Raw genomic sequence first — 144,179 nt, forward strand, 5'->3', positions numbered from 1 at the left:
TTATTCATATCCATAAAAATCTAAATCCACATCTTGAAAATAAAATGTAATCAATAGCCAACTTTTTTATTAGCATTTATTTTAAAATTTACTAATTTTATTTTCTACACTATTATACCCATTCTTAATTAATTGTTCCATTCCATTCTTAATCATTAGCTTTTGCATCTCTATTTTATATCATTACTTATTTGATAAAAAATCATCAGTTTTCATTAGGTTGCAAAGTGTGCCTAATTGAGTCGCCAAGTTCTCGAGGTGAACTTGGATAAAGTGGTTTTAAAAATATTTTCATGGAAAAACATGATATAATGGAGTCATCACTAACCTTTTGAAGTGTGGTTAGAATACTTGATTACTGCTCAGTTAAGGGTAGAATCGGTCTGCGTTATTAGAGTTAGGTTCGAGAGTTTGATTATGCGAGGAGAAGGTATTAGCACCTCCAACACGCCCGTTCTACAAATGGTACCTAATTAATTGAAAATTATCTCACGAATTAAATTTAATAAGCCTTCGAAATTAATCCCTTTAAAAAAATGTACAAAATTAATAGTATATAAGAATTCCTTCAGAATCGGGGCATACCGTACTCCGAAGAGCTCATGTCTCCATTTAAAATCATTGAGATATGAAAATTGAGAAAATAGTTTGAAAAATACACTCCCGGGATTTTTGAAACTCGTAGGGTTTTTCTAAGTATGAAAATACTATTTTGGGAGGTTTTGAATCTTATTTGGGATGAAAAGAGTGTCAAAAATGATTTTCAACTTCAAAAACATTTTTTATATTTTTTCTGTAATTTTTTGAATTTTTATAACATTTTTTTTAATTTTTCCCCTAATTTTGAAATAAACAAAAATATAATTTAAGAAAAATAGTGAAAATCAAGTCAAAAATATTTTTTAGAATTTTCTCATGAGTTTTATGAATTTTTGTGATTTTTCTAAGTGCAAAAACAATTTTCAGCCTCAAAAATATTTTTTAGATTTTGTCCATGATTTTCCTAATTTTTTTTTGTGATTTTTTATATTTTACCCAAATTTCAATTAAATAAAAAAAAGATAATTAAGGCAAAATAATGAAAATTAAGTTTGAAAACATTTTTGAAATTTTCTTATGATTTTTTTTTTTAATTTAGTTTGTGATTTTTCTGAATTTTTATGATTTTTATATATTTTTTGGGTGAATTTTTATACCATTTAAAATTATGAAATACAAAAGAAAAACTCACAGGAACTGGTCTAGGACTAGTTTTGTGGACCCAAACTAGTTCGGGAAAGAACTTGTGACGCCCCGATTTTCGTACAATTTTTTTTTCAATAATAAATAAATAATTACACGTCATCCATAACATTCACAAATCGGCCACGTCAACAATCTTACTATCATTCGTACGACCCGACCCGCATTGGGTATCGGGTAAAAAATTATTTTATTATACAGCCTAACAGCAGAAGACAGTATATACATATTAGTCAGAATACAATACCCAGAGTATCAATATACACATATACACAATACTATCTCATACAAAAAAAAAAAAAAAAAAAACAATATAACCCTAGACCAAACTCACTCTGTATATCAGGGTTCCAGCTCCCTACTATCATGGAGCTCTATCACCCGGTTGGTCTCTGTTCCCTGAAAAATTTAGATAAATTGGGTGAGACACATTTCAGTAAGAAGGAATAAATTATTTACAATGTGTGGCCATATGAGTTCAATTATAATACACTTTACTTTTCAAATCATCATTTCATCTGAGAAAATACACTGATATACACATTCTCATAATCATATAGATATATAACACAAACTTTTATAAGTTTTAAAATCATTTCTCAAATTCAATAATTTCCAACACATATTTACCACGAAGTTCATGAGAATAGGGAAGATTACCCGCCCATACAGGTAGCTTCTGTAACGACCCGAATTTAAAATGGAATTTAAATGATAAAAGAAAGGGAAATGGAAACAAAAATAAAGAAGGAAGCTGCCAAGCTTTGTCGACGAACACAGGGTTTCGTCGACGAAGTCTTAAAGGATTTCATCGACGAACACAGGGCCTCGTCGACGAGAAAATACCGAGAGGGGTTCAGAGGCAGCCTGAATTTCGTCGACGAATATAGGGTCTCGTCGACAAAATTTATGAAGAACTCGTCAACGAAGATCGGACTCGTCGACGAATTCTGCTATCTATATATATATGAAAAATCTGATTTTTATTCATTTGCAAGCTTCCTATTCACACACTCTCTCTCCTCTTCGGCCCTCTCACTCTCTTTCTTCGATTTTGGGCTAGTTTTACACCAAAACTAGCCGGATCGAAGATCTGAAGCTACCATGATGATCCTGGCGGAGTTCTCCACAAGTCTGCCGGGACGGATTGTCAGGAAAACGAAGTTGGAAATCATCCCAAAGTTGAGGTAAAACTTTTTAAGTCAAATTAGACTTTATGGTAGTTATAGAAATTGATGTATGCATGAAAATACTAATGTTTAGTACTGGGGATTTTGAGTTTTAGGGTGTTGATCAGGAAGTCATACGAGGGTTAGACTAGGATATTCTAGGGGTTTTTTCAGTAGCCAGATAAGGGAATAAACTAAAACAGTAATTTTCCATGCAAATTATTATTAATTATGAGTAAATTTATTTTCAGAAAAGGCATATGTTATATTGTGTATTATGAAGGAAATGTACGATTTGAGAAAATACTGCTATTATGATTAAAATATTTATGTATGTATGGGTTGATAGGAAAGTATGACTTTAGAATATGAAGTATGATTTTTAACAACACATGTGTGGCATGAACATTATTTTTATGCGAAGCGAGTCATGATATGAATGATTTTACGAGCTAAGCATATTTCCAGGTATTTTGAAAAGACGAATTATACTATATTGAGTTTGATGAATATATGATAAATGAGTATTTTTAGAATATAAATACCTGAAACGATTTTGGCGCGAGGCCACATGTATGTTATCGGCATGAGGCCGTATTTATGTTTTGGTGCAGGCCATACTTATATTATCAGCGCGAGACTATATTTATTATTTTATCGGCGTGAGGCCGTATTTACTATGATTTTGGCACGAGGCCATATGTATGATTTCGGCACAAGGCCGTATCTATGTTTTCGGCACGAGGCTGTGATGATATTATGTATGTTCATGTATTATATGTTACTACAGCCAGGATGTTAGTTTAGTTTAGTTTAGGGCTCGGTACCGTAGCTATATGTGTAGATCAGATATCTACTTCAGATTAGTGCTAACCGTCCCACGAGGGGATGAGAGATGGATAGTCGATGTGGCTTTCAGTAGAGTGTGGACGTCCACCTGGCAGTCCGGACCAGGATGTGGCGGGCCCATCATACTTACAGAAATATTTGATTCTGCAATGGTCGGCCAGCCATTGTCGGGTCCCGCCTTTGGGTTGCACAACCCGTCATAGGGGGTAATACATGACATTAACTAACTATTCATCCTGGGTATATTTTCAGTACTACAGTTACAACAGATGTTCTTATGTATGTTATTACAGTGATAATAGATGCTTATGTATGTTATGATTTATTGACAAATATAAAAGTACATGATTATCCAGTATGATAGTATGATTATTTCCAGAGTTATGAAATGTACTGTATATGTATAAGCACTTTAAATGTTCATGTGCCACATGGCTGTATTTAGTTTATTTTCCCTTACTGAGAAGTGTCTCACCCCCAACATTAACACATTTTTTAGAAAACCCAGAGAAACCGGCGGGTCAAGGCCGCCGTTGAGTAAGAGGAGCTTAGAAGGGTAAGCTTTGTACTAGGACTAGGATATTTTTGTTGTAAGGTCCTAGTGTTATTTTTGACTTTTTGGAGATTGTACATATAAACAGTATATTGATGTTAATAGAAAACTCTGCTATTTTGTTTCATGGTTGAATGATGGGGATTTTATTTTACTGCTGCTTAGATTTTTCGCTGTGTTTGTCAGATATTCCCGCTACCCACGGGTCCAGGTTGATCATTTTATCTATTATATGACATTTTATGTTTAGAAATTGAGGGACGTTATAGCTTCCCTCTGCCTTAACACATTATGCAACCACATATGACCACATCTGATACCTATCAGGGCACTCACCTTACTCAGCAAGCCCTCAAGCGGAGAGTTTCACTTCGCCTCAAATATGTATATTATCAACTCACACGGTTCCATTTCTCAATTTTATTATTCTTTATTTCTCAATTTCCATTCTTTCTTTCATTTCTCATTTTAGCCAATTTTATCATTCTTTCACTTTCCATTTTCATTTTACTTTCCGGCTCATGAGTATCCTTAGTATCAAATACCAGCATCGCGTCTGTAACTCATGGCCACCTTGAGGATCTTTCCATCCATGTCATGCTTCCTCCCATGGTAAAGGTTGTGCGGCCCAAAGGCTGGATCTAGTCGCGGTTGGCCGACCCGGTTAGATCAAATATTATATCACATATCACGTCTGTAGTACGACTGGTCGGCCTATAACCCTAATCCAGACTCAGGGGGCTCAAAAACCCTGCACAATGGCACAGTCGACTGTCACACCACATGCTCTAAGAGTCCGTGTGGTTGCACTAACACCACTAGCAATGGTACCGTGCTTAATATCATAACCATCCAATATGGTTTACCACCACATAACCGCAATCATTATGCGGTATTGACATTTTATCATTCATATTTCACGTATTTCCACATTTCTCATTTTCATATTACACAATTAACATTGCAATATTTTCATTTCACATATTCACATTTCAATATCAGTATTCTCAACACATTTCATCATTTAAATGATATTTTCTCAGTTCATAATTCATCTCATCTCATACTATCATATACATATCTTATTTCACAATTACTCAATATTTCTCAAAACACATTTCCATATTTCACCTTTCTTCATTTTCTCACAGAATACATTTCTTGCACATTTCACTTTCATCATTTTCCCACATTTCAATTTTCATATTAAAACACATTTCAGTATCACATATTTCACAGGGTAAATCATCTAATTCAGTTTAAACATTTCTCAATATAAATCATATGCCACACAAATTTCATCTAATATTTATATCGTAATAAATTTCAGGTAAAATAACATACACCATTTTTACATATTTCTCAACCCATAATTTTCATAAAAAGACTATTATAATTTATTCCCTTTACCTGGCTTACTGAGAGTCTCGTTAGAATCCCAAATCCTACGCTCTTGGCGCCCGAAATTCAACTCCTGCAATTTACATTTTTTCCAGATTAATTAATCTATTTCTCCAAAATAATACTCATCTAGCATTCCCTAGGCTCCATATATCTTAAATTAATATTTAAACTATTATTGAACACCCCCACTTAATTTTCTGAATTTTGCTTGCAGGTCCCAAAATTACACTCGCGGCGCTCACCTCGACCCTGAATTCCAGAAATCCTACTTTAGCCCTAGATGCTCTGTGACGCCCCGAACCCGTTAAGTGGGGACCCGGTGCCACGTGTTCCAATCACTTGCATCTGATACCATAATTATCATGCACGCAGCGGAACATAATAAATAATCTCAAATAAATACCAAAGTTCTATATAGCAACCTAAAAACGAATACTCCAACATCCAAATATCTATCTCCATAACCAGAAACATAATCTCGTACAAATATATCTATACATATTTCAGTATCTCACAATACCCCAAAAAGGAAACCAGCAAAAACAGTCCCAACCTAGGCCTTCAAACCCGATCTCCAGAAGAACCTAAAAAATTGTTAATCCACTAGGGTGAGACACTTCTCAGTAAGGGGGGAATAAATTATAACAGCGTGTGACAACTGAGTTTTAATATTTACATATCAAAATAAACTGCTTCTTATATAATATCAATAACAACTGAGAAAATGTACTATTAATAACATTTCCAACATCTAATATCACACACATCCAATATGCACAAGTACATAATTTTTATGCAGGCGAAAGTCCCCAAGGATAGGGAAGATTACCCGCCCATACAAGTAGCTTCCCTCTGCTCTAGTACTAAAAACTACCTACCAGAGCACTCACCTTACTCAGTAAGCCCTTAGGTGAAGTATTACCTCGCCGCCAGTACACACATCTTTATTATTTTAAAGACGAAGGTTTCCGAGGATCGGGATGTCTACCTGCCCATACAAGTAGCATCCCTTTGCATTGATACTAAGAAATTACCTAGCAGAGCACTCGCCTTTCTCAGCAAGCCCCCGGTGGTATGTTTACCTCGCCGCATGCACACACATGCATTCACAATATGTTATACCATTATTTTTATGCTATAATTAAATTCACATGTACACAACACATCTACACAGGAATCATGCATCTCATACTTCATCTTCCAATATCCTCAGTACATGGCCCACACAGAGCAACTGTGTACATATCAGTACGTGACCCACACAGGCACCTACGTACTTCTTATCTACAAGTGCCCCACACAGGTACCACTAACCACACAGGGTATATAACATGGCCCACACAGGCGCCACTATCCACACAGGATATAACGTGGTCCACACAGGCACCACTACCCACGCAGGGTATATAACATGGCTCACACAGACGCCATTATCCACACAAGATATAACGTGGCTCACACATGCACCATTACCCACACAGGGTATATAACATGGCCCACACAGGCGCCATTATTTACTAGTATCCAATCTCCATGACCTACCCGTCATACATTAGTAGAACAAGCTCCTCGACCTGCCAATGTCCTACCCCATATAAATAACAATATGACAAGCTCCTCGAGCTGCCAACGTCATATCATGATTTACATCTAGGCAATATAACAACCTCCTCATGCCAACGTTATACTGAGATGCATACGAATAACCACACAGTTAGTTCACACAGACGCATTAAATCATTTCCACACAGGAATCTAACAGATTAATACATTCTCACACAGTAATCCAACATATCAATACATTTATACACTGTATCCCCACAGATCAATACATTTCCACACAGGAGTCAAACATAACAACTCATTCATCATGCCATAATCATTTCAAACACTCCCACATGCAAACCCAAATACCACAGTAATTCATATTCAATTTATTAGGAAAAATTATTCCTATGTCACACGAATTTAATATCATAAACAATTATCCCAAATATAACCTTAAACCAAAATCATCATTTTCGCAGTAATCAGGCTATTCTGAAAATCATATAGATAAATAATAAATTTTATACGCTCGTAAATAACCGGTTCACCTTAATAAAATACTGATATAATTTTTTCCCCCTTACCTGATTCCCTGATTCACGCCTGCAGGGCTCCTAAAATTATACCCGCAGCGCTCACCCGAACCCTGATTGATTAAATCAACCCCAATAAAATATTATTTTAACATTTCCTAATCTACAATAATTAAATATCAATTAATTTCTAAATAACCCATTTATCCTAATTTTGGAGCTATTCCTACAACGACCCCACGAGAATTTCGCTCCGCTAGACTTGTAGAGAATCATCCATACATTCTCGTGGTGGTGTTTGATCGCCAATTTGACTTAAAATTTAGGAAAAATTGAGATAAGAATGAGAATTTAGCTTATCCCAAGAGATATGCCCACACTACTCCTATGACAAATCCATTTCGGTAGATATGTCGGTGGCGAAGAATGAAGTTTAGTGGTATCTTCGGATTTCCAATTGGGTGAGAATCGGCCACGAAATCGTAGAAGAATAGGAGTAGAGATCGTGAGAGAATCTTTCCTGCTGCAGCACGTGAAATTTTGTTTTTTTTATGTTCTTCTTTCCCTCTGTTTTGTTCCAGCAAAAAACGTAGACTAAGTTTTCTTTTTCTCTTTTTTTTTTCTTTCCTTTATCGTTAACTTTCCTTTATCCTACTTTCTTTAACCTTATCATATACTTATATATATATATATATATATATATATATATATATATATATATATATATATCCAAAATCTTCAAATTTCTTAATTTAATTAATTTTTTTAATAATAATTAATTAAATAATAATAGTAATAATTTTTTTAAATTAATTATTTTATTTTATTTTATTTTTTTTGGGTCGTTACATGCTCAATATTTTAGCATTTCTAAATTAATACTAATTAATTAAAAATAAGCCTCTTAATAATCCCCATACCCTAAATTTGGGATTTTGGTCTGACACCCCCACGAGAATTTCGTCCCGCCAGACTTATAGAGAATCATCCCTAGATTCTCATGGTGGTGTCCGTTCGTCAATTGGGCTTATAATTTGCAAGAAATTAAATAAAAAGGAGAAATTGACTTACCCGAGGGGATACGCCTACGCCGCTCCTACCACTTATCCGCTCCGGTAGAAATGACGGCAGCGGAAAATGGAGTCCAGTGATGTCTTCGGATTTTCGATCAGGCAAAAAGTCGTCAAGAAATCGAGGAGAGAGGGAGAGAGAATGAGAGGAGAGAGAGAGAGAGTATACAGACTTCAGGATAATAATAATAATAATGATAATATATTTTATTAATAAAAATAAAAATATATTTTGTTAATATATTTTGATGATATTTTGGGATGTGTATATTTTATATTTTATGTTTATGATTTCAGTCTTCTGGGTTGTGAATATTGGAAGTTGTTGGCTATGTTTTTTGGAGATATGTGTAAATATGGATGCCGATGGATGAATGGTTTAATATGGAATGTAGATAGATATAGTAAGCTCTGATATTTTTATGATTGAGGATCATAGTTATGTTTTCCGCTGCATATTTATTTATGGATTATCAGGATTTTTATCGGGTATAATGCGTCGGACCGGGTTTAAGGGTTCGAGGTGTTACACAATCCATTCCCAAAACTATGTCAAAATTGTGCATGTCAAAAACCACTAAATCTGTCGGTAGTGTTCTCCCCTTTGTACTGATTGGATAATCCCTAAGAATCCTCCTACACACTGCCACGGTCCTTGTCGGTGTGCCCACCGATAAATCAACATCCATAAGCTAAGTTTCTATCCCACAAACTCTGATAAACTCACGTGCTATGAAGAAATGTGTCGCCCCTGAGTTAAAAAAAAACAACAGCTTTATTTGACAGAAATGAAACATCACCTATCACCATGTCATTTGCCCTTCTGCCTCTCCTAGCGTCAGAGAATAGACCTGTGCTGGGGCGGTGTTGCTCTGCTATCGACCTCGGGATGCCTGACCATCTCCCCGAAATTGGCTAATGGGGGTAGCATTGATCGGTAGTGCCCGACATGTAATGCCCCGACCTGCCACGTGGGGCTTGGGGTGCTAATTTAGTGATGCCTGTGTACCTGATACCATAGTCAATACATAAATACATCGAAAATAATGAAAAATTCTCTAACATACATTACCAGAGTGCTAAAATCCATATTACAACCCATAACACTATACAAAAAGAAAACTCAGTCTATACCCACTATATACATAAACTAAATGTGTAGAGACCCGAACCCATAAAACAAGGAAAATAAATCAAAAAAGGGTAAAAAGGTAATTTTGGCAAGCTTCGTCGATGAAGCCAAGGTTCTCGTCGACGAAAGCACTTCTGCGCTTCGTTGCCAAAATTCAGAGCCTCGACAATGAAGAGATCCCAATCGACAGGAAAAATATCGGACAAAGGTTCGTCGACAAAGGAAGAGGTTCATCAATGAAGAGCCTTCTATGGCTCGTCGACGAAGGCGCCATTCGTCGATGAGTTTGACTGGGTCAAGGGTTCTATAAATATCATTTTTAGTTGCTTTATGGTTAAGAAACCACAAAAGCTCTCTCTCTCTCTCTCTAGAACCGGCTCTCTCTCTCTCTCTCTCTCTCTCTCTCTCTCTCTCTCTCTCTTTGTAAAGACCCGGAGAATTATAGCAAATAAATAATAAGAAAAGGAGATAAAAGGGGATTCAGCAGGGCCTCATCGACGAGTGCAGAGTGCTCGTCGACGAACAGGCTTATTGGGCTTGTCGACGTGGACGCGTGTCTCATCGACGAGAACTCACCGAGGGTGGTTTAGGGAATTCTGAATTTCATCAATGAGGATTTTGAGTTCGTCGACGAACTTCCTTCATGGACTCGTTGACGAGGTGATATGTCTCATCGACGAATCTGTGCCCTATAAAAGCACCAACCTCGAGATTTCATGCAGTTGGTCTCTCTCTCTCTCTCTCTCTCTCTCTAAAATCGTCCCTCTCCCATTCTCTCTAGAATTTCGGCTTCGTTAAAGTCCGGATTGATGATCGGAAAGTACCACGCTACTTCTGGGAAGATTCTCTACAAATCTGCTGGAGTAGTTCTTTGGTTAGACCAACTTGGTCACCATCCCAAAGTCAGGGTGAGTAAGAAAATTAAGGGTATTATAAGTTGTTTGGGATATTTGAAATGTAGGTAGTATTATACTAAAATTTGTTGTGGGAAATGAGGTGATTAATTGGTAAAAATGTGATTTTTTGGCTCTTGAGTTGGGAACCCTGAGGAGCGTCAAATTGGGTGTTGTTGTGAACATCTCGGCAAACCACGTAAGGGGAATAAATTATAACAGTATTTTTATGTAAATTATGGGTTGAAAAATATCAGAAATGGTTAATGATATTTTACCTAAAATTTATTTATAATATAAATATCAGATGAAATTTGTGTGGCATATGAATTATGTTAGAAAATGTTTAAACTAGGATAAATGAATTATCATGTGGAATATGTGATATTGAAATGTGTTATGACATGAGAATTGAATTGTGGAAAAATGATGAAAGTAAAATATGCAGGAAATGTATTTTTTGAGAAAATGGAGAAATATGAAATATGTGAATGTATTTGAGAAATACTGAATATTTGTGAAAAGAGATATTTATAATGTGGTGAAATGAATCATGAATTGTGAAAGTATTATTGAAATGATAAATGTGTTGAGAATACTCGTTTTGAAATGTGTATATTGCAATGTAAAATTCTGCAATTTGAATATGAGGAATGTGAACATGTGAAACATGATGATAAGAAGTATGGAAAAGGGAAATGTGAATATTGCACGTTAATTCTGCAATATGTATTCTAAATTATGAAAAATGAAATATGGAATTCCGCACAGGGAATACAGAAATGAAATGGATGAAATGCCAATACCACATAATGATTGTTGGTATGTGGCAGTGATATCCTAATGAATGGATATGAAAACCCTAACGTTGGGTTACGACATTGAGAGCATGATACCATTGCTAGTGGAGCAGTGCAACCAAACGGGCTTGTGGAACGTGTGGCGTGGCAGTAAGTTGAGTCGTATTGTAGAGTTGTTGTGCCCCCTAAGTCCGAAACAAGGCTTTGGCCGGCCAGTCATACTATAAACATGAGATATGTGATGAAATTTGACTTAACCAGGTCGACCAGGAGCGATTAAGTCTAACCTTCTGGCCGTACAACCTTGACCATGGGGGGAAGTATGACGTGGAGAGAAAAATCCTCAAGGTAGCCATGAGTTACAGACGCAACAGTGTGGGTTACTGAGGATACTCAGGTGCTAGAAATAGAAACGGAAAAGGGAAAGAATTAGAAATGGAAAATAACATGAAAAAGGTAAAAGGGAATGAAATGGAAAATGAATATCGTGAGTTAATAAATAATTTAAGCGAGGTAAACACACCACCTGAGGGCTTACTGAGTAAGGTGAGTTGTCACGCCCCAAACTCGGTAATGGGACCCAGGGGTGAATAAGTAACCTAACCTGTCTTTGTATCATACCAAAACATTCATGATACACCACAATGAATGAGGGTCCGACCCCGTGGGGTTCCCAGGCACCCTATGCACATCTATATACAAATCATAAATATAATGGAAAAAGGCCTTTCTATACATATACAATACCATACCAGAGTCTATACAACAAGAGTTTAGGCTCCATAACATAAAACATAAACCCGGGTGCCAACCATAACCCAAAATGACAAACTGAAAACAAAAGTCCTAGCACTAGCACTTACACAAGCACCATCCGCAGTACACCGACCACTACGCTCCCAACTCAAGGACGCTAGTTCCGGTTACTCGAAGGACCTGAAAATATGTACGTACAGCAGGAGTGAGACACATCTCATTAAAACAGATATAGGTTATACCAATGTGTGGCATACGAGTGTTATCATGACGCAAAACATTCACAATTCAATGCAATTTTAGTATTTTCACAATACAGTTCCAGTACAGTGCATACACGCACACACATACACATATGATCAATCAACCTGGTGTTGTCACACCCTTCGGACCAAAGCCGGCCTGCATTACATGGTGTCCCCGACACATGGCGTAGCCCCAGGCTCCTATGGCATCGTACTGGTACAACTGGTGGATCCACACCCTTCAGTGATCAGCCGGTAAGGCTCACGCCCTCAGATATAGAGCCGGACACTCTTTGCAAACATGGCTAGCGATTTCATACGCCCTCAGATATAGAGTCGGACGCTTTTTTAGTACCTAGAACAACTCGGAACCCAGTTCCTATTGCATTTCAACAAAACACAACCATGCATGCTTATATAACCAAACAAACCACACCCCTTTGGTAATCTAAAATCATGATTTTCCAAACATATACAGTTTAAACAAGTCAAGGCATGACGATCCCTATAACACAATATATATCACAATATATTTACGATTTTCCAACAAAACCAAGGATGCAACCCAATACCCCCTTTTTCCCAAAATTGTAACATGAAAAACTCATAGTTTTTCCTGTTAGATCTTCCCAAATGAGTAACCAAAACGCACACAGGACCGTGAACCACAGTTCTATCGAGTCCGATTTCAAAAATAACAGACATAAACTGAATCCCGTTACCTTTCCCCAATAATCAATCTTGAACTCTATGGCTCCTAAACAGCGAACGAAGTTCTCAAAACCTAAAAAACACAGTACAGAATATACTTACGACTCCGTTCTCTACAAAACTATCGGAACGAAAATAAAAACCGAGCCTTACCTCGATTTTACGCCAAAAGCTGAAAATGCCCGAAACAAAGATCCGATCCACAAATCTTGAAAAGAATCCTTCCTTAATCCTCGTGGTAATGTCAGATCGATGATTCCAGCAACGTACGGTGAAGAAATCTAGAGAGAGAGAGAGAGAGTATTTCTGAGTTCTAGAGAGATAAAGAGAGGATTTGAAATTTCTTAGCTTGGAAGTAATGAAAACAGATATTTATAGCCCCTTGACTCAGCTGCCCTTGTCAACGAGATGGCGACTTTGTCGACGAGGTACTGAAGACAATTCGTCGACAAGACGGTGACCTCGTCGACGAGCCTGAGATTCTCGGTTTCTCGAAACCTCTCTGATTTTCCTCTTCGACGAGCACTTGCATTTTGTCACCGAGTAATAAAGGACCTTCATTGACAAACTCTAGCTTCGTCGATGAAGCCTGCTAAATTACCATTTTACCCTTCCCTTCCTTAATTAAATCCATATATCACGGTTTGAGTTCTTACAACCTCCCCTCCTTACAAAAATTTCGTCCTCGAAATTTGAAATCTCTCATTCACGAACTCATTCAAACACGCACTCAACTCTAGAAAGAAAAACAGGCGACTGCTACAACGTAACCCCGTCACAATATATATACATACCCTCACTTATTGAGGAGGAATACTGTGGTTATATATATAAACCATCTCAGGAGTTCACAATAACACACACTTCCGATGACTTACCACCTATTCCAAAACAAAGTAGGGAAATGCACACATACTCAGAACAACTGTAGATACTTCCAGCGTATCTCTACTTCTAGTTCCCAAGAAGCTTCCTCAACTTCATGATTCTGCCACAATACCTTCACTAGCGGTATATCCTTGGTACGTAGCGTCTGAACTTTACGGTCCAAAATCCGAACAGGTATTTCTTCATACACTAAAGTATCCCCAATTTCCAAGTCCTCGTAGCTAACAACATGAGATGGATCCAACATGTACCTCCTCAACATGGATACGTTAAACACATCGTGGATTCTCGAGGGTGCTGGGGGTAGTGCAATCCTCTAAGCTACCGAACCCACATGCTCAAGAATCTCAAATGGTCCGATATATCTCGGGCTCAGTTTGCCCTTCTTTCCAAATCTTATCACTCCTTTCATTGGAGCGATTCGTAAAAATACCTTACCCTCACCTCGAACTCCAACTCAGGGCAGCGAACATCTGCATAATTCTTCTGCCGACTCTGAGCCGATTTAATCTTATCCCAAATCAAACCCACCTTCTCATACGCCTGCTGCACGAGTTCAGGTCCTAACACCTGACGTTCACCAACTTAATCACAATACAAAGAAGATCGACACCTCTGACCATACAGAGCCTCGAACGGTGTCATCCTAATACTGGCTTGGAAGCTATTGTTATAGGCAAACTCCACCAGTGACATAAACTGTAACCAGCTATCACAGAAGTCTAACACGCAAGCCTGTAACATATCCTCCCAGATCTATATTGTTCTCTTTGACTGTCCATCAGTCTGGGGGTGGAACGCTATACTGAAAGTAAGCTTCGTCCCCAGTGCTTCCTACAAGCTCTTCCAGAAACGAGAGGTAAATCTCAGGTCTCGATCAAACACAATGGATACCGACACTCCATGCATTCTGACTATCTCCTGCACGTATAGGTTGGCTAGCCTACTTAAAGGGTAGCTAACCTTCATCGGTATGAAATGAACAGATTTCGTCAATCTATCCACGATCACCCAAATGGCATTCTACTCGTGAAGTGATGGCGACAATACGGTCACAAAATCCATGGAAATATGCTCCCATTCCCATTCCGAAATAGTTAAGGGCTGCAACGGCCCTACCGGCCTCTGATGTTTAGCTTTCACCTACTAACACGTTAAACACTACTCCACGAACTAAGCAATCTACCTTTTCATACCATTCCACCAGAAGGTTTCGCGTAAGTCACGATACATCTTCGTGCTACTAGGATATACCATATATAGAAAGAACGATGCGCTTCCTTCAAAATTGTCCTTCTGATCTCGTCGTCATTTGGAATGCACAACCTGATCCCAAATCTCAACACACCTCCCTCGGAGATGTTAAAATCCGCAGTCAACCCCTGCTGCACTTGTTCCCTAGTCTCAACTAACTCCGCATCACTAGCCTACGCAACTTTAATATGTTTAAACAAAGTCGGCTGGACCACCAAACTAGCAATGAAAGTTTGATGATCTCCAGTCATCAACTCTATGTCGAGGCTTTCCAGATCCCGTCTGATATGATGTTGAGCTACAACTGCAGATACTGCCGCATGCTCTAACTTCCAACTCAACGCATCAGCTACCACATTAGCTTTCCCCAAGTGATAACTGATGGTGCAATCATAGTCCTTGATCAACTCAAGCCATCGTCTCTCCCTCATATTCAGCTCCTTCTGCGTGAAAAAGTACCTGAGGCTTTTATGGTCAGTGAAAATCTCGCATTGCATACCATACAAGTAGTGTCGCCAGATCTTCAGTGCATATACAACAGTAGCTAATTCCAGATCATGTGTAGGGTAATACTTCTCATAATCCTTAAGTTGCCGAGAAGCATACGCTACTACCTTACCTTGTTGCATAAGCACACATCCCAAGCCCTTCAGAGACGCGTCGCTATAGATCACAAAATTGTCATCCCCCGAAGGAATGGTCAAAACTGGAGTAGTAACCAGATGGTGCTTCAACTCCTGAAAACACTGCTCACAATCACTGGTCCACTCAAACTTCACCCTTTCCTGGTCAAACGTGTTAGATGCCTAGACAATTAAGAGAAACCTTCCACGAACCGATGATAGTAACCTGCCAATCCCCGAAAACTCTGAACCTCTTGAACACTCTTCGACCTTACCTAGTCAACCACAACTTCAATCTTGGTAGAATCAACTGAGATACCCCCTTTAGACACCACATGGCCTAAGAACGCGACCTGATTCAACTAAAACTCATACTTCTTCAGCTTGGCAAACAACTTGCTTTCTCGCAGAACCTATAGTACCAACTTTAAATGGTTCTCATGCTCTTCCAAACTCCTCGAATACACCAGAATGCCGTTAATAAACACCACTAAAAATTGGTCCAGGTACTCATGGAAAACCCTGTTCATTAGATCCATGAACATCGCCAGAGCATTCGTCAACCCAAAAGGCATGACTAAGAACTCGTAGTGGCCATATCTGGTTCGGAAAGTAGTCTTCGCCACATCATCAGATCGAACCCTCACCTGATGATACCCTGACTGTAGGTCGATCTTCGAAAAGACCTACGTACCCGGTAGCTGGTCAAAGAGATCATCGATACAAAGCAAAGGGTAACAATTCTTCACCGTCACCTTGTTAATCTCACGGTAATCAATGCACATGCGCATCAACCCTTCCTTCTTCTTCATAAACAGAATTAGAGCTCCCCAGGGCGAAACACTCGATCGGATCAATCCCTTGTCCAGTAATTACTGCAACTACTCCTTCAACTCCTAAATTTCCATTGGAGCCATTCAGTACAGAGTTTTAGAAATCGGTGCCTTGGCAGCAACTCTATCACAAAATCTACCTCACGATTCGGAGGTAAACCGGGAAAATCTTCTGGAAACACATCCGGGAACTCGCTAACTTCTCGAATATACTCGAGCCTCAACTCATCCCGCGGTGGTTCCCTCACATAAACTAGGTACCTTTGACATTCGTCCAAGAGTAGCCTCTTCACCTGGAATGTCAATAGAACTTGTGGCATCGAATGCACACAATTTCCCACAAACTCGTACTCCTGCTCCACAGGAGGTTTGAATACTACCATCTTTCTATAACAATCAATCATGACATAACTGGAGAATAACCAATCCATCCCCAGTATGACATCGAATCCTAACATATCACAGACCATCAGATTCGTCGGTAGTAACTTTCCCTGAATTAACACTGGACAGTCTTCTAACATCCTTATATAGAATGATATACTCCCAGATGGTGTAACTACAGACAATTCTTCATTCATGACTCGGGTCTCAACCTCACACAATTTCACAAAATTAGCAGATATAAAAGAATGGGTGGCACCCGAATCAAATAAGAACATAGCTCTATTTAAAAACAATATCAAAGTACCTATCACCACATTCCCTGAATGCTCAGCATCTGCTGGAGTAAGTGAGTATACTATGGCCGAAGCTGTGTTCACCTGATAAGTTCCCCGGGACACCTGATTACTCCCCCGATTCTGACTTGAAGCGGGCGTACTCCTCTTTGGTGCATGACAATCCTGAGCCATGTGACTGAACTGGCCACAGTTGTAGCAGTTACCCCAAACGGCTGCACTCACCGCTATGCCATCTGTGGCACCTGATACAACGATCACTGGACTGACTCGCCTGAGAATTCTGACGCTTGGCACTCTGACGATAACCCAAGCCCTTGCTCTTCTTCTTCCATGATCCCTAACGAGATCCTGACTGAGACCTTGAAAGACTCGTCGACGAGGTGACGTGTCTCATCGACGAATTAGGTCCTATATAAGTAAGGAAAACCATATTTTATCACATTTTTCACCGAGCTCTATCTCTTTCTCTACGTCTCCCTCTTGCTTCTCTCTTCGATTCTGGCCCCACTAGTCATCGGATCGACGATCCGAAGCTACCACGACACTCCTGGCAGAGTTCTATGCACATCTGCCAGAGCGGATCGTCGGGAAAAGAGAGTTGGATTTCATTCCAAATTCAGGGTAAAGCCTTTTAACTAGTTTTTGGATTTCTGACAGTTATAGGAAATGATATAGGCGGAAAAATACTGATATTTTGTTCTGACATATGTTGGTTTCAGGGTGTTTTGTAGAAGGCCCTGCGGGTGTTAGGCTTGTATTCCCTAGGGGCTTTTCAGTAGTCAGGTAAGGGAAATATGTTATGTTAGGCATTTCTCAAAAATATGATACAATTTATTTAATTACGAAAATTATGTATTTAGTATGGTGTGACTTGTGAATATGTATATGGTACGGGGATATGTTTTACGAATTTAGTTTCACGATTTTATGAATTTCAGTATTATGATTATGCGAATTTCAGTACCATGATTTTATGGATTTTAGTATCATGATTATACGGATCTCAGTACCATGATTACATGAATTTCAGTATTATGATCATGCAGCTTCAGTATTATGATTATTCAGTTCTCAGTATTACGTATGAATTACAGTTACAGTTTATGTAACATCATGATTATTTCAGTACTTCAGAATCATGACAAATTAGATAGATATATATAGAAATATATTATATGATATCAGACCCTGTGGACTTGCAGCTACAGAGCACGGTACCATTGCTACATATACTATGTTACTTATTTAGTGCAACCACCTATTCAGATAATACGTGGTAAGGTCGACCACCTAGGCCCTTAAAGAGGTTAGGCTCCCCATCCAGATATGGGTTGAGGTGGGCAGGTCGACTGACGGAGTTTAGTGATTTATTCCTGGTTGGCCAACCAAGGTAAATCCAGCCTACGGGCCGCACAACCCTGTCATGAGAGGGGCAAGTCATGACACACAAATAGCCATAGGGAACCGTTTCAGTTACTATTACATACGTACTGATTTACAGCAACAGGGACTATACTTATGTATACTAGAAGTATTTGAATTATAACCATAATACTGTCATGTTAAGTAATAGGGAAAAGGGATGGTGTATTCTATTATTTGTATTGTATTTTTATACTCAGTTATTCATATGTATATGAAAACAGATTTCATGATTTATAGTAGCTCATTTGCCACACACTACCAATAGCATATTTCTCTTTACTGAGCATTGGCTCATCCCAGTGTTGATATATTTTTCAGGTAATCCAGGTAGGCGAGCAGACCAGGCTCGTAAATAGAGGGGTTTCAGTAGTGCCCTGCCAGAGAGTGGGTATGTTTTTGGGAGTGTTTTTGTACATCCCAGTATAGTTGAGGGAATTTTTGGGAAAACAGATATATGTGTATATTTTGGAAAAAACATGGTAGCACTTTGGTATTAATATTGTATGATATGGACATATTTATTCAGTTTATGCTTTTCGCTGCTTAGGTTTACGATGGGGTTTTTCCTCAGTATGGTATCAAAGCATGTAAAATATTATAGTATGAAAAAAAAAACCATTTAATTAAGCAGGTCGTTACATACCGACCTCTTCTTTAATTCCAGATCCACCTCATCCTTTTGGATGTCGGTTTTGATCACCATGGCCTAATCCACTAAGACCAAGAATTCACGATTCTGAAGCATACCCACTAGCCTGTGGATGTCCTTCCTCAAACCTTTCTCAAACCTCTGAGTCTTCTAGTACTCGCTAGAGATCAAATACGATGCGAAACAGGATAGCTCTATATACCGAGCAGCATACCCCTGCACCGTCATATTTCCCTACAACAGAGCATAAAATTCATCTGCCTTTGCATCACGAGTGGATGCTGGAAAGTATCTCTCAAAGAACACCTCCTTGAAACGGCTCCAAGACATCTCTGAAACACCGACCCTCTGCTTCTCCAGCAAATTCACTGCAGTCCACCAACGCCCCGCCTTCCCAGACAGCTGGAAGGTAGCGTATAGGACCCTCTGTTTATCTGTGCAGTGGAGGACTTCCAAAATCCTCCCAGTTTTCTCGACCCAATCTTCAGCCATCGACGGATCGGGTCCTCCTGAAAACGTCGGAGGGTGCATACGTGTGAACCTCTCGATGGTACACCCCGCAGCTGTAGGAGAACATTCGCGTCTCCTAACACTCCCCCTGATCTCCCGCATGACTTGCCTCGTCAAACCCCAAGGCACTGAAGGAGACTCATCACTCGCAGTCTCTTCAGAGCCACTCTCCAAGTTATTATCCTTGGGCTCCATTCTTAAAATCCAATTGGAACCTATTAGCATTCCTACACAAATACGGTTAACACAATTAACTACAACTAATCATGTTAACTACCACCTCTCAGGTCTAGGTCCGTCCTATCACATCGACACAGAAGTCATCAATGGTTTGTCATGATTTTACTGAAATAGTCATTCCAGGAAAAACACAGAACACCGCCAACAAATCTCTGTCTAACAATAAAACAACCCTCGATATACTCTACTCATTTCCCACATCCTATGCTCTGGTATGTACACCTAGCTATTCCAAACCAAGTCTACAAGACTTAACAACCTGGTTAGCTCTAATACCAAGCAGTCATGCCTTGAACTCGGTAATGGGACCTAGGGGTGAATAAGTAATCTAACCTGTCCCTGTATCATACCAAAACATCCATGATACACCACAATGAATGAGGATCCGATCCCGTTAGATTCCCAGGCACCCTATACACATCCATATACAAATCATAAACACAGCGGAAAAATGTCTTTCTATACATATATAATATTATACTAGAGTCTATACAATAAGAGTCTAGGCTCCATAACATAAAGCATAAACCTGGTGCCAACCATAAACCAAAACGACAACCCGAAAACAAAAGTACTAGCACTTACACAAGCACTATCCGCAGTACACCGACCACTACGCTCCCAACTTAAGGACGCTAGCTTCGGTTACTCGAAGGACCTGAAAATATGTATGTACAGCAGGGGTTAGACACATCTCAGTAAGGTAGATACATGACGCAAAACATTCACAATTCAATGCAATTGCAGTATTTTCATAATACAGTTCCAGTACAGTGCACACACACACACACACACACACGATCAATCAACCCGATGTTGTCACACCCTTCGGCCCGAAGCTGGCCCACATTACACGGCGTCCTCGGAACATGGCGTAGCCCTAGGCTCCCATGGCATCGTACCGGTACAACTGGTGGATCCACACCTTTCGGTGATCAGCCGATAAGACTCACGCCCTTAGATATAGAGTCTGACATTCTTACCAAACATGGTCAGTGATTTCATACGCCCTCGGATATAGAGCCGGACACTCTTTCAGTACCTAGAACAACTCAGAACCCAGTTCCTATTGCATTTCAACAAAACACAACCATGCATGCTTATATAACCAAACAAACCACACCTATTTGGTAATCTAAAATCATGATTTTCCAAACATATACAGTTTAAACAAGTCAAGGCATGATCATCCCTATAACACAATATATATCACAATATATTTACGGTTTTCCAACAAAACTAGGGATATAACCCAATACCCCATTTTTCCCAAAACTGTAACATGAAAAACCCATAGTTTTGCCCGTTAGATCTCCCCAAATGAGTAACCAAAACACACATAGGACCGTGAACCACAGTTCTACCCAGTCTGATTTCAAAAATAACTGACATAAACTGAATCCTGTTACCTTTCCCCCAATAAACAATCTTGAACTCTACGGCTCCTAAACAGCGAACCGAGTTCTCAAAACTTACAAAACACAGTATAGAATATACTCACGACTCTGTTCTCTACAAAACTATCGGAACGGAAATGAAAACCGAGCCTTACCTCGATTTTATGCCAAAACCTAAAAATGCTCGTAACGAAGATCCGATCCACAAATCTTGAAGAGAATCCTTCCCTGATCCTTGTGGTAACGTCGGATCGATGATTGCAGCAATGTACGACAAAGATATCTAGAGAGAGAGAGAGAGTATTTTCGAGTTCTAAAGAGATAGAGAGAGGATTTGAGATTTCTTAGATTGGAAGTAATGAAAACAGATATTTATAACCCCTTGACTTGGCTGCCCTCGTCGACGGGATGGCGACTTCGTCGATGAGGTACTGAAGACAATTTGTCCACGAGATGGTGACCTCATCGACGAGCCTGAGATTCTTGGTTTCCCGAAACTTCTTGGCTTTTCCTCATCGACGAGCACCTGCATTTCGTCACCGAGTAATAAAGGGCCTTCGTCGACGAACTCTGGCTTTGTCGACGAAGCCTGCTAAATTACCATTTTACCCCTCTCTTCCTTAATTAAATCCATATATTACGGTTTAAGTTCTTACATGAGTGCTCTGATAACTATCAGTTGTGGTTGAACTCGAGTTAATCGGGTTAGGCTGCAAACAATTTCAGGGCAAAGGGAGGCTGCCTGTATGGGCAGGTAAGTTTCTCTATTCTCAGGAACTACGTGGGTAAATTTAAATTATAGTGAATGATTTTGGAAATGAAAATAAAAGCTTTTGAAAGCTTCTTTTGTATATCTATACAATAGTAAATGTGGAATGGTATATTTTCTCAGAAAATACTAACATTGGTATGCTTATATGTTATGATATAATGAATCTCATATTTGCCACGCATTATAGATAATTTATTCCGTCTTACTGAGATGTGTCGCACCCAATCATTTAAATATTTTAGGAAACTGAGATCAAGCTGGTAATAGAGCTCCCAGATAGAGTGAAGCTGGGACCCTGACTTACAGGGTGAGAGTATAAACTAGGGATGGATGATTCACCTAGAGTTTTGTTATTTTGGGATGTATGTTGATATATAATCCTTTGGCTGGTTGACACTTTGGTATGTGTATTCATTGTAGGATGTACATATGTATATGAAATGACTTCCGCTGTTAGGATTATATATGTGTGAGTATGATGTATACCCGGTACCCATTTACGGTCAGGTTATGTATTATGGTATCAGTGGTTGACGTGGCTGATATATGTGGTTTTTTTTTTAAAAAAATGGTATGAAAAATCGGGGCGTCACAGTTTGGTATCAGAGCATAGGTTTGCTAGGTTCTTCAGACTTTAGTAAACAACGAAATACAATACCAGAGTATAGGAATGGATATTGATGACTTGGACCAGCTTGAAAACTCGGAGGCATGGACCTCTTCCTCTGATTTGCCATCCCCGCACTCCCCTGCAGACTGGTCTCTAAAACCGTGGTTTTATCCACCAGCTCTGATGAATACCTGAACCTGGAATGCCACTATCTGCTTGTAGATCCTTTGTCTCAGACCTTTCTCGAACCTTTGCGCTTTTTTTAGTTCGTACTAGACCATGTAGGGGGCAAAGCGAGACAACTCCACAAACTTGGCCGCTTACTGTTGTATAGTCAAGTGTCCATGAGTCGGATTCATGACCTCCTCCGCCTTTGCATCCTTGGTGGAAGCGGGGAAGTATCTGTTGAAGAAGATTTCTTTAAAACGGCCCCAGGTCAACGTTACAGGTCCTGGCCTCTGTTCCTTGACCAGCTTTATGGCTCACCACCATTGCTTAGCCTCTCTGACTAACTTAAAAGTGACGTATTGTACCCTCTGTTCCTCTATGCAGCGTAGGACAATCAATATCTCTTCCATCTCCTGCACCCAGTCCTCTGCAACGATCGGGTTAGCTCCTCCCGCAAACGTCGGGCGATTCATCCGGTTAAACTGCTCGATAGAGCAGCCCTAGTCTGCGAGTGGCCCATCTTGACCTCTGGAGTCCTGCCTCATCTCTGCCCTAACCTCTCGGGCTAAACCCCGTAGCAATGTGGAGGTATTGATGTCATCCTCGCTAGAAGCCCTCAAGTCATTATCCCCTCCGTCGTCCACGTTCTTATCTCGATGATCCATCCTGAAAAATAGGACTATAAACACTTTTCTTAGAACCCTACTGCCGGAGCACGGCTCGTACCATCAATTCACTAAAATCATAAAATTCACTACACTCTCATACTAAAATACTTAGACTTTCTTCACATAATAAACTAATAACCCTCAAAATTCCCAATCTCAAGTTTCAATCTTATTGCTCAGAAACAAAACCTTTGATGGTATGCTATAATTTTCCTGAAAAATCACAGAAAACTATCATGAAATTCTTGCCTTCAGGTTGTAAGACAAAACCCAATACCCCTTTCCTATAATTTCCTTAACTCATTCCTATACTCTGGTAGCATATTCTACTATAGTCTGCAAAACCTATCAACCTAAACTCTGATACCACACTTGTAACGCCCCAAAAACACATACATAAAATACATAAAATCCCATATCATATTCACATCATTCATAAACACATGCCCTTAAAACTCATTTGTAAAATTATTAAGGACCTAGTGAGGTCCAAAATATCACTGTCCATAATTTAATTATTAAACAATGGAAGCAAAGCATTTTTCTACAACCATAACTACCAGAGAGCTAACCCAACCTTGGCATCAACAAGTCCCAAAATAAATATGTGTCCACCCTAGAATGTACAAAAACATCTAACATAAACAAAATAGTATCCTGTCCACACTCACCCTTGGGGAGATCGTCTAAGTCCCGCCCTGGAGCTCTTAGGCTTGACTCCCTAAAGGCCCTGAAAAGTTGATATCTCGATGCGGTGAGACACCTCTTAGTAAGACGGAATACATTATTATCAGTGTGTGCCAAATGAGTTTTATTGTATAATCATTTATATACATTTCTTATATTGTCCCTAAATAAATATGTCATCGGTATAAATAATATGATGCAGTTCAGATAAATCTACTACCGTAGGTTTTATGACATATCTCAGATAATATAAAACAGTTCATAATAAATCTACTAAGATAGGTTTTACAACATATCATAGATAATTTAATTCACACTTGTATAATACTTTTATATACACACAAATTTTCTATACTAAGCATACCTCCCCATCGGCATCAGTACAAACGCCACACAAGCCTTCTACCTTGATTTATATGCCACACAAGCCTTCTACTCCAATTTATATGTCACACAGGCCTTCTACTCTGATTTATATGCCACACAGGCCTTCTACTCTGATTTATACGCCACACAGGCCTTCTACTCCAATTTATATGCCACACATGCCTTCTACTCTGATTTATACGCTACACAGGCCTTCTAACTTCATATTTCCCTATTCGATGCAAAGTCTAACTTGCCATAAACGGAATTAAAATGTCATATTCACATATTCATATCAAACCTGTCATTTCATAAATAACGGAATTAAACCATCATATTCACATATCCATATCAAACCTGTCATTCTAGAATTAACGGAATTAAACTGTCATATTCACGTATCTATATTGAATCAGTCGTTTCATAATTTCACGGTAATCTCGATACATATATATACATATAAGTCAGCATAGCAACACATACTCGCAATATGATACTGTAACAGTTCAACAAATCCATTCTAAAAAAAAATCTATTATTAATTTATCTCATGCCACACATTTTACATTAAATCATAATTAAATAATATGACCAAAAAATGTACATTTTTCTAAAAAAATTGGTCCGTTCATCTCCAAAATTTTATTTAATTTAAAACATACAATTTTCAAAAAATGAAGACGCCCAACCTACTCGCCTGGTTTTTCCCAAATACGTTTAATATATAAAAATTACCATTTTTTACGTCTGAATCGTTCAAAAAAATCAGTACAACATATACATATCATATACTCAAGTTTAATCGGTTTAAAATCTAGAAAAATGCTGACATAATCTATTCCCCTTACCTTATCCTAGTAGTGGTGTCTACGACGCGCAAACCACGAAATCTCCCCGATTAAAACGTTGGTGGCCAAAATTGTAACCCAGTGATATTTTCCGTTCTTCAATCGACGCAAGTTTCGCCGAGAAAATTGAGGAAAAAGAGAGAGAGAGAGATGGATGGAGGAGAGAGTGGCAAGAAAAATGGGGGGGTGGGGGCTCTCTGGATTCAAGTTAACTTTCCTGATTCTTCAAGAAAGTTAACCTTATATATATTATATTATATTATATCTGTCACGACCTACTCATTTTCCACATATTTTTTTTTAATAATAATAAAATCAACATCATACATTCCAGCTCAGCAGGTCACAATCCACTTGGACCTTTGGGTACCAGGGATACATCATAACACAAAATGGAAGCCTACATAGCATGAAACATACAATCATAAACATCTCATACCATATATCACAATAACTAAAGTTACTACAATCATTGTATCTCAGTATATATATATCCCAAAAATCACATCTAGGGACATTTCCCATAAAATCTCACTGACCCTACAAAAACTTACCCTTTAAAGAGGGCAAATAGACAACTCTAGATCAGCGGGGCTTTTCCTGCTCTCCTATTTGGGGCTCCTGAAAAGTTTGTAAAATTTAGGGGTGAGACACCTCTCAGTAAGAGAAATAAACTAATACCAGTGTATGACAGCATGAGTATATCGTGTTATACATATAACATACATAACATATCTAGTAACTGTTTGTCAAATCTGGGAAAACATATATATATATCAAAACATGACAAAACATATTACATTTTCATGAACATATCTCATCTCATATAGTAATAATAACATAAAACAATCTTGGCAGGTTAGCTAACTGTTGTCATGTATTAACCCCACATGACTGGGTTGCGTGGCCCGGAGGCGAGACCTGACAATGGTTGGCCGACCACTGCCAAGTCAAAAGTCTAGTCTGTAAATCCGATGGGTCTGCCAGACCTGGTCCGTACATCAGGGGCAATCACAACACACTTCTTTAAAAACCACATCGACCATTCAATCTCACACCACTCCGCACAACGGCGTTAATACAAATATCATGATCACGAAGACCATGGACACATAGCAACGGTACCATGCAAGTGCTAGCCTAGACCAAGTCAACCAGGTTCTGATATCATATAACATATTTTAAAATGGTGATACATGGATATCTCATATCATTAATTTTCACATCAATCATATCATTTTGCATATATATATGTGTGTCATAAAAATCATCGGCTCATACGCCGGTATTACACATTTTATCAAAACTCGGCCTGTACGCCGGCAACATATAGCACAGCCCGTACGCTGGCAAATCACATTATAGCACGGCCCGTACGCCGACAAACATATCATAGCACAGCCTGTACGCTGGCAAATCACATCCACATAGCACGGCCCGTACGCCGGCAAATCACAATCACATAGCACGGCCCGTACGCCAGCAAATCACAGTCATATAGCACGGCCCGTACACCGGCAAAACATATAAAAACCTCGGCCCGTACGCCGGTTTTTTCATAAAAATCTGTATCATTCACATTCCCAGAAAACAGTATTTCATAACATTCCTACTCATGCCACAAAAACAGGTTTTTCACATATTCAATATACCATCATTTAACAGTATTTTTCCCAATATAAGTCATATATATATATATATATAATTATATTTATTTCCTGAAATCAAATGCTACATATATATATATATATATATATATATATATATATATATATATATATATGCATTCTTTCAAAAGAACTAACTTAGTTTATCCCCTTACCTGATTCCTGAAAAACCCCTAAGAAAATTGTCCTACACCCGTAGGGTTCCTAACTTAACACCCTGAAAATGAAAATTTTCAGTATTAAACTTCAATGTTTCTAAGCATATAACACTTTTCTCAACTATCGCAAATCCAAATATTAAGTAAAAAGTCTTACCCTGGATTTGGGATAGTTTCCACCTTACTTTCACCAACGATCTGCTCCGGTAGATTTGGAGAGAACTTCTCCAGGAGCGTCATGGTGACTTCGGATTGTCGATCTGGCAAGATTTGGCCCGAAATCGACGAAAGAAAGAGAGAGGACCGAAGAGGAGAGATGATAAATTTCTTAATCTTGAAGTAAAATCCGGATTTTCCATATTTATAGAATAGGGGATTTCGTCGACGAGCCACATCATTCGTCGACGAATCCTTCATTAATTTCGTCGACGAAATTCAATCTTTCATTGACGAAATTTAGTCGGCTCAAACCTCTCTCGGTATTTCTTCGTCGACAAAATTCAGTATTCGTTGACGAATTTTCTAAAGCCTTCGTCGACAAATCCCCTGTGTTCGTCGACGAGGCCCTGATAATTTTCTCCTGATTTCTCCTTCCAAAATGTAATGTTGTCGACAAAGTCGACTATCTCCTTCTGTTTCTGATTTCCATTCCCCTTTCTTTCATTATTTAAATATCATTTTAAATTCGGATCATTACAATATTATTTAATTAATTATTATTCTTATTATTTTTTTGGATCACTACAAGTTGCCCATCATTAAACGATAAGGTAGATAAGTATTGAACAAATATGTCAACTATAATAAATTGAATCTTTAATATTATAAAATTGTCTCAATTTATAATTATGTTTTAAATGTTTTATAAACTTCTTTTGTTGTCAGGATTTATTACTTTGAATTTATACTTATAACCGTAGAGCTAATGCATGTTTGACTCGAAAAGGGTATAACTCAACTCAACAAATATGCTAAATAGGCCTTAAAATCTTTTATCTCTCTTATATCTTTATCTTTTTGTCTCACTTTCTTCTTTCCAAAGTCTCTTCCCTCTTTGTCTCTCGTTGCCTCTTCTAATTCAAGTTTTTTCACTTCCCTCTTCTCTCTTTCCTTCTACAGTTTTTACATATCTTACTGCCACAATCATTACACCTTTAATGAGAATTGACATAAGGACTCCATTTATAACTAATTCACAATATCTTACGTCAAAAAACAGGATTCGACTACAATAAACTATTAATATTTCAAAAAAAAAAATCACCTAGAAAGTATGTATAGTCTAATACCACTAGGCCTTACGCTATTAATACATGAGAGAAAGGATGACATCACCGCAGCCGCAGCCGCAGCCGCAGCCGCAGCCGCACTTGTATTCAAGCGTGGCTGATAAAGGACATCCACACATCCACGCTTCTCTTTGAGAGGTTAAACAAGTCGAAGCGAGAGCTCGAAATAAAAACTTGAAAACTTGCCGGTGATTACAGTTTCTATAATGTAATATCAAAGAAATAGCCCTGCTGATCCCTCCTTTTCATCTCTCGCATGGTGTTTCTTTCAAAATTCCTGAAGTTGGCCTTCCTTGCATCTTTAATTAACAAGGATCAAATCGTAATATTGTAAAATTATACCACTTCTTTTTAGTCCTAAAATGGAATCAAATTGAAAAATAAAAATCAAAGTATAAAAGAAACTAAGTAAAATCAAAATATAAAAAAAATTAAGTTAGGAATTTAATGTTGCTGTTAAAATGCAATTGCTACATTTAATTAGTTATATGCAATGGCTGCCAAAATTGAACTATCAATTCTTTTCCAACATGTCTTGGCCATCTTTTGGAAGTGCCCCTAATGTAAATTATTTAATTTTGCAAACTTTCAAGTAGATAGCTTCAATCCAACGTTAATTCTATTAGAAATTTTTGAATTCAACTTTTTTGGATTTTTAATAAGGATATGATATTTTATGTTTAAATGATTTTGTCTCCTTTTAGAAATTGTGATAATTATTAAAATAATAACAATAATATTATTATAGTTGTTGTCGTTATCATCATCATCATCATTATTCTGCTTTAAAAAAGAAAAAATGGCGAACAAAATTGCAATTCCAAACAATGAAAAAGTGGGGTGGTGTAACGACCTGAATTTTAAATAAAATTTAAATAATAAAGAAAGGGAAATTGAGAAAAAGAAACGGAAGGAAGCTACTAAGTTTCGTCGACGAACATAGGGTTTCGTCGACGAAAGCTTAAGAGAATTCGTCGACGAATACAGGGTTTCGTCGACGAGAAAATACCGAGAGGGGTTCTGAGGTAGCCTGAATTTCGTCGACGAATACAGGGCCTCGTTGACGAAATTTATGAAGGACTCGTCGACAAAGAACAGGCTCGTCGACGAAATCCTCTGTTTTATATATATGAAATCTGGATTTTAAAACTTCTTTAAGAAGTCAACTCTCTCTCTCTCTCTCTCTCCCCTTCGGTCCTCTCTCATTCTTTCGTCGATTTCGGGTCAGATCTTTGTCGGATCGACAATCCGAAGTCACCACGACGCTCCTGGCGGAGTTCTCTCCGAATCTGCTAGAGTGAATCATCGGTGAAAGGTAGGAGGGAATCATCCCAAATCTATGGTAAGGTTTTATACTCAATTTTTGGATTTGGGACAGTTGAGAGAAGTGTTGTACACGTTAAAGTATTAAAGTTTAATACTGGAAGTTTTTGTTTCTAGGAGTGTAGATGAGGAACGTTGGGAATCATCCCTAAGTTGAGATAAGGTTTTTAAGCCTATTTTGACTTAATGATAGTAATAGAAAATGTTGTACGTACGAAAATACTGAACTTTAGTTCTGGTGAATTTCATTTTCAGGGTATTGAGTCAGAAACCCTGCGAGTACAGGGAAGAGTTTCTTAGGGGCTGTTCAGGAATCAGGTAAGGAGATAAACTAAACTAGTATTGTTTTGGAAAATGCTTATATACATATAGTTATCATTTGATTTATGGAAAATGTATATGTTTATACATATATATATATATATGTTTTATATTTGTAAAATACTGTGAAAATGATCGTATGTTGAATATGTGGAAAATCTACTGTGTGGCATGAGTAAAAATGTTATGAAATGCCGTTTTCTGATAATATGGGTGATATGAATTTTATGATGGAAAACCAGCGTACGGGCTGAGATATTTTTATATATTTATGATTGCCGACGTACGGGCAGTGCTATGTGGATAAGATTTGCCGACGCACGGGCCGAGCTATGTGATTTGCCAGCGTACGGACTGTGCTATGTGTAGCTGGCGTACGAACCAGGTTATGATAAAATGTGTAATACCGGCGTACAGGCCGATGATTTTTATGAAATACGTATATATGTGAAATGATATGATTGATGTGAAAATAAATGATATGAGATATTTATGTATCACGATTTTAATATATGTATATGATATCAAAACCTGGTTGGCTTGGTTTAGGCTAACACTTGCACGATACCGTTACTATGTGTCCATGGTCTTCGTGATCATGATATCTGTGTTAACGCCGATGTACGGAGTGGTGTGAGATTGGATGGTCGATGTGGTTATTTTCAAGAAGTGTGTTGTTATCGCCCCTAGTGTACGGACCAGTCTGGATAGACCCATCGAACCTACAGACTAGACTATTGACTTGGCAGTGGGTGGTCAACCATTGTCAGGCCCCGCCTTCGGACCACACAACCCAGTCATATGGGGGTAATACATGACAACAGCCAACTAACCTATCAGGAATGTTTTATGTTATTATTATGATATGAGATGAGATATTATGTGATGAAATGCAGTATGTTCTGCCATGTTTTGATGTATACATGTTTTCCCAAATTTGTTAAACAGTACTGAATATATTGTATACAGTATATGTAGAATACTGAATACTCATGTTGTCACACACTAGTATTAGTTTATTTCCCTTACTGAGAGATATTTCACCCCTAAATCTTATACATTTTTCAGGAGCCCCTGATAGGAGAGCAAGAAAAGCCCTGCTGATCTAGAGCAGTGTTTGCCCTCTTTGGAAGGGTGAGTCTTGGTAGGGACGGTAGATTTTTGTGGGAATTGTCACTAAATTTATTTTTGGGATGTATATACTGAGAGATAGTGTTTGTAGTACTCTGGTATGTGTTATGCACATTATGATGAGATGTATATGATTTTATACTTTCTGCTGCATAGGCTTCTGCTGTATGTTTTGTTATATCCCTAGTACTCACGGGTCCAGGTGGATGGTGACCTGTTAAGTTGGATTGTGAGATAAAAAATAAAAAAAAATAATATGTGAAAATGAGCAGGTCTTGACAGGTGGAATCAACACTGTTGAACAGGTGAATTAGCATTGTGCGGTTAAAATGTGATTAAGGTAAATCAAACATGGATTCCATCTCCATCCATTCCCTGTCAAAGGAGGAATCATATTGCGTCTATTACAAAAAGCAATGGGGAGCAAACTACATCCTTACAACAAGTAGCAGATGAATTTGTTACTTATTATAAGGGCATGTTCGGGTCATTTAAGACTTGTGTTGAAGTGGATCCTAATATTGTAGCCAATGGATAGTTCCTCAGGGATGAACTAGCAAGGGAGATGATTAGAGACATATCGGATGAGGAAGTCAAAGAGGCAGTTTTCAGTATTGGTGAGGAGAAGTCTCCAGGCCCTAATGGGTACACATCGTGTTTCTTCAAGAGAGCCTGGGGAACTATTAGAGGGGAGTTCACTAGGGGAATCGGAGAATTCTTTGTGCATGGAAGGCTATTAAGACAGATCAATCATTCGTCTATTGTTGTAATAACAAAATCAAACCATGCTTCAATTGTACAGGACTTTAGACCCATCTCCTATTATAATGTTGTTTATAAGGTCATCTCTAAAATTATTGTCAATAGGATAAAGTCGTGCCTTGACTCACTAGTAGATACTGCTTAATCAGCTTTCACTAGATAGAGGAGCATGATAAATAATATTTAATAGGATGAGACGACGCTCAATAAGACGAAATATGTTATTGCTAGTGTGTGGTAAATGAGTTACAATACTATGAAAATCTGATTCTATATAATCATGCATAACAGAATCTGTAAATACGGTACAAGATAATATTAACCACCCCCTTTACCTATATCGCTTACATACTCGTATTACTAGGTTTCTATTCATATTACTTCTATTATACATAAGTATACTCCCTGTTTCTGTATAACTGTAGATACATAATAACAACTGAAAGCTTCCCTGGATGGATAACTGTATATCATGATTTAACCCCTCATGACAGGGTTATGCGACCCATATGCGGGATCTATCACTAGTTGGCCTACCAAGATAAACCACTATACTCCGTCAGTCAGATCGACCCTCCTCAACTCATATCTGATGGGGAGTTTGCCCACAATATAGACACGATCGACTTATCTACCAAATATTATCTGAATATGTGGTTGCACTTTGAATTGTATATAGGTACGGTACCGTGCTCTGTAAACTGTATCTGTAATAGTTCATCAGGGTCTGATACTATATAATACGTTTCTATATACAACTATTTATTTTACCATAATTATGTAATTACGATATTAACCATGACGCTGTAATAAACTGTAACTATATTAACTGTATTTCTGAGATTACTGTAAACTTGTATGTCATGATACTGTTAAACTGTATAATCATGGTATACTGTAAAGCATTGTCCCTGTCAGTATATTATGTAAAACATAATCCTGAAAATAGCATAAAACATGTTTCTATATAAATACTATAAACAATGATTCTGTATTGTATCCATATTCTCACGTCACACGATAATTTAAAACATCTTAAACATAACTGATAAACTGTATAAATTCTTGATCTGAATAATAACTTGGTAAAAACATATAATTTATACTGAAATCATACTAAAGTTGTCTAGCATAACATATTTCCCTCACCTGATTCCTACTACAATCCCCTACTGTACGGGCCTTACACCCGCAGGGTTCCCCACTCAACACCCTAAAAACAATATCCCCCAGAATAAAATATCAGTATTTCATTGCATACTACATTTCCTATAATTGTGGGAAAGGTAAAAACTGGATAAAATACATTATCCTAATATTGGGATGAATTCCAAACCAACTTCTCCAACGATCAGTTCCGGCAGACTTGTAGAAAACTTTACCAAGAGCGTTGTGGTAGCCTCAGATCTTCAATCCGACGAAAAATGGAATCGGGTTTGAAGAAAGAAGGGGAGGGAAACGTAAAGAGAGAAAAAAGGTTTCTGCGCTGAAAATTTTGTTAAAAATTCGAGTTTCGGCTATTTATAGAGCTGGATTCGTCGACAAGACACGTCACCTCATCGATGAGTCTTATAGAAAGTTCGTCGACGAACCTGCACCCTCGTCAACGAATTTTAGACTTTCAAAAATCCTCTCTCGGTATCTTCTCATTGACGAGACAGGTCTTCGTCGACGAGATCCTGAAAAACCCTCATCGATGAAACCCCTGTGTTCGTCATTGAGGCCTAGAAGAATTTCTTGAGTTATTACAACCTTGGTATTTCCTTGGCATCTAGAAGACTTATTTCAGTTCACTATGCTCCCCTGGTAAACAAGATTGTTGGACTGTTTAGTGCTTGGCCAAGGCATACTGTAGAGATCCGATAAATAGTAATTAATGAAATAATAAAGAAAAGAGGAAATTTGGTTTGACATAGGCCAAACCGTCGATAGTTTTAAAAACTGTTGACGGTTTTGAGTTACCGTGGCCAGGTAACTCTCTCTCTCTTTGACAAAGGCCAAACCATTGATAGTTTTAAAAACCATTGACGGTTTTGAGTTACTGTGGCTAGGTTTCTCTTTCTCTCTCTCTCTAAATGAAATAATAAAGAAAAGAAGAAATTTGGTTTGACACAGGCCAAACCATTGATAGTTTTGGCGGAGCTTAAAAAACCGTTGACGGTTTTGAGTTATTGCGACCAAGTAAGAGTAAAATGGTGAAAGTGGGTTTGGTTAAAAACCAAACCGTCTCTCTCTCTCTCTCTCTCTCTCTCTCTCTCTCTCTCTCTCTCTCTCTCTGATGTTTACGGACCAATTTCGCTGTTTAGCCTTTCCAAGCACCACTCCAAAAAGGCTAACAGGCTTTGCATAGGAGGAATTTCCTTTTAGGTACCTTGGTATTCCCTTGGCATCTAGAAGACTTATTTCAGTTCACTATGCTCCCCTGGTAAACAAGATTGTTGGACTGTTTAGTGCTTGGCCAAGGCATACTATAAAGATCCGATAAATAGTAATTAATGAAATAATAAAGAAAAGAGGAAATTTGATTTGACACTGGCCAAACCGTTGATAGTTTTGGTGGAGCTCAAAAAACCATTGATGGTTTTGAGTTACCACGGCCAGGTAAGGGTAAAATAGTGAAAATGGATTTGGTTAAAAACCAAACTGTCGACAATTTCAACTCTCTCTCTCTCTCTCTCTCTGATCGGTTTTGCTGTTTAGCCTGGAAATCCAAAACTAGGATAAGGAAGATGTTTTTCAAGTTTACTCTCTCTCTCTCTGATTTTTCTGGACCAGTTTCGTAGTTTAGGCTTTCCAGGCACCACTCCAAAACTAGGGTAAGGAAGATGGTTTTCAAGTTTAATTAGTTATTGGAAGAGTATGGACTTAAGAGTATTAAAATGGTAAATATTCTGGGATTGAGCTGATTGAGTTAGGGTATATGAATACAGGGTTTGTGCGAGCATCGCAGACACAATTTTGGGATCCCTGCAGACACATTTCCAGGAAACAGGTAAAGGGAATAGATTATATCAGGCGTTTTTTTAGAAATTTTACTGATTAAATTATAATATGTGATTTCTGAGTTATATATCTATATATGTTTTCCTGAGTATACAGATTTGTGAGAATGAGAACTTTGGAAATGATATATGTATGTTTGAAAAATTGGGTTATCGAGTTTGAGTAAAATCCTAAAAATGGTTATACCAATATTTTCAGCAGAATATTATTATAGTATAAGTTATCACTCAATCTGTGTGGCATAACTTTGAAAGTCATGTATAATTAGATTTGTCAATTTCTATGGTAAAAATATATAAACAGAGGTAAGATTTTATGCAGTATTACAGCGTTTTATATAGAACCACAGTACATATTTTATACAGTATTACAATGTTCTATATAAAACTACAGTACATATTTTATATAGTATTACAACATTTTATATAGAACTATAGTACATATTTTATACAGAGTTACATCGTTCTATATAAAACTATAATACAAATTTTATACAATATTACAACGTTCTATATAGAACTACAGTACAGATTTTATACAGTATTACAACGTTCTATATAGAACTACAATACAAATTTTATACAGTATTACAACATTCTATATAGAACTACAATACAAATTTTATACAGTATTACAACGTTCTATATGGAACTACAGTACAAATTTTATACAAAGTTACAACATTCTATATAGAACTACAGTACAGATTTTATACAGTATTACAACGTTCTATATAGAACTATAGTACAAATTTTATACAGAGTTACTATAAAGATCCGAAGAAATTATAATAATTAAATAATAGGAGGAGGAGGGAAAGAAACTGAATATGGAATTCAAATAGGGTCTCGTCGACGAACACGCTTGAGGGGATCGTAGATGGGGACACATGTCTCGTCGACGAGAAGTTATCGAGAGGCTATTTTCAGTTTTGAATTTCGTCGACGAGGAATAAGCATTCGTCGACGAACTCCCTTCGCTGCCTTGTCGACAAGTGCAGGTGTATAAATAGCTTAAACTCTATTTTTCTACAAAAATTATGTGAAGAATCACTCACTCTCTCTCTCTCTCTCTCTCTCTCTCTCTCTCTCTCTCTCTCTCTCTCTCTCTCTCTCCTGTTCGTCCCCTCTCCCTTCTCTCTAAGATTTTGAGTCTATTTCTCATTGGATCGATGATCCAAAGCCACCACGCTACTCCTAGGGAAATTCTCTCCAAGTCTGCTAGAGTAGATCGTTGGAGGGGTTAACTTGGACTCCATCACAAATTTAGGGTAAGACTTTTTATTTAATATTTGGTTTTCCTACAATTGTAAAAAATGTAGTATACGAAGAAATACTGAAATTTTGTTCGAGGCAATGTTATTTTCAGCGTGTTGAATAGGGAACCTTGCGGATATAGGACAAGTCATTTTAAGGGCTTTTTAGAAGTCAGGTAAGGGGATAAACTAAGTCAGGATTCTATGAAAATGTATTTATTAGTTTACAGCATTTAATTTTAGAAAAATACGTATATTGCAGAATTATGTTGCAAATAATGTTGTTGATCAGATATGGATTTTATGTATGATATTAGAAATAAGATTGTTATCTCTTTTGTGTGGTATGAGTAATATTTACCATAGAAATTATGATGACAAAATATTATGTTTATAAAATAAGTATATTATTACTATTTTCATGAAAATGTTAAAATGAGACAAGGATCTTAAAACTAAGAAATTTATATGATATGTCGGCGTAAGGGTCGAGGATTTTATGTGAAATACCGGCGTAAGAGCCGAGATTTTATGTGACATACCGGTGTAAGGGCCGAGGTTTTATGTGAAATATCGGCGTAAGGACAGAAGGTTTTATGATATGCAATACAGGCGTAAGGACCGTGATTTACAAAACATAAATGCCGACGCAAGGATCGTAAATTTTATATGATATATTATGTAAAGTTGTATGAAGATATTAACATGACATATATTACTATGAAATATCTATGTATCATTATTTGAAAATATGTTATATGTTATCAGAACCTGGTTGGCATGGTTTAAGCTTTCACGAAGCACGGTACCGTAACTATATGATCACAATCATGTTTATGTTAGTGCTACTGCTTGCCCTACGGGGCAGTGGGAGATCGGAAGTCGATGTGATTTATTGTAGCACATGCGTCCCTCTAATGTCCGGACCAGAAGGGACAGACCCATCGTATTTACAGACTTATGTTGATCTAGCGTGGTCAGCCAGCCATTGCTAGGTCCTACCTTCGGGTCACACAACCCAGTCATGTGGGGGTAAGACATGACACCAGTCAGCTATCCACCTATGATGTTTTCTATGTACAGTTATATGAGATGAATTACATGTATAGAAATTCAGTATGTTATATCATGTTATGATAAAATATGTTTTTCTAGATATGTTATAGATAGTTTCATCAAGTATGATTTTCGTACTGTTATATGCATAACACGAAAATACTCATGTTGTCACACACTGACATTAGTTTATTTCCCTTACTAAGAGGTGTCTCACCCCAGATATATATATAAACATTTCAAGAACTCCAGATAGAAAAGCGGATAGAGCTTTGCAGCGTTAGGATCCAGTTGATCTACCCTATTTGAAGGGTAGGGTCACACATATTTTTGGGTGGCGACCCTGGGACTCTTTTTGGTTATTTTGGGTTGTATGTATTCATATGATGGATGTAGTAAACTTTGGTATTGTGTTGGATGGATAGTTTGATATGTATATGATGTTACGTATCCTGTTGTTTAGGTATCTGTGTTGTATTTCAGGTTTATCCTTGGTACCTAAGGGTCTAGGTTAATTATGATTTACCAGGATTATTATATGGGATATTATTATAGGAAAAAAAAAAGATTTGGTAAAATAAGCAGGTCGTTATAGTTTGATATCAGAGTCTAGGTTGCTAGGTTCTGTAAACTTTAGAGTGCAGCGGAAACGATATTAGAGTATAGGAAAATGATTTAAAGATTTGTTCTACAGTCTAGAGGCAGGACTTCCGTGGTGGTTTCTGTGTTTTTCCTAAGGTGACGATTTCAGGAAAATCATAGTAAACTATTGTCGGGTTGTGTTCCTAGAATGTAGGGTTGGATCTAGAAATAAGATGAGAATGTCAAGTTAGGGAACTATGTTAGGCATGTGAATTATAAGGACATGGTCTCTAAATCATGTTTATTGTTTCTCATGATGGACCCGGGAGGAGATAATGCTCATGCGAGTGGTAGTGATGGAGCAAGCCCCTCGACTACAGGCGGGGCCGATTCTAATGCGGTATTACGCAGTATGACTCAGTAGGTTATGACTGAGATTGCTACGAGCTCCAGAGGGCAAGGAGGTCCGTTTGCAGGTCATGGGTACACGATAGAGAAATTTACCAAGATGAATCCTCTGACATTTTTAGGAGGAGCTGATCATGCAGCCGCCGAGAATTAGATGTAGGAGATCGAGAAAGTTTTGGCGGTATTGCAGTGTACAGAGCAGCAAAGGGTCCTCTTCACCACCTATAAACTGATAGGGGAAGCTGAGAGGTGGTGGACTGTGGTGAGATTTCTAGAGCAGTAGAGGACGATGCCGATAGCTATGACATGGGACTAATTTAGAAAATTATTCTTTGACAAATACTTTCTAGCCACTGTTAGAGAAGTTAAGGTGGAAGAGTTCCTAAATCTGAAGCAGTGACAGCAGTTGGTCCAGCAGTATACGGCGAGATTTATAAAGCTATCTTGCTTCGTTCCTTATATTATTCCTGATGAAGTAAAGAAGGCGAGACAGTTTGAAAGAGGTTTGAAGCGAGACATATACAAGTAGGTGGTAGTGTTGAAGGTACATGACTTTGCTGAGTTAGTCAATAGAGCAGCTTTGGCCGAGGATAGTGAGTGTATGGATGCAGAAGAGCAGGGACAAAAGAAGAGATCTGCGCCTTCAGGCTTTCAACATGGATTTAGGTAGGAACAATGTAGAGGAAATTATGGCAAAGGACAGAGGCAGGAGGTTGGAGGTCGTGAGGTTCAGGCGGTGCAAGATTTTCCTATTTATCAGACTTGTGGGAAAAGACATTGGGGAGAGTGTCGAGTAGGGAGAGCTATCTGCTATCGCTGCGATAGACAGGGACAGCTAGTGCGAGACTACCTTACACCACCAAATACCGCTTCTGCTCCCAGACCATACCGGGGAGGCTATTAGGCGCCCTATAGTCGCAAGTAGAGGAATGTAGTTCCAGCGAGGATCTATGCTTTGATGCCTGGGAATGCTGAGACAGCCAGCGATGTGGTGACAGGTATGATTAACATATTTTCATTTAAAGTTATTATATTGTTTGATTCAGAAGCCACACATTCGTTCATGTCTATGGAGTGTATTAGATTATGTGGGCTAGAAACACAGTTATTAGACACCGAACTGTTAGTTACTACACCAATGGGGATTTTTAGTAAACTGTAGCAGAGTGCTCTAAGGCTGTCTAGTTGAAATTCAGGGAAAAGTCTTGCCAGCTGATTTGATAGTATTAGACATACACAAGTTCGATGTAATTTTTGGTATGGATTGGTTGGCAACCAATTACACTAGCAGAGACTGTCATTTGAAAGAAGTAATATTCAGACCTCCGAGAAGACCAGAAATTAAGTTTATAGGGTCGCAAGTGCAATCCCTGCCTCAGTTAGTTTCAGCTATTCAGGAGAGGAGACTACTCCTGAGTGGTTGTCAGGGATTTGTGGCCTTTGTAAAAGAAATGTCAGTGAATGAATTGAAAGTCACTTGTACGCCAGTAGTAAAGGAGTTTAGAGATGTTTTTCCAAATAAGTTATCAGACTTGCCACCTGATCGTGAAGTAGATTTTCCTATTGATCTGCTTCCAAGTACAGCGCCGATTTCTAAAGCACCTTACCGAATGACGCTAATAGAATTAGCAGAATTAAAGAATCAATTGCAAGATTTACTTGATAAGAGTTTTGTATAGCCCAGTGTATCTCCGTGGGGAGCTCTAGTATTATTTGTGAAGAACAAAGATGGGTTCATGAGGATGTACATAAATTATAAGAAAATTAATAAGGTAACAATTAAGAATAAGTATCATTTACCCCGTATAGATGATTTATTTGGCCAGCTCCAAGGTACACGGGTGTATTCTAAGATTGATCTCAGATCAGGTTATCATCAAGTAAAGGTAAAGGCAGAAGATGTATCGAAGACGACCTTCAGAACCAGGTATGGGCATTATGAGTTTCTTGTTATGCCTTTTGGTTTGACAAATGCTCCTGCAATATTCATGGATTTGATGAATCGAAATTTTCGCCAATATTTAGACCAATTTGTTGCTATTTTTATTGATGATGTACTAGTCTATTCGATTAGCTATGAGGAGCATACAACGCATTTGAGGCAGGTCTTACAGATGCTCAGAGAAAAAAAGTTGTATACCAAATTTAGCAAATGTGAATTTTGGCTCAAGAAGGTTGTGTTTTTTGGGCATGTCATCTTAGGGAATGAAATTTCTATAGATCCTAGTAAAATTGATGCGGTAGTGAATTGGACTAAACCAAAAAAAGTCCAAGACATCAAAGTTTCTTGGGACTGGCTGGTTATTACCGACGTTTTGTTGAGGAATTTTCAACGTTATTAGGGCCTCTGATGCGACTGACTAAGAAGAACGTCAGGTTTGAATGGGACGACAACTGTGAGCAAAGTTTTCAAGAATTGAAACAAAGGTTTGTCACGACACCAGTATTGATCATCTCGTTAGGGGGTGAGGGTTATGTTATCTACAGTGATACGTCCTTGAAGGGATTTGGTTGTGTATTAATGCAGCATGGTATAGTGGTAGCGTATGCTTTCAGTTGAAAGAGTATAAAAAGAACTACCCTATATATGATCTTGAATTGGCTACAGTAATACATGCATTGAAGATTTGGAGGCATTACCTATATGGTGAGCGATGTGAAATCTTCTCCGACCATAAGAGTTTAAAGTACTTTTTCATTTAGAAGGAACTCAACATGAGGCAGAGAAGGTGGTTAGAGCTTATTAAAGATTTTGATTGTACTATCAATTACCACTTAGGAAAAGTAAACGTGGTAACTGATGCACTGAGTAGGAAGTCTGTGGGACTAGCATTGGCAGTTATGAAGATTCAGTATCCGATTATGATGGATCTAAAGAGACTTGGCATAGAGTTGGTCAAAAGTGATCCTTAGGCATGTATTGCTAGTTTAGTGGTACAACCTATTCTGCAGGAAATGATTAAAGTTGCTCGGAGGGAGGATTCAGAATTAGCAGAGGTAATGGTCAAAGTACAGAGTGGTCAGAGAGAGGAATTTTGTATTACAGATGACGAAACTTCATGGTTCCGTTTTAGATTATGTGTTCCTACTGACGCTGATATCAGAAAGACCATTTTAGAAAAAACTCACAGATCTTTGTACACAGTTCATCCTGGTAGCTCGAAAATGTATAGGAATCTAGGAGAGTCTTATTGGTGGAGTGGTATGAAAAAGGAAATTGCCGAGTATGTAGCATAGTGTTTGATGTGCCAGCGGGTAAAAGCTGAGCATCAAAGGCCAACGGGCCAGTTACAGCCACTTTTTATCTTAGAGTGAAAATAGGATTACATATTTATGAATTTTGTTTTAGGGTTGCCGCTAGCATTGTATGATTAGAATGCAATCTGGGTGATTATAGATCGTTTGACTAAGACCGCCCATTTCCTTTCCATCAAGATCAGCTACTCCATTAACAGACTAGCAGACATTTATATTCAGGAAATAGTCCATTCTCACGGTGTGCCTATGACTATAGTGTCAGATTGGGACCCGCGTTTCACATCACGATTTTGGAGAAGCTTGCAGGAAGTTCTAGGGTCTCAGTTATCTTTTAACACAACATTTCATCCTCAGTCGTACGGGTAGACTGAGATGACAATTCAGATATTAAAATATATGTTTCGAGCATGCGGCTAGACTTTGGGGGTAGTTGGACCCAATTTATGCCGCTGGTAGAATTTGCGTACAATAACAGTTATTAGGCCAGCATTGACATGACACCGTTTGAGGCGCTTTATGGTAGGAGATGTCATTCTCCTTTATATTGGGATAAGATGGGTGAGCGGTAAGTTAGGGAGCTAGAGTTAGAGCTAGTGCAACAAACATATGATAAAGTCCGACTCATCATGGATGGAATCAGTGCAGCTCAAAACTAACAGAAGAGTTATGTCAATACCCGTCGTAAAAAATTAGAGTTTGATATCGGCGCTCATATATTTTTGAAAATAATTCCGTTAAAAGGGGTCATGAGATTTGGAAAAAAAGGTAAACTTAGTCCTAGGTTCATTGGCCGGTTCGAGATTCTAGAGAAAGTGAGACCGGTTGCCTACAGGTTAGCTTTACCACCTGTGTTGTCCAAGATACGACATATTTCATGTCTCCATGCTGAGAAAATACGTCCTGGACCCTTCTCACATAATCAGTTATGGTGAATTAGAGTTCACTGATTCACTAGTTTATGAGGAGGTACCAGTATAGATTCTAGACAGGAAAGAACAAGAATTATGTAATAAAAAGATTTCTCTGGTAAAAGTCCTGTGGAGGATTAAGCAATATAAGAAGTTTCTTAAGAACACGAGGAACAGATAAGACAGAAATACCCGCAATTGTTCCATAAAGTTCAGTTATGATCAGGAAGGTGTAAATGGTTGTGAGATATTTCTTTTGCAGGTTAGTATATGTAATAGTTTAGTTAGTAAGTATATTTTGGTTTTGGGAAAATTTTATTGTATATATGTAATTTCATAACTGTGAATGTAACCACAATATTCCTCCGTCATAAGTGAGAGTAAGTAACAAAATAAATACACTATTTGTTTTTAGGAGACAATAAGTCATATGGATAGTAAATTTCAAGGATGAAGTTTTATAAGAAGGGGAAAATGTAGAGACCCGAAAAAATTATAATAATTAAATAATAGGAGGAAGAGAAAAAAAAAACTAAATTTGGAATTCAAACAAGGTCTCGTTGACGAACACAACACGTTCGTCGATGAACACGCTTGAGGGGATTGTCGACGGGAACACGTGTCTTGTCGACGAGAAGTTACCAAGAAACTATTTTCAGTTTTGAATTTCAACGACAAGGAATAAACGTTCATCGACAAACTCTTTTTGTTGCCTCGTCGACGAAGTGACGTGACTCATCGACGAGTGCAGGTATAAATAGTTTAAACTCGATTTTTCTGCATAAATTATGTGAAGAATCATTCTCTGTCAACAGTTTGTGACAATTTGTATATGATTGATCTTGATGCAATTTCCTTGGATACTCAGTTTCGATGTACTTGTGGTCTTGCCTTGGATATGCCCAAGTTTTTTGTAATTTGATTTTTGATTATTGCTTTGTAATTGTCGTGAGGGCTTGGCTTCCCCTTTATCTGGGTATGTCCAGCTTATAAGGTACATATCTATTTGATCTATACAATTTACCTGTTACTAATAAAAAAAAACAAAAAATAATAATAATAATAAAAAACAAGAACTAAGAAGATTTCCGCTCAACCCGACACAGGGCGAGTAATCCTAGTCCACATCCATACACTTGCACCCACCAAAACTATCACCATTGCCGCATCATCACCACAAGTTATGATTTATGCATGCATGTATTTACATGTCAAATAGATGTCCACCCCTCTATCCAACTTAAATTAACGAACCAAATTGCTGAATTCCTTCCTACTCCCTGAGGGTAGGGCCGTAGGACTAGCCCATAGGAAGTGCTCATTGTTTGGCTGCAGACTGCAGTGACCAATGGTCCCCAAGCATCATGCCCCTTCTCCACAAGTTTAAGTAAAAGCCCGCCAGCCACCAGCATGTGAGAAATGGTCCACCCCTACCCCCAACCCCAACCCCCAAGCACCATAGGTCACGTCGTTTCCCTCGTAGACTACATCCGGATCCACAAATATGTGGCCTACATCATATTATTATTACTATCATTATTATTATTAGTGCGGGGAATAACAAGTACACGCATATTACTTGATTTCTCACAATAGCTACAAACTTGGCTCATTGGTTGCGGAGGCTAGGCAGCTTTCACACAAATCTTTGAATTGTTTTGGTGGGTATGATCGGTGTAACGCTAATGAATCTAGCCCTGTTGGAGAGGAATTCATCCAAACAAAACAGGAGGAAAAAATAAAAAAAATAACGCATACTGATGAAATATTGTTTTAAAGAGCACCTGATACAATGACAATCAGTTCCAAACATAAATATCCAAATCTCAAAACAATGTCACATGCATTATTACTGTCACAAGCACGAATACACTGATGAACATATGATTAAACATAAGACGCATCAAAAGAAGCAAAAGAAATCTTACATGGCGAGCAGATTCAGTAAGAATGCAGCTACTGCGGTTCCAGCTGCTGCTCACCTTGCCAAGCCCAAACAATGTCCTTGAGAGCTGGTCTTATATCCTGCTTCAGCATCCTCTGAAACTCCAACGTATCTCCATTGGACTTCTTCACTTCCACCAAATGAAAAGATGGAGTGAACTCAAATATTTCTGTGTCAATGGCCAGTGCGCCCTTTCTACCTTCCTTTGATCCCTCCAATCTTACCAAACCTCCACCCTTCTTCTTGATTTTTAGTTTCAGATGTCTAGCAAGGTCCTCCAGTTTAGATATGATAGATGAGGCAGGCTTCCGGGAAGTAAATTTTACTTCTTTCTTCTGCTCATTTTCTGTAAACAGACCAGACAAATCAAACCCCGTCGAAAGAGAGATGATATCAAAAGCATTCAAATTAGTAGGTTTGGACGAGCCTTGCTTTGCCTCAGCAGCACTAACAATATCACTCTCACAAGCACCTTGAATCACATCAGCATCCAGTGAAGCTAATTCTTTAACTCCTGTCTCAGGATTTACAACTTCGGAGTTGAGCCCTCTTCTGAACCATCGATGTTCCATCATTTTCGCAATGGAAATCCTAGTATTTGGGTTTGGATCAAGCATTTTTGACAGAAGCCTGCGCACTTCCGATGGAAACCAATTAGGGCATTTATACTCTGCCTTGGATATCTTCCTATACATCTCCATAAGATTTGAATCATGGAATGGAAGACAACCAGCCAGCAGAACAAACAAGATCACACCACAAGACCATATGTCAGATTTGGCCCCATCATAGCCTTTTCTACCTATTACTTCAGGTGCTACATACGCAGGGGTACCACAACTTGTGTGAAGTAATCCATCTTGATGCTTACATTCAGCCAGTGCACTCAACCCAAAATCTGAAACCTTTAGAATTCCATTCTCATCAAGAAGTAGGTTTTCTGGTTTCAAATCCCGGTGATAAACACCCCTGCTGTGGCAAAAATCAACTGCACTGATCAACTGTTGAAAATATGTTCGTGCAATATTTTCCTTGAGCCTCCCTTTAGCCACCTTGTTAAAGAGCTCGCCACCTTTAGCATATTCCAGAACAAAGAAAATTTTGGTTTTGCTGGCCATTACCTCATCAAGCTGCAAAACATTAGGATGCTTTACTAGTTTCATAACAGAAATCTCCCGCTTTGTTTGATCCATCAACCCTACCTTCAAAATCTTCTCTTTATCAATTACCTTTATGGCCACACTCTGGCCAGTTTTAATTTCCCTTGCATGGTAGACCTTAGCAAAATTTCCTTGGCCTAATAATTTCCCAAATTCATACCTTTGCATCAGCACATTCCCCTTCTTTTCCATTCCAAACTGTAACCCTAATACAATAATAAATAATGTATTCCTGCTAAAAGATGTAAGTTATTTGCTGGCAGGAGTATTTGAAGTTGAAGAAATCAACCGTCGTCACCGAGGCCGTGATTCAACACGGCAGAGATTCTAGTTGTAGGTTCATTGTGCATTTGGGCACAGAGATTGACTTCGTAATCTGTCATGCATCCAATCTCATCAAGTACAAACAATGGCAGCCCAAATGGAGTTACAAGCTCACAGGCTTTGAAGAAGCAATTCTCAGCGTTAAAGCACATCTTTCTGCATTCCCTGGTTCTTTCCTTCAATGATATATGAAGAAACGAGAAGCTCTTGCAGGTAAAACTGCCAAAACCTTTGAAGAGCAGAAAAAAGAAAAAATAAGAAGAAGGATTTAATTCGCAAGCAATACAAGGGAAAAATCTGGAGAGATAAATGAGAATCAATCATCGTGCTTAAAATGGGATATTTATATTTGAATCAAATACAGGGAAACAACAGATAATAAAACGCCAGCTGGATCGTATATCAGATCCAACAGACAAACATCCAGAGAATTAATTAAATCTCAGTCCTTCCAAATTGCATAACTATTTGCATTTCAAACCTTGTTCCTGAAACACAGCAACTTATTTCATAATATTTGAATCAGAATCAGACAATATGCCAGATCCAGTAAACTGGCGCTGGCCGGAGACCCGGGTTATCAAAAAAAAAAAAAAAGAATACCAGATCGAGTAAACTTTCTGAAACCCATTTAAACATGGCCCAAGTTGCACAACCACTGCATTTCAAGCTTTGTTTCAGAAATACAGCAACTCAAAAACCCTAAATTTCCGAAAGAGATGCACGAAACCAAAAAAACTTCATGGACACATAATTAGTGCTTGAAATCTTTTATTTTCTTCAAATAAAAAATCATTTGGAGAGACAAGAAAGAAGATAATTAGAGCTTGCAATGCATTTATTTTATTTATATGTATGTTTGTGATTTGACATATATCCAGAAAAATCTCGATTATTGAGTAGAAAAGCAAACAAATTGAAAAATAAAAGAACTTCAAATCTAATGTGGAAATAATCACATTCAAATGTTTTTTTTTTTTAAATGCTAGAATATATCAATTTAGCATATTCATACACACGCACACACATTCGAATTCCATTGAGTAACAGAGATCTGGAAAAAAAAAAAAAAAGGGAAAAAAAAAAAAACGAAATCGGAAGATAGAACCAAAAAGTAACATTCATCGTCACAAATAAGACCAGAACAACGATGAAATGGATGAATACCACACAGAATCGTAAGATCCATAAACTCTGAACAAACCAGACACAAATTCAAGGAATTAATGATGAAAGAATTAAAATTGAAGGAAAGAAAAAGCGATTACCAGGAAGAGAGGGTGCTCGAGGCGGTCGGGGCCGTTTGGAAGCGAGAGATAGAGAGAGGAGTGAGAGAAGAGACAGAAGGTCATTTTATAAAGGCGGCCACCGGCAGGTGCGGTAGAATGGTAAGGCTGGGCAGACTCAAATCTGGACTCATGTAATGCCGTATTTACCAAAAAAAAATTTCCCAAGTTGCTTTTCTAAATTACTAAAAAATATTTGACTATTTTTAAAAGTAAATTTTTAAAAAAAAAAAAATAGGACACAAACCTTGTTAGATTTAGTTGAATTGCTGTAATTTTACTATTATTATTGTTAGGAAATTTAATAAAATAAAAACAACAAAACATCAAAATTAAACACAAATAAAAATATAAATATAAATACAATTCACAAATAGACTGAGAAATGAATATCTCGCTCTCTTTAAGGAGATTCAAGTTCTCTGCGGTTTATTGACTTAACCCATGAATTGGTGTTCCAAAATTTCTTAAAACTTATCTCCCGCAGGGTACAACAGTTTGATTTGAATCATATGACCCTCTTTAATTCTATACAAATGAAGGAACCCAAAACGAAAAAAAAAAAAAACTTTTCTTTACTTGTCAAACTCTCAAAAAAGGGATGATATGATGAAAATGAAGATAAGAGATTGATATGATTGATGTGTTGTGCTAATGCTAAGGGTCTATTTATAGGCACGAAATAACTCTTCATTTTCCATGTACTTAATAAATAAGATATGTACATATTAAATAGATACAACCCTAGATTCAAGATATATTCATGTAATTAATTTTATGTATTTATAAGATATATAAATAAATGATCATAATCCAATCGAAAGTACATCTTTTTTTCCAAGATAATAATAAAATAATAATATTATAATATACAAAAAATATACTAATGTTAAAATACACCAATAATTGTTATATCATCTCCAATATTAAATGGGATCATTTTTTTTTTTATTTGGTGTTTTCTTTTAAAATTATATCGCATCCAATAAGTGAACTTAAAACCGAAAAAAAATTTCATGTTCATATTGAGCTAGACCCAATAAAAATTTTACAGTCAAATTGTAAGTCAAAAAATTTACTTTTTCTACACTTAAGTGTTTATGCTTGCTTAATTATGAAATTATATAATTTTTATTTTTAAAATTATAAAAAATTATAAAAATAATATTAAAAAATAAATATTTTTTTTTTCTTACTTCATATATATTTTTATTTTTTAAAAAATCGAATATGAGAATTTCAATATAATAGTAGCAAACCCAAACAGTAGAGACAAATTTTCTCTGGGAACTATTCAAATTCAAGTATATGATTTTGGTCCATAAGGACAACGTACCTGTCCTTGTATGGTTGCAATCATCTGCCTAAAATGGATCAGGCCACCGAATATTCCCCACTATAGATAGATTAGCTCAGCGATGAAAAGTATGCCGCCTCTACTTTAGGGGAGCGGTCCACAGATTTGTTCAGACTGTTTATTTATTTATTTATATTTTTTGGGGACAGTATTTGTTTTATTTTGAATTTTGTCCTTTAAGCAAAAGTGGCGGACGCCATGAACCACGCGAATAGGGTTTAGGCACCCCACCTTTCTTTTTATTGCCTACTCAATTGGCATAATTTCTTTTTTTATTTTTAATTTCAAATATTTATTTATTTACTGAGTAAAAGACATTGACATACTTACATTTAAAAGATTTTATGTTTGATAAAATATTATAAGGCCATGTTTGTGTCTTCTGAACAAATTTTAAAAAAATTTTAAAATTTTAGAAACTTCAATGTAAGTTAATATTTTTTACCCTAATTTATTTGTAAGGTTGAGAGTATAAAATAAGATAATTTATTATTTGTTTAAACTATATTTTATTATTTTCGAAACTTTAAGCCTTCAATCTAGAAGTTTATGCTTTAATCATTGAGATACTTCTAGGTATGTTTTATGTTCAGGGGTTGAGGGGGTTGAATCCTTATAATTCAATAAGTACATAAAATTAGACAGGTCAAGGGTGATGTCCAACATAGAATAAAACTTAACCAATCTCCCTTACTAAGTGGCGCATACTTAAATTCTATTGAATTCGATCTAGTCTTGGCTCATCGGAGACTTCAAAGTTATAATACTTTAAGGAATTGTAATCATGAATAGTTTAAATTTTTACTTTACAAAAATTAAATCAAATAAATTATTGTGCATAAAACATTTAGTATAATAGATCTTGTTCACCATGAGATACCCCACCATGCTACTAGCAAATGCCACTTAATATCAGGAGTACAACTAATCAAGTAATGCTTGTGTGACATGATTTTTCAAAATCTATTAAACTAATAATGTTAAGGGACCACTCACTTAAATAAGATGTCACACTACTTGCAATGAGATCCCAAGATTCCATAATAAATAACATATCCCAAGTTACCAATGGTTTTTGTATATATATAGAGCAGGAAGAAGAAAACCCCTCCAATTCGCCAAACCAATTCAAAAATCACATGGGCTGTGCTTAAGTTTGAAACCCCATATATTGAGCAAAAACTGACTCCTCTCTTATAATAAATATGGTGGGGAAACCACCAGGCACCCGCCTTGCTGCACCAAACAAACCACTCCATGAAAATATTTTTTTAATTCAATAATAATATATATATGTTGCTAAAATGATAATGATCAATTAGGTAGGCCACTCTCTTGTGAGAGAGCTACTTGCCAAACTATTAAGTTACAGAAAAAAGAAATCATTATTGTTGGGGCTTCATGGCAATTGTCCTTCTGATACACCAAACAGATGGAGATGCCTTCACCAGCAAACCAAGGTTCTAAGTCGTCAAGTGAAGAAGTTGAATGAATTGGTATGTACCAAAACAGGTTGGGTCAAAAGAAAATTAGGCCAGTTCAATCATTTGGCGTGCTCCTATGAGCAGTACTAGATACAAGCAAAAGCAGGCAGAAAAAGAAAACTAATGATACAATAAAAACAAATAGAAGAAAATCAAATTAGACCTTCCATTCAATACCTGATTCCCTTTGCAACCTCAAAGAAATGAGCAACATTCTCCTCCGGTGTACCTACAACAATGCCATGCCCAAGATTCAAAATATGTTTCCCTTTACCCGCTTTCCTCACGGTATCATTTATCCGATCAGTGATGAATTCTTTCGAGCCAAAAAGAACGCCAGGATCCACATTGCCCTGAACCGCCACGTCTGGTCCCAATCGCCTCCTACCTTCAGCCATATCGACGGTCCAATCCAAGCTAACTACATCAACACCTGTCAGGGGCAGCCTCTCAAGCAACCCTCCTGACCCACTTGCATAGAGGATTAGAGGAAGACTTGGATGGGTTTTTTTCACAGAATCCACAATCTGCTTCAAGTAAGGCAGGCTGAACTGCTCAAAATCGACAGGGCTAAGCTCAGTTGCCCATGAATCAAAGATCTGAACAGCCTGAGCCCCACAATCAGCTTGGTACTGAATGTACTTTGCCATGGAGGCCGTAAATTTTTTAAGAAGTGCATGGAGGACCTACAGGAGGATTTAAACTTTTGTAACCTCTGGTGTATCAAGATGCAAATAATTGAAAAGAATGGACCTACTGGAGGATTGAAAGTTCAGTAAATGTTAGTGTATCAAAATACAAAAAAAATTAAGAGACTGGACCTTGCCCGTGTGTGTATAACTTCGATCTCTAATCTAAATTGCCATGTTTAAAAAAAAAAAAAAAAAAAAAGGAAAGAGAACAAAATATATGAGGATTTGGCAAGTGTGAAGCTCAAGAAAAGAAAAAAAAAAGAACAAAATATATGAGGATTTGGTAAGTGTGAAGCAGAAAAGGAAGCCCAGAAAAATAAATCAATTACAGCTTCAATCACCACATTTTTAAAATTTTTCACCCATGTACACCTAAGTGTGCATGCTACCACGCTTTAAGCTGGTCTCCAGGCTCAGAAAGGGTGAATCCAGGAGGATGCTAGAAACTATGTACTGCATATCTGAAACTCTATTACAAACAAAAGAAAAATGAACTTGCATTTGAGTTTTGAGACATGTGACAGACCCCACCTAGTGGGAATTAAGGCTTCTTCTTGTCATATTTGTGTTTTGAGACACCATCATGGATTCTATCACACTAGAAAATTCCAATTACTAGGTGATGTATGGCTATCTATAAAAGGAAGCCAACTGCTACAATTGGACAACAAGGACCATCTGAGTAAACGACACAATCTGGTACTTTCAATATTGTTGTCATCAAACCCAAAATCTATGCAACGGTAAAGCAAATAAACAAAGGAGAAAAAACAAACACCAAGATTTACATTTTTCATCTTTAAATACCTACTCGTACAGGTGAGAGGAGAGAACTTTCATTATGAATCAAACAAAGGTACACTAAAGATCAGAATCACTCAAACAAAACCCCAACCCAACCTCATGCAGAAGACAAAATTGTCCAAATCCGATGAACATAACAGACATTTATATATATGACCTGGAAATACAAAACGACTAATTGGGTTGAATATAATTTAATATAACATGTTTTAATAGTCCAAAATCGCTAACCATCCAAAATTGCCTTGCGATTAAGCTAATCTATGGTTGTTAAATCCATATCTTTATGAAACCACGTGTACACCAATGGGCTGCCTATAAAGGTCTATATGTGCATGTATTACCCAGCAGCTGCTAAAATGAATAACAAGTGACAAATCATAAAATCATGATCATATTTGTATGTTGGATTCTTTTCAATCATTAAGATCTTTTTTCACCTCAAAGTCGTTAACTGTTGTGATATGTAGCTCATATACTGAATGAGATGCATGTACAAGAAGAGAACATGGTGGAAAATCAAAGTGCTGAGGAGCAGCAGGGAAACCGTCGACGGTTTGGCACCCAATTTCAGACAATACGCATTATGTCTAAACCCGTCGACGGTTGGCTCGGGAACCCAGCGCAAATTTTTTGAATTTTGAAAGAGGCACTTTAATATGGTTGGAGTTTGAAGGGAAAACCTCCAGAACTCTATTTGTATGTCATATCAAATGTATTTGTAGAGGAATGGTTGTAAAATAAGAGTGGTGTACACTGTTTATTTCTTTTGGACAAGAAGATAGCGAATTTTGTCATTTGTTCCCATGGATGTAGGCGTTGCCGAACCACGTACTTCCTTGTGCTATTGTTATTGCTTTCATATACTTGTTGTGGTTGTGGATTGTACTGTATATTCATCATTTACTGCATTGTGTGTGATGGGGATCAACAAGCCCTACCTATGTCATTTTCAAATGTTATGACACATGGACGGCCTCCCGATGTCCACATTTCCTTTACTGATATGTTGACATGTGGACAACCCTTTGATGTCCACATTTCCTTTGCTGACATGATGATACGTGGACGACCTCCCGATGTCCACATCGATTCATAATTGTTCGTAGATTTTGAATAGATTATTTGAAGACTTGTTTTGAATACTTTTCAGTGTGAGAAAGACCCAAGTAGAGATGCCGAAGCAAGTCCGAGTTCAAGACCCATGTGGGCCCCACATGGCTCCATTGGGCCCACATGAATTGGGTCTCCCTTTGACTTTTGTTTGTATTTAATTTGTAAACATGCAAGACAACTTGCTTGCATGTGTATGTTAGGAAATTGTGTGAGTATGTCTAGTGAGTTGGAGTGTTAGTAAGTTGTGCATAGTATTTATTGTGGCTAGAAAGCTGGAGCATTTATTTTGTTAGTAACTTGTAAGAGTAATTAATGTGTCTAGTAAGTTGGTGTCTTTATTATTTGGGTCTCCCATGCTTGTGTGGGAATTGTTAGTAGTTTAATGTCTTTGTCCCCCCATGCTAGCTATATATATACCCCTTCATTGTAAGAACTATGTAGAGAGAAAAGTATTGATATTGAAAGGAAATTCCTTTGTTGAAGCTCGTTAAGCTTTGCCCAATCCTTGTAGTTGTGTAGTGAGAGGCTCGTCGTTTTCCTCGGAGATCAAGTGGTGAGAGACCATTATTCTATCCAGCGACTCCATCCCTATCCCACCTTCATGACGTCCCTCCATCACCCACACGACCATCACCAAGTTACACCCCAAGACCACCAATCCATCATTTCATTTGCTACATGCATATCCATATTTCAAAGTGTGCATGAAGAACTTCAGATGAGTTCTAACTATCCTCCAATGCATCCACACGAACACACCAAAATACCCCCCACACGGTCACTTCCCCTCCATTACATTGCTGTGTTCGTCTCAGTGTTTCAAAACTTGTTCCAAGGAATTTTCTAGCGTGGTCTAAGACTTGTGTTGAACAACATCAAGTCATCCAAACAATTATCTTGGTAATTTTAGTACTTGTGTTTGAATCCTTGCTATATATTGTAGACCCTTGCTTATATTGAAGTCTTTGCTTGAAAGCCTGAAATTCCATACTTGAATACCACATTTAAATTCATTAACTTCAATATTGATACGTGCTAGTTTAAAATCAACTGTGGGAATATTGCTTGCTAGACATAGAACTTTATTCTAGAAATATTGAAATAGCATCTTTTCCGCATTTAACTTGATTCCTTTGTGAAAGAACTCTTAGGACTTATTTTTTAACAACATCATACACCCTTTGAAAATCCCAAAACATGTAAAATGTCATCTGGTTTATTGTGTTTATGTTCGGATAATTAATTCTTAATTTAAAGTGTATTAAGTGTATGTGCTTGTGTGAGGGTTGAAACTGTAGGACATAGGTTGACCTGTCCTACACCAGTGTGTTTGATCCTACACAAATATATTCCGCTGTGCAATTCGTTTTTCACAACATTAACATTTCTCAAGTATTTGTTTTCATAACCAATGGTACTCAGGTCCCCTTTAGGGCCTGACTAATCCACAGACTGGAGGGGCCTTTCCATAAGTCCCACCCTCCTCTAGGTAAGCAAGTACAAGATTCAAACCCCTAACTAACAACAAACATTATCCATGCCTTGGATAGTGGGGCAACACATGGGAGGTTAACATTTCTCTAGCAGTAGCCTTGGTTTTATACAACTGTGTAGATAGGTGCAGCAAACCAGTTTTAAAGTTGTTCAAATTTACCTTTGGCTGAGAGAAGGCTAATTTCTTGATTTTGGTGAAGTGCTTTGATGAACCACCTTCCACGACATATGATGCTAGGGTGAAAGGAGCCCCAACAAAACCCAAAACAGCTGCTTCATTATCTACCTGACAAATCAAAGATACAGATGAATCTACTCAGTTCTAAATATCAACCAAGTTCAAAAACATTAATTAAACATTTATATTATCTGATAATATCAGCTCATATTGCCAATGTAAGATATATATAATATGATTTGAATCATCAAATATGCCAGTCTATGAAACAGTGGGAAAAAAGATAAATCAAAAGTAAAAAATTGCACACATTAAGGATCTCCATAGGCCGTACTTGGGACACGTAAACCTACAATGCCTCTTATGATCAAACTCCAACTCAGACAACTGTAGCCAAATGAAATGAAAATAAACACAAAACAACCAGGATTTACATGGCTCAGCTTTCAAGCCTGCATACATTGAGCAAGGGAGGAGAGAAGAATCAAACAGAGATATAATAAACATTGGAATCACACAATGCTCTCATATCTTAGCCCCAGATACACCCAACCTCACAGAGGAAAGAAAAATGTTCAAACCGAATGAACAATTGAGCATAACAAATATACTTGTCTTATGAAAAAGATTGTCAGGTCCGGTCTGTCTCCACAATACCTCTGTTTAATTCATAGTTTAAATTTTCATGATCCTTCCCAGTGGACAAAGGGTTCAAACTTCAAAGTCAAACCACGTAAATCCTGGTGTTTGCTTTGAGCTATTTTTACTTTGGTACTTTTATATTATTTACAGTTGCACTGACTAGGAGACTGATTTTAACAGACCTTGTAGCTTTATGCGTCTGATCTTTGCCTTTGAGTTCACCCCAACGAAAGGGTCCTATATCAGTGGGCTTTATACATAAGAATCGAAGACATTGGGGTTATATGCACAAGATGCCAAACCTTTTTCCATTTGAGAAAAGAAAAAGGTTTAGTAACATTAATGATGATAAAGGTTCTTTCCTGTAAATATTTCAAATTTCCTTGGTGCCATATGAGGCAGCAGTTAAGTGCTTCTGCCTTTAAAGTAATAAAACACCAATCTGGTCAGAGAATTGATAAAATTATCTCAACATGCAACATGTGAGTAAAAAGAGAGGTTTTTTTAGTTACTAAATTGAGAATTAACAAAAGGGTCATTCTCTAGGAAATTAAAGGAAAACATGCCAAGTCAGACCTCTTGTCTCAAGATTGTCAATGCTTCCCCAACGTATGGGACAAAATCCTCAGGATTGAATTCTCTCACTTGATCAACATCAGCTGCTGTTCTCAAAGGATTAAATATGACAGGACCTCTACCTTTTATAATGTCAAAAGGTATATTCATTCCAGAGAGAGGGGTAAGTATGTCTGAAAATAAAATGACCTGTTACGACAGAGAACGAAGAAAATATAATGAGCAGTTGGCTCATAGCAGTAATTAGAAACAAAATGTGAATTTATGTGATAAGTTTATTGTCCATTTATAAATCCAGGCTTAGCTTAGCATGGTAGGAAGGATAGTGTTTTCAGGCAATTGAATATGCAAAGCTGATGATTTGGGCATGTACATTTACAAAGTGAAATGCTTGAATCTCAAATTATAAGAATGACATATAGCAAGGTGTCTTACCCCATCAGGCCTAAAAACCTTCCACGGCTGTAGAGAAATTTCCACTACAAGATCAACATTTTCTGATCTTTCACGAAAAGATGGATACTTCTCGCAGATGACTTGATAACTCTATCATATGAAATGTTCAAATAATTGATATTTGAATTATAAGACATTTAGGCACAACTGCAATAAAAGGAAATAACTACGAGCAAACCACCTTGGTTATGTACAGGCATGATTTTCAAATGCAACATAAAATCAAATAACAAAGAGCAAAACCACTCGGTCACTGCTAGGAAGAAAAGAAACAGATACCAAAATGAGAGGATACATGAATAGTTAAAATGAGAGTTTAATTAGAAAAATAGATGCAAAAGTACAATTTCTAACATGTTAGACCACATGATTCTTATGATAAAATAACTACTGTCCTAAAAGCAACCTGATACTGGCTTGCTTAAGAAAAAAGGACTTCGGCTTCCTACACTCAGTTCAAACCTCAAGGTTAAACAGAATTACAGATAGACACAATCATCATCAAGTGACACAGAATCAGGCCACTCCTGGGTCTTTGATTTGTAGCTAAGATTTTGGTTTCTGATTTCTGGATATAAAATACCTTTCTTAACCAAGGTTGGAAGAAACAAAAATATATACCAATGTGGAAGTCTTGAAGTTAAAATACTGCCTACCAAGAGCAAATATTGGTGCTATCTGTCATGAAACCCTAAACATGAGATAATTCAGTTGATCACTTTCTATGGACCTTCACTGGTGGGTTATAATGTGCTCCTTGGATGAAGATTCAGCATTGTAGAAGCATTCATAGAAATGTGCAGATTAAATCTACAATCAATCTGTGAATTTCAGAAATGGAAAATTTTAATGTAAAATGACAGCAACAATATGGCATGATATTTTGGTAAAGATTTTTAGTTTCTTTTTTTTCTTTTTTTTTTGGTTTGGAGGGTAGAGGAGATTGAGTGTTTTAAACAACTTCATGCATTCTTTCAAGTAGCATATTTCTAGGATAATTTTGAATAAAACTTAAGTGTTTCCATAGGAATAGAACAATTATAATATAAGGATTAGATAATTTATAAAAGAAGATATGTTGTCATCATAAAATAAATAACAATGAAAAAAATTTTATGAATCCATAATGAAGAAAAGACAAGGAATAACTAATCCCAAATTTTACCATTATTCTATGTTTGGAGAAGTCTTGGATTTGGAGTTGTATGGATTTAAATAAGATATCATATACAATTGTATTGAAATTTGTCCAAATCCAAATTCAAGGTCCAAAATCCATGCTCCCAAACACAGCATTAGAATGTTTCCTATCCTATTTCATGTTATATGGAATGAGCTGTTGCACACGTGACTTTTTTTCTACATTATTAAAACCCTAGAATTTTTTTCTTACATTTCTCATATTATTCCATTTCAGTCCTAGGAATATACTCCACCAAACCAAACCCAACCTCAATGACTGATGATCAAGTGAGATGCAAATTCTTTAGATCAAATCTTTCCCATAAAAAATAACTAGGATTCTTGACTATTGAGAACAGAATCATAGCTTGACAAACCATCGAACAAGAACATTAACTGATGCTACTAAAAATGCTAGCTCGCATTAGACCTGCCTTCATATACCTCCCTGCCTGCCTCATAAGCCAGACAGGGGGCCTTTCAACGGCATCCCCTCGAACAGCATTAAGCAATAGGGGTTCGGTTGCAGAGACAGCCTTGGGTTCAGCCACAGTTCCTGGAAGGAAGATTCAAGAATAAGAACTCTACACTACTGATCAAAACAAAGTGTTAAGTCATTCGCACAAAGCTAGAGATTTACTAACTTCAATTGGACAATGTACGACATTAATGCTACAGAAATCGTTTGAAGTCTAGGAAAAAGATGAAGTCAAAGCCAATCCAAGGCATAACAGAATCACTCAAAAGGGACAATAATTGGGAAAGATTATTCTAGTCAGTAGACAAAAGGAACATTAAGGAAGAGAGAAATTGATAGATACCTCCAAGGGAACAGCGGATTCTAGGCGGCTTTGAGTTGCAGAGATAGGAGAATTTTGACGTATTCGGGAGAGAGGCGAAAGAAGAGACTGAGCAGTTGCAGATGCACGACATGTTGGCCGCCCTCAATTTCCAAGCTTCAATCTTCTTCTCAGAGATGAAAGGTTCTACGCATTCTCCGTCGATCACTCTCGAACTTAAATTTCCTCCTGGTTTTGGTTTCCGCTATAGCTAAGCGGACGGAAGAGGGTCTTCGCTTGGATGAGGGAAGGAAGCACAAAGATAAGATAAACTTTATATTGCACTCCGCCTTCATACATAATAAATTGGATTGCGTAGTAGCATGATCTTAGTTTGGACTTATAAAAGGGTATGTATAGTTACACTCAGCTCTTATAATTTTAGTCTGTTACATTGACAACGAAAAACAAATTCATTCATCTCAATAAGCATTTTATTGAATTGAAATATTATCGTTGGTCAGGGATTCAAGCAAAAAATTTCAAATTAGGATTTATTTTGATTTTAAGAAATTTTTATTGTTGTGCCATCTTATCGTCATACTATTTTAATATTTAAAATTAAGTTTTTCGAATAAATTACTTGCTTTGTATGAATTTTTATTAAAATATTTTAATATCTAAAATTAAATCAATCATTTTATATAAATTATTTAATTACAATTGAAATAAAATACCATGTGAATTTATAATTCAAATAAATAAAAATGTCCATAAAAATTCTAATTTTTTAAATAAAAAAAAAAACAATTCCAAAAATTATTTTTACCATTTTCAATTTTCATATACAATAAAACTACACTTGGAGCACTAAAAAGCGAATTTAACAATATAACAATAAAATAAAGAGTTAAATCCATTTATATTTTTACTACACTATTTTATATTCTATATTCTTTTACATATTTATTATTTTTATATTTTTTGCAATTGTAATTCATTTCAAGGACAATAATGAGCTTAAATTAGTTATGTTTTGGATTATTTTAATTTAAAAAATACTAATGAAATAAGTTACTAATATTTTTTATTTAAAATTTCTACTTTTAATTTTAAAATTTTTTATTTCTAAGTTTTATTTTCTTAATTTTTAACTGCCTAAAGGTCCCAAAATTTCCTACATTCCTGCTATTATTATTAAGAACAACATTTACTATTAATAACATGTTCGGTTTGTGAATGGAATAGAAAAGAAAATTTGAAAAAAAAAAAACATATAAAATAAAAGACAAAAAGCAGGAGATTTGACAAAGACCCGCCTTAAGGTTTTAAAAATTCTTAAGACATGGGATTTCATGAATTTCATGGACCCCTTAAAATTTACGAAAAAGACACAAATCACCTCTTATATTTTACCCCAAAAAAAAATAGTTCTTTTGAGGAAAGGTTTGTATCTTTTTGACAAACCTCAAAAAGTTGATATTTTTGAAATCTTATAAAAGGTGTATGATATTTTTCAAACCACAAAAAAAAAAAAAAAAAATTCTGTCTTTTCGTCAAGCCTTAGAGGGAGTAAATATCTTTTACCCAAAAATAAAATAATAAATTTAATTTCATTCCTCTATCGATTGTATTCTATTAGTGACTAGTAAAAATCTCCATGAACATACCACGCAAGAGAATCATGTCAATGCACCAACAGAACCCAATGCTGACATGCAGAATCTGCATTCACACTTCAAAAGATAGAAATGGACATGCGGGTGAGAAAGTCTAAATTGGGGGACAGAAAGATAGAAATGAAATTTATAGAACTATAACGAACTAATATGAATGTGATACAACCATATTTTATTTTATTTTATTTTATTTTTTTGTAGGGATAAAAAGGGAGTGGGGCAAAAGTTACAGGAAGTTGAGGAAAGGGTGTGGTGTCAAAATGGATCAAAATATGGTGTCAACGGTAAGCTTTCTTTTGGGAGGAGATTTCTCAATAATCTGCTTCTGCAGATCCATGAAGGCAGAACCCTTGTGAGCAAATAGTCTCCGCAGGTTTATGACAGAAAGCTCACTAAGGCTGGCCACTGCTAGATCTGCCTGCACCAAATCATACCTGCATTGGCCAAACATAAGTTCCTCATCCTACAGAAAATCTGTCAAAGAAGGAAAAAAGTAATAGTAATGGGGGCATTTGGATGTCCAACAGATGTGTAACTATCTTTTTGCTCCTCGTGGAATTATTTATTTAACTCAAGAATTAGAAGAGGAACCATCTTGACAAATCTTGGAATTAATAAGGAAATAATGAACTCCAAACATTGTGATGGTGCTAATGCTACGATGCAAATGCATTAAGGTTGAGATTGGGAGAAAATATTTTAGACCTTAAATTTGGATTTGGAAAAAATGTAATATAAACTTTTGTTGTTTATGATGTGGCTCTTATACTTAGAGTTTCTTAAACAAAGGAAGAAAAACATAAGAAGGGCTGCACAGCAAGGACTCGTCGACGAGTGCCCTATCCTCATCGACAAGGAGATCTCAAGAGGCCCAAAAGTTTAGAAATCCTGAGATACCGAGAGCAGGAAAATGGGCTCGTCAACGAGTGTCCTTGTTCTCGTCGACGAACCCATCTTCTCGTCGACGAGAACGCTTGGGCTGCAAAAAGAAATTTGAATTTCGAATTTAAACGTTGGGGTGGTTGGGTTATTGAAGGGAAACCTCTAAGAGGCTTCTATATATGTACTTTTGAACGTATTTGTACATAGAGATCATTGTAAAACTTGTGTATTGTGGCGTTTCACATTGTAGTGAATATTGAATGTCATTTGCTTTCATTCTTGTGTTATTGCTTCTTGTTTTCTCATTCATAATGGTTGAGTATTATTGAGACTTGGAGTTTCTTTTGTTTTTACATTTCCGCTGTGTGTGTGTCCTATACCTGAATTTTACAACAAATTGGTATCAGAGCGATTGTTATCATGGCATCGGGATCATCTTCTACAAGATTTGACATCGTTAAATTCGATGGAACCGGGAATTTTGGTTTATGGCAGAGGAGCGTGAAGGACTTTCCTGTACAATAAGGAATGGCTAAGCCTCTACTTGACACTCAACCAGAAGGAATGGATGAGGCAACATAGGTAAATTTGAAAGCAAAGGCCGCTTCTACAATACGATTATGTTTGGCCGATGAAGTACTCTATCGGGTGGTGGAGGAGGATTCTCTAGCGGCTATATGGCGAAAGTTAGAGAGCCGGTACATGTTCAAATCTCTTAATAATAAATTTTTTCTTAAGCAACGTTTGTATTGACTTAAGATAGTTGAAGGATCAAGCTTGGATCAACACATTAATACTTTTAATCAAATCATTAGTGATTTGATGAGGGTTGATGTCAAGTTTGATGAGGATGATAAGGCTTTGATATTGTTAAATTCCTTACCGTCGACTCATACCTATGAAAACCTTGTGACCACTCTTACGTGGGGAAATGAGACTCTTGATCTAGAAGAGGTAACAAGTGTCTTGTTGAATTTTCATCAAAGATTGAAAATATGTGGTAAAGGAGAAGAACTTGTGGTAAAGGGTAGTAACGATCGTGGCAAAGGAAAGTTTAAAAGTGGGTCCAGTCAAAAATCCCGAAATCAATCCAAGGAGGAAATCCAGTGTTATAAATGCAGTAAAAAAGAGCATGTGAAACCGGAGTGTCCGGATTGGAAGAAGGGAAATTCTGAGAAACATGAAGGTGTTTCAAAATCTGCAAATGTTGTTCAAAAAGGAGATTCAACATGTAGTGATGGTGGATGTTCTATCAGTTTCAATGGGGTCGGATAATCTAATGGACTCTTGGATACTTGACTCAGCATGTTCTTATCACATGACTCTGAATAAGGAGTGGTTCAGCACTTACAGGTTAGTAAATTTTGGATCAGTTCGTATGGGTAATGATGCTTCTTACAAGATCATTGGCATAGGAAATGTAAAGATTAAAATACTTGATGGTGCTCTGAGAACGTTGTGCAATGTAAGACATATACCAGAATTGAGAAAGAGTTTGATATCATTTGGTACCTTGGATTGTAATAACTTTAATTACAAGTCCAAATATGGAGTCTCGACAGTATGGAAAGGTAATATGACTGTAATGAAAGGGCAGAAACTAAATGGGAATATCTACACATTGCAGGGAACTACCGTTGTAGGTGGAGTTGCAACCGTGGATGCTGAATTAGATGAGACCGTCTTGTAGCATATGCGCCTTGGGCATATTAAGGAACATGGCATGAAAGAACTACACAAGAGGAAACTCTTCAAGGGCTGCTTGAAATTATGTCAACTGGAATTTTGCAAGATTTGTATTCTTAGAAAACAAAATAGGGCAAAGTTCATATCAGCTACTCACAAGACAATTATTGACTATGTGCATTCAGATGTTTGGGACCCAGTTAGAGTTACATCAAAGGGTGAACATGTGTATTATGTGAGTTTCATTGATGATTACTCACGGAAAGTCTAGGTTTATTTCATGCGTCACAAATTAAAATATGTTTGCCAAGTTTAAGATTTGAAAGGCTGAAGTGGAGAACCAAACGGGTAGGGAAATCAAATACTTGAGATCGGATAATGGGACTGAGTACGCTGATTCTCGATTTATGGAGTTTTGTGCAAAGCAAGGTTAAGAGACCCTTTACAGTTCGTCGGACACCTCAACAAAATAGTGTGGTAGAAGGGATGAACCAGACTCTTGCTGATAGGACTCGGTGTCTCAGATTAAATGCAGGACTACCAAAGAATTTTTGAGCCGAAGCTGCTAGTATGACTTGTTTTCAGGTAAACAGATCACCAAGAGCGTCACTTGAGGGTAAAGTGGCGGAAGAGGTATAGACGGGAAATGTAGTAGACTATTCCAAATTAGAATTATTCAGGTATCCAGTCTATGTTCACGTGTCTAGTGAGGAGAGGTCTAAGCTTGACCCAAAGTCTCGTCGTCGTATTTTTTTGGGGTATCCAATGGGTGTAAAGGGGTACAAGCTATGGGACCTAGTTGCAAATAAGGTGGTGATTAGTAAGGATGTAGTCTTTGATGAGAAGGCTATAGTAAAGCGTACTCAAGAATGTGATGAACAGAAATAGAAGCCAGAAAGCTAGGACAGTGATGAACATGTCGTGCAGGTGGAGTTGGAAGCTCAGGGCAACGGAAATGATCATGGTCTCACGGTTGTAGAGAGCTCTAGCTCAAGAAACTAGCGAGTTGACGATCTTCCTATACGGAGATCCATACGCACTATTAGGCCTCCGCCAAAGTATGGGTTTGAAGAGTTAATGTCTTATGTTTTTCTAATCAGTTGCAATAATCCAACTACATTTCAAGGGGCAGTGCACGACTAGGAGAAAGGTAGATAGATGGGAGTAATAATTGAGGAAATAGAGTCACTACGTAAAAATCAAACTTGGGAGTTGGTGGAGCTTCCAGATGAGAAGAGACCGATTGGGTGCAAATGGGTGTACAGGAAGAAGGACGCAATATCAGAAAAAGAAGGTGAGAAGTTCAAGGCACGGTTGATGGCAAAAGGATACTCATAAATGAAGGGGATAGATTATGATGAGATCTTTTCTCCAATGGTCCGACATACTTCTATCAGAATTGTGTTGGGGTTTATGATCTTTACTTGGAACAAATGGATGTGAAGATGACGTTTCTTCACGGTGACTTGGAGGAACAAATCTACATGGTACAGCCGAAGGGATTCATTGAACCGGGAAAAGAAAATTTAGTTTACAGGTTGAAGAAGTCTCTTTATGGGCTGAAACAGTCTCCAAGGCAATGGTATAAACGGTTTGATTCTTACATGATCAAAATTGGCTACAAAGATGTGAGTATGATTGCTGCGTATATGTGAACAAACTTGATAATGACTCGCTTATTTTCTTGTTATTGTATATCAATGATATGTTGATAGCTACAAAAGATTTAACTGAGGTGAATCAGTTAAAGGACTTGTTGCATAAGGAATTTGACATGAAGGATCTTGGTTCAGCCAAGAAAATAATTGGGATGGAAATTCGCCGAGACAAGATTGCAGGGAGATTATGGCTATCTCAGGGCGGTTATGTGCATAAGGTGTTGGAAAGGTTTAGCATGGTTGTTAATGCAAGACCGGTAAGTACACTTCTAGCGAATCATTTTAAGTTGTCTACTGCAGATTACCCAAGTACGGATGAGGAAATCTAGGACACATCAAAGGTCCCCTATACTAGTGTTGTGAGGAGTTTGATGTATACCATGGTATGTATGAGACCAAATTTGGCACATGTTGTAAGTGTGGTAAGCAAGTTTCTTTCTAATCCAGGAAGACAATATTGGGAAGTTGTACAATGGATACTTAAATACTTGCCAGGTACATCGAATTATGGCATCATGTGCGGCAAGCAACAGGGTTGTCCTTCAATTACGAGGTTTGTAGATGCAGATTATGCTGGAGATATAGATGATAGACAATCTACAACGGGATATGTTTTTACTTTTGTAGAAGGATCGGTATATTGGAAATCCATGGTTCAGTCTCCGGTAGCATTGTCCACGACTGAAGCGGAGTATATGACAATCGCCGAAACTGCAAAGGAAGCCTTATGACTTACTGATTTAGTTAGAGAGCAAAGATTACAGCAAGATGGAGCGGTGTTGCATTGTGATAGTCAGAGTGTCATTTACTTGGCGAAGAATTAGGTATACCATGCTAGAACCAAGCACATTGATGTGAGGTTCCACAGAGTTCAGGAATTGATTGCTTCAGGTGAACTTGTGTTAGAGAAGGTTCACACTTCTGAAAATGCAGCGGATATTCTGACGAAATCGGTTACTTCTGAAAAGTTCAAGCATTGTTTGGACTTACTCCATGTCTCCAAATGATAGGAGGGAGACGAACCCAACCTAGCGTTTTTAAAGTTCGAGGTGGAGCAGCTAAACATGTTTTTCGGGATTCTCCTAAGAGGCCTATAATAGCCAAGGTGGAGATTGTTGTTTATGGTGTGACTCTTATGCTTAGAGTTTCTTAAACAAATGAAGAAAAACATAAGAAAGGTTGCACAGCAGGTACTCGTCGACGAGAAGATCCCGAGAGGCCCAAAAGTTCAGAGATCCTGAGATATCAAGAGCAGGAAAATGGGCTCGTCAACGAATGTCGTCTTCTCGTCGACGAATGTCCTTCTTGTTCTCGTCAATGAACCCATCTTCTCATCGACGAGAACACCTAGGCTGCGAAAAGAAATTTAAATTTCGAATTTGAATGTTGAGGCAGTTGAGATATTGGAGGGAAACCTCTGAGGGACTTCTATATATGTACTTCTGAACGTATTTGTATATAGAGATCATTGTAAAACTTGTGTCTTGTGGTGTTTCACATTGTAGTGAATATTAAATGTCATTTGCTTTCATTCTTGTATTATTGCTTGTTGTTTTCTCATTCATATTGGTTAAGTGCTATTGAGACTTGGAGTTTCTTTTGTTTTTACATCTTCCGCTCTGTGTGTGTGTCCTATACCCGAATTTTACAACAACTTTCATGCTCCAAAACATTTGTTAAAATTATTTGGAACCATGTATTTCAAGCCCTAGATTTAGACTCGCATGAATTTGGAAGAAATTTCAATAAAACTTCATATTGCATTTTGTCTAAACCTACAAAATCCAAGGTCCAGACTATTTGAAAGCATGAATTTTTGGCATCAGATTTGGATTTATGTGGATTTAGGTGAATATCAATAAAATTTTATACTACAATTCAAATCCAAGGTCCGAAATTCATGCTCCCAAATGCAGCTTTAAGGTTTAAAAATAGTTCCTTTCCCAAGAAGCATCCAAACAATCCCAATTCATAGATGTGTAAATAACAGAATACGCACGCAGGGTGAGAACCGATCAATGCAACAGCCATCATTGTACAGTTGTGAGCAGCAGTTATGCCTCGAGGGTCATCCTCAAACACCACGCACTTGGAAGGTTTCCTGTCCAACTGAAATGAATTTATACAAGTAGGTCAAGGACAATCAATGAAGCCCAGTCAACACAATCAAAGTCTACAAAAGTTTCGTTCATGCTAGTTTTGTGAAATGTTTATTTCTACAACTATAATATAAGGATTTGATAGCTTTCAAAAGAAATGTATTTGTCATTATAAATCAAATAACAGTGCACCAAAATTTAGTAATCTATAACATGGAATTGACCATTCCCAATTTTCAACATGAGAATGTTTTCTCCTGTCCTATTCCATGTTTGCTAAACTTTTATACAAGTAACTTTTTTTATAAATTAGTATACCTTATATTCCATTCCCATCTTATTCAATTCTGTTCCTTCAGTCAACCAAATGTATATTTACGGTCAAATATAGGAAGCAGATTTAGTCAGACTTCATCTTTTCTTATGGGATACAGCCAATCAAAAAATATGTTAAAAGTTGTATACGATTGGGTTTTCTACTTGTAATGTGTCACAGCTTTGGTAAAGAAGATATCTTGAATTGTATTATAACTCAGAAAACGCATTTAGGGTTGGAAGGAGACTATTTCTGCAAAATTGGTCTCCGTCCCGATAATATTGTCATTAGGTTGACAGAAAAATATTTTCTGTCGAAAATTATTTTCCGTCATGTGATGGAAAAACTAGAAGGAGAGTATTTCTACAAAATTGGTCTCAGTCTTGATAATATTTTGTCATTAGGTTGACAGCCAAATATTTTCTGTAGAAAATTATTTTCCTCCGTGTGATGGAAAAACTTCCCTTCCGTAAAGAAGTCACTCATTTTCAGTTATGATGTCTAAGATTTCAATTGTTCAACTAAAGAGAAAACTAAGCCCCCTATCCTAAATATGATTTTGAATACTAAGATCAAAATTTATATCATCAAAGTACATATTATCATCAAATATAAAATTATATATGTGTTTATATATACATATATTTATGTATATAAACAGTATTTGTAAATTATCTAGGTTGGTGTTCTCTTTTGTTGTATATGATCTTTAGTTACTATAAATCGAATTTATTCTTCCAGATGTTCAAATTGTATGGCTATTTTAAATAATTCTCAACCTGTCATCTAAACCACAAATCATTCTTTCAACAAAGAATCATTTGTAAGAAAATATCTTTTAAGGAATTTTATTTTTAGTGCGGTCCAACCAAACAAAGCCTTTGTTATGTATAATATACAATACCTTTACAGCTGCAGAAAGAAATCTATGAGCTATTGACTCCATGCCATCTTCCTCAGTCACAATTGCCTACATCTCCAAATAACATACAGTCAACTGAAAGCAAAACCATCAGCAAGTGTAGTGTGGTGAAAAAAAACAATACCATCAGCATGTGTATTGTGGTGAAAACACAAAAGGATTTAGCATAAATGATGGGTCAGTCATTCAGTCAAGCAAAACTAGGGGTGAACTTGATTCAAGCAGCTTAGTTTTAGCAAATCGAATACCAAACCAGATCGAATTTTCCTCTTAAATTTTGAATGAATCCCACAAGGTAACGCAATTTAACTTCAGCTATGCAGTTTGATTCAGTAGTTTTTAAAAAAAAAAATTATGATTTAAAAATATATATAGTAGTTTTTTAAAAAAATTTATGATTTAAATATATATATATATATATATATATATATTTTTGGCCTACCACTTAGACTCAACCCCTCCCCCAAAAAGGTCTCCATCCTTCTTACTCTTTATTTAGCAAATGAAATAGCCTAATGATGTGGCATCCAACCTAATTTTCAAAACTAAAATTTATAAATTATATTAAAGTGAACATTACTATGAAGATTTAAATTGAAATATAAAGTATTTAAAATGAACAAATACGTTCAATTAAAAAAAATTGTAATTCTTTTTTTTTTTTTTTTTCTTACAACATAACAATCCAATTGTGATTCTCAATTTTTTTCTGAATAAAACATCAATCTGCATCTGAGTTCGGGTCATAATTAAAGTAAATGTTACCATAAAGATTTAAATTGAAGTATAATATATGTAGAGATGGATAAAACAATTGATAACTCAGATTCTTTGGTTTGACTTTTTATTATTACCAAAACTAAAAATTGAGCCAACCATATTTGGATTGGTTTGGACTGGTTTTTGTAGTATTTTGGTTGAACATCCCTAAGCAAAATCAACCAATGAAATGGTAATGATTCGAGCGAAAGATAAAAGGAGGAGAGACATGGATGAATCGAAAAAGATTGTAAAATTAACCTATACTGTTAGGTAGAGTTTACTCAGTTTACCATAGGAATATCAAAGGAACACTATAAACTAAAATATTCTGGGGGTGCCTTTATTACACCTATATTTACTCTACAGAAGAAAATATATCAACAATTAAAACCATCAGAGATAAATATATATATATATATATATATATATATATATTAAAACTATCACTAACCTGGAAATACTTGCTGAGTCCCATACGTTCTAGCGTTTCAACCATGTTTTTCCGATCAAGACTTGACACAACAGCACAAGGTATACGAGCTGTTGATACTGCATCCAGCCATTCAACCAGCCCCTCCATGGGTTTGCTAAGCTGAATTGAGGACAAACAAAGCAACATTATTTACTACAGTTAAGTTACAAACATGATACCATGGAATCAAAGACGCAAGCTCTCACTTTGAGAAGATTATCATAATATATTTGTGAAAGCCTTAGCTTCAATCTATCCAATTCTCGTTCAGCTTTATCCCAAAGAAACAACTGCCATTTTTTTAAAAGCTTGTAAAAAACCAAAAACATGAGGCACCATATATGAACTGGTTATGATTGACAGAAATTGTTCTGCAGCATTATAATACCAGACAAGATTATCTAAAAAAATTTTAGATCTCTCAGTGTGCAAGTGGATGTGGGAGAATGGAAATTTTAATGTCCAAAGAAGGGGGATGCAAAAAAGGATGATGAATCTCTAATAAATGAACAGAAAATACAACTTAACAATTCAGTGCACCAAATAAAGGAATACCAATGGGTTTGCAACATGCACAGAAAAACACTGCATCATTAGTCTCAGAAAGCTTCCTTCAGCTAACATGCCAAACTCATGGCAGTGAATGTTAGGCACTCATGGGGGAAAAAATCATAAGGCAAATAAATGTTTAAAATAACTGCAAGTAATGTTTAGCCAAGTTTTTTATGTTAATTTAGGAACCTAAATAATGAGGCTGGAAGAATTAACTGCAAACAGGAGCAGGGCCATTTCTTTTCTTAGCCTATTAAATAATAATAATAATAAACAAAACCAATCAAACACAGCTGCCAAAGTGAGGAATTATCCATTAAGTTAGATTAAGGGAGGGGCAGGGCTTGGAATGCTAGGGAAGAAAACTAGGGATTGCACAGCTAATGTCATCACTACGTCAGCCCATCCTTAGAAGCCCTTTTTACCCAGTTCAATTCAATGCCTAAAATGATGAGTTTTTCTTGTTTCCTTATCTCAAGTGTTTTATTTGACATTCTACAACCCCATCCCCACCCAAATAAATAAATAAAGAAAAAAAAAAAAAAAAACAACAACAACAAACCACAATGAAACCTCTTTATTCCCGAACTCCAGTAGATTATAAATCTGAAATTTGTCATATGAATCAGGGAATATCTCAAGGGCATGTAAAACAACATCCAGGAAAAAATTCCTAATACTGCCTCTTGTGACCAAAAGCATTAACTGTACAAAGACAGAATATTTCATCTAAAGATATCATAATTGTAAGAGGTATGCATGTCGAGGTAAGATCCCACATAAGCAAATGATGTTCATGAATTTCCAAACCTTATGCAGTACATGATCAGCACCTGCATAAAGCATAAGCTTTTCCACATCAATATCTTCAGGAATTTCCTTTCCTGCAGAAGTAACAAGAAATAAATATTCCAGGGCGCTCAAATCATTTTGATTTCAATATATCTTCACCAAATAATCATTATATACCCTAGCATTGGTATACTACACACTCCACTTCCAAGTAAACTAAATTTTCACTTGCTCTGCAATTTCAAACGATAAAATTTTTAGAATCTCTCAAATAACTTGTGAGGTAACAGGTAAGACTTAAAGAAAACAAGTAAACATTAAATATATGACTAAAAGGTGGTGGAGTGCAGATGAATTCATGGAACTTGAAATCTATGCTCCTATGTTGCTCAATATCTCTGCCATGTCTAATTAGTTTAACAAAAACTCTTCCTTAAAGTATGCTTCCTAAATAGCCAGCAGGAGTAAGATGCATTTTACTATTATGCTAAAGACACCCAGGTATTATTCTATTAATATCGTAGGGCAGCAGGAATAAAGAGGAGAGGGAGAGGAGAAAATTTTAAGAGAATAGAGAGACAAAAAGAAAATACAAGAAAGAATACATAAAGAAGGGAAGGGGGAGAGAGAGAGAGAGAGGAAGAAAAAGAAGAGAGCTGTAAATGTAAGAGAGGGAAGAGAGAGGAGGAAAAGTGGATTCAAAATCAAAGATGATAGATGCACAATTGATTGTTCCATTACACCAATCTAGTGCTTTTAATAAAATAATCTTAATTTAAAGATCAAAATTAAAAATTACAATCAACACCAAAAGAAATAAAATAACCAAAATAACCATAATCAACCAAAATTTAAAAAATATCCAAAATTCAAATCAAACAAAGCCCTAATTTTCAAATCTAAGCGTAGAATACGCAAGCCTGAAATTTTATCCAAAGGCTGTTAGGCACCATGGGTGGTCTTCCATCAAATTACCTTGACAAGAGAAAAAACTTGGCCTTGAGTTTTGAAATGGCACAGTAGCAACAATTCAGCAACATAAATAACATCAAGCAAGCAAAAAAACGAAGTAGCATGAACTGCATTGCATCCTTAAACACCATAGGGCTGTAGCAAATAGATCCTCCACTCATTCATCTCCCCACAGATCATCATTAGGTTGTCGCTTGTTGATGCAGCTGCACTCAGTGCTTGTTGAGACCTGGCCCCATTCGCCCAAATCCTATTTCTGTTTGTGGAAGATAACAGGTACAGATACCCTATTTCTTTTTGTTGGAAGAAGATGATTCGTGACAACGCCTTGCTCTTGCTTAAAGAAAAAACCCTCTCATACAAAGAAAAGGGGTTCAATAAAATTTCATACCAGCCTATTCATTGCTATTTAACCAAACCAATTCAGTCAAACAAGATTGATGCTAGGATGAGCAAGCTTGATTCTAAGTACTTTGATCTCATTCTTTGACCCTAATCACAGTGACTTAGAAGAGATGTCTTCCTTTCCAGCTATTACAGAAAAGGTAACCAAACAAGAAAAGGTAGCAGAGGAAAAGCTATTCATAGAAGTTTCAGACCAGCCGATTCACTGCTATTTAACCTAACCAATTCAGTCAAACCACACTGAACCGAACCAGTTCAACCAATCCAGATTGACTCAGTCAGTCCTTTAAAATAATAACAAAAAATAACAGCCATTACTTTTACCTCTGAATTGGACAAGATTGATGCTAGGATGAGCAAGCTTGATTCTATGCTTCACACCTTTATCTCATTCTTCGACCTAATCAGTCTAAGTTAGAAGAGATGTCTTCCTTTCTGGTTATTACAGAAAAGGTAGCCCAACAAGAAGAGGTAGCTGAGGAAGCTACTATTGCAATAGTAAAACCAATGTATTGGGAGCCCAATCCCCAACCTGTTGAGGTAGTTGAGGAAGCTACTATTGATATTGACCGGAAGAAATAATGGATGTCTCAAAACTGGAGTCAGATCATCAACCAGTTGATTTCATCATCACAAAAAAATTTGCTAGCTGTACCTCCCCAGCTTGTTAACTATACAATCCCATTTCAATTGAGGCAAATACAATACATTGGTCTCCTTCAAGCATGGTCATGATCTAGGTTCTTTGTCCGATGGATTTCCAAAATAGGTGGGGAGAATGATGCAGCATGCAAACACAAGCTATTTTAGTTTTCTAATTTTATTGCTTTTGTATCATTTATTTAGGGTAATTATACTAAATAAAGATTCTAGGATATTATCATTTAGGAAGCAAGATTCTAGGGTATTATTATTTAGGAAACTAGTGTTTTAGTTTTGTTTAAGTTCCTTAAATTAGTTGCCTATCTTCCAAGAATTGAAAACCTATAAAATACACTATGCAATAATTTCAAGGAGATTGGAATTGAGAATTAACAATGTTCACCGTTGGTCCTGCATCAGAGCATCTCAAAGGGATTCTCACCAACAGGTTCAATGATTAAGGAATCATCCACAAACTCTGGAGTAGAGTCAGCAGGCAATCCTGATAGACAAGCAGTTTAGAACCACTGATAGACAAGTAATCTCAGGACCCATTACAAATTACGATCATCAAGAGGTGGGTCTTAGATTATAGGAAACATCATCAGGTCCTTGGATAACTGAAGACAATTCTAGATTCTCATTTTGTAAAGAACTATGGGCCACATCCTGAACCTGAAAAGAAGATTCATGACTCACATCCACAGGGTCAAAAACTTGCATAATTAGAATATGCAGATTTAGCTAGTAGATGCACTGATGATTAGGCATCCTAACTAGATACACCAATTCTCCATGTCAAATAACCAATGAAGGAAATGATGAGTGATGAAACAGGCACCAAATCAAAAGAACACCAAGTTTCTACTCCAACTGATAACAAATGTCTCAAAGCCATTAATATTATTCTTGGAATAAACAAACAAAAAAGAATGGATGTGCAAGGATAAGAATAAAAGAAACACCACTAAGATTTGAGGTAGAGAAGCAAGCCAATGTGTGATAACCATACCCTTTAAGCCACTGTAAATTTAAATTACTTTGATAAATTAGCATGACTTGCTTTGTTTCTCAATAAGTAAGTTCATACTAGCCATGTTATCCATTTATTTGTGTCAACTGATATTGGAAATGACTTATTAGTGGTAGGAGGGGCTTAGATGAAAGCAAATTATGAGGGTCAATATAAAACATAAATAGCATAAGAGTTGGGGCATAGGGAAAAAAAAAAAAAAAAATGGGGCATGCTGAAACCAGGTGTGACAATTGGCAGCACTACAAAACCAGCAGCCGTCACCTGGCAGTTCTGAAAAACCAGCAGAAGACACCTAGTACACTGCAGGACCCCTGTTGCCACCAGCTGCTGTCTTGACTTTTCCAGCCTGCAGAACAGCCTGAACATAGAGAAGAATACCCCAAAACACTTGCTGAAAACCCTAGTTCTAGATAGAGAGAGGGGGAAGAGAAAAAGGGAAAGATAACTCTGCATAAAATCAGGGAAATTCATAGAAAATCAAGATAAAATACAGGAAATGCGGAGGGGAACTTAGACTAAGTTGAAGAATCTGAAAATCAAGGTAGGTGCTCTTAATTGGTATTTCCGTGTTAAGCGGTGGTTGACCAAGCTAGAATTTGGCACTAACAGCTTAGAGATAAAATGTGCAGTAAGTTGGGATAGCACTGCAATGTTGAAGAAAAAAAAAATGTAAATGCATGTTATTTGAATGTTTTGCATTGGTCACTTTAGATGAATAGATTGCTTTGAATAAAGATTGTGTTCATGCACCTTATGATCACGCATACATGTAAGAAATCATGTGTTATCCTTATTGAATAAGGGGGAGTTAAGAATGTCTACTGAGCTTGTGGTTGCTCACCCTATTCCTTAATAATTTCAGGTTCAAACTGAAGGAAAGCTCCACTTGTCAGGTTCTCCAAGATAATACCATTTTGACATGTAATACAGGTTGGCAGGAAGGCAATAAGGATACTAAGCATGTGTTCAGTTTTGGGCCGTTGTGTATGTAGACAAGGGAGTGAGAAAAATGTTGTATGAAAAGTACAGCTCAATGTAAAGAGCTTGTTACTAAATGAAAAACGCTTTTAATTGCTTATGGAATATATATATATATATATATATATATATATTTATATGTTTTGTGTTTTCAACAAATGTTCACTCTTAGTAGGCTTTTAACTTGGTTCGATATGATGATTTGTAAAACAATTTTTTGCCTAGGCCTAGTGACCCCATTGGATTTTAGAAGAAGTCACAGCCGTTCATGTGCCAAAAAAAAAAACTAGGAACATGACACAATGAGTGGACAATTTTTTTCCCAAATTAAAAAGGGCATCCCTGGGCCACAAGGCTCCTTGCTTTGTGGGGCTAGGAGAGGGTTGTCACAGTAGACAAAGTCTTACCCCTGATTTTATGCAAAGAGGCAGTTTCCTTGGACACAAATCCACGACTAGCTAGTCACAAAGGAGCAACCTTATCGTTGATCCAAGGCCAAACCTCACAAATTAAAAAGCAATAATAAAAAAAAACACAGAAGTATGGAGTTAGTGCAAACTCACAAGCTCACAAATCAGATGGCTTCAAAAGAACTGCTGCAACAAAGGCGAAGAACTTCTATGGATTGATCAAAAACTCAAGCAAACTCACAAGCTCACAAATCAGATGGCTTCAAAAGAACTGCTGCAACGAAGGCGAAGAACTTCTATGGATTGATCAAAAACTCAAGCTTCAGTTTAACTTGATTGAAAGTTCAACCGAATTTGAAAGTTCAGTCTCTTCAGATGGCTGCTTCAGTCTGCTTTTATCCCAATTTGAAGCAGGACAGCAGGGAGAAAGAGAAGACACAGAGCAATAGAAGAGAATAGACAGAAAAAAGAAAATTAGGGGAGAGAGGAGAGATTACAAAGGAAAGAGGAGGAGAAAGAGAGGAGCAGAAAAAGGTGGAGGACAAAGAAGAAGGCAACCAATGTAAGAGAAGGGGGAGAGAGATGAAAGACCAACCAGATTCAATTCACGACGGCACAAGTGATTATTCCATTGCCAAAAAATTAACTAAAAGACACAATAAACTAGCCCTAGCATAAATAGAAAATTATAAATATAACCCCAAATTAACTAAAATGTCCAAAATATCCCTAAATTAACAAAAGCTCCTAAAAGTTCAAATTTCTCAAATAAGAACTTAAGCCTTAATTTCCATCAGCACCATAGGATATATTCAATTCTAGGGTAGCATTAAATCATTCAGGTTCAGCCCCTGCTACAATTTTTTCTCCATTAAACAGGCGTCTCTGTTGCCTTAGTATTTAATTTGATGAACCATAAAACATAAATTCTAGTAACAATACTTAGATTCCATGAGATGCTACAATGAGAAAATCACCAGCAAATGAACTACTTAATCAGTTATTACGATGAGAAAAGAAATAACTTCTACGTTGACTCATCACTGACCCAATATAGAAATAAAGTTAATGATAGTATCAATCATCTAACCATGGGAAAATTCAACTAGTTCCAGTAACATTTTCATCATGAAATAAAGAAGAGCACTGGCAAGGATTCTTTGTTGCTTATCCATAGATTTGAACTTGATAAGTGAAAAAATAAATTTGCAAATAGGTAAAGATCTAAGCTTTAAATATATTTATAAAAAGGAAAGAAACTCCTTTAAAAGGGAAAAGTGCGACTTACCCTCTTCAGAAGCAAGCTGTTTCCAAGCATTTAACTCTATATCTCGAGTATCAGCCTGAAATACATCATATTTGTGATTAAATGAAAAAGGAAATAATGATATATTAAGCTTTGGAGCTATTAAATATTAAATAACAATAAATATGGCTGATAAACATTATATATATTCTTTTTTTAGAGGTCAATTTTAAAGTTGTGTTTATATGTATATGTGTGTGTGTGTGTGTGTGTGTGTGTGTGTGTGTATACATACATACATATCTATATATATATATATATAATCTATTAACTATCGGTTTTGGGAAGCTCAAGTGAAGCATTTGGTACACAGAATCAACCAACGATTTCCGGGAACCCTCATTGATTCCCAGTGTTTAGTGCACGTTTTATGAGTGGGAATTCCCAGGAATGATACTAATTCCCACAAGCTCTTTATACACTGGCACCCCTATTCCCATTTCAATAGGTGGGTATCCTAATTCCCAGTGTGGGGGAATCAACCTAAGGATATGAACTAACAATTGGTCCTGGTTATTTTTTTCAAAATTCAGAAATACCTTTACAACCTATCTCATTTCCAATACAACGTCCTCTTGCTCTCACTCTCCTCTGTACATACAACTGCTTTTGCCTCATCGGCCTTGCTCTTCATCTTTGGGATGAAAGTAGGTATAGAACCATATGGATTTTGAATTTAAAGTTTGAGGGTATGTGAAATGTTCCCAAAGAAAATTATTGGCCCATACATGGTCAAATGACATAGCTTGACATGAATATGAATGAATTCCATATTTATTATCATTATTTTTTAAAAATAGTTGCACCACTGAATTAACCTATTTGAATAATGTGGTACATCTTAATTTAATTGCTGCTTTTGAAATTAGCTCTCAATGAGCTACGTAATTTGTAGTCTTTTATTTTATCGTTGAATTTTGTTCTAAAATACTATTTATATGCTCTCTTTTTTTTTTGCAAAATTGTCAATTATCCAACTTTACGATATTTTGGGAATCTATTGGTATTTTATCATCATCCTAATGCAGGAAAGCATCAAGGATATGTAGCCATGAGAGATAGAAGGGAGGAAAGGGGAAGAAGGAAGAGGAAAGAGAGGAGAGAGGTGACGGGGGAATCACACATTCAATTCAATTCAAATTCTTCAAAACACTACATCCATAGATGGCTTTCACACGCTATTTACAAGAAGGCCACTAACACATGAAATTACACATATACCCCTAAAACTACACAAAATTACAAACAAAACCCTAAAAACACAAATATTACAAATAAGCTGCCAATACAGATAATCCTATACTAGTTAAACTAAACACATAATTAACTATTAATTAAACCCATCAATCTTTGTCCCAATTCTTTTGAATTATTCTCCAACAAGGATCTACCCACAGTCTTGCTTCTTGTCCTACATCACATTCCCAAGAATAAACCATTGGAAAGCCGCTATCCTGGAATCTATCAATAATATGCTTCCAACCAAACTTGGAAATCCTCTATTTTGGGAATCTTGTCTAGGTATCAAGAATCTTGGGAATCACAACAGAGGGCATCTTGGATAACACAAACCAGGTGCCACATTAAGATCTTCCCTTCGATAGTTGACTCAAACTTCTTTCAAGTCATCTCCTCGCCAATTTAGAACTTCAAACCATAATATAGGATATGGCCACTAATTCTCCAGCATGTCTTTCTTGCAATTGACTATATCATCATAATAAGGCCCTATTTATTTAATCACTTATTGAGCACTCCACGGTTTTTCTCATATGTATATTATTAGTTACATCCTTACCTTTGCTGCTCACAACAGAGGGAAAAAAGGACGATACAGTTACCATGGTATGGCCATGATATTATCATCGAGAATCCCTACTCACAGAAGTTTTAAGCAATTGCATAAATTAAATAGACATTTAAAAAAAAAAAATGACTTTCACACTGTCATGACTGAGGTTCAAGAAATTACCACCACATTGTCCCATGAGAAAATAAGACCATACGCTTCATCTGGTTTCATTGCATAGCGGATTCGTTGAAGAAAACCTTCCTGCAATCTTTCGTTCAGAAAAGCCTATCACAGTAAGAGTTTGATGCATGTAAGTGACACACAAACTTCTTGCAAAACCAGCAAATATGATATGCGAAGCAAATTTAATGGAACATTTTGTTGGAAAAAGTAATTTTAGAATTCTGCAATAGTATTGAAACTAATGGAACTTGCTAGAACAAGTAGAAGCAAATTTAGAGACTCTAAAAGTCATATTGCTCTGTGTGTATGCATGAAACAAGTGGCATCACTCATGTCACTGGAATTTTCCTATAAAAAGGTCCTAAAGCATGTGACTTTCTAATCAGGAAATCGGAGAATACTACATTTAAAAGATTGTTGAAGTGCTACTCCTTTAAGTTCCTCTCTTAACCTATTCTAGGATTGCAGCATTGTTTCAGCCATACATCTCCACAACCTCATCCATACAAATAATACTTTTTTTCGTATAAGAAAAGATTCCATTCATAAGGAAAGAAACAAAAACAAGCTGTGGAGGACAAAACATCATCCAGCAATCAACTAAGAGCAATTACTATAGTGCTTTAGAGATCAGATAACAAAATCCCCCCAAAAAACCCCAAAGAATGTGCCCAAAAAGAGACAAGAAAAACAAATTGCACAAGTTTATTGATAATGTGTTCCTACTAGTTTATAGATAATGTGTTCCTTTCTTTGTTTAATATTCAACCATATTGCAGGACCCAATTTTGTTATGAGAACTTGTCATCCAAATTTGATATGAGAGCATATCAGCCAATTCGACATCTGAAAGCAATTTATATATATAAAGAAAAGGGCACCAGCAGAATATGTTTTTTGCTTAATGCATCAACTTTTAGTGGTTATAAAATTGAAGCATTGAATTATTTCTCTTTATTGCAAGTCCGTAACTAAGAATAAATTTGTCTTTCACCCATATTATATTAAAAACACAACAATGAATATTTTTGGTTCAGAATGTATAGATATAATTTAAATGTAAAATTTTGTCTATTTAATTTTATGAGTTTAATAGTTTATACAAACATTTCATTAATTCTAAAATTTTAAATTACTAAATAGCACATGCATCCCAAGGCCTCTACTTGTGCAAGTAGAGAAAGGCATCAAAAGAACGTACACTCTTAATCGCTTACCACGTCAACCTTGAGCAGTCCATCCGGTCTGAAAGTCTCGAAACCTTCTCCATATTCAGCTCCAATGGCCTAAAACACATGTACTCAGTCGGGCAATACACTCTAATTTATCAAAATTGCTCCCCCCAAAAACTGAACATAAAGAAAGAAGGAAGCATGATAAACCCTACAATCTTAGACATCACCCGATTTTTCACCAGCTCCATCACTTCGATCTTGCAATTCAAAACCAAAACCCAGAGACCAGAACCCAGAGACCAGTTCGAGGAACTCACAAATTTGAATTAAAAAAAATAAAATAGCACCTCTTTCGTGAAAATTTTGTAGGGGGTAAGGGGAAACCCACTACCAGGGCCATTATCTTCGGACCCACGAGCGTTGCTCATCACCAGACGATGGTCCCCCAGGTTTACGCGTTTTAGTTTCTGATAATTGATAGATAAATAAATGAATAAATAAGGAAGTAGCAGCCTCAAGATATATAAAACAAGCGAACGAGGCGTACAGGTAATTTGAGCTTTCCGGGGAAGACAGAATCTGGAAGCGGAGGAGGCGGTTTCCCTGGAACTGGAAGTAGATAAGAAGATGAGCTTTTGATATTGCAATCCATTTACAACGACGCACAAGATGAGCTGGTGCTGCGAAGCCCCAAGAAGAAGAAGAAGAAGCAGAGGAAAGCTCTCTACCTGTACTTTCCTTTTGGATTATTGATTTATGATTTATCTATATATTTTTTTTTTCTTGTTTTCTTTTTTTCTTTTATAGCCTTTTGCATGTATATAGAATAGATATATATATATATATATATATATATATTTAAAACAATATGATACAAGAAGGTAAGAGAATATTAAAGGGTGACAAGAAGAAATTAAAAAACAAAAAAAAGTGCCTTGAATTAATTAACATATAGCATGAGAAGTATTAAGTAAATAAAGCATATACATTGGAATTAACATGATTTTACCATGTATATGAATTTAAACTAAATTAAGTAGGTATAATTATTTTTTATACATATGATGAAAATCAAGTTGGTTCTGTATATACACTTAGTATGCTTAATAATTTCGCCACTTGCCATAATGGATGTCATGCGAAAGTCCTTTAAAGAACAGTAAATTAAATATTTTTATAATTTTAGTATAAATTTTCATTAAAAAAAAAAAAGAAGAAGAAGATAAAGAATAAGTAAGACCGTAGTCCTATTAGATTTAAAGTTATAGAATAAAAATCTGCATTAAAAGAGAAATTAGGTTCAAATATCTACTTCCGTTGAGAAATTAGAGGAGTAGATTGAACAATCAACACCCTTAACATCACTCATTTAATCAATAATTACTACATAATAATATGAAGATTTGAAAAGATTTAATAAAACATATCTCTCATGTCTTGAGATGTGATATAGAATGTTTCATTCCAAGTCGAGTGAAAATATTTCATATTTGTCTTTGATTAAAATTGTACTCTTCGTAAAATAATGTGCTATTTAAATTAAATTGTGAATATTGCCATACTAATAAATTTGGAAGATACCCCAAATTTTTTTTTAGATGTCTTTTATTTTCTTATAAGAATAATTTAAGGACCCTAATTATGTCTAAGAAAAAGGATGTGAAAAATGTTGGATGGCTGTATAATTAAAGATGCAATAATAAATTTCAAAAATAATTGTGTCTTCTAATTTCTCTAAATATATTGTAATATTCATACTCAAATTCCTTCTTGACGGTTAAAAGTATTACTTTTTAAGTCGAATTTATCAAATAAAAAAATAGCATATCTTTTTTCTTTTTATTTTTTTCTTACAATGACACTTCACCATTAAAAATATGTTTTATCTATTACCATTGAAGCACATTCACCGCTAAGAACTGAAATTCTCGTAAAACATAACTTTTTCAAACTAAAACTTTTCATTACAGCAAGAAAATTTTTCATTATCCAGTGATATCCCCTTGATAACAAAAGTTTGATCTATTTTTTAAACACAACTTATTTAATTTTCTGATCATTAGATAAATTTTGGTCATAAATACATGACAATCTGTCCTCCTTTCTTTGGAAGACAATTACTTGTCTATTTGTGCAAGTGCAAGTACACAATCGGAGAGGATTTTAACCCCAAGTCACTCGAGAGAATTGCCCATCTAAAGTTTTTAAGCGAAGAAAAAATTTTAATCTTGGTCTCAAGCCTTCTACACCCTACATCTTCTCACATTACGAAAGACCTATGCATTGCAATTGAAAGAGTTTACATTTCTTATTTATAATATAGTATAAATTTTTATAACGTTGGATCTTAAAATTACTCATTTTTATTTTTGTTGTGGGTAGTCCGACAAAATATTATACTTACTCTAAATGCTCATTCCCAATTCATATCCCCTTATGTGACCGATAATGTCCTACATTATGTGTCCTATTTTGAAAAAACATATCAATTTTTAGAAATTGAAAACCCATAATAAAATATTACATTGAAAAGTAAGAAAATAGATTTTCCATCATGTACCACTCCTTTGCTAAACGGTAGATCTAAATTTTACTTGTTCTGTTTATGCTCTCAAAAACCATTAAGATGGACTTATGTCATCATAAACCATTCTCCAAGGATGAAGTCACAACCAACATATGGTATAAAACTAGGTTGCCAGAAACACTGCAATAGTGCAAAATGGACAAGTAGGCCTGTTGATTGCAATTTGGGATGGCTGAAGACCTAATTAGGCAATAATCAGCTTGTAATCGACATGAGTGTGGAGCTAATCGAGCATAGCAGCAGTCTTCGGTAAAACAAGTATAAGATCTTACCCTGTATTTCAATCTGCCAGGAACGATGTTCTTTTATGCCTAACTCATGGATTTGTTCCAGTTCCAGGACCGAACGTTAAGCATGAAATCACAGAAAATAAAAATCAGATGAATGGCAGCAGTTGGAGAAAATAAAAAAATTATACATAACGTGCTTCCTTTTAAACAAGACCCCCCCCCCCCCCCTCCTTCTTTTACAATTCGAAAAAATTACAAGAGAGCATGAACAACACAACACAAAATTTTTCTTGAACTGACCCCAAATTCCTAGGGTTACTTTACCATGGCCAAATGACTTGCCCCCTCAGAAGATAGGTTGCGTAGTTGGTGGTGGTTAGGATTGGGGGAGGGTGGGGCGTTGGTTTGGATAGCAATAGGTAGTGGCAAAAACCCTGCACGCTGCTTTCACTGTCGCGACTTGGGTGAGTTCCCATTGGTCCAAAAACGGAAACAAAAACACAAAACCTTCAAGCACAATTCTAAATCTTCTTTACAAACTCTCGAACAGCTCATGTATAGGCCTTTTTCCCGTTTATGTAAGAAACTTCAAAAAATTAGTAGCAGCTTGTAGAACAGGAAATTGAAGCAAAAACATTAAAAATGGTAGCAACCAAACCTTGAGATGGTGAGTACGAAAATAACAAAAGCACAGAGAAATGAATAGAGGTGGAGAGAGAGAAAGGTACTAGTCATAGGTGTAAAAGCTCTCAGACCAAAAGCTTTCAAAGCTATCAGAGTTTTGGCCTTCATAAAACTGTCATCATTTCAAACAAAAAGTAATAGATAATACAAAACAGATAAAGCTAGGCAGCTAAGAGTACACCAGAAATCAAAATCTGTGTTACGAGAATGGAAAAGCAACAGACCGGATCAAACTTCCCTACTGCTGCTGAATCAGCCTCATCATCCACCTGCAACCACTTGAAGAAATCATCCCAGCTCTAAAACCAAATCATCTCATCATTCAACCACTTTAAACCAGGATATTAAAGGACAGGAGACGCTATCCTGGTCCAAATGAACCATAAATGAAACAAAGCTACAAGATTGGGAAGCACAATGTATAAATACATTGAAGAAAAGGAATAAACAGAAAATCAATTCAATCCCAAATCACAACAAAATTAGATTGTTTTACCAGTGACTTGGAAAATGAATAATTTACTGAAATTAAGTGGAAATGTCACAGGCTGTACAAGCCTATGGTGTTTTAATGTCCCTTCTTAATAAGGAAAGTTTGGCCTCAAAATGCAAGCTGTATATGCCCCAACTTGTCATAATAAAATATCCTATGTTTTTTTCCACATTGCACAAGATAATGATGTTGCAACTCATGCATACAAATTTATGATTCTTTTTGTCGCACAAATGTTGGCCCAAACAAGTAGCATCCAAAAGTAAATCATTCTCACAACCAAATGAGCAAAAGAAAATATCCAAGAAGGAAGAGAGCTTGAAAGTCTTCAATACCACATATGATTACGCGATGAAGAGTACAAAGAACAATGAACTATTGACCCAGTCTTTGAACCTTGATGTAATTTTAAGAAATAATGACAGATAACAGAGACTCCACTTCATTGTACGCACACCAACACAAAGTATGTGCTCAAATTGACTTCTTTAGAAATATTTGAATTTTCCATTGAAGAGCAGCCAAAGCAAGCAATTGCATTGCGTTACATAAATGACATCGATCGAAACAATGAACTAAATCCCACTAAATGTTTGTTATGTTTATGTACATTTTATTCCCATGCCAACGGTTCATAACAAATTCATGAATCACCTCTGGCTAATAATTTGGGGATTATTGTATATATGTCATCTTTCTTACAGCATATGGTTTTCGGTGCAACAAATAAAACCTAAATTATACTCGCTCATTAAATAGACAGCTTCAATACGCCTGGTAATTATTACCTCAGATGGATTATCATCCACTTCTTTAAGCATGGCTTCCAGATAAGCCGAGTTCACCTTTTCAGCTTGCAATACATATACTTGTCTCTCCTATACCATATTGTAAAAATAACTATATAAAAATTGTGACAGATTATTGAATAGGTAGACAGAAATGTATACCAACTCCGTACAACTTGCATTGAATGCAAGTCTTACAAACTTATACCTCTTTTGACATGTTCTTCCACCTCTCAAACCCCTTCTGATTAGTTTCAATCGGGTTTTCAGACTCGTAGGCCTGTACAAAGCTTTCCCTGAAAAATCAAACATTTAGGGCACATCACATGATATATATATATATATATATATATATATAGACACACACACACACACACACACACACACACAATATACGCGTACAATGGATTGGGATTTAGGAAAGAGGGTAATTTAAAAGAAGGACCGAATGAATGCAAGAAGAAGGAGGTGAAATTAATACATGAAAAAGCAAAAGGCCGATCTGGGTTTGTCGTCAAGACTCTGTTTCTTGAGATTCTGATGAAACCCTCCGTGGCCTTCGTCGACGCCCTTCTTCAAATCCTCACGGGGTTCACATTGATGCATGTCGGCAAGAGAAATGGGCACCGATGCTCCACAGTTGTTACTGCAACATATGAACAAGTTTAATTAGAACAAAAACGAACATTGAGAGAGAGAGAAAAAGAGAGACCAATTCTCGAAGGCACTTCCATCAGGGGCTCGACGAATGGCGACGACCCTATTCCTAAATCGTGGACGATTCGCCATTAAAGCACCTGCTAAAGCTCTTCCTGCGACCCTTAAACCCTTCAGCTTACTACGCCATAAAACTCAAGAAACCATAAACAAGGGGCCACTGCAAAGGCTCGCGAATCGCGACACTTCATTGGAATTGATGGTGCTCTTGCTAAAATGCGCTGGCGGGTTCATACACTTGCTCAACCAATGCGTAATCGGGCCAACTACGGTGACGTGGCTTGCCACGTCCACCTTTTGGCAATTTTTTTATGGCAATGTTTACTATACTTCTTAGTGGCCGTTTGATAAATGAAAATTAAAAACAAAAATCAAAATCAGAAGCAGAAACTAAAAATTAAAAATAAAAACCTATTTGATTAATATTTATAAAACTAATAAAACTTTAAAATTTAGTTTAAAAAATACTCATTTTCATCTTTAAATCAAATAATATTATAAAAATATGATTAAAATAATAAAATTACAAATAATATACATTAAAAAATTACTATAATGAAAATAAAATTTGTTATAATTATTTTACTTTAATTTTTTTACTTTCAAATTTTACTTTGTAAAAAACATATATTGGACATGGCAATTAAAAAAATAGTAAAAGTATTTTTGTAATTGACTTTATTACTACTTTTATAAATTTATGTAAATTTTTATTTTAATTATATTTAAATTCGTATGATTATTCAATTTTCATCTTAATTTAAAAGTGTATAAAGTAAATAATTTAATCCAAAAAAACTATTTCTGAATATTAAAATTTCTAACAATAGGTTATCAAAACTAAAAATCATAACTTTGTTTTTCAATTTTGTGTTAAACAACTGAGATAATAAAAATAGAAAACTAACAACATAAATAACGTGTTTTTATAATTTGTGTTTTCACAGTGAAAAAATAAAAACTAAAAATAAAAAATAGCAATAATACCAAACAACCCCTTATGTTTTTTATTTCTATTTCTACATAATAAAAAAATAGATTATAAAAATATATTTGTATATATTGTCATTTTTTATTTTTGTTGTTGATTCTCAACTATTTTTTAAAAAAATTAAAAATCAGATTTTATAATTTTCAATTATTTTTACGAAATATTGCTAGACATTTTTATATGTAGAAATAGTTTTTTAAGATTAAATTATTTATTTTGTGTACATTTTCAAATTAAAATTACAATAATATGATCATATGAATTTAAACATAATTAAAATAAAAAATACATAAATTTTAAAATAATAAAAATAATACAAGTCAATTACAAAATATTTTTAATTGTCATGTATAATAAGATTGTTATTGTGAAGTAAAATTTAAAAATATAAAATTAAGTAAAATAATTAAAATTATTTTATTTTTTATTATAGTATTTTGTAGGGCAAAAAACATTGACTTCCCTGAGATTTGATATAAAAAAATAATGACTTCCCTTGAGATATGATTTGACAAAAAGACACTAACTTCCCTTGAGATCTCAAAAATCTCAAGGACCTCCTTTGAAATTTTATGAATTCTAGAGACCTCCCCTAAAACTTTACCAAAAAGACACAAACCATCCCTTGTATTTTGTAAAAACACCAATCTTTTGAGGGGAGATTCTTGCCTTTTTGACAAATCACCTATGAGGTGTGTGTCATTTTTTAAACCTGAGGCCCTTATCTTCTTGAGAAATCCAAGGGGAAGTAAGTGGCTTTTACCCTTTTTTATTTATATATTTTGTTAGAATTGGTGTATTCAAAAGAGGGGGGTGAATTGGGTATTTAAAAATTCTTCCTAAATTAAACCAGATTGCACACAAGCAGTATTACAAAAACTTAGGGTCTTTCTATGTAATCACAAATACAATCAAATGTTCAAACGATAAACATAAACATATAGGTGCAGAAAGTAAATTGTAGAAAATAAAACTAACACCAGATATGTTAACGGGGTTCGGCCAATACTCTACGTCCCCACCTTAGATTTAAACTTACCCCTTATTAACATGTAAGTGTAGTACTGGGGTCTTGTGCACTTAAAGTGTGGGAACCTAAAGGTAAATCTAAGGCAACTTGAGCATACAGTCCTATCATGCATGATGCAGTTATTACAGACCATATTGCATTACAATCTAGAAAGAAGAATAAAAAAATAGGAATACAAATTAAGCACAATATTCTTCAATCTTCCTTAGGGTCACCATACGCCATCATGATATAATGTTCTTTTCAATTTCATGCATAAAGTGAATCTACATGCAAGCTAAGGGCAAACATCAGTACCAAATGTATTTGTCATTATCAAAACGAAATATAACCAATTAGGTCAACAGGATGTCTTTCGACTCCCAGTACCGTTCTTGTGACCCAATCATGTCTGATAAAACTAGAGGAAGAAAAGTTAACAAAACAATTATTGTCTTTAGTAAGCTGACTAATCGAAATAAGATTTTTCTTAATGTCAGGAGCAACTAAGACATTTGATAGAAGAAGGGGACTAGACGAAACAAGAGATGAAATGGAACCAGAATGAGAGATAGCTAAAGACTGACCATTTCCAACCATGACACATTCATTACCAGAGTAGATAGCTGGATGATTCACACCTTCGGTGTCATTGGTCATGTGGGATGTTGAACCAGAGTCAAGGAACCATTCAGAGCCATTCAGATCTTGAATCGAGCAGGTGGAAAAAGCTTCAACAAGATTGGCCGATTACTTCTTCTTGAATTTCAAGAAGGTCCAACAACATTTAGCTGAGTGTCCCTCCTTGTCACACAACTAACAGTAAACAGAGGAGGTAGATGACGGCTTCGAATTGACAAAAGTTGTAGAAGAAGAGGAAAACTGATTTTTCACTTTCTTGGCCCCTACCGCTTTGGAAGTCTACTACACAAAATAAGCAAAGTTGGAAGACAAGTGGGAAACATATCTTTCAAAAATCTCATGACTCAAAGCTTTTGGAACAATCTCGACAAAGGAGGGTAGCAGAAGTTGTGACATCATGGTGGTAGAAAAGATCTTGTAGTTCAGTCCTAATGCTCATAAATACAAGTGGACTTTATCAATGTCATCAATGGGACGACCAATAGCAGTTAGTTGATCACAAAGACCTTTGAAGGTGCGGGAAAACTCAGTAATGGATTGAGAGTCACGTTGCATATATCAGTTGGAGTTCATCCTTGAGTTGTAGTTATCGAGTCTTCAACCAATGCGAGAATAAGACTCCAAGAGCAAGCCAAGCCTCATGAGAATGACGTAGACCCAGTACCTCACTCATAGACTCCTCTGTAAGAGAAGAGTAGAGTAAACTAAGTAACGTCTGATCGATATGCAGCCAAGAAGTGTACCCTGGATTTGGCTTTGTGGTTCCATCAGAGGCACGAATCATGGTCAACGGGGGAGCCACGATGGTACCATCCAAATAACCAAAAGGTTCTTGGCTGGCTAAAAGAGGAACAAAATGATTTTTCCACAATAGATAATTGGAGGAAGATAATTTAATGGTGAGCATATGCACCACAATGTTGAGCGAAAGAGTGGGTAAGGAAGATGCCGAATCAAAGAAAAAAACTTCGTCTCTAATACCATAAAGATGTTTAACAAGCAAAGAGTAATGACCGAAATCCTCCTTAACAATATGGAGGAGATAACGTCTTATATATATAAAATAATTACACTTGTGTGTTCCTATAAAATAGGAAAGAATGAAAATACAAATATTCAAAAAATATTTACATATGTCTACAATTATATCAATTGGATATTTTGGAACCATAAAGATGTTTAACAAACAAAGAGTAATGACCGAAATCCTCCTTAACAATATGGAGGAGATAACGTCTTATATATATAAAATAATTACACTTGTGTGTTCCTATAAAATAGGAAAGAATGAAAATACAAATATTCAAAAAATATTTACATATGTCTACAATTATATCAAATGGATATTGTGGAACCATATATCTACAGCTATATCAATAAGAGTGACAGTACAGGTTGCAGGAGTGCCTTTCACGAGGTCAGGTGTTCAAACCCTCTTGAACTTGTTTCCGTCTCTGGACTCCTAAATTTACCCTCCCTTTGGAGTTGTGGGGTCAATTTTAAGGGGCGCAGGATTAGTCACGTGGACTGTAAAATGGACGCGTGGATACCCGGTGCATATTCCAAAAAAAAAAAAAAGATATTGTGGAACTGAAATTGATTTAGCAAATATCATTGATTCTCCCTTATCAGGAGAAATCCAAAAAATTATAGATAAAAAGTACTTTATTTTAAACAATAGTTTATCATTGTTCCACGCTAATAATAATATATATATTTTTTTATTAAAGGAGGGCGGCACCTCCATTTATTTATTGATATACCCTCACTTTTGGCGGAGGAATACCGTGGTTACAAGATAAAAATTTAAAAATTATAAAAAAACTAGTAAAAAAAATAATAATTGAGCAATACAATATAATGTGAAAGTTTTCTAAGACTAAACCAACACTAGTGGTCAAATCCAAAATGCCTAATCTTACCTAACAATAGTCTAATGACTAGGCTGCACAATTTCATCCCAATGGTCCAAAATATTTTTTTGAATATAATTTCCAATCTTTCATATCAACTCTCCAACAGGTTGTTGCATATTGACGCCATTTTCCTGTTTCATGAAGAAAAGTTAATAAAAAATTAGTAGCAGCTTTTCGCACAGGAAATGTATCCGAAGCCTTAAAAAGATATAATAACCAAACCTTCCCAAATAGGAGAGAGAGAGAGAGATACCAAATAGATTATACTCTGCTTTCACGAGTATCAGCGCTTCTTACTAATTTGGATTGGGCTTCATCATTCTACCATCATTCCAAGCAAAAATGCAATAAATAATGTGAAACAAATAAAACTATATAGCTATGAATACACACACACACACAAAATTCAGAATTTATGTTATGAGAACAAACCGAATCAAACTTTCCCATTAGTTGTTCTGAATTTGAATCTACTTCATCGTACACCTACAGCCAATATAGAAAATCACCTCAACTTTAAAATCATCTCCTCATTCAATTCAAATGAATCATAAGTAAAATAAAATGTTACAAGGCATGAGAGTAAATAACAAATCAATTCAATCCCAAGTCACAAAAAATTTAAATCATTTTCTCCTTATTTAACAAATATAGTTTGACCTTAAAAAGAACAACATGTGCCCTCTCCTATTTTTTCATAATAAAGCTAAAAAGTCTCTGATTATTTTCATATAGAATGAGGTATTGATGCAATTCAAGTATGTAAATTTATAATAGGGGACAGAACATTAAATAGCATCTAAAATTAATCATAATTAACTAGAAACCAAATCAGCCAAATAAATTAATTCGAGAAGAAAGAATGACTCTTCAATTTCACTTTATTGACTCAGTCTTTCTTGAATCTTGATGTTAAATTTTTAGAATTAATGATGTTGATATTAATAAAAAATCCACATCAATGTAGACAGCAAAAAAAGTATACATGTGTAATTGTATACCATCTTTTTCTTTATATATAGAATGTACGACTTTTTTGCAACCAAAAATAAAGCCTAAATTATACCCAAATTCATAAATAGAAAGTTTCTTTAAGACGAATTATGATTATTTCTTGTTACCTTAGAGCTAGTATCGTCCGTCTGGCTAGGCATAGAGCTGACATCTTGAGCTTTAAATTCATACACTTGCCTCTCCTACAACATGAATCATTAAAGAAAACAAATAAATAAGAAATGGTAGTAAAGATTAACAAAGACAAAAACATATGAAATTAACTTGAATGCAAGTCATCTTACAAATTTACTTATACCTCCTTTGACATGTCTTGCAATGTCTTACAGTATCCCTTCCAATTAGTACGCACCAGGGTTGTGGACTCGCAGGTCTCCACAGAACTTTCCCTAAAAAATCAACCAATTAATTTAAAAACAAGCTAGAACTAGTTAATATAATATGTGGATTGATTAGGAAATTAAGGGGCCAGGGAGGCTACAAAGAAAGAGATGAATTAATTAATTAATACTTGAAAGAGCAAAAGGCCGATGTGGGTTGGTCGTCAATTTCTTTTTGTTTCTTGATAATATTATGATGAACCCTTCCGCGGCCTTTGACGGAGTTGCATTCATGCTTGTCCGCAAGGGCGATAGGCACCGATGCTCCACAGTTGTCGCTGCAACGCATCAACATCATGTTCAGAACCAAAAAACAAAGAACGGACCCCAGAGAGAGAGAGACAGAGAGAGAGACCGCACCAGTCCTTGAAGGCAGTTATGAGGGATCGACGGACGGCGGAGACATTGTTTTTGAATCGAGGATGATTCACCATTAATGAAGAAGTATCAACTGAAGCTGTGCCTGAAACCATTGTTCCAAATGAACCTCAAGAACCCAAGAACAAATTAAGGGGAGGGGAATGGGAATGGGAATGGGAATGGCACTACATATTTGCAGACGGCAAAATAAATTTATTAAGGCGGAGGCGGGCCAGCTTCCTAGGATGACATGGCAGCTGCTGCCACGTCCAGTTCTTGTAGCCAATTAGAGCTCTTCTTGATTTCATTGATCACCTGATTTGAGCTTATCCTTTCTTTTAAATGAACTTTTTTGAGTTTAAATTATGAGATTGATCAGTTTTTGAATTGTGTGAAGCGTTGACGGTGAAGGGTTGAATGGCTGCAGCAAGTGCAACCGCGAGGAGATCTTTGCAGATTGAGTATTTTTATTTTATCTTCCACGATTCACAGAAATTATCTCTCTTCTAAAAAATTAATAATTTGGGTGGATTATCTTCTACCTAGTTGTTTATCACTAATTACTCTCCATTAGCGTTAACCCTAATGATCACTTGTATTTTGGTTATTATCACTAATTGTTCTCCTTTTTTTTAGGTGCATTCATATTAAACCTAACCAGGGCTTGTGTTCCTTAATTGGGCACACCAAAATAGTGATTTTTAAGCTCCATGTGATTGGACAAAAACAATTTTAAAATTTATAAATTTATGACTTTTATTTATGCTCTAATTTTAATGATTGAATTTTAAAACTTATGTGTTAATTACAATGGAAGAAAAAAATATCAACTTATAATGATTTTAAAATTTTAAATTAGACCAGTGACTCAATTTGATTAATCGTAGCATATCAACTTAAAAATTTTTAACTGAATTTCATTTAACCATTGGAAAGAGATTAATTTTTGTTCATATTTTCTATTGAACCAAAATTTTGATTTGATTGAAGTAATTATAAGCCTAAAAAACTAAATTAAATATGATTATTTATTTGTAAATGTAATTCATAAGTATTGCAAGAGATAAGAGGAAACTGAAGGGGTGAATTTAGGGACAAAAAATATGTTCAAAATTACAAAATAGCCCGTGATTTTAAGCTATAAACAATTGTGCATGGGATGGCAGAGGAGGTGAGAGGGTTAAAATTACAAAATAGCCCCTTTTTGGGAAATACATGGGATGGGTGTTCGTATGGGGGTGTGACCAAAAAATATAAGAAAATTTTTTGGCAGCTTTGGTAATGTGAATTCTTACTAATTCCATATTAATGTAAGTTATATGGTGCTTAGCAAAGGGAATTCAAAGAAAAAAAATAACATAGTACGAGTCTAAAATAGTTGGAAGTTCAGGACAAATATCAGTACCAAATGTATTTGTCATTATCAAAACGGGATATGACCAATTAGGTTAACATGATGTGGTGGACACAAAAGCATGATGTCGTTGATTTAACATGTAAAGACCATTTTTACATCTTCCGACTCCGAGTACCGTTCTTGTGAGCCAATCCTGTATGGTAAAATTAGAGGAAGAAAAGGTAACAAAACAATTATTGTCTTTAGTAAGCTCACTAATTGAAATAAGATTTTTCTTAATGTCAGGAACAACTAAGACATTTGATAGAAGAACGGGACTAGACTGAAAAAGAGATGAAATAATACTAATATGAGAGATAGTTAAAGACTAACCATTTCCAACCATGACACGTTCATTACCAAAATAGATAGCTGGTTGATTCAAACCCTCAGTGTCGCTGGTTATATAGGATGTTAAGCTAGAGTAAGGGAACCATTCAGAGCCATTCAGATCTTGAATCGAGCAGGTGGAAAAAACTTCAGCAAGATTGGTCGATTGCTTATTCTTAAATTTCAAGAAAGTCTGACAACGTTTAGCTAAGTGTCCCTCTTTGTCACACAACTGATAGTAAACAGAGGAGGTAGATGATGACTTCGAATTGATAGAAGTTGTAGAAGAAGAGAAAAACTGATTTTTCCCTTTCTTAGCCCCTACCGCTTTGGAAGCCTCCTACACAAAATAAGCAGAGTTGGAAGACAAGTGGGAAACAGATCTTTCAAAAATCTCATGACGCAAAACTTTCGGAATAATCTTGGCAAAGGAGGGTAGTGGAAGTTGTGACATCATGGTGGTGGAAAAGATCTTGTAGTCCAGTCCCAATGCTCATAAACTCCAATGGACTATATCCGTGTCATATAAATAAAGGAGGGCGACACCTCTATTTATTTATTAATATACCCTCACTTTTGGCGGGGGAATACCGTGGTAACAAGGCGAGTATTGAAAGATTACAGATAATAATAATAATAATAATAATAATAATAATAATAATAGAGCAATACGATATAATGTGAAAGTTTTCTAAAACTAAACCAATACTAGTCGTCAAGTCCAAAATGCCTAATGTGGGGTGGGGGAAAGTAAAAACAAAACAAAAAAACCTTCGAACATAATTTCCAATCTTTCATATCAACTCTCAAGCATGTTGTTGCATATTGACGTCATTTTCTTGTTTCATGAAGAAAAGTTAATAAAAAATTAGTAGCAGCTTGTCGCACAAGAAATGAATCTGAAGCCTTAAAAAGATATAATACCCAAACCTTCCCAAATAGAGAGAGAGAGAGAGAGAGAGAGAGAGAGAGAGAGAGATAATAGATTATACTCTCCTTTCACAAGTATTAGTGCTTCTTACTAATTTGGACTAGGTTTCATCATTCTGCCATCATTCCAAGCAAAAATGCAATAAATAATGTGAAACAAATAAAACTATATAGCTATGAATACACACACACACACACACACACATACACACACTCATAATTCAGAATTTATGTTATGAGATCAAACCGAATCAAACTTTCCCATTAGTTGTTCTGAATTTGAATCTACCTCATCATACACCTACAACCAATATAAAAAATCACCTCAACTTAAAATCATCTCATCATCCAATTCAAATGAATCATAAGTAAAATAAAATGTTACAAGGCATGACAGTAAACAACAAATCAATTCAATTCTAAGTCACAAAAAATTTAGATTATTTTCTCCTTATTTAACAAATATATTTTGGCCTTAAAAGGTACATGTACTCTCTCCTAGTTTTTATGATAAAGTTAAAAAGCCTCTTATTATTTTCATATAGAACGAGGTAATGATGCAACTCAAGTATGTAAATTTATAATAGTGGACGGAACATTACATAGCATCTAGAATTAATCATAATTAACTAGAAACCAAATCAGCCAAATAAATTAATTCAATAAGAAAGAATGACTCTTCAATTTCACTTTATTGACTCAATTTTTCTTGAATCCTGATGTTAGATTTTTAGAATTATTGATGTTGATATAAACAAAAATCCACTTCAATGTAGACAGCAAAAAAAGTATATATGTGTAATTGTATACCATTTTTTCTTTATATATAGAATGTAAGACTTTTTTGCAACAAAAAATAAAGCCTAAATTATACCCAAATTCATAAATAGAAAGCTTCTTTAAGACGAATTACGATTATTTCTTGTCACCTTAAAACTAGTATCGTCCATCTGGCTAGGCATAGAACTCACATCTTGAGCATTAAATTCATATACTTGCCTCTTCCACAACATGATTCATTGAAGAAAACAAATAAATAAGAAATGGTGGTAAAGATAAATGAAAACAAAAACATATGAAATTAACTTGAATGCATCCTACAAATTAACTCATACCTCCTTTGACATGTCCTGCCATGTCTTATAGTATCCCTTTCGATTAGTACGCACCAGGGTTGTGGACTCGTAGGTTTCCACAGAACTTTCCCTAAAAAATCAACCAATTAATTTAAAAACAAGCTAGAACTAGTTAATTCACTGATAGAACTTATATAAATATTATATGTGGATTGATTAGGAAATTAAGGGGCCAGGGAGGCAAAAAGGAAAGAGATGAACTAATTAATTAATACTTGAAAGAGCAAAAGGCTGATGTGGGTTGGTCGTCAATTTCTTTTTGTTTCTTTTTTTTGAATTGGCACCGAGTTTTTACGTGTCCGTTTTACGGTCCATGTGACTAATCTCGCGTCCCTTGAAGCCGACCCTACAACTCCAAAGGGAGGTAAATTTCAAGAATTTAGGGGCGGAATCGAACCCAGGAGAGTTTGAACACCTGATCTCGTGAGAGGCACTCCCGCAGCCTATACTACCACCTGAACAGACCAGAAAGAGAGAAAGGGAGTGACTGCGCCAGTCCTTGAAGGCAGTTATGAGGGATCGAACGAACGGTGGAGACATTGTTTTTGAATCGAGGATGATTCACCATTAACGAAGAAGTATCAACTGAAGCTGTGCCAGAAACCATTGTTCCAAATTAACCTCAAGAACCAAGAACGAATTAAGGGGAGGGGAATGGGGATGGTACTACATACTTGCAGACGGCAAAATAAATATATTAAGGCGGAGGCGGGCTAGCTTCCTAGGGTGACATGGCAGCTGCTGCCACGTCCAGTACTTGTAGCCAATTAGGGCTCTTCTTGATTTCATTGATCACCTGATTTGAGCTTATCCTTTCTTTTAGATGAACTTTTTTGAGTTTAAATTATGAGATTGATCAGTTTTTGAATTGTGTGGATTATTTTTTAAAAAAAAAAATTAATAATTTGGGTGGATTATCTTCTACCTAATGATCACTTTTATTCTGGTTATTATCACTAATTTTTCTCTATTAGCGTTAATCCTAATGATCACTTGTATTCTGGTTATTATCACTAATTTTTCTCCTTTTTTTTAGGTGCATTCATATTAAACCTGACCAGGGCTTGTGTTCCTTAATTGGGCACACCAAAATAGTGATTTTTAAGCTCCATGTGATTGGACGAAAACAATTTTTAAAGGAAAATATGAATTCTTTTATTTCAATGTAATGTTTTAAATTTTATTGTCTATTTTAGAAATATTAGGGCCATTCAATTGTAGAAAATATTTTTTGTACTTTTTATTCTTATTTTTCCAAAGAATTATAAAAAAATATATTTTTTTTTGGATTTTCAAGATTTATCTTTAAAAGGTAGAAATTATTATTTTATTTCTTTTTTGGGTTTTACAAATAGTTTTTTAGAAATCATGAACTTTGATACTCAATTTTGAATTTTAGTGCATGTGGAAGAATTTTAATATAATTTTATATTACATTTTATCATTAAAAACTGAAAACCAAATCCATAATCCTAATTTCATATTGTCGAGAGTAAGAAATTTGAAATTTATAAGAAGACATTTCCAAATTTTCTATGCAAATTTAGAAAATTAAAAAAAAAAAAAAAAGCCAATAATTTTTTTATTTGAAAGATTAGAAATGGAAAAAAAAAAAAACCTATTTTTGCAAGCGGAAGGTGGTAAAAAATTTTCATGGTTTTTCAATTTTTGCATACAAATAATGTAAAACTAATAATTAGCTTCTTCTTTTTTTGTAATTCTTGAAAAACTAGAATGGAAAATCAGAGCTTTTCTAGAACTAAATGCACCCTTAATTTTTCAAAGAAATTATTCTATTTTGACTTTTGACTAAAGCAAATAAGAAAAATATTTACAACAAAATGTGAAGAAATTCAACCAAAAATGTTATTAATATTGTGTTAATCATACTTAGGTCATTGGTCCTTATATCATTTATGGAAAGACTTTTGGGTGAGTTAGGCTACTTTATTGTATTATTTTCCTTATCCTAAATTATAATTTGAGTTGAGGTCATAACTAATTAATGAGGTTATGTCCTTTATTTTGTTTTATGAAAATCATTCATTTTCTTGAGACTTCATTTTCAAAAAATTCTTAATAATAAATAGGTGGAGAGTTTATCTTCTTAATTTCTTGATATTTTGGAGGACCTCTTGCCCTTTGTAAGAACCCGAAATATTTAAAAATGAATTTCTGCAGATTTCGTCGACGAAGGCAAAAGACTTTTCATCGACGAAATTCAGAGGATTCGTCGACGAAGAGAAACCGAGAGGTCTGGAGAAATTGAAATATCAGACTTTGTCGACGAGGCTGCCGACATCCACGACGAAATACCCGACTTTTCATCGACAAAAACCGGGCCGGTCAAAGGCTCAAGAAGGGATATTTGGGTTTCTTCTTCATTAAGTCTCTCTATTCCCTCTCTCTCTCTAAACTCTCTCTCTCTCTCTCTCTAGATTTCCTCGCTGGTCGTCAATAGAATCGGAAATCTGAGGTTACCACAAGGATTGTGGAAGGATTCTCTACAACTTCTACGGATCGGAATCTCGTTTCGAAGATTTTCGGGTTTTGACGTAAAATCAAGGTAAGGCTCGGTTTTCATTTCTGATCTGGTAATTTTGTAGAGGTTGGTCTCGTGAGTATATTCTGTATTGGGAATTGTAGGTTTTGGAACTCGGTTCGCTGTTTAGGAGCCTTGGAGTTCGGGTTTTGCTTACGGGGTTGAGGTAAGGAGAACTATGTTTATATTGGTTATTTTTTAAATTGGACTCGGTGGAATTATGGTTCACGGTCCTGTGTGTGTTTTGGCTACTCATTTGGAGGGATTTAATGGGGAAAATATGAATTTTTCATTATTACGGTTTTTGGGAAAAAGGGGGCGACCGGCTGCATCCTTGGTTTTGATGAAAACTTATGTATATGTTGATTTATACTATGTGATTGGGATGGTCGTGCCTTGACTTTGTATAAACTGTATTTTTTTGGGAAACCATGTTTTAGATTACCAAATGGGGGTGGTTTGTTTGGTTATATGAGCATGCACGTATGTGTGATATGTTGAAATGTAAGTAGGAACGCGGTTCCGAAATTATTCCAGGTACTGAGAGTCTTCGGCTTTATATGTGAGGGTGTATGAAATCGCTGGCCATAGATTGGCAAGAGTGTCCGGCTCTATATCCGAAGGCGTGAGCCTATTCGGCAGATCAGGCCGCAGGGTGTGGATCCACCGCTTGAGTGCCGGTACGATGCCATGGGAGTCGATGACTTGTCATGTGCTGGTGGCGCCGTGCTTCGCGGGTTGGCTACGGGCCAATGCCGGAATGCAGGACCGGCTTCAGGCCGATGAGTGTGACGACACTGTGTACTGATCATGTGTGTGTGTATGATGGAACAGAGTGGATGTGATTGCCTATTCTTGTGACCGGTGTATTGAGAGAGCTGAGCTGATGGGATTGCCAGTTCTGGTAACCGGGTTACTAAATCATATGTTGTCTGTGCTTGTAGGCACTATGTGAATTAGTATTGGATTGCATTTAACTACGTGTATGTTTTGTCATGATAACACTCAAATACCACACACTGATATAACATGTGTTCTTCCTTACTGAGAGGTGTCTCACCCCTACTGTACGTACATTTTTAATGGTCCTTCAAGTAACCGGAACTAGCGTCTTGGTATAGGGAGCGTAGGAGGCCGGTGTACTACGTAGCGCTTGGGTAAGTGTTAGGACTATAGATTTGTTGCGTTGCCATTTTGGGATTGTATCTGGGCATCCTGTTGTATGTTTTTCTTAGAGCCATGTTCAGCTATTGTATAGACTCTGGTATGATACTGCATATGTATATATATATATATATATATATATAATGACTTTTCCGCTGCGTATATGATTATGTTTGGATGCGTTTAGGGTGCCTAGGAACCCCACGGGGTCGGACCCTCATCTATTGTACTGTATCTCTTGATAATTGCATGATACAGGAACAAGTTAGGTTACATTCTCACCTCTGGGTCCCACTTTAGGGTTCAGGGCGTGACACCCTTCTTTTGGGGCGGATAAGCATTCTTGGTCTTTAAACTCTCGAGCATATTCTTGCAAATCTTTTTGTGACTCCTTTATTATAATGCTAATATTTCTGCTTTCACTCAATCCATAATTAGTTGGAAGGTAAAGTTTGCTGAAAGATCAAAGTTTTTAATTGTTTGGTTATTATTTATAGAGTTAACACCAACAATGTTGTTCTAATTGACTATAAGACCTTCAAAGGGAGCACTTTCATTTGTTTTTGCACTGCTCTGGTTGGAGCAAGTGAAATAATTTTTTTTGTCTTTTAGAGAAATTTGGGTTTGCTTAGAATTAACAGAAAATTTATTAGACGCTTCTTAATAATAGTATTCAAAACTTCTCAAGAGATATGTAAGAATGTTCAAAGCTCCTCAATCATATGAAAAAAGTGAGGCACTAGGGTTTAGAGGTTGATTTTATAAGGAGGGGAGAATGTAACGATCCGAAGAATAATGATATTTAAATAATAATAAAAAAAAGGAAAATAGAAACCGGAAACAGAATGAGGCAATCGACTTCGTCGACGAGTGTATAAAAGGACCTCGTCGACAAAGGCAAGATTCGTCGACAAGAAAATATCGAGAGAGGTTTTGGGCAATCTGAATTTCGTCGACGAGGAGTGAGTTTCGTCGACGAGATGACGTGGCTCGTCGATGAATCCAGCCCTATAAATAGTTAAAAACTCAGATTTTGATGGAAATTCTGCGCAGAACCCTCTTTTTCTCTCCCATTTGGTTCCCTCTCCTTCTCTCTTTGATTTCGAATTTCGTCGACGAATCCAGCCCTATAAATAGTGAAATCGGGTGTCTCCTTCTGTTACTGTTTCCATTTCTCTCCCTCTTTATTATTTAAATACCATTATTCTTTGGGTCACTACAAATCCACTGCTCTGTAAAACCATTCTATAAACAGTGTGGATGCACTCTATAAACTGTAAACTGTAAGCTACGGTACTGAACATTTGTAACCTTATAATCTCTGAGTCATAAGAGTTTTTAAAACATATCATTATAATTTATGCATTAAAAATAATATCATGAAAATCTCATTTGTACCATAATATATAAATAAGCTCATGTCACAAGATTTGCATGCTAAAAATATTTATTTTGAATAGAGAAGTATAATGCTGTAAATTACCTGAGAGTATTATAATTTTTCTTAACAAAATAAACTCAGGTAATTTAATAAAAAAGTTTGATATAATCAAATACACGTACTTTAATTTAACTCAGGTACCTTTAATAAAAAGTTGATATAATCAACTCCCCGTATTTTAATTTAAATTAGGTATATTTAATAAAAACTGATATAATCTAATTCTCGTACTTTAATTTAAATCATGTATATTTAATAAAAATTGATATAATCTAATCCTCGTGCTTTAGTTTAAATCAAGTATATTTAATAAAAACTGATATAAAAATACTCATACTTTAATTTAAATTAGGTATATTAAATAAAAACTGATATAATACAATTCTCGTACTTTAATTTAAATCGGGTATATTTAATAAAAACTGATATAATCCAATCCTCGTACTTCAATTTAAATTAGGTAAATTAAATAAAAAGCTGATATAATCTAATCCTCGTACTTTAATTTAAATCAGGTATACTTAATAAAAACTGATATAATCATATCCCCATACTTTAATTTAAATAATGTATACTTAATAAAAACTGATATAATCCAATCCTCATACTTTAATTTAAATCATGTATATTAAATAAAACTTATGTATTCAAATTTTCATACTTTAATTTAAATCAAGTATATTAAATAAAAGCTGATATAATCCGATCCCCGTACTTTAATTTAAATCAAGTATATTTGATAAAAACTAATATAATTCAATCTCCCTCCTTTAATTTAAATAAGGTATATTTAATAAAAACTGATATAATTTAATCGTCATACTTTAATTTAAATCAGGTATATTAAATAAAAAATTGATATAATCTAATCCCTGTACTTTAATTAAAATCAGGTATATTTAATAAAAACTTATATAACCCAATCCTCGTACTTTAATTTAAATTAAGTATACTTAATAAAAATTGATATAATTCAATTCTCGTACTTTAGTTTAAATCAGGTATATTAAATAAAAACTTATATAATTCAATCCCCATACTTTAATTTAAATAAGGCATATTAAATAAAAAAATGATATAATCTAATCCTCATACTTTAATTTAAATCATGTATATTAAATTAAAAAAATGATATAATTCAATCCTCGTATTTAAATTTAAATCATGTATATTAAATAAAAACTAATATAATCCAATCCTCATACTTTAATTAAATTATGCATATTAAATAAAAATTGATATAATTCGTGCTTTAATTTAAATTAGGTATATTTAATAAAAACTAATATAATTTAATCCTCGTACTCTAATTTAAAACAAATATACTAAATAAAAGCATGTGGATATACTCAATTGAACTCGAGAACATTTTAAAAACAAAAGAACTAACATAATGAAACTTACTTATACTAATTTTCTCCTCTGAATGGTTAATGATGAATTTCTACATTTAAAAAATGAGACTAAAAAGAATGGAAGAGTGAGAATTTTAAGTTGAAAAAATTTTCCTTCCCCTATAAAATCTTTTTCTTATACTTCCTTCAATTCTTTTTTTAAAAATTTCTATGAAAAAAATGAATTAAGAACTTTCTTATTTATAGATAGTTGGGGGACAATATTATAATTTTGTAAGAGGAAGAGATAAGATTGAATTAATTAAAAAGAGAGGCGGGTTGAACTCTTCCGCCTCTATTATTATATTATATATATCATTATATATATTATTATGATAATATTATTTATCTATTTATTTATTTATTTATTATTATTATTATTATAGATTATTACACATCCGCCTTGAATGATTTGAATGCAACACATTTTACAAACTCATCAAGAGAAGGACCACGCTTATTCCACATTATTGATTGGGAGTGGGGGACAAATTCTAGCCTGTCATCACCATTATTCATTTATAAAATGCCAACCATGTTGCATGTGTAGCTGTTCTAAGCAAATTATGTTAAGAAATAAAATAAAATAAAAATAATAAAACTTAAATAAAAATATAAATATAAATATAAACACGATTCACAAATAAGGTCAAGACACGACTCGCTCTCTTTAAGGAAATTCAAGTTCCTTGCGATGTGAACTCTTTAATAGTTGTCTCCCTCAAGATATAATAATTCAATTTGAATTTCTCCAATTCTGTATAAAAAAGGAGTTTAAAATTTTATAAAATATATATATTTTTCTTTACTTATTATGCTATCTAAATTTTAAAAAATGATGATGTGATGAGAATGAATAGGAGAAATTGGGTGTTGTTTATTAATGCTAATACCTTAAAAATTTATTTATAAGTACAAAATAATCTATTATTAATCATATACTTAATAAATAAAATGTATTTATATTAAATAGATACAAAGTACATCTTATAATTAAGTTAAATATGGATGCATCAATCCAAAATACATACTCTTTTTCAAGATAATAAATAGAATAATAATATTAAAATCCACCGCCCCATTACACTACACACTGATGGCTGCCCGTGTACTCGCGTTCTTCTGCTCCTCTTCGTCGATTGTGTCAGAGAGAGTCCGGCCCCTCGTCTCCGGCAAGCATACCGCAAGCAACCCACAACACCCTGTCACCACCCCGAACACCCCGTAGGAAAGCCACCGGTTCGCTCTCCCGGCGGAGACTATCACCGGGCCAAACACGCCGCCGAACATGATCGCCTGCCGCAGCATCGTCATCGCCGAGTTCCTCACGCACGTCGGGAACAGCTCTATCGCGAATATCTGCACCATGTTGCACGCAGTGCACCCGCTAAAAAACGACACCAGCTCCAGGCCTACCGCCGACGGGCCTTTCGCCCACGCGCACGCCACGCTACAAATCCCGGTCAGTCCACAGCACAACAGCACCCCACTCCTCCTGTTCAACCTCTCTATCAGAACAATCGTGGCCAGAGACGACGGAATCTCGGCCAACGCGTTAAACGTGACGCTCAGGTAGAGATTGAACGGCAAGTTTCCAACCGCCAGAGGCATCCCGTAATACACCACTCCGACACCGAAACCGACGGCCATAGACGCCGATAACCGCTGCATGGCCCATCTCTTCTGCAAAAGGATCTTTAGAGACGAGTAGAAGTTGAAAGTTTCTGCGTCGTGGGATGGAACAACGCCGGAGAAGCTCATGGTGAGGGGGCTCGGAGCGGCTATGCTTTTCAGAGTGCTCACGGCTTCTTCTCTGCGTCCTTGCACGAAGAGCCACCGGGGAGATTCGCGAACGCAGAAATGGATTAGTATGCAGTAGAAGAGCGTGGGGAAGGAAGTATAGACATACAGGACTCGCCAGGAAGAGCCGCGGTTTATGAAGGCTATGGCGGGTAAGGATAGAAATCCCAGAGTGAAACAGAGGAATCCGAGGACACCTACGTGTCCTCGCCACCGTTTTCCGACGGTCTCCGTGGACAAGACGAGCACGCAGCTTCCGATGGTGGATCGCCCGACGCCAGCAACGAATTTGAGGGCGGAATAGACCCAGACGTTGGGGGAGAGAGCGGTCAACATGCCTGTGAAAGACATGAGGAAGCAGGAGAGGAAGAGGGTTTTCTTGCGGCCGACCGAGTCGGCGAGGGTGGACAGTGCGAGGCCGCCGACAAGACAGCCCACGAAGAACGAGGAGGCGGGGAGTCCGGAGACGACGGAACCGGAGCACTCGAGGGACCATTCGGACAGTGTGGATGCATGTGGGGGCAAATCCCAGGCCCATGAGTGGTCGGGGAGTTGGCAGACGGTGGCGGAGGCGGAGGAGTTACAGGAGTGGGCGGCGAGGGGAGTGCAGTGCCACTTGGGGACTGCGTCGGCGAAGATGCTGATGAATGTTTGTTGAGCGTCGAAGATCCAAGCGCAGGAGACGAGGAGGGCTTGACAGAGCTGGGATTTGCGGGATTCTCCGACACACTGCTCGATAGCGTCGTCGAGGGAGGGAAGGTGCTTTTGGAGTTTCGGAGTAGTTTCCGATTTGGAGGCGGAGTCTGAATCGGAGAGGAGGGGAGTCGATGAACCCGCCATGTGTGGTTGCGCTCGCAGCTACTTGCGCTTCCCCTTCCGCGCCTTGTCGGTGATGGGATTGCGGATATATTATTGTGAGAAATGTATGGTGGCTGCTTATCCGCAAGCAACGTACATGTATTTCCAGTTATAATAAAATGGGTTAACCCAATTTATCCATTTAATTTTAAAGCATAAAAAAAATAATACTGAAATTTATAACTATTTTTAAGTATTATTTTTTTTTTTTGAAATACGCACAGGATATCCATACGTCCGTGACCGTAAAAATAATATTTTTAAGTATTATTGTTAGTATAACTTATTGTCATTTTTTAAGATTATTTAATTTATTATTCGATTAAAAAAATATGCATGTAATTATGTCAATTGCCTTATTACATACATATATATTCGAATGCAAATTATAATATTAACAATGTAATTTGTGTTGTTTAATTACATAACTATATAATTTTTAATATATTCAAAATGAATCAAACATGTATGTATATGAACTAAACTAATTGTATAGGCTCACAGTTACAAAATTATTAATATAAATTTTTTGTAATGGTATTAATTACATAATTATATAATTTAATTTGAAGTGATAAGCATAGTAAGTAATAAAATTATGGACACATCTAAATTGAACCAATTATATAAATGACATAGATGTATGTATATTAATTGATTTGTAAAATCAAGGTTAATCAAATTACTTATATATACATAATTGTATAATTACATACATATTATAACTGAGTTGTCCATATATTAATTACATAATTATATAATATAATTACAAATAATAAGTATATACAATGCTAAAAATAACATAATTACATACATGTATTTAAACCAATTGTACAATTACGAACATGCACACACATAAATTAATTACATAAATTTTTTTTTTCATCTTAATTTTTAAAAACAATTATAAAGTAATTTTTTTTAAAGTTTTTTTTAAATGAATCATTAAGGGTTTAAAATATCACAAATCAACCTTCTTGCACCATTAATTTTTAGGATTTTCATACTTGAGTTTGACTTATCAAAAATCAAACTTTTAGGGAGGTTGAGTTTTTTCTTATTTTAATATATTTTAATATAAATTATTTAAAAATATCAAACCGAAATGAAAAATGGTTCGATTTCCTTCAGAGTCTCAATTTTTCAATAATTTTTATACACCCTATGTCAGAGAGTTTACTAAAAAAAATTCAATTTTAAAATCTTATATACTAATCTTATCCCGCTTATACATGTATGCAAGGGTGAGCAAACGGTTCGGCCAAATTTAAATTTAGATTGGGTTACTGATCTTTGAAGTGCCTCCGCAAAAGTGCATCTCCCAACCAAAGCCGCTGTTTTCCTTTTCAACCATTTTCCCATCCCGTACAGAATCCAACCCATCTACCCGAGGTCCAGACTTGACATCCCTCTCAATCCCGCCGGCGTCAAGGGTCACCGGAGGGCCGCCCATGAAGGGCAAGGATGAAAACCAAGTGTCCACAATAAAATGTGATTTGAAAAAAATGTTTTTCTTTTGGTTGAAAAATATTTTGGGCTTAAAAAACTTTGAGCGAATCGTGAGATCCCTAAATGCCAACAGAGAAATTCAGGGAAGAGATCCGTACCTGTTGAAATATGGCTCATTCTAGAAGCCTACAATTGCCATTGAAGTCTTCAATGGTGGGCTAATTTTTCAAAGGTAGGTGATTAGTGGTTGTAATAGTGGTTTTTCCTAACCTATATAAACCCATCACCTCCATTTGTATTCTCATCCCCAAAATTGTCTACTTCTCTCTTAGGCACATTCTCTCTTCTCTCTCTCATTTTGTAATATTTCTACAATAGAAAAATATTGATTGATAGTGTCCGAGGACGTAGGCACAATTTGCCGAACCTCGTTAATTCTGGTGTTCTTCCTTTTATCTATTCAGTAGTTAACTTTTGTCGGGTATAGTTGTAGTAATATATTGTGTTAATTACATGTCTAAGGAAAATTCTGTCTAGGAAAGAGGGATTTAAGCGGTCCGTTGTGACCCCCCACTTCCCTGGGAATTTACCTGGTGTAATTTTGCACAATTATTCACTCTCTATTTACCTGTACAATTGTAACTGTGTTAAAGTTAGGTGGAACAATCTCTAGTTTCACAACAATTGGTATCAGAGCCAAGGTTATTCTTAGTATGCTCTGTGGTTGCAGCTTAGTCTGATCTTCCACATCAGAAAAGTTTTCCTTGGGCTATTGGCATTCCGCATCGGCAGCTATTGAATAGCATTTATGGCAGAGATGGCAGATAGTGCAAAAGCATCCACATCAAACTCGTCTATTTTGGCAAGAACTACTGTGACAAATGCCAGATTTGCAGTGGAGATTTTTGACGGCACCGGTCATTTTGGTATGTGGCAAAGTGAGGTTCTAGACGCTCTCTTTTAGCAAGGTCTAGACATTGCCATTGAAGAAGAGAAACCAGAAGATATTGAGAAGAAAGAATGGGGGACCATCAATCGGTTAGCATGTGGTACAATTCGATCGTGTCTTTCAAGAGAGCAGAAGTATGCATTCTATAAGGAAACTTCTGCAAACAAGTTGTGGAAGGCACTGGAGGAGAAGTTTTTGAAGAAAAGCTCTCAGAACAAACTCCATATGGAGAAGAGACTATTTCGCTTCACTTATGTCTCGGGTACCACTATGAATGATCATATCACCAACTTTAATAGGTTGGTTACTGATCTAGTTAATCTGGATGAGACTTTTAAAGATGAAGACCTGGCTTTGATGTTGTTGGGATCCCTTCCTGAGGAGTTTGAGTTTCTTGAAACTACTCTGCTCCATGGAAAGGATAAAGTGTCTCTTGGTGAGGTTTGTGCTGCTTTGTACAGCTATGAATTGAGGAAGAAGGACAAGCTTGAAAGCACAAGTGGAGCCAACGAGGCTCTAGTAGTTCGAGGCCGTTCACAAAGCCAGAATAGAAGAAAGAAAGAGAGATCCAAGTCAAGATCCAGACCAAACAAAGATGAATGTGCCTTTTGTCGGGAAAAGGGGCACTGGAAGAAAGACTGTCCGAAGCTAAAGAATAAAGGCAAACCTGATAAAGGAAAGGTCATCTCAAATGTGGCTGAGTACGAAGATGGAAGCTCAGATCTTTCGCTTGCTGCTACGCCATCAACTAGTTCTTCGAGTATATGGCTACTAGATTCTGGGTGTAGCCATCATATGTGTCCCAATCGGGATTGGTTCTTTGATTTTAAAGAACTAGAGGGTGGAGTCGTTTACACAGCAAATGATATCCCTCTTACCACACATGGGATTGGTTCAGTCCGCTTGAGGAATCAAGATGGATCAATCAAAATATTGATGGACGTTAGATATGTACCAAGTCTGATGAAGAATCTTATTTCTATGGGAACCCTAGAATCAAAGGGATTCAAAGTAACAGCAGAAAATGGAGTCATGAAGATCATCTCTGGTGCACTTGTGGTAATCAAGGGAATTCGGAAGAACAATAACTTGTATCACTATCAAGGTCGTACAGTTATTGGGACGGCAGCAACATTTTCTTCTGATGATAAAGCAATAGAAGCAACTAGGTTATGGCATGTACGCTTGGGGCATGAAGGTGAAAAATCCTTGGGACTTCTTACAAATCAAGGATTATTAAAGGGAGCAAAGACCTGCAAGCTAGATTTCTGTGAACATTGCATCAAAGGGAAGCAAACAAGAGTGAAATTTGGTACTGCAATCCATAATACCAAGGGTATTTTGGATTATGTTCACTCTGATGTGTGGGGACCTTCCAAGACAACTTCACTGGGAGGAAAACACTACTATGTGACCTTTGTTGACGATTTTTCTCGAAGAGTATGGGTGTATACTATGAAAACTAAGGATGAAGTGTTAGGAGTCTTCCTCAAATGGAAAAATATGGTGGAAACTCAAACAAGCAGAAGGATCAAGCGCCTCCGTACAGATAATGGTGGAGAATATAGAAGTGATCCATTTCTTAAAGTCTGCGAAGATGAAGGTATTATACGACACTTCACAGTGAGAAGTACACCACAACAGAATGGAGTGGCAGAACGTATGAATCGAACATTGTCGGAGAAGGTTCGGTGTATGCTATCCAATGCTGGTTGGGTAGAGAATTTTGGGCTGAGGCTGTAACATATGCCTGCCACCTCATCAACCGCCTACCATCTACTGCTATTTGTGGTAAAACACCATTGGAGAAATGGTTTGGAAAGCCTGCTACAGATTATGATTCCTTACATGTATTCGGTTCCATTGCCTACTATCATGTCAAGGAATCAAAGCTGGATCCGAGGGCAAAGAAAGCAATCTTTATGGGAATCACCTCTGGAGTAAAGGGATATCGTCTTTGGTGTCCAGAAACAAAGAAAATAATCTTCAGCAGGGATGTTACCTTTAATGAATCTACTTTTTTAAGAAAGGTGACAACAGAAAGTGTTGAGCAAAAAGATGGTACTCCAAAACAGGTGGAGTTTGATAGAAGAATTGTTTACCCAGAAAATGAAGACTCTCCTATGGTAGAAGAAGAGTCGCCTATAGAAGAGGTTTCAACCCAAGAACCTCCACAGCAACATGAATCTATTGCATTGAGTAAGCCAAAGAGAAAAATTAGAAAGCCTGCTCGCTTTGTTGACATGGTGGCTTACGCATCTCCAATTGCAAACGATGATACTCTTGTTACTTACAATGAAGCAATCCAAAGTTCGGAAGAAGAAAAGTGGAGGGAAGCCATGAATGAAGAAATGCAGTCCCTTCATAAGAATCGAACATGGAAGCTTGTTAGTCTTCCGAAGGGAAAGAAGGCAATTGGATGTAAATGGGTATATACAAAGAAAGATGGATTTCCTGACAAGAATAGTGTTCGCTACAAAGCAAGGTTGGCGGCTAAAGGCTATGCACAAACGGAGGGAATTGATTACAATGAGGTATTTTCTCCAGTAGTAAAACATTCCTCCATAAGAATCTTATTGGCTTTGGTAGCAAAATTGGATATGGAACTAATTCAATTAGATGTAAAAACTGCATTTTTACATGGAGACTTGGAAGAGGAAATCTACATGACTCAGCCAGGAGGTTTCAAAGTTGCTGGAAAAGAAAATATGGTGTGCAAACTTGAAAAATCGTTGTATGGATTAAAGCAATCTCCAAGGCAGTGGTACAAACGATTTGACAAGTTTATGATGGGGTAAAAGTACAGAAGAAGCAAATATGATCACTGTGTGTATTTTTGCAAGCTACAAGATAGATCTTTCATATATCTTCTTCTTTATGTTGATGATATATTGATAGCCTCCAAAAGTCAGACAGAAATTGACAAACTGAAGGCTCAGTTGAATAGGGAGTTTGAGATGAAGGATCTAGGCGAAGCAAAGAAAATTCTCGGTATGGAGATAAGTAGAGATAAGAAATTGGGGAGGCTTTGTTTGACTCAAAAACAATATTTGAGGAAAGTACTGAAGCGTTTTGGTATGGATGAGAAGTCAAAACCTATTTGTACTCCGCTTGCTCCTCATTTCAAGTTGAATGCATCTATGTCTCCAAAAACTGAAGCAGAACGAGAATACATGTCAAAAATACCGTATTCAAGTGCTGTTGGTAGCTTGATGTATGTCATGGTGTGTACAAGGCCCAATATTTCACAAGTCGTTGGAGCAGGTATATGCATGATCCTAGAAAGGAACATTGGCAAGCTGTGAAATGGATTCTACGATACATTTTGTATACGGTAGATGTTGGACTAATATTTGAGCAGGATAAGCAAGATGATCATAGTATTGTTGGATACTGTGATTCCGACTACGCTGGTGATTTGGATAAGCGTCGGTCAACTATTGGCTATGTTTTTACTCTTGCAAAAGCGCCAGTTAGTTGGAGGTCTACTTTACAGTCAACAGTTGCTTTGTCCACTACAGAGGCAGAGTATATGGCAGTCACAGAGGCTGTGAAGGAGGCAATTTGGCTTCAAGGATTGATGAAAGATTTGGGAATTGAACAGAAGCACATCAAGGTGCATTGTGATAGCCAAAGTGCTATCCATCTAGCAAAGAACCAAGTCTACCATTCAAGGACAAAGCACATCGACGTTCGATATCACTTTGTTCTAGAAATTCTGGAAGAAGGTGGAGTAGTAATCCAGAAGATTCGAACCACTGAGAATCCTGCTGATATGATGACAAAAGTGGTAACAGTGGTCAAGTTTCAACATTGCTTGAACTTGATCAACATTGTTAAAAATTGAAAGATTTGCGCTACAAGCGCGTTTGAAGACATTATGGAATCTATGAGAGATGTTAAGAGATGGAATTTCGCCAAGGTGGAGATTTGTTGAAATATGGCTCATTCTAGAAGCCTACAATTGCCATTGAAGTCTTCAATGGTGGGCTAATTTTTCAAAGGTAGGTGATTAGTGGTTGTAATAGTGGTTTTTCCTAACCTATATATGTAACGACCTGCTCCTTTTTCACATATTTTTTTTTTATATATATAAATAAATTATCATCACATCATACATCCCAGCTCAGCAGGTCACAATCTAGCTGGGCCCATGGGCACCAGGGATATAACAAAACATACAGCAGAAGCCTACGCAGTAGAAAGTATAAAATCATATACATCTCATCATAATGTGCATAACACATACCAGAGTCACTACAATTACTATCTCACAGTATATACATCTTAAAAATGAAATCTAGGGACAATCCCCACAAAACCTAACTGTCCCTACCAAAAACTTACCCTTCCAAAAAGGGCAAACAACTGATCTAGATCAGCGGGGCTTTTCCCGCTCTCCTATTAGGGGCTCCTGAAAAATGTATAAGATTTAGGGGTGAGACACCTCTCAGTAAGGGAAATAAACTAATACCAGTGTGTGGCAACATGAGTATTATGTGTTCTACATATACCATACATAACATATTCAATACTGTTTATCAAATCTGGGAAAACATACATATATACCAACACATAGCAGAATATACTGCATTTTCATAAACATATCTCATCTCATACACTAATAATAACATAAAACAATCATGGTAGGTTAGCTGGCTGTTGTCATATATTACCCCCACATGACTGGGCCCAAAGGCGGGACCTGACAATGGTTGGCCGACCACTGCCAAGTCAAACAGTAGTCTGTAGGTCCGATGGGTCTACCCAGACTGGTCCGTACACCAGGGGCGATAACAGCACACTTCTTGAAAATAACCACATCGACCATCCAATCTCAACCACTCCATACAGCGGCGTTAACATAGATATCATGATCACGAAGACCATGGACACATAGCAACGGTACCGTGCAAGTGCTAGCCTAGACCAAGCCAACCAGGTTCTGATATCATATACATATACTAAAACCGTGATACATAAATATCTCATATCATTTATTTTCACATCAATCATATCATTTCACATATATACGTGTATCATGAAAATCATCGGCCCATACGCCGGTATTACACATTTTAACATAGCACGGCCCATACGCCGGCAAATCACATAGCACAGCCCGTACGTTGGCAAACCACATAGCACGGCCCGTACGCCGGCAAATCACATAGCACAGCCCGTACGCTGGCAAATCACATAGCACAGCCCGTACGCTGGCAAATCACATAGCACGGCCCATACGCCGGCAAATCTCATCCACATAGCACGACCCATACGCCGGCAAATCACATATACATATAAAAATATCTCGACCCGTACGCCGGTTTTCCATCATAGAAATCCATATCGTCCCCATTCCAAAAAAAACAGTATTTCACAACATTTTTATACTCATGCCACACTAAACAAATTTTCTACGTATTCAACATATCATCATTTAAACAATATTTTCCAAATATAAATCATATATATAAATATATTTATTTTTCCTGAAACCAGATGCTATATATATATACATACATTTTCTCAAAACAAAACTAGCTTAGTTTATCCCCTTACCTGATTCCTGAAAAGCCCTTAAGAAAATCTTCCCCGTACCCACAAGGTTCTCAACTCAATACCCTGAAAATGAAAACTCACAGAATTAAAGTTTAGTATTTTCGTACGTACAACATTTTCTATAACTACCACTAAGTCAAATTCGACTTAAAAAGTCTTACCTCAACTTAGGGATAATTCCCAACGTTCCCAATCAATACCCTGGAACTGAAAATTTCCAATATTAAAGTTCAATATTTTTATGCGTATATCACTTTCTTCAACTTTCAAAAATCCAAATATTGAATATAAAGCCTTACCTTGGATTTGGGATGAAATCCAACTTCGTTTCCCTGACGATCCGTTCCGGCAGACTTGTAGAGAACTTTGCCAGGAGCGTCGTGGTGGCTTCGGTTTGTCGATCCGGCGTAAAACTAGCCCGGAATCGAAGAGAGAGAGAGTCGTAGGAGAGAGAGAGAAGAGAGAGAGAGAGAGAGAGCACTTCCAAAAAATATCCAAGTAAGCTTCTTGAAGAAGCTTTCCACTTTCTATATATATATATACCTTTAACTTTTATATTAAATACATATCATAATAATTTACTTATATATATATATATATATATATATATATATATTCCTTATCATACTATTCATTTTACTTGTTAATTTAATTAATTAATTTTATTTTATTATTTTATTATTATTATATTTTTTTAAAATTAAAATTTTTTATTATTATTATTTTTTTCCCGGTTACTACAATATAAACCCATTACCTCCATTTGTATTCTCATCCCCAAAATTGCCTACTTCTCTCTTAGGCACATTCTCTCTTCTCTCTCTCATTTTGTAATATTTCTACAATAGAGAAATATTGATTGATAGTGTCCGAGGACGTAGGCACAATTTGCCGAACCTCGTTAATTCTGGTGTTCTTCCTTTTATCTATTCAGTAGTTAACTTTTGTCGGGTATAGTTGTAGTAATATATTGTGTTAATTACATGTCTAAGGAAAATTCTGTCTAGGAAAGAGGGATTTAAGCGGTCCGTTGTGACCCCCCACTTCCCTGGGAATTTACCTGGTGTAATTTTGCACAATTATTCACTCTCTATTTACCTGTACAATTGTAACTGTGTTAAAGTTAGGTGGAACAATCTCTAGTTTCACAACAGTACCTTTGCTCGTCGGGAGACCAGGCCGTCTGGAGATTTGCCTACGAAGAGGCGACGTCCGGCGACGGAGGCTGCAAGCGGCCGCGAGCGAAAGCAAAGGTTCCCAGCACCTGCCAAACAATCGTGACTGGGAAGATCTCCACAAAAATGGCCGGCGACGGAGCAAGCGTGGGCACAGTTCTTCTGCCACACGGATTCTCTAGCATATGCAAGTGACACCCCCAATGATGTTTTAATGCGTCAATCAGGTACACCTATTTAATTCATTTAATAAATAGGCTTAAATGGGACAATGACTCGTATATTTTTATAGGTTGTATACTAGCTCTTTTATTTATTATGAATATGGATGGACTAATGGGTATCAATAGTAATTGTCACTACTAAAACTAAATAATGCGAAATTATTTTAAACAAAACATTTTTATTAATTAAGCGACGATCACAAGTAATACACATCACCGTAACAGAGAAAGCATCCAAAGGGATGCGAGCCAATTGATATTTTAATGACATATCAACACAATGAGGACAAGAAGTTTGCACTTGCATAGATGGATCCTGCCATTCAGGAATTATAGTGCATCACTTTTGTTAGTAGTTATCGTGATAAGTACAATTTACTTGTATAGATGTAAAAAAGTTGGTAATCCACACTCACTTTTTTATGCAAATGGGCATTGTCTAAAAATTTTATATTGAGAATTAAATTGATACTTAGGCTTCCTGAATTAATTTGTGTCCTAAAAGTATCCTAGGATCCATGAGACCTATTGTTCAGGACACTTTCATTGCGCCAAGACGTATGATATGAGGAGCCCTTCAAGAGAATCTAAGTTTTTCACCATCTCTCATCTCTTATCATTTCTCATACCTAAATAATAGGACATATACTAAGCTATTTTGGGGTTTGGTAAAAAGAATATGTCTTCCATATGTTCAGATCAAGAATTTTGTTTGGAGAAAGGAAATAAAAATAGGTAATAAATTTTTTTTCATATTAAGTTTTTAAAACAATTATAAAGTAATTTTTTTTCCAAGTTTTAAATGAATCATTAAGGGTTTAAAATATCACAAATCAACCTTCTTACACCATTAATTTTTAGGACTCTCATAACGCATACTTGAATTTGACTTCTCAAAAATCAAACTTTTAGGGAGGTTGAGTTTTTTCCTATTTTAATATTTTTTTTAATATAAATTATTTAAAAATATCAAATTGAAATGAAAATGGTCAGTTTTGTCTGATTCTCAATTTTTCAATAATTTTTGTATACCCTATGTAAAAACCCCAAAAAGAGATATAAAATATTAGTGGATTGATTTCAAAAAATAAAAATAAAAATAAAATAAAATAAAAATAAATAATTAAAAATAAAAATAATAATTAATTAATTAATTAATTAAACGAATTTAAAAAAAAGAAAAAAAAATTAATTAATTAATCGAATTTAAAAGAAAAGGAAAAAGAAAAAAAATTATTAATTAATTAAAATCAATTTTTATTTTTTAATAAAATATATTATTATTATTAATAATTAAATATATTTATTATTATTATTATTATTATTATATACCTTCCTGAAGGATCTGAATCCTTCAGGAAGGATGTTTTAATTTGAAAGCCCCCCCCCAGATTATCTTCTTCTTCTTTTCTTTTCTTTTCTTTTCTTTTCTTTCTCTGTAACTCACTGAACTCTCTCTCTCTCTCCTCACGTTCTCTCTCCCTCTCTCCTCGATTTCGTAACGGATTTTCGCCCAATCGAAAATCCGAAGATACCACTGGACTCCATTCGCCGCTGCCGTCATTTCTACCGGAGCGGATCGGTGGTAGGAGCGGCGTAAGCGTATTCCCTGGGGTAAGCCATTTTTTCCTTTTTCTTTAATTTCTTGCAAAATATAAGCCCAATTGACGAACGGACACCACCACGAGAATCTAGGGATGATTCTCTACAAGTCTAGTGGGACGAAATTCTCGTGGGGGTGTTGGGCCAAAACCCCAAATTTGGGGTGCGGCGATTATTAAGGGGCTTATTTTTAATTAATTAGCATTAATTTAGAAATGCTAAAATATTAAGCATCTAGGATTGAAGTAGGATTTCTGGAATTTAGGACCCGGGGGAGCGCCGCGGGTGTAATTTTGAGACCCGCAGGCAAAATTTGGAAAAATTAAGTAGGGATGTTAAATAATAGTTTAAATGTTAATTTGAGGTATATGAAGCTTAAGGAAGGCTAGATGAGTATTATTTTGAAGAAATAGATTAATTAATCTAGGGAAAAATGTAAATTACAGGAATTAAATTTCGGGTGCCAAGGGCGTGAAATTTTGGGTCATAAGAAATTTCTCAATAGTCAGGTAAGGGAATAAACTAAAGCAGTAATTTTTCATACAAATTATTATTGATTATGAGTAAATTTATTTTCAGAAAAAACATATGTTATATTGTGTATTACGAATGAAATGTACGATTGGGAAAATACTGCTATGATGATTAAAATGTATATGTATGTATGAGATGTAAGGAACTCACGATTTTAGAATATGAAGTATGACTTTTAACAGCACATGTGTGGTATGAATATTATTTTATGTGAAATGTATTATGATGTGAAAGATTTTACGAACCAAGCATTTATGGAAATATGAGTTATGTTGTGATAAATGATGTATTTTCAGTATGTATATACCTGAAACAATTTTGGCGCGAGGCCATATATTTATGTTATCGGCACGAGGCCGTATTTATGTTATTGGTGCGAGGCCATGTATTTATGTTATCGGCACGAGGCCGAATTTATGCTATCGGCACTAGGCCGTATTTATATTATTGGCACGAGGCCATATCTACTATGATTTTGGCGCGAGGCCATATGTATGATTTCAGCGCGAGGCCGTATCTATGTTTTCAGCACGAGACCATAATGATGTTATGTATGATCATGTATTATAAGTTTTCATAACCAGAATGTTAGTTTAGTTCAGACCAAGAGCTCGGTACCGTAGCTATGGGTTAGTTTTGGCACAAGGCCTTATTAGTGCTACCGTCCCACGAGGGGATGTGAGATGGATAGTCGATGTGGCTTTCAGTAGAGTGTGGACGTCCACCTGGCAGTCCGGACCAGGGTGTGGCGGGCTCATCGTACTTACAGACATATTTGATTCGGCAGTGGTCGGCCAGCCATTGTCGGGTCCCGCCTTCGGGCTGCACAACCCGTCATGGGGGGTAATACATGACACCAGCTAGTTAGTCATCCTGGGTTTGTTTTCAGTACTACAGTTGTAACAGATGATTTTATGTATGATATGATTTATTAACAGATATGAAAATATATGTTTACCCAGTACGATATGATTATGTTTATAGAATTATGAAATGTACTGTATACGTACAAATGCATTAAATATTCATGTTGCCACACAACTGTATTTAGTTTATTTTCCCTTACTGAGAAGTGTCGCACCCCCAATATTATTACATTTTTCAGGAGTCCCTGAGAGACCGGCGGGTCAAGGCCGCCGTTGAGATTAGTGAGATTACCCCGTGAGGAGGGTAAGATTTTGTACTAGGGTTAGAATTATTTTCTATTTGACCCTAGAGATATTTTGAATGTATGTGAGGATGTATAGAATGCTCTGATATTATGTTTTATGATTGGATGTTTGAGATTTTATGTTTACTGCTGCTAGGTTTTCCGCTGTGTTTGACAGGTGTCCCCGCTACCCATGGGTTCGGGTTGACCATTTTATTTATTATGTGATATTTTATGTTAAGAAATTGAAGGACGTTACATTTGGTATCAGAACCTAGGATACTAGGTTCTGTAGACTCTAGAGTGCAGCAGTAATAATACCAGAGTATAGGATAAGAGGATTTGAGGTCTGGTTTTGTAGTCTAGATACAGGACTTCCGTGGTGGTTTGTATGATTTTCCTGGGGTGACGATTTCAGGAAATTCATTATAAACTATCGTCGGGTTGGGTATCTAGATTTCAGGATTGAACCTTGAATTAAGATCAAGAGTGACGAGTTAATTAGAAAAAAAAAATACCATATGAGTTGAGTGATATGTATAGAGAATAAGGTTTTGAGTTAAGTTATTTCTTCTTTCAGGATGGACCTTGGTGGCAATAGTGCCCACGCCAGTGGGAGTGAGGGTGCTGGACCCTCAGGCGCTGCGGGTAGTGATTCAGATGCAGTCTTACGTAGCGTTGCACAGCAGGTTATGGCAGAAATTGCCAGGAGTTCGAGAGAACAGGGTGGTCCGTCTGTAGGCCATGGTTGTACGATCGAGAAGTTCATAAAGATGAATCCTCCAACTTTCTCAGGAGGAACGAATCCTGCAGTCGCTGAGAATTGGGTGCAGGAGATGGAGAAAATATTTGCAATACTGCAGTGTTCAGAGGAGCAGAAGGTGCTGTTTGCCACCTACAGACTAACTGGAGAGGCCGAGAGATGGTGGTCAGCAGTGAGATTGTTAGAGCAGCAGAGGACTATACCTGTAGAGATGACGTGGGAGCGATTTAGAGAGATATTCTTCAACAGATATTTTCCAGCCTCTTCCAGGGAGGCTAAGATTACGGAGTTCTTGAATCTGAAGCAGGGACAGCTATCGGTACAGCAGTACGCGGCGAGGTTCATCGAGCTATCTCGCTTCGCCCCATACATTATTCCAGATGAGGCGAAGAAGGTACAACAGTTTGAAAGAGGCTTGAGGAGAGAAATTTACAAGCAGGTATCGATATTGAAGTTATAGGACTTCACCGAGTTTGTTGACCGAGCCACTATAGCAGAGATTGGTGAGCGATTGGAGGCTGAGGAGCGGAGGCAGAAGAAGAGATCCATACCTTCTGATTTTCAGCAGGGAGCCGACCGTGCCACGTGGAAGAGAGGTGGCTATTATAGGGACTGGAGACAGAAGAGCGGGAATCGCGGTTTCCAGGGTGCACAGCCATCTCCCGCTTGCCCATCTTGCGGGAAGAGACACCTGGGAGAGTGTTGTGCTGGGCGAGGTGTCTACTATAGGTGCGGGGAGCCAGGACATATGATGAGGGAGTGTCCGACACAGATTGGTACTATTCCTACACCTGCACGAGGAGGTTACCAGGCACCACGAGGAGGCCAGCAGAGGAATACGGCCCCAGCCAGAGTTTTTGCTTTGACACCGGGCGATGCTGAGGCGGCAGGAGATGTGGTGACCAGTACTGTTTCAATACTATCATTTAAAGCTACTGTTTTGTTTGATTTGGGGCGACGCATTCATTTATCGCCTGGAATTATGTTAAATTGTGTGGGTTTGAGCCTCAGCAGTTAGAAATTAGTTTGTCTGTTGCTACGCCAACTGGGACCGTAGGGGTATGTAGGAATGTACTCAGGGACTGTCCAGTGGACATTCAGGGGAGGTCTTTGTTAGCTAATCTGGTGGTTTTAGACAGGCATGGGTTTGAGGTAATCTTGGGCATGGATTGGCTAGCTGCCCACTATGCTAGCATTGATTGCCATCAGAGAGTGGTAGTGTTTAGACCTCCAGAGGGACAGGAGTACAGATTCATGGGATCACGTGTGCGCACCCCACCTCAGTTATTATCCGCTATTCAGGCGTGTAGATTGCTATCAGAAGGTAGTCAGGGATATTTAGCCTATGTGAAGGCTGTATCAGAAGGGGAACTGAGGGTAGAGGATATCCCAGTGGTGAGAGATTTTCCTGATGTATTTCCAGAGGATTTGCCGAGACTACCTCCTGATCGTGAGGTAGAGTTCGTTATTGATCTGGTTCCGGGCACAGCACCGATTTCGAAGGCGCCGTATAGAATGGCACTGGCAGAGCTGAAAGAATTGAAAGAGCAGTTGCAGGAGATGTTAGATAAGGGGTTCATTCGGCCCAGTGTGTCACCCTAGGGAGCACCAGTTTTGTTTGTGAGGAAGAAGGATGGCTCGATGAGATTATGCATCGACTATCGAGAAATCAATAAAGTAACTATCAAGAATAAATACCCGCTCCCGCGTATTGATGATTTGTTCGATCAGTTACAGGGGACATAGATCTTTTCGAAGATAGATTTACCCTCCGGGTACCATCAGGTGAAAGTCAGGGCCGAAGATGTTCTGAAGACGGCATTTAGAACACGATATGGTCACTATGAATTTCTAGTTATGCCGTTTGGGTTGACGAATGCTCCTGCGGTGTTTATGGATCTTATGAACAGGGTTTTTCACCAGTATTTGGATTGGTTTGTGGTAGTATTTATTGATGATATACTGGTGTATTCGAAGAGTCTAGAGGAGCATGAGGAGCATTTGAGTATAGTGTTGCAGGTATTATGAGAGAAGAAGCTATATGTGAAGCTCAAGAAGTGTGAGTTTTGGCTGGAACAGGTTACCTTCCTTGGACACGTTATATCCAAGGGTGGTATTTATGTTGATCCGAGTAAAATTGAGGCGGTGGTTGATGGGGTACAACCAAAGAACGTGCATGAGATCAGGAGTTTCCTGGGATTAGCTGGGTACTACCGCAGGTTTGTTGAGGGCTTTTCTCGATTGTCAGGCCTGTTGACCAGATTGACCAGGAAAGGAGCAAAGTTTGAGTGGTCTGATGATTGTGAACAGAGCTTCCAGGGGTTGAAGCAGTGACTCATCACTGCGCCTGTGTTGACGATTCCTTCAGGAGAAGAGGGGTTCGTAATTTACAGTGATGCGTCCCATAAAGGGCTCGGATGCGTGTTGATGCAGCGGGGGAGAGTGATAGCCTATGCCTCACGACAGTTGAAGGAATATGAGAAGAACTACCCTACCCACGATCTGGAGTTGGCGGCAGTTGTTTACGCGCTGAAGATTTGGAGGCACTGTCTATATGGGGGTAGGTGTGAGATATTTACTGATCATAAGAGTTTAAAGTATTTCTTCATGTAGAAGGAATTGAATATGAGGCAGAGGAGATGGTTGGAGCTAATAAAGGATTACGACTGCACTATTAGCTACCACCCGGGAAAGGCTAATGTGGTTGCTGATGCTTTGAGTCGGAAATCAGTGGAATCATCTGTATCTGCAGTGGAGATTCAGCATCCGATTCAGATGGATCTGGAGAGGCTCGGTGTGGAGCTGGTAGAGGGCGATCACCAGGCGTTCATTACTGACTTGGTTTTGCAGCCGACTCAACAGGAGAGGATTAAAGCAGCTGAGAGGAATGATGCAGAACTAGTAGAGCTTATGGGAAAGGTATAGGATGGTCAGGAACCAGAGTTCAGCATTTCAGATGATGGAGCCCTGAGGTTCCATACCAGGTTATGTGTTCCTGCCGATCCTGAGGTCAAGAAAGTCATTCTGGAGGAAGCACATCGATCCCTATATACTGTACATCCGGGTAGCACTAAAATGTATAGGGATCTCCGAGAGTCCTTCTGGTGGAGCAACATGAAGAGGGAGATAGCTCAGTTTGTGGGTCAGTTTTTGACGTGCCAACAAGTGAAGGCTGAGCATCAGAGACCGGCGGGATCGTTGCAGCCACTCCACATTCCTGAGTGGAAGTGGGAGCATATAGCGATGGATTTCGTCTCAGGATTACCGCCAGCATTGCATGGACAGGATGCTATTTGGGTAGTGGTGGATCGATTGACGAAAACTGCCTACTTTTTGCCGATCAGAGTTAGCTACTCCATGGACAGATTGGCTGAGTTATATATCCAGGAGATAGTTAGACTCCACGGCGTCCCAGTGTCCATAGTTTCAGATAGAGACCCACGGTTTACATCTCGTTTTTGGAAGAGTTTGTAAGGGGCCATAGGTTCTCAGTTGTCGTTCAGCACAGCTTTTCATCCTCAGACAGATGGACAGACAGAGAGGACGATACAAATTTTGGAGGATATGCTGCGAGCATGTGTGCTGGACTTTGGAGGTCGTTGGATGCAGTATTTGCCACTGGTTGAGTTTGCGTATAACAACAGCTACCAAGCCAGCATTGGGATGGCACCGTATGAGGCACTGTATGGCAGGAGATGCCGATCCCCGTTGTACTGGGATGAGGTTGGAGAGAGACAGGTATTGGGGCCAGAGCTGATACAGCAGACTCAAGATAAAGTCAGACTCATTAGAGACAGGATCAGGACAGCGCAGAGCCGGCAGAAGAGTTATGCTGATACTCGTCGGCGAGAATTGGAGTTTGACACAGGAGATCACGTGTTCCTGAAGGTGGCACCGCTGAAGGGTGTTATGAGGTTCGGGAGGAAGGGTAAGCTGAGCCCTAGGTATATTGGACCATTCGAGATTCTTGAGAGAGTGGGTCCAGTTGCCTATCGTTTGGCATTACCACCGGTCCTATCTAGGATCCATGACGTATTTCACGTTTCTATGCTGAGAAAATACGTCCCAGACCCCTCTCATGTGATTAGATATGAAACACTGGAGTTGGGCGATACTTTAGCTTATGAGGAAGTGCCAGTGCAAATTCTTGACTGGAAGGAACAGGAGCTGCGCACGAAGAAGATTCCACTGGTAAAAATTCTGTGGCGCAACCATGCCATTGAGGAGGCTTCTTGGGAACTAGAGGATCAGATGCGCCAGAAATATCCGCACTTATTCAGTGGAGTTAGAGTTGAGCCAGTTAAGTGAATGGAATATTGTTGTAGTTTTTATTTGTATAGTGTAACATAAGATAGATAAAGTTTTTAGTTTTGAAACATGAATGGTTTTGGGAGAATTTTGGGTAGTTGTAATCTCCCAGAGCCCTCGTTGTAACCACGGTATTCCTCCGCCATAAGTGAGGGTAATCAATAAAAATAAGAAGTGTTTTCGCTAAGAAAGGGAAATAGGGGAATGACAAATTTCGAGGACGAAATTTTTATAAGGTGGGGAGAATGTAAAAACCCCAAAAAGAGATATAAAATATTAGTGGATTGATTTCAAAAATAAAAATAAAAATAAAAATAAAATAAAAATAAATAATTAAAAATAATAATTAATTAATTAATTAATTAAACGAATTTAAAAAAAATAATTAATTAATTAATCGAATTTAAAAGAAAAATAAAAAAATTATTAATTAATTAAAATCAATTTTTATTTTTTAATAAAATATATTATTATTAATTAAATATATTTATTATTATTATTATTATTATTATTATTATATACCTTCCTGAAGGATCTGAATCCTTCAGGAAGGATGTTTTAATTTGAAAGCCCCCCCCCCAGATTATCTTCTTCTTCTTTTCTTTTCTTTTCTTTTCTTTTCTTTTCTTTCTCTGTAACTCACTGAACTCTCTCTCTCTCTCCTCATGTTCTCTCTCCCTCTCTCCTCGATTTCGTGATGGATTTTCGCCCGATCGAAAATCCGAAGATACCACTACACTCCATTCGCCGCTGCCGTCATTTCTACCGGAGCGGATCGGTGGTAGGAGCGGCGTAAGCGTATTCCCTGGGGTAAGCCATTTTTCCCTTTTTCTTTAATTTCTTGCAAAATATAAGCCCAATTGACGAACGGACACTACCACGAGAATCTAGGGATGATTCTCTACAAGTCTAGTGGGACGGAATTCTCGTGGGGGTGTCGGGCCAAAACCCCAAATTTGGGGTGCGGCGATTATTAAGGGGCTTATTTTTAATTAATTAGCATTAATTTAGAAATGCTAAAATATTAAGCATCTAGGATTGAAGTAGGATTTCTGGAATTTAGGACCCGGGGGAGCGCCGCGGGTGTAATTTTGAGACCCGCAAGCAAAATTTGGAAAAATTAAGTAGGGATGTTAAATAATAGTTTAAATGTTAATTTGAAGTATATGAAGCCTAAGGAAGGCTAGATGAGTATTATTTTGAAGAAATAGATTAATTAATCTAGGGAAAAATGTAAATTACAGGAATTAAATTTCGGGCGCCAAGGGCGTGAAATTTTGGGTCCTAAGGAATTTCTCAATAGTCAGGTAAGGGAATAAACTAAAGCAGTAATTTTTCATACAAATTATTATTGATTATGAGTAAATTTATTTTCAGAAAAACATATGTTATATTGTGTATTACGAATGAAATGTACGATTGGGAAAATACTGCTATGATGATTAAAATGTATATGTATGTATGAGATGTAAGGAATTCACGATTTTAGAATATGAAGTATGACTTTTAACAGCATATGTGTGGTATGAATATTATTTTATGTGAAATGTATTATGATGTGAAAGATTTTACGAACCAAGCATTTATGGAAATATGAGTTATGTTGTGATAAATGATGTATTTTCAGTATGTATATACCTGAAACAATTTTGGCGCGAGGCCATATATTTATGTTATCGGCACGAGGCCGTATTTATGTTATTGGTGCGAGGCCATGTATTTATGTTATCGGCACGAGGCCGAATTTATGCTATCGGCACTAGGCCGTATTTATATTATTGGCACGAGGCCATATTTACTATGATTTTGGCGCGAGGCCATATGTATGATTTCAGCGCGAGGCCGTATCTATGTTTTCGGCATGAGGCCGTAATGATGTTATGTATGATCATGTATTATATGTTTTCATAACCAGGATGTTAGTTTAGTTCAGACCAGGAGCTCGGTACCGTAGCTATGGGTTAGTTTTGGCACGAGGCCTTATTAGTGCTACCGTCCCACGAGGAGATGGGAGATGGATAGTCGATGTGGCTTTCAGTAGAGTGTGGACGTCCACCTGGCAGTCCGGACCAGGGTGTGGCGGGCTCATCGTACTTACAGACATATTTGATTCGGCAGTGGTCGGCCAGCCATTGTCGGGTCCCGCCTTCGGGCTGCACAACTCATCATGGGGGGTAATACATGACACCAGTTAGCTAGTCATCCTGGGTTTGTTTTCAGTACTACAGTTATAACAGATGATTTTATGTATGATATGATTTATTAACAGATGTGAAAATATATGTTTACCTAGTACGATATGATTATGTTTATAGAATTATAAAATGTACTGTATACGTACAAATGCATTAAATATTCATGTTGCCACACAGCTGTATTTAGTTTATTTTCCCTTACTGAGAAGTGCCTCACCCCCAATATTATTACATTTTTCAGGAGTCCCTGAGAGACCGGCGGGTCAAGGCCGCCATTGAGATTAGTGAGATTACCCCGTGAGGAGGGTAAGATTTTGTACTAGGGTTAGAATTATTTTGTGTTTGACCCTAGAGATATTTTGAATGTATGTGAGGATGTATAGAATGCTCTGGTATTATGTTTTATGATTGGATGTTTGAGATTTTATGTTTACTGCTACTAGGTTTTCCGCTGTGTTTGACAAGTGTCCCCGCTACCCATGGGTTCGGGTTGACCATTTTATTTATTATGTGATATTTTATGTTAAGAAATTGAGGGACGTTACACCCTATGTGTGAGAACAACTTTGACTAAAAAATTTTAGTTTTTAAATCTTATATATAATTAGGTAATATAAGTCATTGATCTTATCCTGCTTAATTTTTCAATATGAGACAAATTAAATTAAAATTTACAATATTCAAGACTACATAGAAGTTTTGACCTAAACATATATGTAGGGGTGAGCAAATGATCAATTATGTAGAGACTCGAAGAAATTATAATAATTAGATAATAGGAGGAGGAGAGGAAAGAAACTGAATTTGGAATTCAAACACGGTCTTGTCAACGAACACAGCACGTTCGTCGACGAACATGCTTAAGGTGATCGTTGACGGGGACACGTGTTTCATCGATGAGAAGTTACCGAGAGACTTCAGTTTTGAATTTCGTCGACGAGAAATAAGCATTCGTCGATGAACTTTTTTCATGGCCTCATCGACAAAGTGACGTAGCTTGTCGACGAATGCAGGCGTATAAATAGCCTAAACTCGATTTTTTTGCAGAAATTACGCGAAAAATCAATCTCTCTCTCTCTCTCTTGTTCGTCCCCTCTCCCTTCTCTCTAAGATTCTAGGTCCATTCTTTACCAGACCGACGATCCGATGCCGCCACAATACTCTTGGGGAAGTTCTCTCCAAATCTGTTAGAGTAGATCGTTGGTGGGGTTAACTTGGACTTCATCCCAAATTCTGGGTAAGATTTTTTATTTAGCATTTGGCTTTCATCCCAAATTCTAGTACTTGAAGAAATAATAAAGTTTTGTTCGGGGCAATGTTGTTTTCATGGTGTTGAACAGGAAACCCTGCGGGTATAGGACTAGTCATTTTAGGAGCTTTCCAGAAGTCAGGTAAGGGGATAAACTAAACCAAAATTTTATGAAAATGTATTTATTATTTTACAACATTTAATTTTAGATAAATATGTATATTGTAGAATTATGTTGGAAATAATGTTGTGATCAGCAATATGAATTTCATGTATAATATCAGAATTAAGATTATTATCTCTTTTGTGTGGCATGAGTAATGTTTATTATGGAAATTATGATAAGGAAATATTATGTTTACAAAGTAAGTATGTTATTACTATTTTCAGGAAAATGATAAAATGATACAGGAATTTTCCAAACTAAGGAATCTATATGATATGTCGGCGTAAGGGTCGAGGATTTTGTACGATATGCCGGTGTAAGGGCCGATGTTTTATATGAAATACCGGCATAAGGTGTAACAACCTCAAAATTTACACCATTTATATATATATATTAACTGTTCTGATATCCTCTGCTATGGAACTCGAGCCTCGAAAGGCATCGAGGTAAATCGGAATATAAAATCATACCTATGTAGCGGATAATATATCTCTCTCCAAAATATCTGTCCCAAAATACAAAACCCTACACAAACTTACCCTCTAAACCAAGGTAATCAATATACTCTCTATCCGCGAGCCTGATCTGCTTGCCCAGTTGGCTCACCTGAAAAATGTTAAATTCATGGGGTGAGTCGACGCTCAATAAGTGGAAATATGCTATTACTAGTGTGTGACAACTAAGTTAGGAATACTGTTTAAATAACAATTGAACTATAATACAATAGTAAATTTGTAAAGCATATCTTTCTTTTTATAATTTAAAATATAACTGTATCATCTGTATTTTCTATTTTTTATACTACTAATATCATACTATATTCACCATATACTGTAAAACTATATACATATACATAATTGTATTTTATCCTTGGAACTTTGTATGTCATGATTTGACCCCTCATGACAGGATTGTGCGGCCCGTAGGCGGGACTTAATCTGGTCGGCCCTCCAGATAAATCAATATACTCTACACTGCCTCAGTCCGACCAAACTGCATCCACTCCTAGGCTTAGGACTAACTGCTACCTCGTCAAACCAGCCCCCTCAACCTAGCGAGCTGGGGAGCTATATACTCTTTTTGAGCATGGTTGACGATATCCACACACTGTCTGAGATATGTGGTTGCACGCTATCTGTATCTAGCAACGATACCGTGCTCTATATTCTTTATTTGTATTGTATCTGTCTGTAATCTGCTTCAGGGATCTGACACTATATATATATATATACTCTTTTACTGTTTTCATCATGTTTCCAAAATTACCATAACGCTATCTTTTGTACTATAAATACTATAATCTCTGTATATTGTATCTGTAAAGACCCAAAAATTTAAAAGGATTAAAATAATTTGAAAAAAAAAAGATAAAATAACGAATAAATAAATAAAAGGAATGACGTGGGAAAAAGAAGAAAAGAAATTAAAAATAAAGAAATTAAATTAAATTAAGATAAATTAAATAATTAAATAATTAGTTATTGAATTAAACATTTTTATATTGGATTTAAAAAAAAAAAACTAATTGAAATAAGATATGTATATATATAAAGTTAAAGTTAAAGTAAAAGAAGAAAGAAGAAGAAGAACACGCCCCCCCCCTCTGCAAATTTCTTGCGTGCGGCCGCTCCGTCTCCGTCTCTCTCCTTCTCTCAATTTCTCGACTAGTTTGCGGCGGATTGGGAAACGGAAGGTGCCTTTGGATTCCTGGTTCCGCTGCTGACATTTCTACTGGAGTAGATTTTTCATGGGAACAACTTAGGCACTGCTCTTGGGGAAAGGTAATTTTTTTCCATTTTCTTAATTTCACTGTTAATATGCTATTGAATCGACGATCAGGTGTGGTAACCGGGAAAAATAAAATTAAAATAATAATAATAATAAATAATAAAAGTAAAATAAATTAATTAAATTAACAAGTAAAATGAATAGTATGATAAGGAATATATATATATATATATATATATATATAAGTAGGTTATTATGATATACATTTAATATATAAGTTAAAGGTATATATATAAAGTGTAAAAGCTTCTCCAAGAAGCTTTACTTTAATTAATAGTTAGTATAATATTAACATATATATACATCGTAGTGCAAGTTTCTCCAAGAAGCTTGCTTCAATTTTGAATGTGCTCTCTCTCTCCTCTCTCTCTCCTACGATTCTCTCTCTCTTTTCGATTCCGGGCCAGTTTTACACCGGATCGACATACCGAAACCACCACGATGCTCCTGGCGACGTTCTCTACAAATATGCCGGAGCGGATCATTGGAGAAAGTAATTTGGAAATCATCCCTAAATTGAGGTAAGGTTTTTTTAAGTCAAATTTGAAGTTGTGTCAGTTGAGAAAAGTGTTATACACTTTGAAATATTAAAGTTTAATACTGGGAGTTTTCGTTTCCAAGGGTATTGATTATGCAACACATTTTATCGAGCACTCTCGTTTCGCCCTGTATATTGTTCCTGATGAGGTAAGGAAGGCGAGACAGTTTGAGAGAGGTTTGAGGCAGAGTATATTCAAGCAGGTGGTGGTGCTGCGGATCCAGGACTTTGCTGAGTTAGTCGATAGGGTGGCTTTGGCAGAGATTGGGAAGCGTCTTGATGCAGAGGAGTAGGGACAGAAAAAGAGATCTGCATCTACCGGCTACCAGCAGGGTTATAGACCGGGCCAGATGTCAGGGAATGAGTCAAAACTTGCTAGCACGCCGGTAGTAAGGGAGTTTACAGATGTTTTCCTTGATGAGTTACAAGGCTTGCCGCCCGATCGAGAGGTAGATTTTTCCATAGATCTACTTCCAGGTACATCACCTATTTCCAAAATACCTTATCGAATGGCGCCAATAGAATTGACAGAATTAAAAAATCAGTTGCAAGATCTGCTTGATAAGGGCTTTATACGTCCCAGTGTATCTCCGTGGGGAGTTCCTGTTCTATTTGTGAAGAAGAAAGACGGGACTATGAGGATGTGTATAGACTACATAGAGATTAAAAAAGTGACCATCAAGAACAAGTATCCTCTACCCCGTATCGACAATTTGTTTGACCAACTCCAAGGTACACAGGTGTATTCGAAGATTGATCTTAGATCCAGCTACCATCAGGTGAAAGTGAAAGCAGAAGGCGTATCGAAGACGGCCTTCAGGACCCGGTACAGGCATTACGAGTTTCTCGTTATGCCGTTTGGATTGACGAATGCTCCTGCGGTATTTATGGACTTGATGAACAAAGTCTTCCACCGATACCTAGACCAGTTTGTTGTTGTTTTTATTGATGATGTACTGGTATATTATAGAAACTATGAGTAGCAAGAGACTCACTTGAGGCAGGTTTTGCAGACACTTCGGGAAAAGAAGTTGTACGCCAAGTTCAGTAAATGTGAATTTTGGCTGGAGAAGGTCGTGTTCTTGGGGCATGTTCTATCTGGAGACGGTATTTTTGTGGATTCCAGCAAGATTGAGACAGTAGTGAATTGGGCTAGACTGAGAAATGTCCAGGAGATTAGGAGTTTCTTGGGGCTAGCTGGCTATTATTGTCGTTTCGTTGAGGGATTCTCAGCTTTGTCAGGGCCCTTGACACGACTAACGAGGAAGAATGTCAAATTTGAGTGAGATGACAGCTGTGAGCAGAATTTTCAGGAGCTGAAGTAGAGGTTAGTCACAGCGCCTGTATTGATCATCCCGTCTGGGGGTGAGGGGTATATCATTTATAGTGATGCGTCCTTGAAAGGACTTGGTTGTGTAATGATGCAGCATGGCAGGGTAGTTACGTATGCGTCCCGGCAGTTAAAAGAATATGAAAAGAACTACCCTACCCACGATCTTGAATTAGCTACTGTGGTGCACGCGTTGAAAATTTGGAGGCATTACCTGTACGGCGAGCAGTGTGAGATTTTCTCCGACCACAAGAGTTTAAAGTATTTCTTCACCCAGAAAGAACTGAATATAAGGCAGAGAAGGTGGTTGGAGCTGATTAAGGATTTTGATTGTACCATCAGTTATCACCTAGGGAAAGCGAACGTGGTAGCTGATGCGTTGAGTAGGAAATCCAGGGAGCCAATGTTGGCGGCTATGGGGATCCAACATCCGATCATGATGGATCTAGAGAGACTCGGCATAGAGTTAGTAGAGAGTAATCTCCTAGCATGTATTGTCAGCCTAGTGGTACAACCTACTCTACAGGAAAGAAATAAAGCCGCTCAAAAGGAGGATCCAGAATTAGCAGAGGTGATAGACAGAGTACAGAGTGGGCAGGGGGAGGAGTTCAGTATTGCAGATGACGGAACTTTGCGGTTCCGTTCCAAATTATGTGTTCCCGCCGATACTGAGATCAGGAAGACCATTCTAGAGGAAGCTCACAGATCTTTGTATACAGTTCATCCCAGTAGTACGAAGATGTATAGAGATCTGCGAGAGTCGTACTGGTGGAGTGGTATGAAGAGGGAGATTGCCAAGTATGTAGCGCAGTGTTTGACATGCCAATAGGTGAAAGTTGAGCACCAGAGGCCGGCAGGGCAGTTGCAGCCGTTATTTATCCCGAAGTGGAAGTGGGATCACATATCGATGGACTTCGTGTCAGGACTGCCGATGGCATTGCATGGCCAGAATGCCATTTGGGTGATTGTTGATCGATCGACGAAGACCGCCCACTTTATTCCTATCAAGATCAGCTACTCCCTTAACCGTTTGGAAGAGATTTACATTCAGGATATAGTATGTTCTCATGGGGTGCCTATATCTATTGTGTCGGATCGAGACCCACAATTCACATCATGATTTTGGAGGAATCTGCAGGAGGCTCTGGGGTCTCAGTTATTGTTTAGTATAGCATTCCATCCTCAGTCAGATGGGCCGACTGAGAGGACGATATAGACATTAGAGGATATGCTCCGTGCGTGCGTACTAGACTTTGGGGGTAGTTGGACTCAGTTTATGCCATTAGTAGAATTTGCGTATAATAATAGTTACCAGTCCAGCATTGGCATGGCACCATTTGAGGCTCTATACGGTAGGAGATGTCGATCTCCTTTGTTTTGGGATGAAGTGGGTAAGCGGCGAGTTGTGGGGCCAGAACTTGTGCAGCAAGTGCGTGATAAGGTTCGGCTTATCAGAGCTGGGATTAGTGCAACTCAGAGCCGACAGAAAAGTTACGCTGACCATCGCCGCAGGAATTTAGAGTTTGACGTAGGTGATCACGTATTTTTGAAGATAGCTCCGATGAAAGGGGTTATGCGATTTGGGAGGAAGGGTAAACTTAGTCTTAGGTTTATCGGTCCATTTGAGATTCTAGATAAAGTGGGACCGGTAGCCTACAGACTAGCTTTGCCACCTGTATTATCCAGGATTCACGACGTATTTCATGTTGCTATATTGAGGAAATACGTCTCAGACCCTTCTCATGTCATTAGTTATGATGAGTTGGAGTTTAGTGATTCACTGGGATATGAGGAGGTACCAGTACAGATTCTGGATAGGAAAGTGCAAGAGCTACGTAACAGGACGATTCCTCAGGTAAAAATCTTGTGGAGGAATCATGCAGTAGAAGAGGCTTCTTGGGAGTCTGAGGGGCAGATGAAACAGAGGTATCTGCATTTATTTCAAGAGGTCTGAGTGGATAAATGTAAATAGTTAAGTAGTTTTCTGTTGTAGGTACATGTAATGGTTGAATAGTGTAGTACTTTAGTTTTTGGAGAAATTTTCTTTTGTATATATGTAATCTCTCAAGACTTGAAATGTAACCACGGTATTCCTCCGCCATAAGTGAGGATAGGTAATAAAATGAGTAGACCCTTTTTCCTGGTTAAAGGATGGCGAGTTACGGGAATAGTAAATTTCAATGACGAAATTCTTTTAAGGGGGGAGGAATGTAATAATCGGGAAAAATAAAATAAAAATAATAATAATAATTAATTAAATTAATTAAATTAACAAGTAAAATGAATAGTATGATAAGGAATATATATATATATATATAAATATTGAAATATATATGTGTATATATATATATATATATATATATAAGTAGGTTATTATGATATACATTTAATATATAAGTTAAAGGTATATATATATATATATATATATATATATATAAAGTGTAAAAGCTTCTCCAAGAAGCTTTACTTTAATTAATAGTTAGTATAATATTAATATATATATATATATATATATACATAATAGTGCAAGCTTCTCCAAGAAGCTTGCTTCAATTTTGAAAGTGCTCTCTCTCTCCTACGATTCTCTCTCTCTCTCTCTCTCTCTCTTCGATTTCGGGCCAGTTTTACGCCAGATCGACAAACCGAAGCCACCACGACGCTCTTGACAAAGTTCTCTACAAATCTGCCGGAGCAGATCGTTGGAGAAAGTAATTTGGAAATCATCCATAAATTGAGATAAGGTTTTTTAAGTCAAATTTGAAGTTGTGTCAGTTAAAAAAAGTGTTATACGCGTTGAAATATTAAAATTTAATACTAGGAGTTTTCGTTTCTAGGGGTGTTGATTGGAAACGTTGAGAATCATCCATAAATTGAGGTAAGACTTTTAAGCCAAATTTGACTTAGTGGTAGTTATAGAAAATATTTTACATACGAAAATACTGAACTTTAATTTTGTGAGTTTTCATTTTCAGGGTGTTGAGTTGAGAACCCTGTGGGTACGGGGAAGATTTTCTTATGGGCTTTTCAGGAATCAGGTAAGGGGATAAACTAAGCTAGTTTTGTTTTGAGAAAATGCATGTATATATATATGTAGCATCTGATTTCAGGAAAAATAAATATATTTATATATATGATTTATATTTGAAAAATACTGTTTAAATGATGATATGTTGAATACGTGGAAAATTTGTTCTGTGTGGCATGCGTATGAAAATGTTGTGAAATACTATTTTCTGGGAATAGGGATGATATGGATTTCTATGATGGAAAACCGGCGTACGGGCCGAGATATATATATATATATATATGTGATTTACCGGCGTACGGGCCGTGCTATGTGGATATGTCTGCCGGCGTATGGCCCATACTATGTGGATATGTTTGCTGGCGTATGGGTCGTGCTATGTGGATGAGATTTGCCAGCGTATGGGCTGTGCTATGTGATTTGCCGGCGTACGGGCCGAGTTATGTGATTTGCTAGCGTACGGGCTGTGCTATGTGATTTGTCGGCGTATAGGTCGAGTTATGATAAAATGTGAAATACTGGTGTACGGGCCGATAATTTTCATGATATATGTATATGTGAAAAATGATATGAATGATTTGATAATTAATGATATGAGTTATCCATGTATCACGATTTTAGTATATGTATATGATATCAGAACCTGGTTGGCTTGGTCTAGGCTAACACGTGCACGGTATCGTTGCTATGTGTCCATGGTCGTCATGATCATGATATCTGTGTTAACGCCACTGTACGGAGTGGTGTGAGATTGGATGGTTGATGTGGTTATTTTCAAGAAGTGTGCTGTTATCGCCCCTGGTGTACGGACTAGTCTAGGTAGACCCATTGGACCTACAGACTACTGTTTGACTTGGCAGTGGTCGGCCAACCATTATTAAGTCTCGCCTTTGGGCCACACAACCCAGTCATGTGGGGGTAATACATGACAACAGCCAGCTAACCTATCATGATTGTTTTTATGTTATTATTATTATGATATGAGATGAGAAATGTTTATGCAAATGCAGTATGTTCTGCCATGTTTTGATATGCATATGTTTTCCTAGATTTGATAAACAGTACTGAATATGATATGTACGGTATATGTAGAACACGGGATACTTATGTTGCCACACGCTAGTATTAGTTTATTTCCCTTACTGAGAGGTGTCTTATCCATAAATTTTACAAACTTTTCAGGAGCCCCTGATAAGCGAGCGGGAAAAGCCCCGCTGAACTAGTGTTGTGTATCTGCCCTTTTGAAGGGTAAGTTTTGTAGGGATGGTTAGATTTTTGGGGAAATGTCCCTAGATTTCATTTTTGGGATGTATGTATGGAAGTACATCAATTGTAGTAACTCTGGTATATTGTGATATATGAAATGATGAGATGCATGTGATTGTATGTTTCCGCTGTTTAGGGCTTCTGCTGTATGTTCTGATGTATCCCTCGTACCCACGGGTCCAGGTGGATTATGACCTGCTGAGCAGAAATGTGAGATGTGTGGTATTAATTTTATGATGATATTATTATAAAAAAAATGTGGAAAATGAGCAAGTCGTGACATCAGGCACCACCACGGGGTCCTAATTGTCATTGTCGCCATTTTGGCGTAGGTAATTTTTCAATTGGGATTTTCTAAACCCTATTCCAAAGTGAGAGTAGGATTTGGAAAATTTGACAATTTGGCTAAATTTAAGGGTATATGTATTATTTATAATTTATGGCCCTAGGAAGTATTAAAATAATATTTTATTCATGAATAATTTATTGGAGTTAGGAATTTTTGATTCTGGGTCCGGGTGAGCGCCGTAGGTATTTTTCGGGATCCCTGTTGGCGTAGTTCAAGAAATCAGGTAAGGGAGAAATTTATATATTAAATTAGGTTTTTCATGAATTAAAAATGATTATGTATTATTTATGTATATATGGTTTTATGTGGGTTTAAAATGCCAGTCATGGAATTTATGTTTTCTGAGCCTAGGGTTGTTGATATAGTTGTGTATATGTGAAAGTGAACGAATGGAAGTGAAAAGAATTTTTTGATGAATTAAATAAGAAATGAAATGTATTTTGAGCATATAAATGTTAAATGTGGGTTGACTTATTTTATGAGAAATATGTATGAATTTTACTATTAAATTATGTGGCATGAGATTCTGTGTAAATATATGTTAAATGTACGAGATGCAGGTTAAGTAAGTAAAGCAATGAAAATAAAATATGATATGAACAATGTTGCTTGTGTATGTTAAATGCAACCATGTAAAGGTACGACAGCTGAAAGTCGAGTTAGTAGATCTAGCTCATTTCTATGTGAACTAACTGATGACAGATAAAAGGAGCTGTGTTAGATTCTAGCGCATTTCTATATGGACTAACAAATGACGGCTAAAGAGCGCCTGTAATACAAATGAATGAAATGAAAATGTTATGAAATGAAATGACAGGGAATGACAATGTAATGAAATGAAATGTGAAATGTGAATGATACAAATGGGAAGGAGTCACTTAAAGTGAAACACAGGGAAATGTTAAGTTATGAACATGAAAGAATGTGAACGATTGAATAACGATGGAAAGAATGATGTATTATGATATTAGAAGTATCTATGTACGTAGAACATGTTACGATTGGGTAAGGCATACTCTTCGCCTGAGGGCTTGCTAAGTAAGGCAAGTGCACTAGTAACTTCAGATGTGGCAGTAGTTGCATAACGCACTAGGGCAGAGGGAACCTACTTGTATGGGTAGGTAGAATTCCCTATCCTTAGGGCCTTTGTCGTAAACTATTGTTGAATGTGTGAGTACGAAATTAATTTATCACTTGAGGGCTTACTGAGTAAGGTGAGTGCCCTGGTACGCTTTAGCTGCGACCTTTGGGTTCCCTAGGTATCAAAGCAGAGGGGTGCTATTTGTATGAGCGGGTAATCACCCCTATCCTCAGGTAATCTCGTGGGTTAAACATTTGCATGTGATTGATTAGGTTTAGGAAATGATTTCAAAAATTATGTTAACGATTTTCAAATGTTAAATAATATGTTATTATATAAACTCATGTTGGCTACACACTGTTTTAATATATTGTTTCTTCCCTTACTGAGATGTGTCTCACCCGAATATGAAATTATCTTTTTCAGGATTTCCTCGAGATCGAGCTTTAAAAGTTCGAGGTTTTTATAGCATTATTGGGGAATAGAAAAAGAAAATGGTATATTTCTATGTTAATTTTGAGATGTATATGTTATGTTTTATGTTTTGTATTTTAAGTCTTCTAGATATTATGAAAGGTTGTGAAATATACTGGTATTATGAATACTGAATAATGTTTGGAGATATGTATATATTTGAATACAAGTGGATGATTAATTTATTATGGTTGGTAGATGGATTTAGAAAACTCTGGTATTATATAATTGGGAGATTATATTTATGTTTTCCGCTGCGTATATGTTGATTATGGATTATCAGGGATTTTATCAGGTATAACGTGCCGGACCCAGATTTAAGGGTTTGGGGCGTTACAGTATCTGTAACATCTTGATGCTATCTCTGTATACTCTGTATGTTATGGTAATAGGAAATATGGCATACTATAAATATTGTATATACTGTTATGAATAAATCTTCAATATACTGATCTGAGTAAAACTGTAATATTCTAGATAAATATCTGTGATATATTGATATGTATAAAACTACAACATACTGATCTGAGTAAAACTGTAATATACTATTTTGGATAAATATCTGTGATATACTCTGTATAAAACTATAACATACTGATCTGAGTAAAACTGTACTATACTGTCTATATCTGTGTAATCAGTATAGTATAATATACTGTAAAAACTATATAAGTTCTTCATCACATAAATTTCTACTCAGGCCACACAAGCATTTAAAATTCATATTCTGTAAAACTGGATAATAAGCTGGTATATACATATGTGTAAAATCTTTGATAACATTATAAAAGTTCCTAGCATAGCATATTTCCCTTACCTTAACTCTGAAAAGCGCCTACTAAATTTTGGCCCTATACCCGCAGGGTTCTCCACTCAACATCCTAAAAATGACATCCCCCAGAACAAAATATCGGTATTTTCTTACCTACAACATTTCTTATAACTACAAGGAAGGCATAATCTAAATAAAATACGTTACCTTGGATTTGGGATGAATTCCAAGCCAACTTCTCCTATGATCAGCTCCTGCAGACTTGCAGAGAATTTCTCTAGGAGCGTCGTGGTGACCTCAGATTTTCGATTCGGAGAGAAACGGGACCAAGATCGAAGAGAGAAGAAGGGAGAGGCGTTTTAGAGAGAGAGAGAGAGAGAGAGAGTGAGTGATTGTTGTGCCAAATTCTGTAATTTAATCCGGGTTTTTACTATTTATAGCCCTGGATTCATTGAAGAGACATGTCATCTCATCGACGAGTCTTGAAGGAATTTCATCGACGAACTTCCTCCCTCGTTGACGAATTTCAGACTGCCCCAAAAACCTCTCTCGGTATCTTCTCGTCGATGAGGCTTCCTTATGCCCTCGTTAACAAACTCCCTGTGTTCGTCGACGAGGCCCTGTGTAAAATTTCTCGGGCTATTATATTCTCTCCTCCTTATAAAATTTTGTCCTCAAAATTTACTATCTATACATTTCACTATCCTGTAAAGGAAAAGAGTCTACTTATTTTATTACCTGCCCTCACTTATGGCGGAGGAATACCGTGGTTACATTTTATGTTATAGGAGATTATATATATAAAACTGAAACTATCTACTCACTAAATCCATACATGTACCTGCAAAAGAAACTTATCTAACTATTATACTTTACTTGATTACCTCTCTACTTCTTGAAACATCTGCAGGTATCTCTGTCTGATCTGCTCCTCGAGTTCCCAAGAAGCTTCCTTTATAGCATGATTTTTTCTACAAAATTTTCACTAACTAAATTTCTTTAGTACGTAGTTCTTGTGTCTTTCTGTCTAAATTTGTACTGGCGTCTCTTCATAAGCTATTGAATCCTTGAGTTCTATCTCTGCCTAGCTAATGATGTGGGACGGGTCTGAGACGTATTTTCTTAACATAGTTAAATGAAACACGTAATGAATTCTAGCTAAAGATGGCGGCAAAGCTAGCCTATAGGCAATTGACCCTATTCTCTCTAGTATCTCAAAAGGGCCAATATACCTAGGGCTAAACTTGCCCTTCTTTCCAAACATGATAACTCCTTTCAGAAGAGCTATCTTCAAAAATACTCGATCTCCCACATCAAACTCTAACTCTCGGCAGCGAGTGTCTGTATAGCTTTTCTGGCGACTCTGTGTTGTACTGATTCTTTCTTTAATTAGTCGGACCTTGTCACAAGCCTGTTGTACTATCTTTGGACCCAAAACTCGCCTTTTGCCTACCTCGTCCCAAAAGAGAGTAAATAAAATAGTCATATAATAGAACATAGTAAATAAAATAGTCAACCCGAACCCGTGGGTAGCGGGAACACCTATCATACACAGCGAAACCTAGGCAGCAGTAAATGTAAATCATCAACCTCAATACCACAAAAATACATAATACTAGGGTTAACAATAATCCAAAACTCTGTGTATATACAATCTCCCAAAATATCCAAAAATACAAAAAATATTTCCTAGGATCCTACAACAAGACCATTGATCCTAGTTCAAACTTACCCTCCTAATAGGGTGGTACAACAGGCTCAACAGCAACCACAACCCACCGGTCCTTCTGGGTTTCCTGAAAATTATTTAAGTTCGAGGGTGAGACACTTCTGAGTAAGGGAAAATAAACTAAATATAGCTATGTGGCAACATGAATATTTAATGATAATATAGATATACAGTACATTCTTCATACCATAAAACATTAATCATTTAATAACTGCATAAACGTATACCTTCTTATTTTTAATAAATCATACTAATCATAACTGTCTGGTATAGCTAATAATACTTAAAACATACCCAGGATGAATAGCTAGCTGATGTCATGTAATACCCCCCATGACGGGTTGTGCAGTCCGAAGGCGGGACCCGACAATGGCTAGTCGACCACTACCAAGTCAAAAATATCTGTAAGTACGATGGGCCCGCCACACCCTGGTCCGAATTGCCAAGTGGACGTCTACAACTCTACACTGAAAGTCACATCGACTATCCATCTCCCACCCCCTCGTGGGGTGGTTAGCACAAATTTGAACGTAGATATCTGATCTATATAGCTACAGTACCGTGCTCCTGAATTGAACTAAACTAACATCCGGGTTTTGATAACATATAATACATGATAATATAGCGTTTAACATAAATGGATTGATGACATTTTCTATACTTTCATAAATATGGCCTTGTGCCAAACATTTCATATATACGGCATCGCGCTGAACATTTCATAAATACGGCCTCGCGCTGAACATTTCATAATTATGACCTTGTGCTGAACATTTCATAAATACCATTCTGAATAATAAATCAATTATCATGTATTTTCAAAGTCATAATGTACTGTATTATTTCATAATTCCTGAAAACATGTTTTACTCATAAAATTATCATATCATAATACTTTTCATGAAAAATAATATTCATGTCACACATAACTGAGTAAATTTGTACATTTCATTCTAAAATCACATTTTCTGTATAACAACAGTATTTTCCCAAATATGCATTTTCCCAATAATATTCAAATATGACACATGCTTTCTTGAAAATTAATTTATTGTTAAATAATAATAATAATACGCGTGGAAAATAACTACTTTAGTTTATTCATTTACCTGATATTGAAGAAAACTCCCTAAAAATTTTACTCGTCCTGCACCCGTAAGGTTCCCCGTTTAACACCCTGAATTCAACAATCCCCATAACTAAATTTCAGTATTTTCACGTGAATATCATTTCCTATAACTATGAAAAGATCAAATTTGACATAAAAAGTCTTACCTCAACTCAGGGATAAATTTCAACTCATTTCCACCAACGATCCGCTATGGCAGATTTTGAAAGAACTTCCCTAGGAGTGTCACGGTGGCCTCAGATTGTTGGTTCGGCGAACGACGGAGCCGAAATCGAAGAAAGAGAAGAGAGAGAGAGAGAGAGAGAGAGAGAGAGAGAGAGAAAGAGAGGGATTTTTCTGATTTTTCTACGTAAAAACTAAGTTTTAGGCTATTTATACTAGGGGTTTCGTCAACGAGCCACGTCACCTTGTTGATGAGGTTAAGAGAAAATTCTTCGACGAACTCTCCCCTTCATCGACGAGATTCAGAGTCGCCCAAAATAACCTCTCAGTATCTTCTCGTCGATGAGGCACACCTTCGTCGACGAGCCTATACTACCATGTCGTTGATGAACGAAGGCTACTGCCTCCTTCTATTCGATTTCCATTTTCCTTTCTTTTCTTTATTATTTAAAATACCATTATTCTTCGGGTCATTACAGATGGAGCAGGGTCCTCGAGTGCAAGCGGGGCTGATTCTGATGTGGTATTACGCAATGTGACTCAGTAGGTTATGACTAAGATTGCTAGGAGCTCCAGAGAGCAGGGAGGCCTGTCTGTAGGCCATGGGTGCACGATAGAGAAGTTTACCAAGATGAATCCTCCAATATTTTCAGGAGGAGTTAATCCTGCAGCCTCTGAAAATTGGATGCAGGAGATCGAGAAAGTCTTGGCGGTATTATAGTGTACGGAGCAACAAAGGATTGTCTTTGCCTCCTATAAACTAATAGGGGAAGTTGAGAGGTGGTGGACTGCAGTGAAACTTCTGAAGCTGCAGAGGATGATGTCGATAGTTATGATATGGGATCAATTTAAAGAATTATTCTTTGACAGATATTTCCCAGCCACTTTTAGGGAAGCTAAAGTGGAAGAGTTTCTGAATCTGAAGTAGGGACAGCAGTTGGTTCAGCAGCATGCGGCGCGATTTATAGGGCTTTCTCGTTTCGCCCCGTATATTATTCATGATAGTAAAGAAGACAAGATAGTTTGAAAGAGGTTTGAGGCAAGGCATATACAAGCAGGTGGTAGTGCTAAAGATATAAGATTTTGTTGAGTTAGTCAACAGAGCAGCCTTAGCCGAGGCTAGTGAGCGTATGTGTAACGCCCCAAACCCATAAACCTGAACCCAGTGCGTTATACCTGATAATATCATAATCTATAACATACATACGCAGCGAAAAACATAGTCATAATCTCCATACAACATATTTCATAATACCGTAATACCAAAGTTTTCTATTTTCTATCTATAAATCCATGAAATCCAACCATCACCTGCATTTCCATATATATACATACATCTCCAAACATTTCAGTATGTCCATAAACATTATTTTCTTCACAGACTTAAAACATAAATACTTATAACATAACATATACATCCCCAAAATATTATTAACATATACTCTTCTATTATAGTCCTCAAAATGCTAAAATACCCTCAAACTCCTAAGCCCGACCTCAAGGATGTCCTGAAAAAGAAATATTCATATTCGGGAGAAACATATCTCAGTAAGGGAAGAAGTATACATATTAAAACAGTGTGTGTCCAACATGAGGTAAAAATATATCATTTTAATACATTTGCAAATCATTGACATAATTCTGAAATCATTTTCCGAACCTATACAATCACATGCAAAGGCTTAACCCATGAGATTACTCAAGAATAGTGGTGATTACCCGCCCATACAAGTAGCACCCCTCTGCTTTGATACATTGGTAACCCTAAAGTCACAACTAAAGCATACCAGGGCACTTACCTTACTCAGTAAGCCCTTTAGTGTTAGATTAATCTCGTACTCACGCGTTCAACAATAGTTTACCGGTAAAGGCCCTAAGGATAAGGAAATATACCCGCCCATACAAATAGTTTCCCTCTGCCCTAGTACATTATGCAGCTACTACCACATCTGAAGCTACTAGTGCACTCGCCTTTCTCAGCAAGCTCTCAGGCGAAGAGTTTGCCTTACCTAATCACAACATCTTTTACGTACATACATACTTCTAATATCATAATACATCATTCCTTTCTGTCATTATACATTCATACACATTCATTCCTGTTCATAACTTAACTTTGCATTTCATTTCACTTTAAGTGACTCTTTCCCATTCATATCGTTCACGTTTCACATTTTATTTCATTGCATTGTCATTCCATTGTTATTTCATTGCATAACATTTCATTTCATTACTTCGTAGTACAGCTGGTCTTTAGCCATCATCAGTTAGTTTCCACATAGATATGCGCTAGAATCTACTAACATGGCTGTCTTTTAGCTGTCTTACATTTACATGGTTGCATTTAACATATACAAGCAATATTGTCCATATCATTTTTATTCATAAAGCTTTACTTATTTAATCTGCATCTCATATATCTAACATATATTTACACAGAATCTCATGGCACACAGTTTGAGCAGTAAAATTCATATACATTTCTTACAAAATAAGTCAACCCATAGTTAACTTTGATATATTGAAAATACATTTCATTTATTACTTAATTTCTTAGAAAAATTTCTTTCCACTTTCATTCGTTTACTTTCACATATACATAACTATATAAACATTCCTAGGCTCAGAAAACATAATTTCATGGCTGAAATTTTAAACCCACATATAAACATATATACATAAATAACACATAATCCATTTTAATTCATGAAAAACCTGATTTAATATATAAATTTCCCCCTTACCTGACTTTCAAACTACGCTGGCAGGATCCCCGAATCAATACCCACAACGTTCACTTGGACCCTGAAATCCAAAAATCCTAACTTAATTAAAATAAATTCCAATTAACTTAAATCTTAAGGAAAATACTTATTTACTACTTCTTAGGCTCCAAATAACAACATTTCTTAAGAAAATCCCAAAATAACTAATTTACCCTAATTTTGGGATGTTTCCCAAACCTCACAACCTAACGATCAGCTCCTACAGCCTTGAAGAGAATGATCCCACGAACCTCGTGGTGGTTCTGGATGGTCAAACTGGGTCAAAATCGGCCCGAAATTGAAGAGAGAAGGCTGAGAGGTCGTTTTCTAGAGAGAGAAGGAGAATTTGCCGAGTTTTCACGTTGAAAAATGAAAGAATTTCAATTTATAGGCAGGGTTTCATCGACGAGACACGTCGATTCATCGACGAGACGCATTGATTCGTCGATGAGGCTCTATAGAGACTTCATCGACGAAATTCAGGGTTCCAAAAATACTCTCTTGGGATTCCTTCGTCATTGAGAAACAGACTTCGTCGACGAGCTTAGAAGGACACTTGTCGACAAATATAGGACATTCGTCGATGAGGCCTGCTTTTCCTTTTAATTTCTTTCCTTTTTCCTTCATTATCCATTAATCCATTTTATTCATTATATTTTCTAATTATTTTAATTTTGGGTCATTACAGTATGGATGCAGAGGAGCAGGGACAGAAGAAGAGATCTGCACCTACAGGCTTCCTGTAGTGATCTAGGCAAGATCAATGTAGGAGAGGAAACTACGGCAAAGGACAGAGGCATGAGACTGGAGGTCATGAGGTTTAGGCGGTGCAGAATTTTCCTATCTGTCAGACTTGTGGGAATAGACACTTGGGAGAGTGTCAAGTAGGGAAAGCCATCTGTTATCGTTGCGGTAGATAGGAACATCTGGTGCGAGACTGCCCTACACCACTAGATACCGCTCCTACTCTCATACCGTACTGGGGAGGCTATCAGGCACCCCGTGGAGGCCAGCAGAGGAATGTAACTCCAGCAAGGGTCTATGCTTTGATGTCTGGGGATGCTGAGATAGCCGGCGATGTGGTGACAGGTATGATTATCATGTTTTCATTTAAAGTTATTGTATTGTTCGATTCATGAGCCACACATTCGTTCGTGTCTATGGAGTATATTAGATTATGTGGGCCGGAAACATGGTTGTTAGACACCAAACTGTTAGTCACTACACTGATAGGGTCTGTAGTAAGGTGTAGTAGAGTGCTCCAAGGCTGTTAAGTTGATATTCAGGGGAAAGTCTTGACAACTGATTTGATAGTATTGGATATGCACAGGTTCGATGTAATTTTTGGTATGGACTGGTTGGCAACCAATTACGTCAACATAGATTGTCGTTTGAAAGAAGTAATTTTCAGACCTCTAGGAAGATCAGAAATTCAGGTTTATAGGGTCACGAGTGCAATCCCTGTCTCAGTTAGTTTCAGCTATTCAGGCAAGAAGACTAGTCATAAGTGGTTGTCAGGGATTCGTGACCTTTGTGAAGGAAATGTCAGGAAATGAATTGAACCTCACTAGTACATCAGTAGTAAAGGAGTTTACAGATATTTTTCTAGATGAGTTACCACACTTGTCACCTGATCGGGAGGTAGATTTTCCTATTGATTTGCTTCCATGCCCACCTAAAATTGTCAACAGTTTTTCTAAGATTCCTCAAACTGTTTTCTTTGTTTTCTTTTCCTTTATCTTTTCTTTTCTTTTACTTTTTCATTTCTTTTTCTTGGTTCGAGAGAAATAATTTTAGAGTAATTACAAAAAAAAAAAATCACGAAGGGAAAATAGAGGGGGGGAAAAAACTGTAAAAGCACAAAAATGAAGAAAAATAGTCTTGAATTTGCAAAAAATGGAAGTTACATTGCTCATACCGCCGATCAAAAAGCTAAACTTTCAAGGAACAAGTGGACATATTTCAAATCAAGAGATCATAACAGAAGAAAGGGGGAGTACCAATGATCCAAGAAATCCAGACAGAGTCATGAGTCGTAGAGAGCAACACCGATACATGCTCCGGCTCGAAACCGTTGATGTGTCGGCGAACTATGGGGTCGGCGTCGAACAAATCAACGGCGTGGCCTTAGAGGCTCTGATCGAAAGGAACGGTAACAGGGTCAAAAGGGCCATCCAGAGTCGTCGAAATCCTGGCACGGACAGCGTAGAAATGTACCAAGACTAACGTTAAGGTTTACACGTTTAAGATTTAACATATAATTTTATTAATATCACTAATTTAAATTTAATTTTTAATAAAAATAATAATTCAGGTAATTTGGTTAATCGAACTAAAATTACCCATACCTAAACCAAAAATTAAATACCCAAAATTATCTGAATATGTAACCAAACCAAACCAAACTGGCCGAATTCGGTCAATTAGTTCAATTAATTCGGTTAAACCCGAATTATGTTCACTCCTACATGTATGGCACATGCAAAAATTGCTGCTCCAAATAATACTTTCAATAAAAAATGGTAAACGGAGTAGCGTCTTTTAATTAAAAGATGTTGGTTCATCTAGCATTTTTTTCTTAATACACATTAGTTAGACCAGTGATTTTTCAAACACATCAATTTGGGAAAAAAAGTTCAGTTCAAACTATTTTTAAATAATTTCTATTCAAATAATTAAAATAGGAAAAACCCCTAGGGAGGTCCATTGGTTTTTTAGAATTTTTTAAAAGTTTGAATTAATATTTTTGCCCATCCGATGAATGGTTCATAAAATTTTTGAAAATTTGAAATATATATATAT

The 144,179-nt window shown here is 36.7% G+C and overlaps 5 protein-coding genes across 7 annotated transcripts; all 5 read right to left on the reverse strand.

Moving 5' to 3' along the window:
• Positions 1 to 25,933: 25,933 nt before the first annotated feature.
• On the reverse strand, positions 25,934 to 47,476 carry LOC131165527 (CBL-interacting protein kinase 18-like). Its single transcript, XM_058123426.1, has 3 exons — positions 47,345 to 47,476; positions 44,576 to 46,305; positions 25,934 to 26,147 (listed from the first exon to the last, which is right to left on the reverse strand). The coding sequence occupies exon 2, from the start codon at positions 45,942 to 45,944 to the stop codon at positions 44,604 to 44,606; it is 1,341 nt and encodes a 446-aa protein (XP_057979409.1). The 5' UTR covers positions 45,945 to 46,305; positions 47,345 to 47,476; the 3' UTR covers positions 25,934 to 26,147; positions 44,576 to 44,603.
• A 2,058-nt stretch (positions 47,477 to 49,534) lies between these two features.
• LOC131165525 (uroporphyrinogen decarboxylase) lies at positions 49,535 to 59,665 on the reverse strand. Of its 2 annotated transcripts, XM_058123424.1 has the most exons (7): positions 58,165 to 59,665; positions 57,778 to 57,899; positions 56,141 to 56,251; positions 55,706 to 55,894; positions 54,470 to 54,595; positions 50,381 to 50,889; positions 49,535 to 49,955 (listed from the first exon to the last, which is right to left on the reverse strand). In XM_058123424.1, the coding sequence occupies exons 1-7, from the start codon at positions 58,274 to 58,276 to the stop codon at positions 49,733 to 49,735; spliced, it is 1,392 nt and encodes a 463-aa protein (XP_057979407.1). In that variant the 5' UTR covers positions 58,277 to 59,665; the 3' UTR covers positions 49,535 to 49,732. The 2 variants fall into 2 exon arrangements, with proteins under 2 accessions (XP_057979407.1, XP_057979408.1); XM_058123425.1 differs by lacking the exon at positions 49,535 to 49,955 and having other exon boundaries at positions 50,196 to 50,889; positions 58,165 to 58,923.
• A 249-nt stretch (positions 59,666 to 59,914) lies between these two features.
• Positions 59,915 to 79,646, reverse strand: LOC131165528 (5-amino-6-(5-phospho-D-ribitylamino)uracil phosphatase, chloroplastic). Of its 2 annotated transcripts, XM_058123427.1 has the most exons (11): positions 79,389 to 79,646; positions 79,189 to 79,308; positions 78,884 to 78,952; positions 77,664 to 77,768; positions 75,674 to 75,728; positions 69,961 to 70,034; positions 68,805 to 68,888; positions 68,578 to 68,718; positions 67,347 to 67,412; positions 66,027 to 66,136; positions 59,915 to 60,235 (listed from the first exon to the last, which is right to left on the reverse strand). In XM_058123427.1, exons 1-11 carry the CDS (start codon positions 79,491 to 79,493, stop codon positions 60,067 to 60,069), a joined length of 1,098 nt encoding a protein of 365 aa, XP_057979410.1. In that variant the 5' UTR covers positions 79,494 to 79,646; the 3' UTR covers positions 59,915 to 60,066. The 2 variants fall into 2 exon arrangements, with proteins under 2 accessions (XP_057979410.1, XP_057979412.1); XM_058123429.1 differs by lacking the exon at positions 68,805 to 68,888 and having other exon boundaries at positions 79,389 to 79,614.
• A 2,176-nt stretch (positions 79,647 to 81,822) lies between these two features.
• Positions 81,823 to 84,512, reverse strand: LOC131165529 (high mobility group B protein 7). The gene is made up of 7 exons (XM_058123430.1): positions 84,336 to 84,512; positions 84,105 to 84,269; positions 83,832 to 83,919; positions 83,624 to 83,713; positions 82,567 to 82,611; positions 82,387 to 82,454; positions 81,823 to 82,221 (listed from the first exon to the last, which is right to left on the reverse strand). Coding segments are annotated over exons 1-7 (534 nt in total). The 5' UTR covers positions 84,413 to 84,512; the 3' UTR covers positions 81,823 to 82,220.
• Positions 84,513 to 101,927: 17,415 nt separating this feature from the next.
• On the reverse strand, positions 101,928 to 103,808 carry LOC131165530 (organic cation/carnitine transporter 3-like). The gene has a single exon (XM_058123431.1). The coding sequence runs from the start codon at positions 103,623 to 103,625 to the stop codon at positions 102,072 to 102,074; it is 1,554 nt and encodes a 517-aa protein (XP_057979414.1). The 5' UTR covers positions 103,626 to 103,808; the 3' UTR covers positions 101,928 to 102,071.
• Positions 103,809 to 144,179: the final 40,371 nt, after the last annotated feature.

This window comes from Malania oleifera, chromosome 10 (assembly GCF_029873635.1).
Source record: "Malania oleifera isolate guangnan ecotype guangnan chromosome 10, ASM2987363v1, whole genome shotgun sequence".
NCBI classification, from domain to species: domain Eukaryota; kingdom Viridiplantae; phylum Streptophyta; class Magnoliopsida; order Santalales; family Ximeniaceae; genus Malania; species Malania oleifera.

Coding starts and splice junctions, on each gene's coding strand:
- LOC131165527 (XM_058123426.1), bottom strand. CDS start 45,944: ATGGAAAAGAAGGGGAATGTGCTGATGCAAAGGTATGAATTTGGGAAA.
- LOC131165525 (XM_058123424.1), bottom strand. CDS start 58,276: ATGTCGTGCATCTGCAACTGCTCAGTCTCTTCTTTCGCCTCTCTCCCG. Junction 55,895..56,140: donor AGGTTTTTAGGCCTGATGGG/GTAAGACACCTT, acceptor CTGTCGTAACAG/GTCATTTTATTTTCAGACAT. Junction 49,956..50,380: donor GAGGTTGCAAAGGGAATCAG/GTATTGAATGGA, acceptor TGTTTGGTGCAG/CAAGGCGGGTGCCTGGTGGT.
- LOC131165528 (XM_058123427.1), bottom strand. CDS start 79,493: ATGGATTGCAATATCAAAAGCTCATCTTCTTATCTACTTCCAGTTCCA. Junction 70,035..75,673: donor ACAGCTTGCTTCTGAAGAGG/GTAAGTCGCACT, acceptor TTACTTCTGCAG/GAAAGGAAATTCCTGAAGAT. Junction 68,889..69,960: donor CTGATCATGTACTGCATAAG/GTTTGGAAATTC, acceptor AAAAAATGGCAG/TTGTTTCTTTGGGATAAAGC.
- LOC131165529 (XM_058123430.1), bottom strand. CDS start 84,412: ATGGCGAATCGTCCACGATTTAGGAATAGGGTCGTCGCCATTCGTCGA. Junction 84,270..84,335: donor GGAAGTGCCTTCGAGAATTG/GTCTCTCTTTTT, acceptor CATATGTTGCAG/TAACAACTGTGGAGCATCGG. Junction 83,920..84,104: donor TCGGCCTTTTGCTTTTTCAT/GTATTAATTTCA, acceptor TTGATTTTTCAG/GGAAAGCTTTGTACAGGCCT.
- LOC131165530 (XM_058123431.1), bottom strand. CDS start 103,625: ATGGCGGGTTCATCGACTCCCCTCCTCTCCGATTCAGACTCCGCCTCC.